This window comes from Martes martes, assembly GCF_963455335.1.
Source record: "Martes martes genome assembly, chromosome: 10".
In the NCBI taxonomy this organism is placed as follows: Eukaryota; Metazoa; Chordata; class Mammalia; order Carnivora; family Mustelidae; genus Martes; species Martes martes.
Genome location: NC_137898.1, coordinates 80,143,085 through 80,287,263, shown reverse-complemented (window position 1 = coordinate 80,287,263; position 144,179 = coordinate 80,143,085).

Here is a 144,179-nt window from a genome sequence, read left to right as displayed (position 1 = left end):
AAGAATCTTACTTTGGAAAGTTCATAAATGGGGGGAAAACTAAAAAGACAAGGTTTTTTGATAGAAGGATCCAAATATTGAGAAGCAGACACTGGTCTAGATGAACTAGATAGAGACCCAGCACACCCTAAGTAAAATATCCAGAGATAGTCTTAGTAGATGTCCAAATAAGTGTATATACTCCTAATATTAATAGGTAATACCTACATTGTGTTTGTTTCAAGGCCTATGCTCAATTTTAAATGTTTTGTATGTATTAATTCATTTAATCTCCATGAAAATACTGTGCAAGTAGTTAACATTTTTACCATTTTAGTGATGACTCATGTGTTTAGTTGGGGTGGGCCACCAATGTTTTAGACGTTATTTCTGACTATGTTTGTAAAGGGGTTTCTGGGAAGGATTCACATTTGAATTGGTGAACTAGGTAAAGTACATGCCCCACCCCCGCCCCGCCCAGGTGGGTGGGCATCATCCAAAGCATTGAGGTCCTGAATAGACCAAAAAAGTGGAAAAAGGATGAATTTACTCTCTGACTGACTGTTGAGCTGACACCCATTTTTTTCTCTTTCCCTTGGTGCTCTTAGTTCTTATGTCTTCAGAGTCAGACTAATATCTGCATCCTTGGTTCTCCAGTTCTCAAGACTTCAAAGTACAGCACTGACTTCCTTGGGTCTATAGCTTACAGACAGCAGATCATGGGACTTCTCAGCCTCCATAATCATGTGAGCCAATTCTTTACAATAAATCCTATTTAGATTTAGATAGATGACAGTTAATAGAAACAGAGACAGAGAGACACAGACAACAGACATATATGGATATCCAGTTTTTTGTTTCTTTGGAGAACCCTGATATACATCTTTATTATACATAAAGAAGCAGGTATGATAAATGCATGTAGTTTTCCAAGGGCCAATTTTCAAACCATGTCCATGGATGGAGTCCATGTTTTTAAGCCCTATGTATCCTGCCTTTTAATTCCCAAATGTTTAAGATGAGAAGAGAAGAAAGCGACTAGAGAGATGGAATATAGACAATGAAATACATATAGACAATGAAAAACATTGATCAGGGTAATAAAAGAACTGAAATCTATTCCCATAGCTCTTACAGTTTATTTTTTAAAAAGATTTTATTTATTTGACAGACAGAGATCACAAGTAGGCAGAGAGGCAGGCAGAGAGAGAGGGGAAGCAGGCTGCCTGCTGAGCAGAGAGCCCAATGCCGGGCTCGATCCCAGCACCAAGGGATCATGACCTGAGCCAAAGGCAGAGGCTTAACCCACTGAGCCACCCAGGTGCCCCTCTTATAGTTTATTTTTGAAAAATCAATTACTTCTCTGGGCCTTATTTCTTTATTAGTAAAATGAAACAAAGGAGTAAATAAAAATTAAATAACCATTCTCCAAATCTAAAGTGGTGACTGGAGAATTGGGTATCTTAGATGATGAGAAGGAAGGATGAATGTGATGCAAATTCATTTTAAATTGGTGTGTTTCATCACAGAGGATTATCTTTCTAGACTCAGACCTCCATAATAGCCTTTGTGGATTTTAAGTTTATACATCTCCATGAACTGTAAAGTCATATTCTCTGAGAAACTGTCTAATCACCCTGTCCTATTTAAAACCCAGGAGACTTCCTACCGGGTGTGACAAGACACAGAAAAGCTAATTCAAAAGCCCTTCCATGTTCACTGGAAACAGAATTGCAAGATTCTTGTTTTATTTTTTATGATCTGGAACATTTTAAGACAAACAAATGAGAAAATACAGGGCTGGGAAGTAAAGTGCATAAGGTCCAGTAGTGAGAGAAGAAAGCTTTTCTGATATGGTGTTGAGTCCAGATTTTTGTGATTTGTTTTGTTTTGCTTTTGGTCTATATTAATTAACCAAAATAATTCAAGTAAATAAGGAAATCGAAGTGTTGGTAATATGTTACTCTCTTCCATAGACACATTGTCTTCTTAGTCTCTACTTTCATAGACAAGTGTTAGCAATATTCGCACATCTTTCTCCTAAAAGTAACAAACAGCAAAGCTTTACATCTTTAACCTACAAATAAAGTCTGTGTTTGGAGGCAAGCAGGGAGATCAAACCAAGGCCCTACGGGCAGGGAAGAAAATCATAAATCCATCTTGTGACTGCAGCAGGTACAGTCCCTATAAACTGCTTGATTAGCCTTTTGGGACCAATGTGTCTGAAGTCCCATCATGATTAATTTATTTTTCATCACTGTTTCCACAAGTCAGACCAAATCTTGGACAATAAGAGGTTAAAAAATCCAATAAAATGTTATAAAATTACTTTAGGAAAAAATTCATTGGGACATCAAAATGTTGATGAAACAGTCTCCAATCTGCCTAATCTAAATTAGATTACAAACAAACCTTCTGATCTTAATTTGTTTTCCATAAAGGCAGTACAAACAGCAAGAGCATGTGTTTAATTGGCACCACAGGGCACCTGGGTAGTTCAGTTGGTTAAGGGACTGCTTTTGGCTCAGCTCATGATTCCAGAGTCCTGGGATCAAGTCCCACATCAAGCTCCCGGCTCCACAGGGAATCTGCTTCTTCTCCTTTTGACCTTCTCCCCTCTCATGCTTTCTCTCTCTCTCTCTCTCTCGCTCTCGCTCTCAAATAAATAAATAAATAAATAAAATCTTTTTAAAAAATGGGCACTGTAAATATTCAACACTTGTCATTTATATTTCTCAATATAAAATGTATTAATTTGCATTTTTATATAAATATATAAAAACAGGAACAGTCAAAAGACAAGTATCAATAATAATCAATAAAACAATACTTCAATTAAAATATGAAGACCCATATCTTTGAAACCAAATAATGCTTTCTAGGTCAGTTAAGTTTTGTCACATTTCTTACTGAACCAGGAGGTCAGGTTCCCTTGTGCCATTCCATGAAGTTTGGTATAAACTAAACTGATCTTGAAACTTAATGGATTGCCTCTCTTCAGGCTGCATACCATATAGGACATTCAATAAGGGTACAGTCTTCTTGTTGAGGATAACAAATAGAGACTTTGGAGCTACATTGCATTGCCCCTGCAAGATCACAGCCATTAAAGGAATAATGCGAGGGAGGCATTTGCCTGTTCCCCTTCTTATGCAACCTTCCTCTAATTTGTTTTCTAAACTAAATGCTGGAAATGGATACAAGGGAGGAAAGGGAGACAGAAGTAGACTTGATGTCCCTCATTGATGTTTCTGTTATGTGCCTGGCATGAAAATATGCACGTGAGATAAAATCAGGAATAAAACACAGAGACTATATCCTTCATCCCACAAGTGAAATATACTAAACAACTTATTTATCCTGTTAATACAATAATATCTATAGGCATATGGTTGTACATATGAGGGATAAATTAATTTTTCTGGTGAAGTGTCAAGAAAGGCCTCACGAAGGAGTGAACATTTGAGCAAGACTGAAAGATAAGTGGGACTTTGGGTGCCAGAAAAATTGTGGCACTATAAAAGGTCCCAAGAAGAGGAAATGTCAGAGAAGAACTAAAGTCCATGGCATATTGTGGGATGACAAATAATCCAGTGTTTGAGAATACAGGGAAAGGGGGGGGCAGGGTGGAGAGTGTTAAAATATAATGTGAAGCTGGGAGGATCATACCAATAAGTTTAAAATGTGTCCTATAGATAATAAGGGATTCACTAAATTTTCATGTTCCAGTGTCTCTTAAGTTTATACAGCACTAGAAAATGTTTGCCCCCTTAATTTCCTATCATAGTTTAATCCTTCAGAAATCATTAATTGAAGAAATACTCTGGATATGTGCAATATTGGAAAAGCCATGCAGGGGCACCTGGGAGATGTGGTCAGTGAAGAGTTTGACTCTTGGTTTCTACGCAGGTCATGATCTCAAGGTCATGAGATCAAGCCTTTTCTTAGGCTCAGCACTCACTAAGGAGTCTGCTTAAGACCCTCTCTCCCTTTCCTTCAGCCAACCCCCTTCCCTCTAAAAATAAATAAAATCTTAAAACTTTGAAAAGAAAAAGCCACACAATATTCAGTTACTATTCTCAAGCAGCTCAAGGTCCACTGGGAAAAGCAAGACTTGCAGGAATGAAAAATTAGGTATAATGCAGGTAGTTTACAAATAAATTTGAAATCCTAAACAAAGGCAAATAAATCCAGTTTGACTCCTGTGATTTCCAGCTCTCAACTCCTTTAACATTAGTAAGTACATGGTAGGATCCAAGAGGCAACAGATGATATGAAATGCTCAGTAAATCTAAGAATATTCCCTCAAAATAGATTTTTACTTCAACCTCACCTCTGCTTCACAGATAAAGAGACTTCTAAATTAATGAACACTTGTCAATTATTATGATCTGCTTACATCACATCCTGACAAAAGTAAAGCTATATATATATACAATGTCCATTTTAGAACAAAGCTCTTCATGCCAAATGTTTATCAAACTGTCTTACTTCTCTTCCTTCCAGTGAGTCACTTAATCACTGCCACTGTTCATGGATACTCAACTCTTCAGCTCATGTCCTCTGAAGAATATCTATTGTCAAATTCTTCCTCCTTATCGCCTTTCTACCTCTTCTTCCTTAGGTTCTTAATTACCTTATTTTAATTTGAGTCTGTAGCATTTCTTCTTTCCTAAGGGAATCTCAAGATCCACTCTTACTTATTTTCCAGTCCATCCATCCCTCATTTCCTCTTTCCCTAGGCTCTCCTTTGTAAATTAGGATAGGAGTGAAGCTATTCTTTATATTTTCTAGAAGCATAATTTTCAGTTTTTATTCCCTTTAAACAGCAGCCTTGGAGAATAACTGAATTTTCACATGAAATTTTCAGATGAGAAAAAAAGGTTAAGGGAAAATTGATGTGCAGGTCTAATTCCAAGAGACCAGAACACCATAATGGAATCAACGAACATAGAGCCAGAAGATCAGTGAATATTTTGAAGCCATTAGAGGTCCATAACCGAGAGCTAGTCAGCTAACCTGGCAATGATGAGCTGGCCCAAGATTTGGATTCAAGGAAAGGCTAGAATGTAATTATCATTAAATTATTATTATCATTAAATTATTTTTGGAATAATGCTAAAAAAGTTATCAACTGTATATATTATTTTATTCCTTAATGCATGTTATATTTCTACTCTGAGATATGTTTTATATATATATATATATATATATATATACTGATGATTTTGTACATTTTACTATAGACTTGGTAAAATGTAGACAAAAATTTACCTTTTGAGAAATTAAAGTTGCCTTTCAACAAATTCAAGAAAATTTATATTAAAATTACTTCTGTACAATTAATGCTTTGAAATATGTCATCAAATGAAGAGTATACAATGATAATGGAGTCACAAGGGGTGGTTATCTAGTTCACGACATTTCAGAAGGTCTGAACCAAACTCTCATAGTACGCACATGTACATGTGTACATTTGTATCAAAGAAAAGCAAATGTGGCGAATTCAACCTTGTTGAAGGCTATGTGGTCCTTTATTATACTGTTCTTTTAACTTTCTTATAGTTTTGATTTTCTTAAAAAGGAAAAGAGAAAGGAAGAATGTTGGGAAAGAGGAAAACAATGGGCCCCACATGTCCATGGCTGCAGGCTCCAAGACTAGCCAGATCAATTGAAACCCTGCTCTGGCAAATTTCAGTCTATTCAGTGGTAGTAATCTGCAGCACCTGTCTCGGGAGCCAGCAGGCAGCTGTAGAGCAGGAAGGATGGTTAAGAAGTTTAACAACCATCAACCCCGTTTGGAGATTGGCAAACTGTGAAAAGTGAGGATATATACATTGCTCAAAGTAGCTGCAGGGGGGAAAAAAATGATAATGTGATGGAACATTTCTTTACATTCAAAGCTTGCAAAGCTGCATCATCTTCCGAGTAACTGCAGAGATCTGTGTTTTTCAAATACACGAGATGAAAAGGATAAGAGCCATGCTCCAATTTCTACAAAGCTTGTAGAAAAGTTGCTTTCAATAGCATGGCAGATCACCTCATCATTATGGACTTACATGCTTTTCAGACCTAAAGGTCCTTTGATATCCCTCTGCATAATTTACAGAATTTATAATCTGCAGAGTACTAGAATAAATATTGCAGCCTAGAGAAACTAACATGTTTTCCTCTAATGCAGGTATAACCAAATGGATATTTAACTGCAGACTGACTAAAACAATAAAGGAAAAATAATGAAATTAGAAGGAATGGCTTTGGTTAGTGATATTGTTAAATTTATTAGTTGTTCTTATTTTTAGGATATGTATGAAGTGAGATGTCAAGATGCCTAAAACTCGCTGCAAAGGGTTAGGAATGAAAATAATAAGCAAAATGTCAAAGTACTTGTTCTTAAATCTAGAATCCTAAAACTAAAATTCATAAGTTTAAATTTTTAATTTTTAAATCCAGTTGGTCAATATACACATGTTCATTTTCCTGTCCTTTCATATTTTTTCATGTTTGAAAAATGGTATGGTAATGTTTTAAAAGAACAAAAAAATTTTTTATGGAAATAGTTTGCCATTCATGTAATTTGCAAATACATAAAAACTGACTTACCTTGTGGTTCAATTTTTCAATTTTTTAAAAAAATTTCAACAGGGTTTTCAATGATTCATGTGTTGCTAAAATATTCATTAATCTTTGATTTGATCAAGAGCTGAAGTATTTTTGTTTATTTGTTTCTACGCCCTTTTGGGTTATTCTGTTCCCTGGTGGTTCTTAAAACTAGCTCTTCTTAAAAAGTTTCCCCCCTGATGCTATTTAAACTGATTTTTATGTTACTCCAAATTAAATCCATTATTTCTAGTCTATCAATTTTCCAACTTGAATCAGCACCCTTTAAGATTCCCATCTGCTATCTATTGTGAAGCCAGTTTTTAAATCTGTCTTTTTGTCCTCTCTAGCCTGGCCTCCTCAGGTGCCTTGGAAGCTCCATTCACAGACTTTCCAGGTACCCGTCTCTGCCTGCCAGAGATGTCTGGGCTATTCTCTACAGAATCCAGTACCAGGCGTCCATCCAGGGATTTACTACCATCCTTAAATGTCCAAATTTCAAAGAGCTTCCAAAGTTACCTCCCAAAAGAAACATGTAACGTCCCTAGGATATAGATATAATAGAGTACAGTATAAGAATATAAGAGTATAGTAATTGAAAAATCCCTGGGTTAAAAACCAAAAGAATTGGAATCAGACTGTGGTCTGAAGGTACTGTACAACATTGGCCAAGCCCCTAAATATGACTTCCCTCAACTATAAATTAAGGGAAATGTATTGCATAAAATCAATAATCCATTACAACTTGATTTTTAAATAATTTTGTTTAATGTTTATAAAAGTAATTTTTATATTACTTATAGTACATTTAGAAGTATCTAGGAAAGAAATACTCATAATATCCCCTAGAATTCCCTACTTTTAAGTTATTCATGTGCATCCTTCTAACTTTGTGTGTGCACACGTGTGTATGTTTGTTTCTGTATATGGGCACGTAGACATAAAACTAGATTTATTACAAAACTAGAATATATAATACATTGGGCTTTGTATTCTGCTTTATTGGCATGATAATAACTTTTCTGTGTCATTAAATATCATATGGTAACTTATCTTTTAGTTACCATATTACATAACATGGATAAGTCCTAATGTATACTCATCAGCTTTAATAATTCACTTTTTCAGACTAAACAACAGGCTATAGAAATGCCTTCATTAATATGAGATTGTTTCCTACTTCATTTTGTCAAAACAAATTTAATAACATTAATTTTGGAGTTCCATTATTTCTTAGATGAAACAAAGTTTCTTTTCAGGAAGTGTCTTTCTCTTGAAGAAATAATAGTTTGGTCATCCTCAGTAAAGCCTGGAAAGCAGTAAAATGGAAATTTACGAGGCTCTAAATAGCTTTTTATTTTTTCTAAACAAATAATCACATACTTTTTAGTACTATTACTTTTCTGTTGTTAAAGTGAGATAATTTTCCATTGTTTCTCACATTTTTTAACATCTCATGAGAAGAGCACTTGAACTAATGGCCTTTATTTTAGAGTATGTATTTAGGGGTGTTGGTATAATTAACAGCCTTGGAATATAAAGACAGTACCTTCCCCTCAGGGCAGAGACCAGAAGTTTTTAGTTTCTAGTTTGTTTTTAGTTTTTGTTTTTATCTGTACTATCTAGTATAATAAAGATAATGTCCCCCTCAAGGACAAGTTTAATAAATTTACTTGCAGTCCAATATAATAAAAGATGTAGGTTTCCTAAGTCTGACAGTCTTCCAGCTGAGCTGAGCATCTACCTGGGCCTTTCTATTTTGCCCCCAAGGGACTTGAGGACAACGAGATCCAAAGTGAATATGAATCCCATGTTGATCCTGTATCAGGAGTAATAACAGTTTTGTTTTTTTTTTCTCTGACCCAAGAGATTTCTCCTGTCTTCTGCCAGCGCCTATAAAATTGTGGCAAGCTAACTTATAAACTAGAAATAGGGTAAAATCCTAGACCCTTCCCAGTTCTTAACTGTTGCCATACAAAATAAACACAAGAAAGAATGGTCATGATGAAGGGTGAGTTTCTAAGGACAAAGGAAATTAAGGCTGTTTAAAAAATTGTAAAGAACACATCACTGGATTAGGAAAAGTATTCATTTTGTACTGACTTCTGGGCACATGGTCTTGCTGCTTGCTATTTCATTAAATTACCAGAAAATAGTGATTGCTCAGAACAGTTCATATCATAGTCTATGTACACTAAAAGTTTGCTCTTCATTTTCTGCATCTTGTAATACAAGTTATTATAGAGGCACTACAAATTTTTTAAGAAGATAAGCAGGTAAGAAAACTTTCAGCAAATGGTCAAAAAACAACTTAAAAAACAAAAACAAACATGTTCTAATACACATATAATTTCCTCAATATATTCAAGAGATATTATTTTTATATTAATATAAAGGAGCAAGACTTCCCTGGAAAGACCTATCTCCTACCACACTATCACCATCCTTCCTATAAAGAGGATTCTGAATATAAAAGAAACTATGTTCCCTGAATTTAGTCCATTTCTTTTATGTATATCTCTGATAGACTGCTCATTCCCTCCAACTTGTATACTATTCAAATATTTATAAGCAATTATCACAATCTTCTGAAGTTTTTATATATATCTAGCTTATTTGGAAGTAGGTTCTTTTTTCTCACTAGTCTAAAGATAAACTATCGGGGAGGAGTCAAGATGGCGGAGAAGTAGCAGGCTGAGACGACATCGGGTAGCAGGAGATCAGCTAGATAGCTTATCTAACCATTGTGAACACCTATAAATCCAACGGGAAATCGAAGAGAAGAAGAGCAACAATCCCAGAAACAGAAAATCGATCACTTTCTGAAAGGTAGGACCTGCGGAGGAGTGAATCCAAAGCGACGGGAAGATAGACCCCGGGGGGAGGGGCCGGCACCAGGCAAGCGGCGGAGCGACGGAGCAAAAAACCGGGACTTTTAAAAGTCGGCTCCACTGGGAGACATCGCTCCAGAGGCTAAACTGGGGGGAAACCCAGGCGGGGTCAGCATAACCCCAGGACCCGCGGGGTCACAGAAGGACTGGGGGTGTCTGAGTGCCGCAGAGCTCGCAGGTATTAGAGCGGGGAAGCCGGCTATAGCGACAAAGCCGAGGAGTGAGCTCTAAGCCCAGGGTTACCTTGTGCCGGTCGCAGGCTGGGTGGGCTCGGAGCGCGGCCGGAGGCCACGGAGACAAAAGCGACCCGGCGCTTTTCTCCAGCTCCAACAATTGACTGCTTTCCTCGAGGCGCGACCGCAAGCCAGGGAGGCGGGGCTGTTGGGCGCTTTGCTCTGAGAGCGCACTGAGGAGCGGAACCCCAAGCTCTCGGCTCCTCCGGGCCGAGAGATTGGGAGGCCGCCATCTTCATTCCCGTACTCCGGAACTCTACGGAAAGCGCTCAGGGAACAAAAGCTCCCGAAAGCAAACCCGAGCGGATTCCTTAGCCCAGCCCCTGGCAAGGGCAGTGCAATTCCGCCTGCGGCAAGGACACTTGAGAATCACTACAACAGGCCCCTCCCCCAGAAGATCAACAAGAAACCGATCCAAAACCAACTTCAGTCACCAAGAACAGCGGAATTCCACAGCAGGAGAAAGCAAATCCTACCTGGACAAAATGACAAGGCGGAAAAACTCACCTCAAAAAAAAGAACAAGAGGCCGTACCGAAGGCTGGAGACCTAATCAATACAGACATAGGTAGCATGACAGATCTAGAGTTCAGAATGACAATTCTCAAGGTTCTAGCCGGGCTCGAAAAAGGCATAGAAGATATTAGAGAAACCCTCTCCGGAGAGATAAAAGCCCTTTCTGGAGAAATAAAAGAACTAAAATCTAACCAAGTTGAAATCAAAAAAGCTATTCATGAGGTGCAATCAAAAATGGAAGCTCTCACTGCCAGGATAAATGAGGCAGAAGAAAGAATTAGTGACATAGAAGACCAAATGACAGAGAATAAAGAAGCTGAGCAAAAGAGAGACAAACAACTACTGGAACACGAGGAGAGGATTCGAGAGATAAGTGACACCATAAGACGACACAACATTAGAATAATTGGGATTCCAGAAGAAGAAGAAAGAGAGAGGGGAGCAGAAGGTATATTGGAGACAATTATTGGAGAGAATTTCCCTAATATGGCAAAGGGAACAAACATCAAAATCCAGGAGATGCTAAGAACGCCCCTCAAAATCAATAAAAATAGGTCCACACCTCGTCACCTGATAGTAAAATTAACAAGTCTTAGCGACAAAGAGAAAATCCTGAAAGCAGCCCGGGAAAAGAAGTCTGTAACATACAAGGGTAAAAACATTAGATTGGCAGCGGACCTATCCACAGAGACCTGGCAGGCCAGAAAGAACTGGCATGATATATTCAGAGCACTAAACGAGAAAAACATGCAGCCAAGAATACTATATCCGGCTAGGCTATCATTGAAAATAGAAGGAGAGATAAAGAGCTTCCAGGACAAACAAAAGCTGAAAGAATTTGCAAACACCAAACCAGCTCTACAGGAAATATTGAAAGGGGTCCTCTAAGCAAAGAGAGACCCTAAAAGTAGTAGATCAGAAAGAAACAGAAACAATATACAGTAACAATCACCTTACAGGCAATACAATGGCACTAAATTCATATCTCTCAATAGTTACCCTGAATGTTAATGGGCTAAATGCCCCAATCAAAAGACACAGGGTATCAGAATGGATAAAAAAACAAAACCCATCAATATGCTGCCTACAAGAAACTCATTTTAGACCCAAAGACACCTCCAGATTTAAAGTGAGGGGGTGGAAAACAATGTACCATGCTAATGGACATCAGAAGAAAGCTGGGGTGGCAATCCTTATATCAGATCAATTAGATTTTAAGCCAAAGACTATAATAAGAGATGAAGAAGGACACTATATCATACTCAAAGGGTCTGTCCAACAAGAAGATCTAACAATCTTAAATATCTATGCCCCTAACATGGGAGCAGCCAACTATATAAACCAATTAATAACAAAATCAAAGAAATACATTGACAGTAATACAATAATAGCAGGGGACTTTAACACTCCCCTCACTGAAATGGACAGATCATCTAAGCAAAAGATCAACAAGGAAATAAAGGCCTTAAATGACACACTGGACCAGATGGACATCACAGATATATTCAGAACATTCCATCCCAAAGCAACAGAATATACATTCTTCTCTAGTGCACATGGAACATTCTCCAGAATAGACCACATCCTGGGTCATAAATCAGGTCTCAATCGGTACCAAAAGATCGAGATCATTCCCTGCATATTTTCAGACCACAATGCTCTGAAGCTCGAACTCAATCACAAGAGGAAATTTGGAAAGAACGCAAATACATGGAGACTAAACAGCATCCTTCTAAAAAATGAATGGGTCAACCAGGAAATTAAAGAAGAATTGAAAAAATTCATGGAAACAAATGATAATGAAAACACAACAGTTCAAAATCTGTGGGACACAACAAAGGCAGTCCTGAGAGGAAAATATATAGCAGTGCAAGCCTTTCTCAAGAAACAAGAAAGGTCTCAAATACACAACCTAACCCTACACCTAAAGGAGCTGGAGAGAGAACAACAAAGAAAGCCTAAACCCAGCAGGAGAAGAGAAATCATAAAGATCAGAGCAGAAATCAATGAAATAGAAACTAAAAAAACAATAGAACAAATCAACAAAACTAGGAGCTGGTTCTTTGAAAGAATTAATAAAATTGATAAGCCCCTGGCCAGACTTATCAAAAAGAAAAGAGAAAGGACGCAAATAAATAAAATCATGAATGAAAGAGGAGAGATCACAACCAACACCAAAGAAATACAAACAATTATAAGAACATACTACGAGCAACTCTACGGCAACAAATTTGACAACCTGGAAGAAATGGATACATTTCTAGAGATGTATAAACTACCACAACTGAACCAGGAAGAAATAGATAACCTGAACAGACCCATAACCAGTAAGGAGATTGAAACAGTCATCAAAAATCTCCAAACAAACAAAAGTCCAGGACCAGACGGCTTCCCAGGGGAATTCTACCAAACATTTAAAGAAGAATTAATTCCTATTCTCCTGAAACTGTTCCAAAAAATAGAAATGGAAGGAAAACTTCCAAACTCATTCTATGAGGCCAGCATCACCTTGATCCCAAAACCAGACAAGGATCCCACCAAAAAAGAGAATTACAGACCAATATCCTTGATGAACACAGATGCGAAAATTCTCACCAAAATACTGGCCAATAGGATCCAACAGTACATTAAAAGGATTATTCACCACGACCAAGTGGGATTTATTCCAGGGCTGCAAGGTTGGTTCAACATCCGCAAATCCATCAATGTGATACAATACATTAATAAAAGAAAGAGTAAGAACCATATGATACTCTCAATAGATGCTGAAAAAGCGTTTGACAAAGTGCAGCATCCCTTCCTGATTAAAACTCTTCAAAGTGTAGGGATAGAAGGCACATACCTCAATATTATCAAAGCCATCTATGAAAAACCCACCGCAAATATCATTCTCAATGGAGAAAAACTGAAAGCTTTTCCGCTAAGGTCAGGAACACGGCAGGGATGTCCGTTATCACCACTGCTGTTCAATATAGTACTAGAAGTCCTAGCCTCAGCAATCAGACAACAAAAAGAAATTAAAGGCATCCAAATCGGCAAAGAAGAAGTCAAACTATCACTCTTTGCAGATGATATGATACTATATGTGGAAAACCCAAAAGTCTCCACTCCAAAACTGCTAGAACTTATACAGGAATTCAGTAAAGTGTCAGGATATAAAGTCAATGCACAGAAATCAGTCGCATTTCTTTACACTAACAACAAGACAGAAGAAAGAGAAATTGAGGAGTCAGTCCCATTTACAATCGTACCCAAAACCATAAGATACCTAGGAATAAATCTAACCAAAGAGGCAAAGAATCTGTACTCAGAAAACTATAAAGTACTCATGAAAGAAATTGAGGAAGACACAAAGAAATGGAAAAATATTCCATGCTCATGGATTGGAAGAACAAATATTGTGAAAATGTCTATTCTACCTAAAGCAATCTACACATTTAATGCAATCCCTATCAAAATCCCATCCATTTTTTTTAAAGAAATAGAACAAATAATCCTAAAATTTATATGGAACCAGAAAAGACCTCGAATAGCCAAAGGAATATTGAAAAAGAAAGCCAAAGTCGGTGGCATCACAATTCCAGACTTCAAGCTCTATTACAAAGCTGTCATCATCAAGACAGTATGGTACTGGCACAAAAACAGACATATAGACCAATGGAACAGAATAGAGAGCCCAGAAATAGACCCTCAACTCTATGGTCAACTAATCTTTGACAAAGCAGGAAAGAATATCCAATGGAAAAAAGACAGCCTCTTCAACAAATGGTGCTGGGAAAATTGGACAGCCACATGCAGAAAAATGAAATTGGACTATTTCCTTACACCACACACGAAAATAGACTCAAAGTGGATGAAGGACCTCAATGTGCGAAAGGAATCTATCAAAATCCTTGAGGACAATGCAGGCAGCAACCTCTTTGACCTCAACCGCAGCAACTTCTTCCTAGGAACATCGCCAAAGGCAACAGAAGCAAGGGCAAAAATGAACTATTGGGAATTCATCAAGATCAAAAGCTTTTGCACAGCAAAGGAAACAGTTAACAAAACCAAAAGACAACTGACAGAATGGGAGAAGATATTTGCAAACGACATATCAGATAAAGGGCTCATATCCAAAATCTATAAAGAGCTTATCAAACTCAATACCCAAAGAACAAATAATCCAGTCAAGAAATGGGCAGAGGACATGAACAGACATTTCTGCAAGGAAGACATCCAGATGGCTAACAGACACATGAAAAAATGCTCCACATCACTCGGCATCAGGGAAATACAAATCAAAACCACAATGAGATACCACCTCACACCAGTCAGAATGGCTAAAATTAACAAGTCAAGAAATGACAGATGCTGGCGAGGATGCGGAGAGAGGGGAACCCTCCTACACTGTTGGTGGGAATGCAAGCTGGTGCAACCACTCTGGAAAACAGTGTGGAGGTTCCTCAAAAAACTGAAAATAGAGCTACCCTACGACCCAGCAATTGCACTCCTGGGTATATATCCTAAAGATACAAACGTGGTGCTCCGAAGGGGCACGTGCACCCGAATGTTTATAGCAGCAATGTCCACAATAGCCAAACTGTGGAAAGCGCCTAGATGTCCATCAACAGATGAATGGATAAAGAAGATGTGGTATATATACACAATGGAATACTATGCAGCCATCAAAAGACATGAAATCTTGCCATTTGCGACGACGTGGATGGAACTAGAGGGTATCATGCTTAGCGAAATAAGTCAATCGGAGAAATATAACTATCATATGATCTCTTTGATATGAGGAAGTGGAGATGCAAGGTGGGGGGGTTTGGGGGGAGGTAGGAAAAGAAAAAATGAAAAGATAGGATTGGGAGGGAGACAAACCATAAAAGACTCAATCTCAAGAAACAGACTGAGGGTTGCGGGGGGGAAGGGGGACGGGAGAGGGTGGTGGGGAAATGGACATTGGGGAGGGTATGGGCTATGATGAGTGCTGTGAAATATATAAACCTGGCGATTCACAGACCTGTACCCCTGGGGATAAAAATACATTATATGTTTATTAAAACAAAAAAATTAAAAAAAAAAAAAAAAAATAAAGATAAACTATCTCCCATATAATTTTATATTCTCACCATAATCTTATCTTTGACCTTTTTCTTGAGATTAAGCATATGTGGGATCTTTATTCTGGTGACCTCACAGTCCTGGGCCAGCACACTGATATCAGTCAAGCAAGTAGTCTTATGGGTTCACTGTTTGTAGCAACCTATTTAGAGCTTGATTGAACTTTAAAGCCCTTCTGTCCTGGCATCTTCAATGAAAGGTAATGAAGCTGAATCTCTTGAGTTTAAATGACTTGTCCAACTCACAAACTATTTCAGCAATATCTCCACTACAGAATGTCAATGATTGAGGGGAGAGTAACACTCCAGTATTAACAGGAAAATTCTTGAGAGAATTCAGGAAATGTCAGCTTCATGAAAACCCATAAAGAAGTGGGAAGTGAGGTAAAAATTGCCGTGATCATTACACTGGGAATTCAAGTGTATGTTAATGACTTACAGGTCCCTTCTAGAGCAAAAAGAAATTCCAGGGACTAGCGAAATGGGTCATAAGACACGCTGGGGGTTTACGAAGCCCCCAATCCAGAAATTACATTTTCAGTCTGTGAAAATATCTTTCAATTACAAATCGTCATAGCAAAAGAAAAGTTTGTTCCTAAATAGATGAAAATATGTATTTACATTATTTTTGCAAAGAAAACAGACTGTCTTAAAGATATAACTGTAGATTTCAGGTGTTAGGCCACAGATCCTAATTTGAGAGACATTAGATCAAGGGGATATAGACATAAAAACAAAGGGCAATAATATGTCACAACTATTGAAATAAAAGACTGTACAGAATACAAAGAAAAGAACTGTTTATTCTACCTGGAGCTGGGGAGATAGAAAAGATTTAATAGAGAAATTGATTTTTAAGCTAAGTTTTGAAAGATGAAACAGTATTGATAGACCAACAACATGATTGATTGGAAGCATTCTAGATAAAAGAAGCATCAAAATAAATACACAAAATAAATATACAGTGGCATAAAGTCATGGAACAATAGCATATTTAAGGAATTTGTGATGCTTCTATAGGTTTAATGATAGGTGCTAAGCAAGAAAACATGAAGGAATAAAGAGGAAGAGCTGGGGGCCAAAACAGATATGAAGAGTTTATTAAGGAATGCCAACCCACAGATTTCAAAGTGAGTAATTGTCCTGGTTTACTCAGTGCTTAGAGGTTTCCAGGACACAGGACATCAATGTGAAAATTGGGGCAGTCCCAGGAAAATCAAAATGGTTGGTCATCCTAATGTGAATATAAACAAATGTTTGTTTGGTTGTTATGGATGCTGTTCTTTCTAGCCATATATTAATCTGCACTATATTAAATTCTCCTTAACGGTATTTCATATTTCATGGCTCTGCTCTCACACTTGGTTAATGGAATGAACTGAATTCAATATCTAAATTCTCTATCATCATAAGAAGATAAACAATCTTTCATCTCCAACTTAACTCAAAGTTCTTCTCCCTTCCCCCAAACATGGTAAAGCTCTGTGTAGCTCCAGAAACTCAGGGGTACTGGAAGTCTCCTTTCTATAAATTTTCCGATTTCCTCCCCTTTAATGGCTACCTCTTCTGATGCACTGTACAACGAGAGGGGCTAAGAAAAAGTTTTACTTATCAGGTTTGGATTGAAGTTCTTCCCTTGGTGAGCTGTTTTATTGCCCATAGACTCCTACTTCTTATCCATCAGCTGCCTCCCCACGGCAACAAGGGTAGCTTCAAAAGGCAGCTGAAAACAGTCACCTCCACTAGTTTCTACACAATGTGCTAACTGTGCTGCTTCCAGCTACTCCCTCTAGATCACCAAGAGCTGTACTAGCCTCTGCAAAATATTTTGGCAGACACCACTCAATTGTGAGAGCAAGCATAGCAAAGTAGTTACACACACACACACACACACACACACACACACACACACAAAACAGTCTGGTGGCAGATTGTGTGGATTCAGAAGCTCATTTGGTTATTTAGCAATTGAGGGATTTCAAACTCCTGTGCCTGTGCCTCAATTTCCTCCACTATAAAATGGTGATAATAATAGTATCCTCTAGTATTAGTCTAAAGTGCCATACCAAATCAACCTACACACATAACACAGTAAAAGTTCATTTTTCACTCACATAGTCCAAGGCAGGGATAGAGATTGTAAACCACAGTTCTCATTGTGATAACTGAGAAAGGTTGTTCTTTCCAACATGTAGCTCTGCCATCCAGGAGGGCCTTTTCCTTTATATACCAGTGGGCAAAAGGAAAAACTGCAAGAGCAGAGCATACACCAGATTCTTCAAGGCTTTGACTAGAAGTAGAACATAGAGCTTTCTCTTACATCCCACTGGCAAGAATTTGTCATAGGCCACACCTACTGTTACAGATGGCTGGAAAATGACATATTTTAGATTGTTTAAAGAAATAATATATCTAAAGGGCTTTAAAAAATCCTGACACAGGCTAAGTGCTCGATAAATAATAGCTATTATTACTACCAAAAACTTAGCTCTTCTAAGGTCTTAAAGACCTTTCTCCCTAATGCAAACTAGAGGGCATTGCTTTGAAATCTCGGCAGCTGGAATGATATTAAATACAGTAGAAAAAATGATGAATTCTAAAAATAATCTTTAAAAACTTGAGAAATTTAATATTCATGTATTCACATTCTAAAAGTAACTTCAGCATCTTTTAAAATAAAATCTTGCTGGTAATCAAAAGAATCCATGCAAGCTATCCTTATCCATAAGGCAGTGACACATCCCCCACTTGGAACCTATGCAACCAGATGCAGTCTTGAATTTAAGATCATTTCTTTTGATAGCCGTGTGTGACGGTTGTCTCCTGGCCGTGCAAGATTAACTGACACTGATCACTCCCTCTCAATAGTGAACTAATGTAGTCTGGGGATGACACTGCTGGGTTTTCCACTCTTTCTCTATGACCTTCAAATGGAGTTGAAGCCAACTCCTCTCAAACTCTTTCATTAATGAGCTGATGCTTCCATTTTGAGTATATTCCCGCAAACTCATCATGAAACTTCCGCCTGACGGTTTTAAAAGTTAATGGACTTCAAATTACTATTCAGCAAGGTGTATACATTTACAAATCACTAGGTAGCCACCATTATGGCTTATATTTGATTAATAAAATTATATTCCCAAATAAACAAATCATGTAAGCATACTAATTATGTTACTTGTTAGCTGAAGCTAGTAATTGTCTCCCCACTGGGCAGCTCCCCATTTTTATTTCAATAATTTTCCTTCCTGACAGAAAACAATCTCTTACAAAGTTGCCAGGTACCATATAACACCTACAAAGCTAAACTCATACAATTCTTTTCACTGCAATTCTGACTCCAGAATTTTCAGACAACTAAGAAGCTGAGTGAATCTTTGCTCTGAGCTCTTGATTTTTATATCATGATTTTTTTTAATCACTCAGGGTAGACATGTTATTATTTTCCAAGATCCATATAGCAAATATCAAGTTAGAATTTTATTGTGCCTCACGGAGAAAACTTTTCATTTTTTTCTTTCATTCTAAAAATACATGTATTAGCTAATAGTTTAACATTTCTTTGGGGTTTTTTGTCAAGTTTGACTTTTCAAAAATTTTCTGCCTATTCAAATTGCAGCTAAAGAATATTCTAGAAATTTGGAAATTTCTTTATTCAGAAAAGGTAGCTGGACATTTACTATGCATCTTTCATAATGTTAGATCCAGAAATAAAGAGTAGGTAGGAAGGTCCCTACTCAGAGTTGACTTACAAGAGAGGCTGGAACTACATTTAAGCAGCAACCTGAACAATGGAGGAAGCTTAGCTAGCACAGGAGAGTAGCAAGAATCTTTGGGATAGAAGAAACCTTTTGGGAAAGGACTACAGTGTCCCCAAAATGGTGTGGCTCGGTCTTTGAAAGGAAGGTCTCTAAGTATATTCAGAGAGAATATCTTTCCAGAACAGATGGACACTGTCACTGGAAACAGAGAGCTTTAACATTTCGTAAGCTCTTCAGGTAGACTGTTCATAAATATTACATATTATTCTATAAACATGGCAATGATTGCCAGTTTTTCAGTCTTTTCTGAATTGTTCTCAGAGACTATAAGACCCAATATTTAGAGAACAATTAGAGTGTGATCCCAAGATTCAATCTCAGAAAGAAAGCAAGGGAGAGTCAAGAAAGCTTCCCTTACAGCGCAAGCCTTCCGAAAAGGAACAGCAGTTGCTAGAGGAAGGGTGTGCAATTCTGCCTTAACTCTTCCCTGTATCCCCTATAGGAAAAGAACCTCAATCTGCAAGGGGAAAGACAATTTCAAACCAGTAAAACTGATAATTGCCCCTTTTTTCCTACAGATTGGTTGCAAAGTTTAAATATATAAATGATATCTAAGAATATGCTTCAAAATGTGTGAAATGCTATAGACATTGAACACAATACTATTAAAATTTTTCATGAAGAGGAAAATTTATGAATCCAAGAGGGAATGCAACAATAAATTAAAGAATTTACTGATCGTGGAAAAACTGCATTTTCAGAGGAGACAAAAACTGAAAATTACCTATTCTAATCCTGTTTTATGTACTCTTAAAGTGATATGGAAATGGGAGATATTACTCTTTTAAGGCTTCATTTCCTTTCTTTAGAGTGATTTACAACAGTTTCAATAGCTATCATTAATTGGATGATTTTAAAATAAGTATACTTAGAAGAATACAACTTTCAAGGGTTTAGTTGGATAATTTATCAAAAAGTAAAAACAAAGCAAACAAGGAAACAAACCAAAAGAAGACAGGAAATTCCCAGATCAGAAACATAAATTTCTAGTAAACTGAAAGTTCAAATTGAATCCAGGAGGGGGGGGTGTACAACCTCCTTTTTTCAAGATGACCATTATCCTGATTTCTAATACCATGAGTTAGTTTTGCCCTTTCTTGAATTGATATACACGGAATCATATAATCTTCTATCTGGCTTCATCTACTATTCTAGGTAGTTGTAGTTAGTTTAGTCCCATTGCAGTAGAGTAAGCCACTATGTGAGTAAACCACAATTTATGTTGCCTTCTACTATTGAAGGACATTTGTGTTGCTCTAGTTTAGGGCTAATTCAATAGTGTTATTATTAATATCCTTGTATATATATCCTTTGGTAAGCCTTTGTCCCCCATTTTTTTACTTCTTGAATATATACTTGAAACTAGAATTACTGGGTTGTTGGATATGTATATATTTAGCTTTAATGGATAATGACAAAATAGCTCTAAAATGATTATTTTCTCCTACCAAAGGCGTATGAAAGTTCCTTTTGCTCCACATCCTTGTCAATACATACCCCTGTCAGTTATTTATATTTTTAAACATTCTGGTATATTTGGAATAGCATCACTTGGTGGTTTTAATGTGCATTTCATTGAGAACTAGCCATGTAAAGCCGAACTAATCAAAGTGTGGCCCATTAACTAATAGCATCTACATCATTTGGGAACTTGTCAAAACTGTACATTCCCAGGTCTCACCCAGATCTACAAAGTCTGAATATGCATTTTAACAGCATCCCGAGTTGATTCATGTGCAGTTTAAACTTGAAAGGCATGGAGGTAGAGTATATTTTTATATACTTACTGGAAAACTGAATAGCATATTCTAATAAATGCTTTTTAAGTCCAATTCTGGTGTGGGGATCTGGAGAGCTAGAGAGAACATCACTCATAAACTTACAGCAAGAGAAGGCCAAACAAAATGCAATTCACAACTTTTTTTGAACCGATCAAAAAAGTGAGGTCTTGGGATAACTAACTAACAAAATCTGGAGAAAGACAGGTGACTGCAGGACATGTTTACCAGAGACAAGCCAAACCAAAGTGGTAAAAAGAGTTCCGCAAGAACAGTTGATGAATTCCTGAGGCCCCGTGTGGGCAGGTGAGAGTGAAGCCCTCCTAACTGCTTATTGCACCTGTTAGGACCTCCAGCATGTTGTTGAAGAGAAGTAATTATAACAGGCATCTTTTTTCTCATTAAGGCAAAAACTTTCAATAATTCGCTATTAATTATGATGCCTTGTTCTTGTATGTTTGTGTGTCTGTGTGTGTGTGTGTGTGTGTATATATATATATATATATATATATATATATATATATATTCTACAACAGATGGAGAAAATTCTGTTCCTAGTTTGGTAATTTGTTTTTGCTTTGCTTCAGTGACTATTGAAACTTATCAAATGTGGGTTCAGTGCATTTTGAGAAAATCATATATAATTATTATGTTAATGTGGTGAATTATAGTATAGATTTCCCTATCTTAAATGATTATTGCATTCCTGGATTAAGTCATGAAATTCTGTATTATTCTTATATATTGATTTATTTCATTTAACAATTTAACATGAGTATTAGTGAGAAATACCAGCATAAAATTGTTTTCTAATAATAACCTTGTCAAGATTTGATATGAAGGTTATGATAGCCTCATAAGGCAAGGTGAAAGTGTCTTTTAGTCTTCTTTACTTTTGAGAACTTTTATATTCCTTAAATCTTTGGAAAGTTTATTATTTAAACTGCCTGGGATCTGAGTTTTCTTTTTAGAAAGGCTTTTAAAATAAATTCAAGGTATTTAATAAATATTCAAATTTTCTTTTCATCTTGTGTCAGTGCCAGTAAGTTGTTTCAATGAGTTTTTCTGTTTAAACAAAAGTGTCAAAACCATTAACTTAAAGTTATTCATAATACTCTTATTATCTGTTTACTGTTTGTAGTTTGTAGAAAGTTCCCCTTTTGATTCCTAATGGTGGTAATTCTTGTGTTGTCCTATCCCCTCCCACGCACCATCAGTTTTGCCAAATGCTATTCATTTCTATTGATCTTTGTAAAGAACCAATTTAAAGTTTTAGGCTTTGTCTATATTTGGTTTTAGTTTCTTTGCTTTCTGTTCCTATTTTTTTTATTAAATTTGATATGAAATTTAAAAATTTGATATGAAGTTTCCATTTTCTATGTTAGGAGTTGAATTTTACATAATTTTCAGTCTTTTTATATTTTGCACATTTGAAACACCACATTTTCTCTGGGTACTGCTGAGTACTGTTGTTTCCCTGGTTTTGATATATGAAATCTTCATTAGCCATCAGTTAAAACTGTTTTGTCATTTTCATTTTTTATTTCGTTTGCCACCTGGAGTTAATTAAAAGGATATTGTTCAATTTCAGAGATGCTAGAGATTGTCTAGTTATCTCTATGTTCATAATTTCTATCTTAATTCCATTGTGGTTGGAGAAGAAACCATTTCATTAGGGATTGTTTTATGACTTAGCATATGGTCAACTTTGGGAAAGGTTTCATTGTTTACCTTAAAAAATTAAAATTTGTTGTTATGCTTAATGTCACTTCAGTCGGGTATATGAATTATTTTCAGCTCTGATGATGAGAACATTTTATATCTGAGCATTCAGACACAGCCACTCTTCACATGTGGCTATTGAGAATATGAAACAGGCCTAGTTCAGCTGAGAAAACTTTTGTTTTATATAAATTTAATTTAAATGTAAATTTAATAACCACTGTATGTACATACTCTGTAATTGCATACTCATATTACATACTCTGTAAATTGATAAAAATATAAATAACCAATTACTTTTAGTGTTTTGAGATCTTTATCCTTTCTTTCAAATTTCCCGTGTCCCTATATTTAAGAAATGTATATTATATGGCATTTGTAGTAGGTTTTCTTTTTGAAATCAGTCTGAAAACTTCAGTCTCTTACAGGTATTTTATTTTGTCAATGTATATTTAGTGCTACTATTTATGTATGTGGAGCTTATATTGTTCATCTTACCATATATTTCCATTTGAGCAGCTTATTTTAAGTTTCTCTTGATTTGCTTCCATTCACCAAATATCTTTCCCCCCTACCTGCTCTTGTTTGTTACACATTCTTGAATTCTTACTCTTGGGCATATCCTAGAAATGTCCACATATTATCTTATCACAGTCTGATACAAATTAATACTTCTATCTTAGATCCTTACCACTACAATCTTTAGAACACTTTAACTGTTTATACCTTCCATTCTTTGCATTAGTGTTGTCGTGTATTTTCAACCTTATAAGACATTATCTTTGTTTTACACAGTCTACATTGTTATATTTATACAAATATTTATCTGTTTCAGTGTTCTTTGTTTTTCCTGATTTTCCTTTTTTTTTTTTTTTTTGACATTTTTATCTGGGATCATTTCTTCCACTTGAGGAATTCCTCTTTGTTTCTTATAAAAGTCTGCTGTCAACAGAGAACTCTTAGGTTTTATTTGAAAATTTCACTTTCCTCTTTTCAATTTGAGTATTGTGTATAGAGTTCTAAGCTGACATGTTTTCTGTATGTGGGGTTTTTTTGTTTGTTTTTGTTTGTAGCTTTCTAAAGATGATATTCCACTTCTTTATTTCTATTGTTTCTTTAGGTAGGTTATTTGCCATTTTTGCTGCTTTTTTCATTGGCTCTTTTTGAGATTTTGATCTTTGGTTTTCAGCAATTTTAATATGGTATGCTGAGATATATATATATATATATATATTTCTTCTTGAGCTTTATCAGTGTGTCTTAAATATGTACGTTAAGGTCTTTTGGTTTAGAAATATCTCACCCATTATCTTCTAAAATATTCTCCTCCTTCTCTTTCAGGAACTCCAGTTACAGGTATGTTCAAATGTATATACTTTTAGTTAAAGGTACATGTAGAGGATTTGCCATTCCTATTCCTATGACTATAGACTGGGGAGTTACTCACCTTAACTGAATAAGAAACTGATTGAATTAAGGATGACATTGAAACATTTTAAAAAAGATTGATAACTCATGTTCTTACAGTTAGGCCTATTGGATTTTTAACAGAGCTTTGTTTCTTTATCACAGCCTCTTCCCACAACATATTTATTTTCTCAGCATCGGGAGATGGAAGAACATTTTCTGACTCTTCACATGTTCTTCATTTGGCTTTCTAGCCTCCCTCATGCATCCAGCTTCTGATTTCAGCACATAACTTGAGGGAAATACAAGCCATGTATATGAAGAAATTCCAGTCTCCAGTTTTGTCACTCAAGTGTGTAGAATGTCAAGAGCTTGGTAAATTATTCTCCCGGTATGGGCCTCCTCCAGGATAAACCTCTATTTTGAGTTTCTTAGTCATAACCCACATACTAAAAGGCTCCCTTTGAAAAGCTGTTGTGTATTACCAGCTCACTAATCTGAAGCTCTGCTTTCTGGGCAATCTTAGTCCCTCTGGTTTTGAAAGAAACTCTAGATTTGATGCCTTCCATTACATATTTTCTTTTTTTTTAATTCATGGTCTTCCAATAGTTCTGAGCAGGAATATTCAGATGTCAAAAACTACTTCATCCTCTTCAGAAAACATTTCACCCTACCACTCGCTTTTTCTTTTTCTAGACTATTATTTTAACTTACAAGTTGAAGGGATAGAAATTAGTCTCGTTTCTTCAACTTTATCCCAGAATATTTTTGCCCAACCTAATTTTAATTTAATTGAATTTAACTTATTACAACTGCCTACACAAATATTTCAGAGATAGTAAAAAATTCAGCTAGAACATAGAAACTACTTACTCTGTAAAAGTTGTTAAATTTTCTTCTAATTATAGATTTCAAATAGCTGATCAAACTTCAATAGCACCTATAATATGGATGAAATATATGGTGATTTCCAGGTATAAATACCAGGTCTCAATTTATTATTCTCCCATAAGGCCATATTATCAACAAGAAAAATAGCCATTGACAGGTCCACCCATAATCTTATAAAGACCTCCTCAAAGAAATCTTTGTTCTTGCTTTTATTTAGGTTATAATTGATTATTCTTAATGTTCATAATTTTCAGAATATTATATTATTTCACTTTAATTAATTCCTTATTCCCAAGAATGTTGAAAATCATTTTTACCTCTTAGTACCAGTACTTAGTACCCTGTCTGGTACAATATCTAGCACATTTTTCCATAAATGTTTATTTCCTGTTTCTTGCCATCTTCCAAAATCTTTCTTCAGTTTTAGACATTTTTTTCTCTTAGATGTCTGAATTTATATTTATAATTAAAAGCCAAGTAATGATGATTTTTTCTGTGAAGTATAACTTTCAATACATTCTATTCAGACTAAGGTTTAAATCCACATCTAAGGGAACCCCAGGAGATTAATAACTTCTAATGCTTCCACAGCCTGTTAAAATCTGATGAAGGTGCATCAGGGAAACACTTAGAAATTTAAGGTCTGGAATCAGGCACTTTATTAAGAATACATTTTTATGAATTTCTTTATGATGATTATTTGATATACATAAAATTCATATTAAATAATTCAAATGTCTTTACAGTTAAAACTCTGTGAAAGCTAACTCCAGTGTATGTATGTCAATTATGTTCTCTTACTACATATAATCCAAATTACAGTCAAAGTAAAATAACTATGATTACCTAAATATAGACCCATGCTATCCTGCCCCTGACTATGCTTAAGCCTTGCAATCACCAATAGTAATTCTTTTCAACATCTTGAACTTCAACATTCAGCACATAATTCTTCTATAAAGCTTTTCCTGATCTTCCACTGGGAATGCATTTCTTTCCCCCTAAAGCTGTAGTCTTTTTATATTTTGTCTTATATTTTTGTCATTTATGTTTATGTCTGACTATTGCTACCAGTTTTTATGTTCTTCTGAGACGAAGATTCAGGGATTTATTTATTGCTATGAAACAAGTTACCCTAAAATATAATGGCTTTAAAAAATAAATAAACATTGAAAGAAGATGGGATCGGGAGGGAGACAAACCATAAAAGACTCAATGTCAAAAAACAGACTGAGGGTTGCTGGGGGGAGGGGGGACGGGAGAGGGTGGTAGAGATATGGACACTGGGGCGGGTATGTGCTATGATGAGTGCTGTGAAATGTGTAAACCTGGCGATTCACAGACCTGTACCCTTGGGGATAAAAATACATTGTATGTTTATTAAAATAAATTAATTAATTTTTAAAAAGAAATTAAAATAAATAAATAAATAAATAAATAAACAAACATTTACTGCTCAGGAATTAGGGAGTAGCTTAGCTGCATGGTTTGACTCAGTCTCTTAAAAGAGCTGCAGTCATTTGAAGGCTTGACTGGGGTGGAAAGACTATTCAAGTTGGTTTACTCATTTGACTATTGGCAGAAGGCTGCACTTCCTGCTCAGTTATTTGTCAAATCCAAGTGTCTACACTTTGCAACCAGCTTCTTTCAGAATGAATGATCCAAGAAAGATAAAGAAGCCATGGTGCTGTTTACAACCAAGTCTTAAAAGTCACACATCATTACTTCTGCTAAAATTTTCTTTGTTAGAATTTAGTTATTAAGTAAGCCCAGACACAAGTGGAGGACCAGGTTCTGTCTATTAGAAAGAGGAGTAACAAATAATTTGTGGATATATTTTAAAATCACCACAAGGATAATATCTAATTAATAACCATAACCATTGTTTTATAGTGACCATCCATTTTGAGTAAGCAAGAGCAGATTATAGTTTATCTACATTACAGTTATCTAAATAAACTTTACTTATAGATTTTTTAATGCATTCTTTATAGTCTCTGGAAAATTTTGAGGAATGTGGATGTTCATATTTCGGGTGACCCTATATCCCAACTTTCCAAAGATAGTCCCAACCAATTCCTGTTGCCTCAGTATCCCATGCTATTTAGGAATTATCTTAGAGTTTTTCTATAAATGAACTATTGGTTTCGACAATAACACTAAAGCTAAATGGGATTTGTTTAGAAGACCTTTACCTTTATTTTCAATCTCTACTATGGTATTGTCTAGGAATTTGCAAGAAAAATGTATGAAAAAACTTCTGTCTTTGGGGTGCCTAGGGGCTCAGTCAGTTAAGTATCTGACTCCTGATCTCACCTCAGGTCTTGATCTCAGTGTTGTGAGTGCAAGCCCTGCATGGGGCACATGCTGAGTGTGAAACCTACTTTAAAAAAGAAGTAGCAGCAACAGCAGCAACAGCAGCAGCAGTAGTAGTAGTAGTAGTGGAAGAAGAAGAAAAGAAGAAGAAACTTCTGTGCTGAACACATGCTTGAAACATTAAAGGTAGTGAGGAATCTGGGTGGCTTAGTCAGTTAAGCATCTGCTTTCAGCTTACATCATGATCACAGGGTCCTAAGATCGAGCCTTATGTCCCTGTTCAGCAGGGAGTCTGCTTCTCCCTCTCTCTCTACCTCTGTCCCTCCCCAACACCCATGCTCTCTTGTGTACTCTCTCTCTGTCTCTTTCTCTATCAAATAAAGTCTTAAATATATATATATATGTGTGTGTGTGTGTGTGTATACATATATGTATATATGTATATATGTATACACACACACACACACACACACACACACACACACACATATATATATATATATATGATACCATTAACAATTCCAGCCAGATACGCCATAATTAACACTCTGAACAATCGATGGAGAGTACTAATGAGTAAAGCAAAGTATCCTCTAACAGAAGCAGGTAGAACACCTGAGTATATCTAGTCTTTAACATTAAGGGAAAAAGTAATCAATGGTGCTGCATCTGCCAATCACTTCATGTACTAAGCAGTCATGCCTTACTCTGCACAATATTGTAAAGTCCCCAGAGGACTGTTTCTGAAAGTTATAGTAAATTATTACCTAGTTTTAAGTGACATATGAACAAAAAAAAATAGCATTTGAAGAGTCCTGCCTTAGAGTGGAAAGAGTGCTGTGAATATTCTTGCTACAAATGTCCTTGCCATATATAGTATTTTAACTTAAACATTTAAGTATGTTTTAGTATTTTAACAATTTGTTATTTTGCAGATGTCAAAACCAAGACCCAGATGCTCAACTGACTGCACCACCCAGACATCCCAAGATTTATTCTAGAGAGATAAAGTGCGGCGGAGGGGGGATTGGCCAGGTGTCGGGGGGAAGAGGTGGAGGAACAGAGGGAGAAGGAAAGAATCTTCAGCAGACTCCTCACTGGGCATGGACCCCCAACATGGGGCTTGATCTCACAACCCTAAAATCATGACTGGAGCTGAAATCAAGAGTTTGGTGCTCAACGAACTGAGCCACCCAGGTTCCCCAAAAGTTAATAATTTAAGAGGAATGATATCAACATCATGACAGAGCAAGTCCTTCCTCTCCCCCTCTTTTCTAAAAGAAGTAATTAGACATTTATAACCTAACAGAAGTGCCTCTGCACATTACACCAAGGGATAGGGGAGGGAATACTAGTCTGCCTGTGCTTCTGAGAGTAAACAAACAGGACCTGGTAAGGACTGTGGATGAAAAGGAGTCTACAAAATGACCCCACCCCTACTCTCCACCATCACAGGAAAAAAAAAACCCAGAAAGTGCAAAATGTGCAGATACAGGGAGAATTTGTGGAATGCCTGAGGGAAGATTCCAGTACAACATCAGAGTGGGATAGAGAAGAATTTGGGTGCAAATGAGAGAGAAAAAGTTTCCAGGGTGTTCTTCCTCCCACTGGTGACAGTGCAAAGGACTGGGCTTTTAGCAGCAGCAGCTCTTGCTGTGGCAGTATCCCTGGCAGAGAAGGTGGAAGCTGGTGATCTCTCCCATAGAGGAGTTGGAAAGCCTAACTGTTGAGTGACTATGCAGCTAACCCAGTTGTGGAGATTATAGTTGAAAATACTCATTGTCTCCCAACAATACCCAGCATTCTGAGGATGAGCCTCCATGACAGAGAGGAAAGAAAGAGGAAAGGAAGTGGATAAGACTATTAAAGGACTTTAAAGCACAGTGTTTCCTATTGTATCTTTCAGGACTTCAGTGGGAAGTAGATCCACAAACCTCTGGAAGTAAATCACTTGGGTGCACCCAAAGCTCCAAGTGCTGAGCACTTCCTTCTCCTTATCTATTGCCAGTTCCTTGTGTGTGGTCCCAAGTATACCCATGTGATCCTGTTGTGGAAGACCCAGAAGGAGGCTCAGATAATGGGCCATGGCCAATGGGCAAGAGAGAGCTATAATATCACTTCCTGGAAAATCAAAGAAAGGTTTCTAATAACCAACCTGCATTGAAAGAGCCAAAGATGACAAAACCTTTAAATGTGATAACAGAAATACATATCTATGAAAAGCAATGAAACAAAAATAAAAATAAACAGGAAATATGGTATCATGAAAAAATGATAATGTTCTAGCCATCAATCTCAAAGGCACAGAATATTGCAATCTAACTGATAAAGAATTCAAAAATGAACTACAAGAAAATTCAGAAAGACAATTCAATGAACTCAGGAGTAAAATTAATCAACAAAAAGAATTCTTTACCAAAGAGATTGAAATTATAAAAAAGGACAAAAACAAAGTCTAGAGCCGAAGAATTAAATGAATGAGAGGAATACAACAGAGAGCACCAATAACAGGCAAATGGGTATTAGAAAGAACAAGTCACTTGGGGGTAAGAATATAGAAATAATTCAGTTAAGAGAAAGAATAAACTTTTTTTGTTTTTTGTTTTTTGTTTTTTAAAGAAAGCCTGTGAAATCTATTGGACTCAATCAAAAAGGGAGATATTAAAACAGCTGGTGTTCCACAAGTAGAAGAGGAAAAAAAGGGAACTGAGAATACCTTTAAAGATATAATTAATAGCTAAGAACTTACTAAACCTGGAGAAGGGCTTGTGACATACAAGTTCAAGAACCTAGTAGAATATCCTGTTACCTCAATGCAAAAAGACCTTCTCCAAGACATATCATAATGGATTTAAAAAAAAAAAAAAAAAAAAAGGATAAAGAATTTTAAAGGCAACCAAGGAAAAAAGAAAGTAACCTTCAAAGGAACCCCCACTAGGCTATCAGTGGATTTCTCAACAAAAACTCTACAGTCAGAACAGAGTGAGATGACATATCCAATATGTTGAAACATAAAATTGTTGGCCAAGAATACTTTATCTGACAAAGTTGTCCTTTAGATATGAAGGAGAAATAAAGCTTTCCTACACTATAACAACCTTGCAAGAAAATGCTGAAAGGAGGTCAAGTTGAAATGAAAAGGCCCTAAACAGTGACATTAAAACATACAAAAGTAAACGTGAATTGGTAAAAGTGAATTAGAAAACTAACTGCCTATTAGGATGGTCTGTTAACTAAACTATAATATAAATTTTAAAGGGAAGAAATAGTAACTATAATTACTATAATTTGTTGACACAGCAAAAAAAGATAAACTGGACATCAAAGATATAAAAGGGGAGGAGTAAAATGGTGGAACCTTCATAGATGAACAAAGATAAAACTACTATCAGTATGAAAATGGAATGTTTTAGCTAAGAGATGTTTTACATAAGTTTCTTGGTAAACACAAAGCAAAAACTGAGTAAATTCACAGAACAAAAAAGTAAAGACAGAGTACACAATCTTGGAAAACCACCAATTTGCAAAGGTAGGCAGAAACAGAGGGGGAAAGAAAAAATGGAGATACAAAACAACCAGAAAAGAAAACAATAAGATGGCACTAATAAGTCCCTCCATATCAATAATCATTTTAAATGTAAATGTACTAAAATCACCAATTAAAAGGCATGGAGTGGCTAGATTAAAAAACAACAACAACCACCTAGCAATATGCTGTATACAGGAGACAAATTTCATTTGTAAAGACAAAATGCTCAAAGTGAAGAGATGGAAGAAGTTTTTCCACACAAGTGGAAACCAAAATAAAGCAGGGATAGCCAGACCAGAAAAACAGAAAGGGTGAAACCAAAACCTGTTTTTTCAAGATGATAAAGTTGACAAACCTTTAGTCATCAACAGACTAAGAAAAAAAATACTCAAAACTAGAAGTGAGAGATGTCTGGGTGGCTCAGTCTGTTAAGTATCTGCCTTCGGCTCAGGTCGTGATCCCAGGGCTCTGGAATCTAGTCCCACATCAGACTCCTTGCTCAGCAAGGAGCCTGCTCTTCTCTCTGCCTGACCTGTCTTTGCTTGTGTGTTCTCTTGCTCCCTCTAACGAATAAATAAAATCTTAAAAAACAAACAAACAAACACAAAACTAGAGGTGAAAGAGGAAACATCACAACTGATACCACAATAATACAAGGGACCATGATTCTCATGAATAATTACATGGTAACAAATTAGGAAGTCAATTTCTTCCAGATTATCTAGAAACACACAACTTGACAAGACCAAATCAGAAAGAAATAGAAAAGCTAAACAGATCAAGAACTACAGAGATCGATTCAGTAGTTTATTAAATTAAAAACAAAAAACAAAACAAAAAAAACCTCTCAACACAGAAAACCCCAGGACCAAAAATCTTCACCATTGAATTGTACCAAACAATTGAAGAGATAATGCCAATATTTTTTAAACTTCCCCCCAAAAATTGAACAGGAGGAAACACTGCCAAACTCATTCTATAAGACCAATATAATTCTGAGACTGAAGACAGATAAGGATACTACAAGAGAACTATACAACAATATCTCTGATTAATATAGCTGCAAAAATTCTCAACAGAATATCAGCAACCAATTCAAGAATGCATTAAAAAGATCACACACTGTGACAAGGTGGGATTTATCCTGGGATGCAGGGATGCTTCAACATCCACAATTAATACATGTAATTTTTCACAGTAAAGAATAAAAAATAGAAATCACATGAACACTACAGTAGATGCAGAAAAAGCATATGACAATACACAACATCCTTTCATGATAAAAGAAGGAACATAATAAAAGCTATGTACAACAATCCACGACTAACATTATAATACACAGTGAAAAATTGAAACTTATCCTCTAAGAGAAGAAGACAAGGGTGTCCACTCTCACCACTCTTATTCAATATAGTACTGAGAGTTTTAGATGAGCTACTACGCAAGACAAAAAAATTAAAAGTCATTCAAGTGAGAAGGAAAAAAGTACAGCTGTCATTATTTGCAAATATAATTTTGAATGTAGACAATCCCAAAGAATCAACAACGACAAAATCAATGAATTTAGTAAAGTTGTCAGATAAAAAAATCAACGTATAGTTGAAAAGGTTGCATTTCTATACACTAATAATGAGACATCCGAAAAGAAAATTATCACATTCACAACAGCATCAAAATAGAGAAATAAATTTAACTAAAAAGTGAAATATATGTACAACCACAGCTATAAGATTTGTCTTCTTTAATTTCTTTTAACAAAAAGTGGAAATACACTTTATGTTCATGAATTGGAAGAACATTGTTAAAATGTCCATATTACTCAAAGCCACTTTATAGATTCAATGCAGTTCTATCAAAATTCCAATTACAGAAATAGAATTCCATTCACAAAAATAGAAAAAAAATCATAAAATATACATGGAACCATAAAATATCCCAAATAGCCAAAACAGTGGTGAGAAAGAACAAAGTCAAAGGTATCACATTTCCTGATTTCAAACCATACCACAAAACTATAGTAATAAAAACAGTACGGTACTGGTACACAAAAAAGGACTTGTAGACCAATAGACCTGAATAGAAAGCCCAGAATTAAACCAGCCCAAATACAGTCAACTAACATGTGCCAAGGAGCCAAAACCAGCCAATGAGGAAAGGACAGTTTCTTCAACAAATTGTGCTGGGAAACTGGAAAACACACGCAGAATAATGAAACCGGACCCCTACTTCATACCACTAATAAAAATGTATGTGAAATGGATCGAAGTTTTAAATATAAGACCAGAGACTATGTAATTCTTAGAAGAAACGGTGGGAATTAAACTTCTTAACATTAGTCCTGGCAATAATTTTTTTTTATAGGATTCCAAAAGCACAAACAACAAAAGCAAAAATCAACAAATGGAACTATATTAAACATAAAATCTCTGAACAACAAAAGAAAAAAAAAGCAACTTATACAATGGGATGAAATTTTCGAAAGCCATATATTAGTTATTGGGCTAATATCCAAAATATGTTAAAAATATTTTAATAAAAATATTTTTTAAAAAACCTCATACAACTCTAACAACAACAAAAAAATCCAATTAAAAAAAATCAGCCAAGGAAGTAAATACACATTTTTTTCCAAAGATATAAAAATGACCAAGAGGCTAATGAGAAGATGCCTGATATCATTAATCAAGGAAATGCTTAAAACCTCAATGAGGTATTACCTCACGCTTGTTGAATGGCTATCATCAAGAAGAGATAACAAATGCTGGAGAGGATGTGGAGAAAAGGGAACCCTTGTATACTATTGGTTGAAATGTAAGTTAATTAGCCACTATGTAAGACAATTTGGAGGTTTCTCTAAAAGTTAAAAATAGATCCAAACCTCATGGTCCAGCAATTCCACTTTTGGGTATAAACCAAAAGAAATGAAAATAGGTTATCAAAGAGATATATGCATTTCCAAGCTTATTACAGTATTATTCACAATAGCCAAGATATGGAAACAACCTAAGTGCCCATCAAATAATGAATGGATAAACAAGTGGTATGTAGGGATGCCTGGGTGGCTCAGTTAAGCTTCTGCCTTCGGCTCAGGTCATGATCCCACAGTCCTGAGATCAGAGTCCCACATCCAGCTCCTTGCTCAGCAGGGAGCCTGCTTCTCCCTCTGCCTGCTGCTCCCCTTGCTTGTGCATTCTCTCACTCTCTCACTCTCTTTCTGACAAATAAATAAATAAAATCCTAAAAGAAAAAAAAAAGTGGTATGTATATACACGATGGAATATTTTCAGCCATAAGGACATCCTGCCATATGTGACAACATAGATACATCTTGACTATATATTATGCTAAGTGATAGAAGTGAGAGAAAATATAAATACTGTTTGATATCACTTATTTGAGAGTCTTAAAAAGCCAAATTCCTAAAACAGACAGCAAAATGGTGGTTACCATGTGATGGGGGAGGACAGATTATAGGACAGATGTTTAGGGATATAAATTTGCAATTAGTAAATAAGTCCTAGAGTTCTAAGGTATAATATAGTATTCAGTATAGATAAATACTAAAACCAAAGATTATAACCAAAGACACTATAGACAAATACTATAACCAAACTTGCTAAGATACTAGAACTAAGATTTTTTTGCTAATCAGCAAAAAATTGTAATTATGTAACATGATAGGTACTGATTATCACCACAATGGCAATCATTATGGTCTATAAATGTACCAAATTAACATGCATATAACTTAAATTTACAGTATTATAGATCAAATATATTTCAATTACAAAAGAATACAAACTTCAGTATGGTATGAAAATTATAGCTAGTAAGGTCCTTAAACAAGATTTGAGCTTTGTCAGTTTGTCTACAGAATTAGGATCCTTATAAAAACAAAAAAGGGGGGCGGTGAGGCTGGGAGGCAAGGCCTGGGATATGTAGCTAAGCAAAGCATTAACATGTAAATAAGGGAGCCAGTATGAAACTGAAGTTGAATTAGTAAATTCTAATCTAGATGCTGATATCTAGGCTGATGGCCAGGATCAATCCAAGAGAATCTCGCTAAATTCATGATTGCTTGTATTGAACATGATGGAGATTTGTTTGGGGTTAAGTATATTTTGGAAATGTGGACTTTTCTAAATTTGCTGACCATATAAATTCTCAGTAGCCAAGATGAACCTCTACAGGCTTACCAAAATTAATTTCTAAGTCTATACTTGAAAAGGAATGTACATATTTGGAAATTTTGCAGTTGTCCTCATGTATCCTCCTCAAAAAAAGATGAACAAACAAAAACCAAAAAAGACCTAAGGTTAGTAATTGCAACTGTGTGAATATTTCAAAACTTAGGATTGAAATTGAATATAAAACATATCTTCTAAATATACCAAATACCTACTCATTCCTGAATCATTGCAGAAGTATTTCTCAATTTCTAGATAATGTATTTTCTCTCTTACTGGAAGTTAATGTGGTAGAGGTGCTAATTATCACTACACTGGCAATCATATTACAATATATAAATCTATCAAAAATGTTGTACATCTTAAATTTATACAGTGTTATTTCAAATACATTCAAACTGGGGTATCTGGGAGGTTCTGTAACTTCAGTGTCTAACTCTTGGTATCAACTCTGGATCTCAGAGTTGTGAGTTTAAGTCCCACATTGGACTCCTACTTAAAAAATTATATTATATATATTTATATGTGTGTATATATATGCACAAATATATTCATACATATATTCAAATAAAATTTTAAAGATTTTATTTATTTATTTGACAGTCACAGATCACAAGTAGGCAGAGAGAGAGCGTGAGAGAAGAGGAAGCACGTGTCCCAGTGAGCAGAGAGCCCGATGTGGGGCTTGATCCCAGGACCCTGAGATCATGACCTGAGCCAAAGGCAGAGGCCTTAACACACTGAGCCACCCAGGCGCCCCTCAAATAAAATTTTAAAAAGTATTTTAAGAAGAATGTGAGCAGGGGCACCTGGGTGGCTCAGTGGGTTAAAACCTTTGCCTTCAGCTCAGGTCGTGATCCCAGGGTCCTGGGATCGAGCCCCACATCAGGCTCTGCTCAACGGGGAGCCTGCTTTCCCCCACCCCTCTCTGCCTGCCTCTCTGCCTACTTGTGATCTCTGTCTGTCAAATAAATAAATAAATCTTAAAAAAAAAAAAAGGAAGAATGTGAGCAAAAAGGATCTGCAGGAATGTTATATAATAACATTTATATATTATTTTGTCACATAGGTGGTTTTGAGAGAAATTAATTTTAGTGGGTATTCATTCCAAGTATTCCTGTGTATGTTTGAAATATGAAGTGATAGTTCACAGTAGTAGCTCCTTTAGCAAAAGAACTTTTTAGATTTTGAATGTTATTATTTTCATGTCATCTGATGATTGAAATAGAGTCCCAGTTGTAATACTTGCAATAATTGTTAAAATCTTCATCCAATTCATGGAATAAAAGTAAAGAGTTTGAGTGCTTATTATTTTAATCATCAAAAATTTGATAGTGCTGATAACTGAATTAGTTAAAAAGATCAAGAATGAAGATTATTTTAAAACAAATATAGATATTGTAGAATACAACAAAGTCAAGTCAACATACTCACTAAATTAAGAAACCTGGACTGTATAAATGTACTTAAAATTCTTTGTAAGATACTTGTAATTACTGTATTCAAACTGTATATATTCTATCCAACTAAATAGGTGCCTAACCAGTAAACTTACAGAATTTTACATATGCAAAGAGATACTGAACCCCAAAATTATGGTGATCCTCATGGTGAAGTTGAATACAAATTTTTAAAGTACTTCTTTTTACTGTCCACCTACTGGATTTTATATATGAACTTCTAAATAACCACTTTTTAAATCAGACTAGGTATCATACAGTGGTATTGGACTTGGGGAAGCAACAAATTTCTCAGTACATTAGATGCATTTTGTTAGAAGTCAATGAGAAATCTTTAAAATATTCAACAATAGAGTGTCATAAACTTCAGCATTTGAAGGTTTTAGCCATTTTTAATTACTAAATGCGGTGTTTGCAAACAAAGGAAATAAAATTTGTCCATTTAAAAGATATGGAGAAACACCACCAATTAAACAATGAGAGCTTAATTTCTCAGGTAGGCTGTGAAATATTTCAAGCTGTGGGAAGATTCCTTTATATTCTGTTCAAGAATAGAATGAAACTGAGATCTATCACTCAGGAGCATCTACACTTAGTTAAATATTTGAGAGAAGCATAAATAGAGACAACACATTTGGTGAGTTTTGTCCTATAAAAATTTTGATTAGGAAAGCTACTCTGAATGACAGAAAAGAAACTGAAAAAATTTATACATTTCAATGCAATGAATCATAAGAATTTTTCTATGTCACAGAATTTGTTCAGACTTAACTGTTTAAACTGTTTTCTATATTAGAAATTATAATAGACTATTGTCAATTAAAAATGTCAGCAACTGCGAATGTACTAACCATTTTATACAATAATGCAGGTGATTTCATGAAGTATAGAATTAAAATATCATGTTTAAAATGCATTCTTCAGAAAAATAACTTTGATGTATATTGGAGACATTTTATAAGTTAAGATACATACATATGTGAAATAATTAGCCAAAAAAATTTTTATGTTTTTTTTTTAAACGTTTTATTTATTCATTTGAGAGAGAGAGAGAGCATGAGAGGGGAGAAGGTCAGAGGGAGAAGCAGACTCCCCATGGAGCTGGGAGCCTGATGTGGAACTCAATCCAGAGACTCTGGGATCATGACCTGAGCGGAAGGCAGTCGCTTAACCAACTGAGCCACCCAGGTGCCCTTTTATGTTACTTTTAATGATTTTTCTTTTAGAGAGAACGTGAGCTTGAGCACAAATGTGGGGAGGGGCAGAGGAAGAGAAACTTTAAGCAGACTCCCCACTGAGTGGGGAACCCCACATGGGGCTCCATCTCTGAACCCATGAGATTATGGCCTGAGCTGAAACCAAGAGTTCAATACTTAACCCACTGAGCCACCCAGACGCTCCAGTTTCTGTTACTTTCAATGTTCAATTAATCCATAGAAAGTTTTTTTCATTTATTTTGAAGTATATGGATTTATATTATTTTATATTTCAGAAATATTTTTATTCTTGAGACAGTTATCAAATGGAATTTTAATAGGTATGTTCATCCATACCAAAAAATAAAAATTGTCAACAATTGTTTAAAAATCTTAGAAATATGTGAATATCATTCTAGATATTCTTAGTCTTTTTACTCTCAAAAAGTATCCTAGATAATTATATGGCAGATCATTTATTATTTTAAGATTGTGTTATTCTTTGTAGGCTTCTGCTTCTTCTCCCTTAAATGAAAAATTTTTGTGACCTTTTCCATATGGAGACTGACTTCCTAATATTTCCCTAGAAACATGTGTCTTTTTCATATACGATGACATGAACTACTACCAGGCGATTTCATGTCATCTACTTTCCTTAAGAAATTTTGAAAAAGATGAATCTTCAGTTTCTTTCTGATAAAATATGGGTTTAAAAGAATTATGTGTTTCTACCGATTACCACTGCATCTTAGGAATTTACATAATCTCTTTGCAGCTCTCATTCTTTATCACATTTTAAATGTAATAATGCTAACTTCACAATTTTTTTGTAAACATAGCATCTTTTTTTTTAAAGATTTTATTTATTTATTTGACAGAGAGAGAGATCACAAGTAGGGATAGAGGCAGGCAGAGAGGGGAAGCAGACCCCCTGTTGAGCAGAGAGCCAGATGTGGGGCTTGATCCCAGGACCCTGAGATCAGGATCTGAGCCGAAGGCAGAGGCTTAACCCACTGCGTCACCCAGATGCCCCATAAACACAGCATCTTAACTCACCAAATTGGCAATGATCAAAAAGCTTAACAGTAAACAGTTTGTGAAAACAAGAGGAAACAAAGTCTCACACATGGACAGTGAGATTGCAAATTGATAGGACATTCGTTTCAGGAATTTGGCAATATTTATCAAACTACGTATGCTTCCTACCATCGACTCAGATGTCCCACTTCTCAGAATATACCCCAAAGATAAACCTCCAAAACTAGAAACATAGGTATGCACAAAGTTATTCCTTGCAGCATAATTTATCATTGCAAAATATTGGAAACTATTCAAACATACAAGATTCATTGAATAAACTATGTTACATACATGACATTTAACACTATAAAATTTAAAAATAGAATGAGGCCTATGAACAGTTACAGAGGGTTTTCTAGGAGGTACTATAACATGTTAAAAAAAAGTAAAACTTTGGTCATATTTTGTCTTTAATAAAAATGGGGGGAGGATTTAAAAGCACACACAGTCTGCTTATCTTTCCAAAAAGAAATATGGGCAAGATACATCAAAAAACAATGAGGTTGATTACCTTAAGGAGTAGGGGGAACAGAGTGGAATGGGTATAGGGAATAGAGACATTTCTCTGAATTTTTGCTAATTGTAGTTTTTTTGACGTGAAAATACTGTACATTAAAAAAAAGGTCTACAATAATGGTAAAGGAGTGGGATCTAAAAGAGAGAGACAATGATAACGAATCTATTTTTAAAGGAATATCATAGATTGAAAGGAAATAACTCTCTAAATAACTTACTAACATTATTTGTCTATGTATCCTCAGTCTTGGGTGGCGTGAGTTGACAGGAGGAGGGGACCATCTGAACACCAAAATAAGTAGAATAATGAATGGGAGATAATTGAAAAAACAGAAACTGATCAGTCTATATCAGTTATTGATAAAAAATGCATTCATACATAAACAAATGAATACATTTATAAATGGGAGGGGAACTGTTGCTGACAATACAATGTCAAATGCCAGCTGGTGAATGTGGAGCATGTACTAGAATTGGAAAATTATCATTTTGCAACCATGTAGTAAAATTTTGTTAAATAATCGTCGATGGATGGTAAGCTTTTGAAGGAAGTTTCAATAAGCACATATATTTTCATGCTTTTAACATGTTTTCCATGAACTGCTTGTTAGTTGCAAAGGAAAGGATAGGGTTATAGTGTTATGCAGTGAAGAAATCAGACACCTCCTCGTCTGCAAATTTGAAATTTTCTGAGAGGACACAGTATCACCTAAACATTATTCTAGCCAGAAATACATAATGGGTGTCTAATGTTAAGGAAACATCAGGAGGACACAGATTGAGGAAGCTTGTATTAAATATAAGTAGGAGACAGCTATATTCTTTTAAAGTGTCAAGGTCATAAAACACAAAGGCTGTGGTAATGCCTCACAATTTAAAAAAGACTAAATAGATAAGACAACTTAATACGTATATCTACAGTGGTACGAAAAGATTCTAAAAAGGAAGTTATTTGTTCAAGTGAAAAAAATGACATTACAAACCATAGGTGAGATAAAATTATTGGATCATTGTTATTACAGTTAGTGACTGTTTTATGGTTACAGTACTACTACTATTTTTAGGAAATACACAGAAAAATCTGATAGTAAAAGGCCATATGTTGCTCAAGTTATTTAAATAGAGTAAAATGTTAACAGTAGGTTAAAGTGTATAAAAGGGAAAAAGGAGTTATCTGTACTGTACTTATTCTCAAACCTTTCCTGTAAGGTTGAAATACTTGGCAGGTAAAATGTTAAAAATCTTAATGTTAATTAATGCTTTGTTTTTGTTATAAGTATGACAAGTTTCCCAAGTCCTTAAAGAACATTAAACCTATAAATTAGGACCTCCTATTATCCTTTCTACAGGTGAAGATACCCAGTTAGACACTAAGCGGAAAATGATAAATATTAAAAACTTGGAATAATTCCTTAACTTTACAACAACTTTTTAAAAAATAGATGCTTTAAATTGATTTAAATCATTTGCTTCAGTCTCACACACATACACACTCACACACATCTTTTTTGTACACATACTAAATTCTGTTGTGTGAAAAGTCTACAGTTCAAAATAAAAACACCCTGAAAGGACAAAAGGCTACAGTCATCTCTCAATTGTCTTTTCTTTGATAGCCTCACTGTGTTTATTTTATTGATACTTGTGAGTAAGCCAAGGATATTTCTTGTTAAAATTCCACTCATAGGTATTTTTACAAATACCAGGCAGTCATGATGAGACCCATTGTTCCTCCAGAGACAATAATGAAAAGCAAACCCTTTGCACAGACTTCAGATCATCCTTGTTGAGTTCAACAGAACAGCGTTCTCACAAGGCTATTTTAAAATCAATGTAATTGAAAAGCATCGAGGTCTCTGTTTTGTGTTTGAATACCTTTAATAGAAGCCCATCTTTGTATAATAGTAAAACATTTTTTAGATAAAAGGAAAGTTGTAAGGTGATATCTTTTTTTTAAGATGAAAAAAATAGTTATTCAAAACAGTTTAAACTTCAAGAACAAAATACTCTTTTTCAAAATGCCATCCTCTAAGCAAGCAATAAAGCCAAAAACCAGGCTCTGAGTAATTGTTAATTCTTCTCCTAAATGCAAACAATGGGAAATCACCTTGAAGAAATCATTTAGGTAAGTTGAATACCATATCTCAATGTTCTGGTATTAATGATCTTCCCCACAGATAAATCTCCAGACTTTAGCATTGAGAATGTTTAAAAAAAAAAAAAATCAGTTGTGGAGCATGCACTTGTTTTTCAGTTATTATCATAAAAATATGCTTATTATCACCTTAATATCTTTATCTCCCTGATAGGTTAAAGAAAACAGATATTAGTTTATCCATGTCAGACCTCATTGGGGTGGGGGGTGGGGGAAGAATGTAGTTACTACAACCTTACTAGTAAGTACTCAAAGGCTAAACTTGAGGCTGTGGAGAACGTCTAGCTATTGCCTGGACAGTCTATTAAAAGACATTGTTAGCACTTGGGTGTACTGGAGGCTACTTAAAAAATAAAATACTTTACATATTTTATATTCCAGGGATTATCTATATCTAATCCAAGCATTTTTCACCACATGCCAGGGCTATCACTATAATCTCTTAATTTAACTCCCAGTCTCTGGATTCTCCCTGTAGGGACAAGAATATATTGTTGGTCACTTTGAGATATTATTTTAAATAAAAGTTTCTCAAGTAACAGCCAGTGCAAGGATACCCAGACCTTCCACTGTCCCCTTGATAGCAGGAAAAAGTTCTCCCATATAAAAAATATGTAACTTGTATGAAGTAAAAAGCCATCCTTATCACCAGAATAGGAACTTCAAAGCCAAGAAGACTATAAAAACAAGCTTTGTTACTTTTGTGTAATCTACTACCTCAGCCTAAATTCTGTTTAGAATTCCCTACTAATTAAAGTTCCCAAGCACCTGTTTACTTTATCCTGTCAATTTCTTACAAATTTATATCTGTTTAAAATATATCATAAGGGGGTTCTTTGCAGCTGGTTTCTTTAAAGGGGCTTTACTGTGGTTTCACAATCAATCCCCTGGACAGCTTCATAAATTCACCCTTTGGACATCTCTCCTTCAGTCGCAAGTACGCCTATACATAGAAACGGCTAAAAATTCTCTTATTCTTTCTCTCTTTGCCTCCACAGGCTCCACCATACTCCCCATGTACAAATACATCAATATCACACAGCAAGGACCTTTGAATCACGATGTGCTTCTGCCCACTTTTTTATTTTCTATCAGGTTACACAAACACACTGTATTTCTAGCATGTCTTCACAGACACTCACATTTTAGGCAGTTTTCCAGGGAAACTAGTTCATTGTGAAAGACTGAGTCAATGTTTCCAAATATCTGCTGCCTTATCTGAATAGAAGGTTGCATTTCCTTAATCCTATTACACACAAGCTTGGTAGTGGGACTTTCTTTAGCTAATGAAACATTTACAAACTTGGTGTGTTATTTTAGGGCAGCGGATTTAAGAACCATCATGATAAGTGGTTCGCCAATGCTCACTATTCCCTCTGTCACAACTATGGATAATGTTTCCATGAGAGAAATTTACCGTGAGTGAGAAATGAGTGAGAAATGAGTAAATTACCAAGATTTTGTGGGTATTTTACAGCGTAAACAATCACCTGTTGATCAATACATTTATGTATCTTTCTCTCTGTCTGCATAGTAGTGTTGCATGCATTAGTATCTCTGGAATATTTGGGAAGTAAATTGCTTAACAAAATAGACTGACTGTGGAAGGTATTATGCTAAAAATGTTGCAGAACCTGGACTGAATAGCCTGATGGAAAGGCAAGCCGCACTGGGAGATCTTGGAGGATACGTTTATTTAATACAGTGGTCAGAGGAGAATGATCTGCAAAGGTCTGAGCCCCAAGCACAAAGGGGGAAATTTATACACTTTTACTTCCATATATGTGGGACTTTCAAACACAAGGCGGGGGCGGGGGGGCAGGAGGGAAAACCGGAAATGGCCCTTGGGGGACTGGAATTCCCCTGCTGGCTTGGTCGGCCACCTTAGAACACAGATTTCCCTTATCAGAAATACCAACGAATTAATTAGTAAGAATAGGTAATTCTGATGGAGAAAAACAAGAAACATTTATAGAGACAGGGTTTTAATCACTTAAGTAAACTAGTTCATTAGAGGATTCTGAGGAGTACCTATACAGGGTAAACTAGGAAGAACTATCTGGATTTTGGCAAAGATGCCAATCAGCTACTACTAATAATAAAGGTTTAAGCCTGACACACACCAAAGAAAAAATAAATATTAGCCTGATACCACACCCGTGGTTCTTCTTATCAGAAGTTTGACTGATTAGTTTTCAAAGAAAAGAACAAAATTTCTGAAAGGACTTTCCAGCCAAAGTATAAATTAACAATTCCCATTACAAGTCGATTCATGTCAGATTTCAGTTTAAATGAGTGATTAAAACAAAGAGAGGAAGTTGGGGGGGTATATCAGTTTTTTATCACTGCTGTAATAATTTCTTAAAAAATTAGTGCCTTAAAACTATATGAATTTATCATCTTACAGTTTTGTAGATCAGCCATCAACATGGATCTTACTGGGTCAACCTCAATGTACCAGAAGGGCTAAACTCTTTCTGGGGCTCTAGAAGAAAATTCATTTTCTCACCTCTTCCACTTCTGGAGTGTTCCTGTTTTCCTTGACTTTATGGCCCCTTTCCTTGGTCAGCTAAGTCAGCAACATCAGACCGAATCTTCATTTTGCCTTCTTACCAACTCTCCCTTCACATTCTGACTTTTAAGGATGCTTATGATTACCTTGGACCCACCTGAAAAATCCAAGTACTCGCCCTCTTTTAAAGTCAGCTGATGGGCATCTATCCTTCCATCTGCAACCTTAATGTCTCTTTGCCATCTCACATAGTCACAGGTTCTGAGGACTGAGATGGAGTCATCTTTGCGGATTCATTATTCTGCCTGCAGCAGGAGGTAGTTCTGTTTTCCAGTCAATATTGAGATTGATGTATAATCATCTTCCAGGTAATGTGACTATGCTCAGATGTTAAGAGAAATTGCAGCGATGCCCTCTCCCTTGAAAAACAATGCGGGCCCTTTAATCCCAGCTGAAGCCCATCAGAGAAGGACACTGTATTGTCCTAAATTATTATGACTGAAGTGCTTTTCTACCAAGGGCTTTAACACAAACTTTGCCTGTGTCATCTTGACTGACTCTGAAAGTTTCATTATTTATGGAAACTTGCTCCCTGAAAGCATCTCTGTGACTAAGTGGCTTCCCTCCATGGGGCCAAGAACTTCATGAAGAAAGATTACCCATGGTCACTGCCACCCTCAAACTGCTGTAGCCAATTTGTTACCAAAAATTACCTTTTCAGCCTCTACCTCAGCTTTGGAAGGGAACTGTAGGTCTACAAAGGAAGTCTAATGTCAGAGGAGGAAGGGAACAGGAAAAACCCCCAATACCTTCAAATGATATTAAAGTCATCCATTTTTGGAAAATATTTGCAACACCGAAATAGTATTGATCAGAGTTAATTGCAGTAATCACAAATAATCCAGGAATAGGGAAGGAAATTGACATGTAAATTACTTTGTTGTATTTGCATCAGGTGAGGTAGTTTAACAAATTAAGACAAATGACTATGCCTTAACTCAATCCCAGATTTACTGCAGTGTGTTCTATTTCATTATCAACTTATTTTATTACCTACTGAAATTGTTCAGTATTAACATCCTTGCAACAGACCCCAAACAGTTTCTTATGCTCATGAGGCCTTTTTGGATTAGGTTTTGATTAAAGTGGGCAGATTATGGAAGGATGCAAAATAATAAAATGATTCATAGAGTAGAAGGTACACACAGCAAAAATCATAGAAAAAGATTGAAAGGAGTGATGCAATCAAAGATGGGCTTTCTAAAAGTCTTGGTGGAAGGTTCTAAATGAATTTTTTTTTTTATGTCAATGACAAAAACTAGCTTCCATATCAAGATCAATGCAACATAGCTAGTTAGACTCAATTCATTTAATTGCTGACTAAAATTGAAATATGTCCTGTGTATCAGCACAAATTCCTCCCTTAATTATTCTAAAAACTCCCATGTTCCTCACACAGACATCTTTAGGACCCAGTCAGTCTACTGTGTTACACCTTTATAGACAATTACATCTTTCTTCAAGCATCATGTGCACTATACTTTATGGTACTCCAGGTGAAGTCTAACAATTTTAGATACAATAAGACCGTCTTTTTGATTTATACTGTATTTCTCAAGAATTCTGCTTGCCTTTTTCAATATAGAATTATAGTGAATCCCAAGCCATGGGGAATAGTTTTGTAATAACTGCCAAATTTATTTGCAACTGATTGTTTGCTGCAGAATTTTACATTTTTTTAAGGGCTTCTCAGGATTTGTTACTCTGTTTTGTCTGAACTAAATTTTAGTTGCATCTTAGCAAGTGCATTGCAAAAAGCTTCTTTTTCTCAAATTTTTCTTTCTTTTTTACACATTAATATCTCCTACCCACAATCATTTTCCAACCAAAGTATAGTGGTTTTCACACAGTTGCCCATATTAAGCAGGAATTAGTGAAAGTATCTAATATATTTCACTCCTTGATAAAATTCAAGTTGGTGGAAAAGCAACTGAAAAAAATACCTTTCGATTAAAAAAAAAAAAAAAAAGCAAGTAGATGAAAAATACCTGAAAGGACAATAGAACAAAATGCATTTTTTCCTTCCTCTATTCTTTTCTTTACCATCTTGAGCAGGTGAAAGAGGACTTTAGTTATCTTCATTTCTAGTTGGGTTTTTCTTCTACTTTGTCTCCTGGCTCAGGGGGAAGACCCTGAAGATACACCATCCCTGATGGGACAGGAAACGACCCCTTCAAGCATAAGGATTGCCCATAGCCAGAAAGACTCTGCCCGTGATCGACTCCAAGACAGTGGTGATTTGACCTGCACGACCCACCTACCTGTGACCACCTATTGTGTCCCACATTTTCCTTATATAAACCAAACATTTTTGGCCTTGTGGAGTCAGTTTTTGAGACCTTATTGTGTCTTCCCAGTGCTGGCCCCACTTAAGTAAATCCTTTTCTTGTTCCACCACCACTCATTTCTCTGTCTTTGGGTTTTTTCAGGAGCAAGTGGCCAAACCTGGTCTGCTTGGAACCCATGGAGCCAAGTGCTCTTGTACCCCTGAGCCCCAGCTACACTTGCAGAAGATATTGTTCTATTAGTTTTCCTTGATCAATGTTAATTTCTCTCCCAATCCTCACCTTTAGTAGTTAGTAGGCCTCATCGTTCTTATAGGCTGGAAAGGAGAAAATCGATATGTTGGAATAACAGAAAAAATATATTTCAACCATGTCTGTATTTATATGGATAATAAAAGTCAAGAGAGCTATTTTGTCATTTGAAGACCATAAAAACAATCAGAAGGAAGACAATTATAGACATGTGCATCTTCTATTAAAAAAAAAAAGTAATAAGCTACAGTGCCCTCCTTTACCTTATATCAATAGTACTATGTTGGATAGGTTAATAAAATTGCTGTTTTTGATTTTGGAGTTTTGGTCTGAGAAAAGAAGGTAAGAAGAGGCCTTATAAAGGAAGAAGACAGTGTAATCTAGACTTAAAAACCCACATAAATAGAAATGGAAGTAGCTTTGCTGGACTCCTCAAATTCCATGTTAGTGAACACTGTGTGACTCAATGACCAAAGAGCTGTGAAAATCCACGTGGTACCTAGACACCTTTCAGACACTTAAGTGAAGACTGCACATTGCCTGAAAAGACTTTGTTTTTTAACTGTCTTTCTGGTTTTTGTCCTGTAATTACCTCCCCATGGGAAAGCAATCAGTACCTCACAGTTTCATTTGTCCAAGGAGAGCAAAGTCTTTCAATGACCTGAAACTTTGCTTGGACCCAACCAGATTGTCCCTTACAAACAACTTCCACCTTTAATCACTGGCTAAATTTTCTCCCACAAAGATTATTAGATCAATAAACATCTAACCTAATACCAAGCACAACTGAACTGAATCAGTTTAAGGTATCTCCTCAAATTTGAAGAGTTCTAAAAATACAACCTGAAAAATGAATTAATACCACTGAGTTATAAATGAAATATTAAAGAAAATATTAAAGATATTATATGGAAAGTATCATACTTTAAAAGTATCATACTTTATCATGCCTTTTACTTTAAAAGTAATTAAAAGTAATTATTAACATAGACCACAAACAGGAAATTATTCTTTCTAACCAAAGGGATTGAAATGTTCTTTCTATCATTCATGACATCACATTGCCAAATAAGAAAACAAGCATCACATCAAGGAAATATATTTATTTTTTATAGTATTCCCAAATTGGTGTATCAATCATAATAGCAATTGTTCTCAGAAAATCTTTGTCATTTTAAAGTCTTTGATTATAATCTTTTTTTAAACATTGCTATTCAGAGACATCAGGGCTAGTTTCAACAAGGATATTGACAAAAACATCAAGATTTCAGTAGTAAGGTTGTTAATACTATTATATATTAACATATCAGAATAAGGAGGTAATACAGCATGATGGCTAAAACCATAGGATCTGAAATTATTATACAGCCTGAACTCACACTCTGGGTTAGAATCCCAGCTCTAGTATACAAACAGCTAGTACATCAATGGAAATAATTGTATTACTAAAATTACCAGTGTTACTATGTACCAGACATTGCATTGGCTATTTTATAATTATCTATAATTTATAAATTATATGTTTTGCTTATGTTGTTTTCTTTATCTGCTATGCCTTTGCTTATGTTGTTTTCTTTATCTGCTATGCCTTTCCACTCTCACTTTCTTTTTTTTTTTCTTTTCTTTTCTAAGATTTTAATTATTTATTTGAGAGAGAGTGAGCAGAGCCCACACCCATGAACAGGGGCCGAAGGAGAAGCAGACTCCCCACTAAGCAGGAAGCCCCACGTGGGGCTCAGTCCCAGGACCCTGAGATCATGACCTAAGAGCCAAAGAATTAACCGACTGAATCACCCAGGGGGCCCTCCACCCTCAATCTTTCATATGTATATGTCACTATCTAAATTTGACAGGCAAATCAAATGTTATTGCCTCTAGAATTTTATAAATCTGCATCCTGTAATACCTCCTTTCACCCCTGTTATATCCAGGTATAACTGATTAATCTCTCCTGCTAATGTGTTCCCAGCAAACACTTTATCTAATTTGATTGTTTCAGTTTTTCATGTGTTTGTATGTAAAAATGGAATATGACTTCTTAATATACTTTATAAAAGTTTCTGTCATATTGTTCCTATTGAGTATACCCTGAAAAGTAGTGGCTTGTTGTATGTAGATGGGAGTGATGTAACTATAAAAAAAAGTAGTAAATACGTGAGAAAAACTGATTCTGGAACTGCGTAACATGGGTCATGATAGTTCAAAGTTGCAAAAGAAGAAAGAAAACTCATCATTCAGCAACTACACTGAAGAGAACAATACTGACAAGAGAGACATCAGCAGCAGGAAGGATCCAGCAATGTTCTTCAGATAGGGCAGAGATACTTCTTCGTTAAAATGGTTATTTAGGGGCGCCTGGGTGGCTTAGTTGGTTAAGCGACTGCCATCAGAGCAGTTCATGACCCTGGAGTCCTGGGATGAGTCCCACCTCAGACTCCCTGCTCAGCAGGGAGTCTGCGTCTCCCTTTGACCTTTCCCCTTCTCATGCTCTCTCTCTCTCTCTCTCAAATAAAAAAATAAAATCTTCAAATAAAATAAAATAGTTATTTAGGAAATGGATATATACAAATTTTCTGTGAGTAAAATATGAAACTGGGAGAACCAAGAAGAAAAATAAAAGACTCACCCAATCAACTGGAAACAAAAGAAGACCGGCAGATTTCTACATCAAAAGGATCAGAGATTAAAATCAGAATGGCATCTCTTCATGTAATGGCATTTGATCTGAACACTTAGGAAAATAACCTTTTGATTTTATACAAAGTGTTTTTATTCTTACTAAATCATGTATGCCTATAGCTCTAAATTGAGACCACACTATAAGTACTTATAGTAGAATAATAGAAAGAGACAATAAATTTTTTTAGTGCTAGAGAAAATGTAGTAACTTATTTTTTCAACAACTTTTTGTGTAGGCTGTAAGTGAGGCATTATTATCATTAAATGGAAAGATGGAATTATTAAAGATGGAATTATTTTAAAAAGCCATTGACCTTGTGGAATTTATATTCTATTAAAAGGAGTCAGACAATGGTCAAACAAACACATAAAAATGAAGTATACTAAAGGATAGCAAGGGCTCTGGATAAAAGGAGGTAAGGGGAGAAGGTAATGGGGTGTGATTGGCACAGGGCAATCAAGGAAAACCATACCAATAGAGTAAGGTTTGAGTAGAAATCTCAAAGTGGGACACAGGAAGCTGTGTAGGATCTTGGGGAAGAAAAACCAGTAAAAGAGAAGAGCAAATGCAAAGCAAGCCACCAAAATTCAAGCCAAACACTTTGACTCCAGGGACTATGCTCCTGATTAGTACTCTAAACCTTTCCAGGGCTTTTGGGAGGATTATGGAAGTTACTATATAAAGACATTTATCATGGCGCTTTTAAAGAATATGTTATTAGAAAACTGTAAATGCTTACATAGACCAAAGTAGACTGTAGTTACACAGACCTTTTACTCGTCAGATATAATAGTGACATCCTTTAACATTAAAAATTTGGCAGAATTGCAGAATTGTAACTTACTAATAACTACCCCAAAATAATTGTTAAAAATCATTACTACTCAGCTGTGAAAATATTGGCACTATAAAAGGAATTTTCCTACTAGACTACGTGATTTAGAATTAAAAATAAGAGTTAAGGAAAAGAACAAGAACCAAAGGAGTTTCCTGAGCAGTCATCGGTGAATATTTTTGTAGGTTTACTGCTAGCAGATTTTGTCCAACTGTGTTTTATCATGAAACTTTCAATAAAATGTAAATAAAAACCCTATCCCATAAAACGTTCCCTTATTTGTAGAATCTACCCGTTCTGGAACTGCATATGCCCATCAATGTCTCAATATATTCCCAGAGCCAAGTGGCAGATGTACCAGGCTGCTGGAAAATGACTTGCCTGCCCGTGTGACTACACATCATGACTGAATTTGCAACACCCCATCAGTTACAAAATGCTCTGTTGGCACATCCTTTTCTGGCAGTGACCAGATGGTTGCTCCTGAGTTCACACTTCCAGGAAGGCCAGGCAGCCTCTTCGACTGTGATGGCATAATTCATAGGTAAGCTCAGAGGTACAGTATTTTCATGAACATCACAAATTAGCCAGTTTTGTTATTATACAGAGGAGGTTAAGAATTATAGTCATCAATAGCTTCCATAAATTGACTGTCTCTGGGTCAACACTTTCATTTAAATGCCCTTCATCTGCTTCTCATCCATCAAATTCCAATAGCACCAATCACTTCAATGCTCCCTCACTGTATACATATCTGAGCAATGTCTTCTCTATCACCAGAGTGATTCCTTTCCTGAGCACCTCAAAGAGGTCCACAGAGTGAGCAGATCATGCTGATGCACTATTTTGTTCTTTTAAAGAGCTATACAAATCTGTTTTCCTTCTCAAAGTTTCCTTTCTCTGAGACTTAGAGAAAGTTACAGAGATTTCAAAAATCTTGCCACATTATTACAGGCTCTAGCCCTTCTTTGTAGAACCATTTTCCTGAAAGCCCGAGGGCTTACTTTACCTGTATTACTCCTCAGTGAATTTTCTAGGCAACAACGTATATGGTTACATTTAATTCTCACATTAAAATAACAACTGTACAACAGCTCTTATTATCTCCTTTTGAATATAGGACTGAGGTACAGGGGCGCCTGGGTGGCAAAGTCAGTTAAGCTTCCAATTCTTGGTTTTGGCTCAGGTTGTGATCTCAGTGTCCTGAGATCGGACCCTGTGACAGGCTCTGTACCTTCTGTGCAGAGTCTGCTGAAGATTCACTGTCTCCCTCTGCCTTTGCCCCTGCCCCCCATGCCAGCACTCTCAATCTCTCTCTCTCTCTCTCTCAAATAAATGAATCTTAAAAAAAAAAAAAAAAAAAAAAAAACAAAACAAAAACCCTGAGATACAAACAGGTTTAAGTGATTGGTTTCAAAACCCTGTTCACAGCACACTTTTTCCTTATATGTTAGAACATAAGAAAACAGTTATGACTAGAAACACTCAAGAGGTCAGAAGTAGGTACTGACTATTACTAGGGCTGTCCCAGTGCAAATCAGAGCTGATTCCACTTTTTCCCAAATGGCTTGACTTTTGTCTTTTCCAAAACCTGCTTCAAATCCTCTGCCCCTTCCTTTTTTCTCTTCTGTTCACAGGCATTTTTGTGATGAGTATAATTACCAGGAATAAAAACGTCCCTCTTTCAGTTATTGTAAATTGCTTATAAAATACCACATCAACTATTGTTACAATTCGATTTTGGGCTTGTTAGTCAGGATAAGACCTAAACAATGCTGAATCCTTAAGTTTGATTATTGGAATTAATTTGTGGTCTGATTGCCAAAAAATAGTCAGCAGTGCCACCGTGTATTTAATGCCTCTGACAGTAGCAAATATTATTGCTAGCAATTTTATGTTTTAATAATAGTAATGTTTATATTTTAGTAAATACCTAAAAATTTCCTGATCAATATACTCTACAGATAAAATATACTGAAATAAAAACAAGCGTATGAACTCACATTTATATTTGTAACAAAGTGGTTTCAGAGTGTTGGACTTAATGCCTTCTTCAAAACACAAAAATGTTTTGAAAATTTCCCCTTTACTTCTTGAAATGAAGTGTATAGCTAATATAAAATGCATATTTATATGTGTGTATATATATAAAATGTAATGTGTTAATGGTAATATGAGTTGAATAAAAAATTCATGTCTTGGGTCAGGTTCCTGAGAAGCAGAGTCGGGCCCATGTAATTTATTAAGGGAGCACTTGCAGGGAAGTGAAGGAAGCATGATAGGGCAAAAGTGGGAGTTAAATTAAGATGCTGTTTAGCTGGAATCAGGCTTCAGCCCCCTACTAAGAGGAGCTCTGGAACTGTGTCGTAAGATTCAACAGGCACTAGACATTTGTGTTTGTTACACTCCTGGTTATGGTGGATGTGACTGAGGAATTGAATTTTTTCTTTGATTTTATTTTAGTTAAGTTAAATTTTAAAATTGTCTCTTCAATTATTGCAAAACTTTTAAGCATGCTTGGAAAAACTGGAGTGTGTCAGTCTACTTTTCGACTGTAAATTTTATGAAGTATAAATAAAGATCAAGTATTTCTGATGAAGATTTAGCCATCAAATGAACATACGTTAAAAGTTTAAAATACATACCAGGGTTTTAAGGCTTAGTTTGAAAAAACAATATGAAATGAATCAACAATATTTTAATGTAAATTACATATTAAAATAATATTTTGGATACATTGGGCACATAAAACTACTATTCAAATTAGCTTTACCTCTTCCCTTTTTTAAATCTTTTTTCATATGGCTACCAGAAAATTTTAAAGTTCAGGCATAGCTTGCATTATATTTTTATTGGGCAACAATGTTCTAAAGTAATACTGAGCAATAGAGTTTTATGTTATGATGGAAATGCCCCATATCTACAGTGTCCAATACAGTAACCACTGACTAAATGTGGGTCTTGAGTCCATAAAGTGTAGTCAGTGAAAACAAGGAACTGAAGTTTTCATTTCAGTTAGTTTAAATGTAATTAGTTTAAAAATTGTGAGGGCTGAAGGCAAGATGGTGGAGGAGTGGGGGGACTCCATCACAACCCATCCCCTGAATTTAGCTAGATATCTACCAAGCCACTGTGAACAACCACAAAATCAGCCTGAGATGTAAGACTACCCATCTGGATCTCTATGGGGGCAGAAGATCATCAGTTGAGAGGTACAAAGGACTGAGTTATGATTGTATGGACAGATGTTGGAGGATAAACAGAAGCGGGGAGGGGACAGAGTTACCAGAAGCTAGCCATTGGTACCTAATAACTCAGTGCAAAAGCATCCTGCACTTGGGGACCATCCATAGCTTGGAGACCAGTGACAGTGGGATGAGAAGGAACTGATAACAATGCTCAAACAGAACATCAGGCTTAAGGGGCAAATGGTGGGACTGGCCCACCGCAGGTGCAGAACAGAGTCAGCACAGCCGGGGCTGGCAGTGGCTGCCGCCCATGCCCAAGACAACCTGGATTGGACCTGTGCCCACAGACCCATGCCTGGGCCTGCCCAGAAAGGGGGATGGCAAAGGGGGAGGGAAGGGTGAGTGCACTGCCAGAGGTTGGGAGGTTGCAGTTTTCAGTGGTGGGAAGTTGCAGTTTTCAGCGGTGCTTACGGAGGGGGAGACTGTGTGTTGTGGATGATTCAGAAAGGAGCAGACTGTGTCTTCTTTTCCTTGGGGTGGAGGTCTGGGTGTGGGACGTATTCTTTGTTATGACCCTCCCAAAAAGCACAAAAAGCTGCCAGAGAACAAAGGTTGTCAGAGAACAACCCCCCCGCCCCCCAAAAAATGGTTTCCACAGAGCCCAGCCCCCTGATAGTGCACAGGGCAGCTCTGCCCAAGCAGGATTGACTGAAAAACAACACGGCAGGCCCCTTCCCCAGAAGACAAGCTGAAAGAACAAGAGGACAACAACAACAGGGTCCCCATAAAACTTTAAAACCCCAACACCAGGGAAAACAATATATTAAGCTCCTGATGTTGCCTCACACCCTGTGTATTTCTTAGATACAACTTTTCTCTCTCTCTCTCTCTTTTTCTTTACTTCTTTCTCATGTTTTTTGTGTTTTTTTTAATCTACTTATCATTTCAACTAGATGTTTAATACAACATAATCGATACTAAATTTTTAACTTGAACTTTCTCACACATATACTTTTTTCTTTTTCCTTTTTTATATATAGAGATATAAGCTTCAATGTAGTCCTTTTTTTTTTCCCCCTATTCAATACTACCTTTATACATATACTAGTTTTAATTTCCCTGTAATCTCTGGGAAGTAGTGTTCTCCAACAAAGAGAACAAAATACAACCAGGAAGAACTGAAAATACCCTACCTCACCCACATAGAGGGATTATAACCACCTTCCCTTACCCCCCTTTATTTTTTAATTTATTTTTATTTATTTTATGTGTGTGGGAGGGGATCTTTTTGTTTGCTTGTTTGTTTTTGTTTTGTACTTTATAAATCTTATTTTTGAGTTTCATTTTGGTTGGGGTTTTTTGGTGGTGGCAATTACTCTCAACTTTCCCAGGGTGCACCTTGCCTGGATTGTGGTTGATATTTTCTGCTGTATATCCCCTCAACCACAACTCAACAGAATGATTAGGAGGAGGAATTCCCAACAAAGAAAAGACACAGAGATAATATCCTCTCCTGCAGACCTAATGGATATGGATATGAGCAAGATGCCAGAATTAGACTTCAGTGCAACAGTTATGAAGAGAATAGCTAGGCTGGAGAAAACTATTAATGGAAACATAGATTCTCTAAGGGCAGAAATGGGAGCCAATCTTGCAGAAGTTAAAAATGTTATCAATGAGATCCAACTTGGGTAAACAAGGACAAATTAGAACAACAAATTAGTGAACAAGAACAAATTAGTGATCTAGAAGATAAACTGATAGAAAAGAAGAATCAGGAGTAGGCCTGGAACAAACAGCTTAACATCCATGAAAACAGAATTAGAGAAATCAATGATGTCATGCAATGTTTCAGTCAAGTATTGGGATCCCTGAAGTAGTATATATAGAGAGAGGGCTAGAAGATATAGTTGAGCAAATCCTAGCTGAGAACTTCCCTAATCTGGGGAATGAAACAAGCATTCATGCCCTACAGGCAGAGAGGACCCCTCCCAAGAGCACTGATAACAGACCAACATCCCAGCATGTAAAACTCACAAATCTTAGAACCAAGAAAACCATCTTAAGGGCAGTTAGAGGGAAGAAATTGCTTAGATAGAAAGGAGAAGATATGGTCAATATTCACAATGGAATATTGTTCAGACATCAAAACAAAGAATACCCAACTTTTGAATCAACATGGAATGGGACTGGAGGAGATAATGCTGAATGAAATAAGTCAAGCAGAGGAAGTCAATAATCATATGGATTCACTTATTTGTGGAACATAAAGAATAGCATGAAGGACATTAGGAGAAAGAAGGAAAAAATGATGTGGGGGGGAGTTGAAGTGGGAGACAAACCATAAGAGACTATGGACTCCAAGAAATAAACTGAGGGGTGGGATAGGGGGGATGTGCTAGTCTGGTGATGGGTATTAAGGAGGGTATGTATTGCATGGAGCACTAGGTGTTATATGCAGACAATAAGTCATGGAACACTGCATCAAAAATAGTGAGGTACTGTATGGTGACTAACAACATAAAAATAAGTAAATAAGTAAATAAATAATTTAATTAGTTTAAATAGCCACATATGGCTAGTGGCTACCCTATTAGGGTAGTCAAAGCATGACACAACAGAATGGGTCATGCATAAAGAAAAGAGGCTGGATTTTTTAAACTTCAGTGGCAGCCAGTCATTGGTTGAGAAATTTCTCTGGGGGTTTGTTTTAGATTGTTCAGGTATCTATAATAAAATATCATTGATTAGGTAGCTTATCAGCAGAAGTTTATTTCTCACAGTTCTGGAGGCTGGAAGTCTAAGATCAGAGTGCAAGTATGGCCAGATGAGGGATCTCTTCAGGGTTGCAGACTTCTCATCTGCCTCCTGACTCAGTAGAAAGGAAGTTCTCTGGGGTCTCTTTTATGCAAGCACTAAACCCACTCATGAGGGCTTTACACTCAGAACCTAAGCACCACCTAAAAGGCTCACTTTCTAATACCACCACATCGTGCTGAGATTTCAACACATGAATTTCAGGGGAACACATTCAGACTAGCAGGAGTTGAAGGATCTCCATTTCAGCCAAAGGCAATTCTCTAAAGGGATATCTTTGAGCAGTTAGCCACCAAATTTCAGAGTAGCAAGAGTATGGAAGTACAGGCCGGGTAAAGGGAATATTGGAAGGGAAGCAGCCAGCAGAAAGAAATTTATAATAATATGACACACATTTAAATATGTAAATTCTCAGGTACAACTACAGTAAAAAACAAAATAGAATATTCAGACATTTGAACCTATTCATAGACTTAAAATGAATGTTGTAGTGTCTGAGACAGGCTGATACAGATGAATTGTGTGGAGGCTCAAACTAATGTATCCTTGAACACTATATCAAAACTAATGATGTATTAGATGTTGGCTAATGGAACTTCATAAAAAAAGAATAAAGGTAAGTTATAATTGGAAATAAAACAAAGCAAATATCACAAACAATGTTGCTTTCAGAAACACAATTTTCTAAAATGTAGTTAAAACTTCTGAAAAAAAAGCAATCTTTCTTCAAATGACACTGTAGTTACATTTTAAAAAAATTCAGTGTGTATTAAAACTACAATAAATGTTCTGGATGAATAAAACAGACTTAGGTTGTAGGATTAGTAATGATAAATAAGAATTTCATTTTCAAAATTTCCAGAGAAACATTTAAAAATTGTGAAGAACATTGGAATATTACACATTATGGGATTGTCTACACATCAATTCCTGGTTTTTCTGACTGTCCACCTAAGAGTCCCTCTTGATTATTGGGATGGACAAATGTTCCTGTCAGAAATTTCCAACCCCTCCCTGCCATTTTTCTCTATACGTCTTCAGGGTACAGAGCAATGCCAGTGAGCATTATTTTTTAGTAAGTGGATTGGGGAATGCATATGTTCCATGATGAAATATTCCACACTCTACAAGTTCCAAGGACACTGTAGAAAGTCTTGCACAGACACACACAGATACATTGAAGAAATAATTTCCAGAAAAAGGATGGAGTTAGCATAATTAGATAAAAGCCAACAAAATACTACATATACCTAATAAGAAATTGTGTATTATTTTATCAGTCTAAGCTGGAGAATAATGCTCTATTTACAGACCTAATTCTTATACTTACATGCATATTTATAAGAAAATTTGGAATTCATGGTTCTAAAAATTCCGATAGCATTCAAGAAGAGAACTAATTAGAAAATAGTAACATTTTAATGTTATGGACAGAAATACAGAAATTATAATAGTCAACGGAAGGAAGGAAGGTCAAAGTAAATTTAAAGAGAGAAAAAAAATAGAGGAATTATTTTATTGTACCATATTTGCAACCTGAGCTACAATAATTGGTGTCCTTAGCTTTTGGACTACAGTCATTTCGATTAGTGTTTTATTTAAGAATTATGATAAGAATGCAGAAACTACTTACATAGGGTGCTTATACTGTATACTTAAATTCTTAGGGTCTCGGAGTTATAAATAACCTACTTTTCTTCTACTGGTGCATCCAGGTTTTCCTGTATTCTAAGGGCTATAAGCAATTCCAAAATCTTCGACCCTTGAGTTTGTCTTGAAAGAAAATGGAGAGCAAAACGGACAGGCAGAGAAAAAAAACAAGATTGCCATCTCATTAGGCAGATGATTGAAGAAAAATGTACTGGAATATGTCCATCATGCCTAACTGCCTTCACACACTGCTTATAGTTGCCCTGTAAACTAAACATGCTGAAAAAGCCTTTTAGCTGCTGCATAAATTATTTTTCCTAGAGAAGCAGCATTAAGGAACCAGTGGAGTCTCAGCAGGCAGAAATATCCAGAGAAAACTAGATTTATGGGGAAATAATTGTTACTAATAATTATAGTAATTACTACTCAGAGAAAAAGATATCATTCTTTATTAAAATCACTTCCTTTTCCTACACTCTGAACTTCATCATTACCATATCTTCCTAGAATACATTTCCACAATTTTATCCAACCTTCTGCAACCATTTAACCTGTTACTGTCCTTTGTCTTCCCTCTTAATCCATCCTTCATATTCTTTCCAGGCTGATCCTAAAATTGCTCTAAATAGTTACTCCAGGGAAAAACTATTATACATGCATCATACCAAGTTTAAATCATCTGGTTGGCTTTCAAAGTTTCTAACATTCTACTCCACCCAACATTCTTGTCTGTGTTTTCTATTATTTCCTGAAATGCTTTCTTCCCATTGTTTTACTCAAGACTGTGTGCTTAATGTAGTTCCCAGTTTCTAATGAGATGACTTCAAATGCAGTGGAGAAACATTCTGGATCCTCTCCTTAATTAGTTAGGAATCTACTGTCAAATACTCCTGGCTGATTTTTTTTTTTCCTATTTTTCTCCCAAATAACAGAGTTATCATTTCATTTTGCGGTTCCTTATCTTTTACACACAGAGACCTCGAATAGCCTGCTACGTTATTTGTCTTGAGGAGTCTTTACTTCACTTTTCGTCATTGCTGTGGGGGATCAATATAATTTACATATTTTGCTGAAATATTGATGCTCAATTGGGGCATTAGCAGGAAATTATTAAACTGTCAAGATTTTGAGCTGAATTTCATAAGGAAATGGGTGTTCAAAGGGAGAGGGTGTTCCAGGACAAACACTTGAAAGTTAAAGGCAAAAATTATAGAGACAAGTCTAATTCTCCCATTTTTTCTGATAATGGTTTCTGGAATTCTGATCAAATGATGTTATCTGCCAATATGCTATAATACTGCTAAGTTTAGGATAATACTGTGAAAAGATGCATTAGAATAAAGCTTTTTTTTTTAAATCCCTTTCAATATAAACCTTAATTATGTTATCTTACTTTGAAGTTAGTCCAGAGATGTCAAGAGCCCCAGAAACCATAATACCCAGAAAAGTCTCATAAAATTTCCTAAAATTTTTGAACCATACTAGTTGTCATTTTGTTTTGTTTTGTTTCTTGTTTTTTGTTTTTGTTTTTTGGGTTTGTTTGTTTATTTGTTTTTAGTTTCTCCAGGACTTTATTTATTTATTCTTTTAAAGATTTTATTTATTTATTTGACAGACAGAGATCACGAGTAGGCAGAGAGGCAGGCAGGCGGCGGTGGGGGGAGCAGGCTCCCTGCCTAGCAGAGAGCCCGATGCGGGGCTCGATCCCAGGACCCTGAGCTCATGACGTGAGCTGAAGGCAGAGGCTTTAACCCACTGAGCCACCCAGGCGCCCCTCTCCAGGACTTTAAAGAGACATTACTACTATAAAAGATGTCTTGGAACTGGTCATATATTCCATGTTTACTAATCTTAATTTATTTACTTATTCTGTTTTCCCCTATCTGGAACATTCCTGGAACTTTTAAATGATACTTAAATGCCCTATAAATTACTTGAGTGTCAGCTCAGTCTTGTTTGTTTTTCTGTAAATTTCTATGAAATGAGAAGAATAACTTGATTGCAAGGAATGGAAACTAATTAGAGAAGAACTCTTTGACCTTGTAGATAACCTAATATCAAAAATAAAGAACAGAGGCTCATGAGGCTGCAAGTTTTTCCTCTAATGGAATCTTCTCTGAGTCTCTGAAAATCTATCCAGTCTCTTTGTTGTATAATAAAGGATTTATCTGGTCTCTGCCTCTGATTTCTGGAAGACAACCTCTAAATCCTTGGAATTCCCTGAGTTATATGAGTGTCTATTATTCATGGTTAGCCCTTGAACCCCACCTGAGTTTATGTTAAGGAGATGAATAAGGATGAGATTTGGTTATGCCAGAAAAGCCAATCATATGGTTAGAAGTTTGGGGTTTTGAGCCACTTGATGTCAGTCCAACCTCCCAACATCTGGGGAAGATAGGGTGCTAGAGGTTGACTTCAATCACATGGCCAAAGATTTGATTAATCATAACCCAGTTGAACACATTTGATGTGCTAGAAGGGTGATGCACCCAATTCCATGGGGAGAGGGCATAGAAACTCTGCATTCTGGACCTTTGCAGACCTTGTCTTATGTGTTCCTTTATTCAGCTGGACTTGATATGTATCCTTTATAGTAAGACTGTCATGAGCATAGCAGTTTCCCAAGTCCTATAAGTTTTTCCAGTGAATTATTGAATCTGAGGGGATCTTGGGAACCCTCAGATTTGTAGCTAGTTGACAACAAGAATGGGTATTCTGGGAACTCCTAGAGTGGCTGGTGTCTGAGGGGAGGACAGTCTTGCTCTTGATTCATGGGGTTTGGGGCATCTGGGTGGCTCAGTGGGTTAATCCTCTCCCTTCGGCTCAGGTCATGATCTCAGGGTCCTGGGATCGAGCCCTGCATCGGGCTCTCTGCTCAGCGGGGAGCCTGCTTCCCCCACCCCCTCTGCTTCCGTCTCTGCCTACTTGTGATCTCTGTCTGTCAAATAAATAAATAAAATCTTTTAAAAGAAAAAAAAATCATGGGGTTTGTGCTAACCCCAGTTGGTTAGTTCTAGCATTGAATTCCAGTATACCAGCTGGTGTCAGAATACTCATCTTCATGTTTGCAGATCCGCTTTTTCTGCCTGTATATTGTGTCTTGATTTTCCCATAACTCTGTTTTGTATGAGGTTTCGCCTTGTCAGGCATCCTTGTAATATTTCAGCCTCTTCCACTAGGAAATAAAGATTATCAGAGACTACATTATATCCACTAGAATTGGAGGAAAACCCTAGAGACCTTGGGAACTTATTGTTAAATTTTGATTAAGCAGTGGACTTAAACTAATAAAGAATTCTTTTCCTGGTTAAGACAGCTTCTCAGTGATGAAAGGAGTTCTCTCCCTTCCCATTCAAACCATACAAAGTTTCAACATCCCATGCAAAGAATTCTGCACATAAAGTAGGTCAACTTTCATCCTTAATGTTCTGAAAATAAAAGCAATATACAACCTTGTTTTCCAGATGAAAATTAGTTTATTCAGCCCATTAAAAGCCCACAACATAATCTAAAATTAATACTTCCATGTGACAATTATTAAGCATTTTATACATCCAAAAATTTATTAATATGATTGGCTCTAAATGTGAACCCTCTTCCCATGGGAAATAAAGTTCTGCCTTTACACAAAAATGCCTTGTGTATGAGCCACCTAATTCTATGTGCTCAACTGAGCAAAAGTGGAATAATTTCTTGGTCATTAATCACAAAGGAAAGTAATCCTTGGTCTAGTTTATATGTCACAAATTTTAACTCAAAGAGTATTATGGTTGTTTGAATGCCCAAATGGATCCAAAGACAAATTCTCATCAAAAAGTGAATACACCAGTACTTTGAGCAAGTAGCTAGAAGAAAGACAAACTATCCTAAAATAATATGTACCTCAACAACATGTGATTTAGAGAACCAGTTCCAGATCATTAAGTGACTCAATCTCTAGGTTTCCTTGAGTTCAATTTCCTGAGAAAGACAGAATATGGTTGGCCTTAGCCTGAGTCAGATGAACACCTTTTGTTTAAGCTACGAGCAAGAAGCCGGGATTACTCATTACTAACATGGGCACTTCACCTTCACCAGAGGTTTTAATATGGGAAGTCAGAAAGATATATGTTCAGAGGCAAAAAATATGATGGATACTATGCTGCTACACAAAAACCTAATTCAAAATATATTTCTGTTTGCTATTATTAGTTGCTGATTTTCCTATAAGTGCTGACTCTTACTTAATTAGGAATGTTTTGTGCTCATCCTCAGAGTCTAACACAGTTCAGATCCACAATAGGTGATCAATAAATTTTTTATTATAGAATGATATTATACTTTAATCTTTATGGTGAGGGGTTGAGAGACGATTATATTTTTAAAAGTCTGCAAAACAAAGGAAAAAATAGTATCAATATGTGAGGTACAAAACATATAATAACAGAACTAGGGGAAGCAGCTTTCATTCAACAAAACAGAAGACCAAGATTCAGTTCCTGGGTCAGTTGCACCTATTTTTATAATTATTATCAAGTTGTTCTCTGGTCTTCAGTTTCTTCTTCTTTTTTTTTTTTTTTCTGATCTTCAGTTTCTTTAGTGTAAATAAGAGAGTTGGGGAAATGTATTTCAACTTGTACCCAGTGATTTAATGCCCAATAAAAACAAAATTATATATTGTCTCTGTGATTATTTCAGTGGTCTAAATTAATATTGAGAAAATACCAGTGTCCTAGGAACAGGGTGAAAGACAGTATTAAAGAGGGAATTTTTAAAAAGGAAACAAATATTCATTGCATGCATTCAGTACGTTGTGTATTACTTAAGGCGATTTTAGTCATATTATTTAATTTTATCCTCATAAATATTTCATTAAAACTGATGTAAGCATTCAAGTAAATACATTGTCTCATAAAGTTGGAAAGTCCTTCAGGCATGGCTGATTCAGGATCTAAAAACACATGAAGATCCAGCTGTACTGATCAGTGAACTCTGTTCTTTCATGCATTACCTTCATTTTCGGAGGCGTGTTTCCCTTCAGAGTGACGTGATCACTGTGGCAGATCTGCTCAACATTCTGCCAGCTTATGGCATGGAAAAAAATAACAGCTTAAGCCAAGATCTCAGGGATATAAAGGGACCAAACTGGCTCTAATGTTCATCCCTAAACTAGTAACAATTGCCCACCAAGTGGAATAAATTGACTTAAACCCAATTTACCTGCTGCACCTCTAGTAACATGAAACACGTAAGAGAGAGTTAAGGGGAAAATGCAGAAAATTCAGGCTACATTTTCTCAAATTAGATTTGAAGAGGGTTAGGCAGCAGAAAGATGGATTTATTTATTCAAGAGATGTTTTATTGACCACTGTCCATGGACCAAACTCTGTACTAGCACTGGGATGTAGCACTAAATAATTGGACAATGTATTTAGCTTCCATGCAGATTAGATAGTGAGGTAGGGAGATAGACAATCTATTCCAAGAATGGATTTCTATTTCTATTCATCCAGAATTCCAGAGAGAAGGCAAATGAATTGAAGGGAACCCCACATTCTATGCCACATTTCCCACCATGCATTTTTAAATTCATAGGTGGCATGGGGCCACATGGTAAGACACTGTGCTGAAAGTGGTGCTTAAAATATGTAGAATTGAAAAGTAGATAGAATTCAAAATGTAGAATAAAACTAAATGGAGTTAAAATGTTTGTTTCTACCCTTATTGAGAAAGTGTTAAAAATAATAACTGATTGAAAGCATTCTAAAATACCATATAGTAGCTATTAAGCTATTTAGATAAATAGTCCAAATTGCTATTTCTTAGTTTTTATCTTTAATATTATTTATTCTGCTCTCTAAATCACTTATAGTTCTGTTTTGGTTTGGTTTGGTTTTTTGGTCATCTATACCCATGTAGCAATGATGTGAATTTACAATTGAACACCCCTCACTAGTTTCCAGGGAACTCTTTCCCGGGAAGACAAAGGTTGTAAATGATTTTACTGTCCATTTCAGGACTTCCCAGGAAACCATTTAACAGACATCAAATTGTTCAACTTTTCAACAGCATCAAAGAAGAACTTACTTCCCAGGATTCCAAGTCCATTTGCACTCTTAGCCCAAACTCTCATCTTGATGTGCGCATCAGTCCTCAACTATCATATCATGATCCTTCCCCAATCCTAATCAACCCCTTGCCTTGAAAGATCTACCTCAAACTAGTTTCCAAAACAATAAGGAGTTTCCTCAGAAAGTTAAAAATAGAACTACTCTGTCATCCAACAATGGCACTACTAACTATTTATCCAAATACAAAAATACTAATTCAAAGGGATGCATGCACCCCAACATTTATAGCAGCATTATCTACAATAGCCAAATGATGGAAATAGTCCAAATGTCTGTCAACTGCTGAATGAGTAAAGGAGTGGTATATGTATGTATATGATGGAATATTATTTGGTCATAAAAATAATGAAATCTTGTCATTTGCAATAACATGGAGAGACCTAGATAGTATAACGCTAAGTGAAATAAGTCAGAGAAAGAAAAATACCATACGATTTCACTCATATGTGGTATTTAAGAAACAAAACAAACAAACATACGGAAAAGGAGAGACAGATGCAAACCAAGAAACAGATTCTTAACTATAGAGAACAAACTAATGGTTCCAGGGAGAAGGAAGGTCAGGGAATGGGTTAACTAGGTGATGGGGATTAAGTAATGTATTTGATGTGATAAGTGGGTATTGTATGGAAGTGTTGAATCACTAATTTGTACACTGGAAACTAATATTACACCATATGTTAACTAAATGGAATTTAAAATAAGTAAAACTAAGAAAAAATAAGTAAAATAAGAAAAAATATGAAAAAAAATAAAAAAAATAAGAAAAAATAAGTAAAACTAGTGTCTAAAACCTTGTGAGTGTCCCGAATGTGATAATTTCGGGATGCCACTAAGACAGTCAAGGTAACAATTTCTCTTAACAGCTTTGCCTCAGAAGGTGTTTCAGTGACATTTTCATGGAGCCAGAATTCCATAGCCATGAGAGTGTTTAAGCACTTCAATTTAAATATAGAATGCCTGCATATACATGTTGAATGAATTGAGAATGAATTACAGGTTCATTCAAATTCAGAATAGATCCCCCTTTATAGTGTTGCACTTAAACTATAAAAATTCTGGAGCAAATTATCAAAAATTATGTTAATAAAGCTCTAGAGGCTATACGATTTCCACACTATTTCTGTTTTCTTAAAGAACATTTAAACGAATTCTGAAGGGAAAGGTATGCACAATCTGGAAAAAAATGTGCAAATCATTTGCAGACAAAGAATGGAATTAAGATTTACCAATTTGAGTGTTCATTGATACCTGATGAGAAACATCATATCTAGCATTACAAATTTAGATTCTTTACGAGTATTTTCTACTGAAGTACAGTCAATCTTCGAAACCCCCTCAAAAGCTTTTGTGTAATCATTTTTCTCTCATCAGCTATTAAGTGCAAAACCCTTGTTGAAATTCACACAAAATAAAAAGATATCAGAAACATAACCTAATGCAAAGAATATTTATTTTAAGCATTTTAACCTATTTAAGTAACTTCAAGTAACTGCTTGTCTTACTGCTTCCTTAAGGGAATTGCTTCCCTAAAATATAAGCTAATTTTTTTAATGCATAGTTAAAATGTCAATTTTCCATGATTGCATTAATCTTAGTGCCAGGATTAGAACTCAAGATTTAGACTCTCAGCCTAGGGTTGATTAGACAAGAGAAGAATAATAGCATTGACAGTTCTGTCTTGTGGAGAGATATAATACAAATAGGTACAGCTTTTGGTAGCAAACAATCTATTTGGCCTGTCAGAGTCCTCATGTCCCAGGCATCTTTTGTATGGAGAGAAGGTGAATTTAATGAATGGACATTAAAGTACCAAGAAATCCCTAGTTTCCAAGCTTCAGACTTTGCTTTTGAGAGAAAAGGTCTTTTTCCTCTCATACAGAAAGGGGATACCCACAACTACATCCTCAGGCAAGGTACTCCCTTAGACAGGAATAGTTCAGATGAAAATTAAGAACAAAAGGTAGCCTGGTGATTTGGGGTTTACTCCTACTGGGCAGTTCAAAAATAGACTGTGAAATGCTTTTGTAGACAACAAAGCCCTAAGAAAGTGCTAGCCCATTAATCATGGGTGATTTTAATTACTGTGATATTGATTAGTATAGCAACTATGCAAAATGTAAGGCAGACACTATGCTTTCCTGAGTTTGCTTTTTTTTTTTTTTTCCTCCTCAGTTGCATGAACAGCTGGCTTAACCAGAGCCTATTTTAAGAACCAAAAAAGAGCAAACATGAATAAAGTAAAGTTGAAGGTTGTAGAGGACTACAATGAGAAGTTATTGAAGACAATGGAATTCTGGTTTCTTTTAGAAAACTTGCATTCTTCCAAGAAACCTTTGCAAAGTATAATGTCCATAGGGAATGAGTCAGTCAATTTCTTACAGTAAATGCATGAATGGTTCTATTTGGTTTTATTCCCTAGACTGAATATATGTAGTTATTTTAAAAGATATATATTTGATGTACTTTCCAAAGTATATGTATATTCATCCTGTGCTTTGGGACATATCCTTTCTGCTCTTGTGGGAACACTGTCTTCCTACACATGATTTCAGTTCACACAAGAACCACCCCCCCAAAAAAAATCCCGTATCGGATCCATATTATTTAGGCACACTGTAACTCAGACGTGTACAAAAATCAAAACTTCCATAATTTATCTAATATTTTGCACAAGCTCTTAAATTGCTGTAAAGTGAAAAATTTTAAATTTAAATGTAAAATATCTTCAAACTTTCCATCTAATATCTTCCAACTCCTTTGGTTTCAAATACTCTCTTAATTAATTTAGGAGTGTGGGTACATGCTCAGGCTTTCAGAGTCAATTTCCCTGCCCACATGTCCCTCCATAAGACCTCTGAGTGTTTATGGTGGGAAGCTTACACCTGGGGGAGAATGAAATGGGCAAATGGCAGGGAGACCAAAGAAAACTGAAGGTTCTTACTGTAGGTCCTTATTCTGTTTTCCCAAGCAGAGTGGGTAGGCAGCCAGGTCTGTCAATTTTTGAACCCTTAACTAAGGGATGAGATGCTTCATGTCTTAATTAGTGCTATGTATTCCCAATTCTTCTCCTTTTGGTCAAAAAGTCTGTATGCACTGTAACCTACCATATCCTCACTCCAGGCTTATCAGTTTACCAGCCTACTTGGTGTATCTGTGGTTCTCCACAGGAACAGAAAAAAACCCAAGGATCTTCTGTGTGTTTCAATGGGCCATGGGGAGCCAGGAACGCTACCGTATTATGTTCACCAACCTCACCTTTTCTCTATAATCACTCACATGCTGCACAGGACTGACCCAGGGACGAGTGAGGAGATTCTCCTATAGGAGACTATGCCATACGAGACTATGCCATGGGAAAGCAGCTTTTACGTAGTAGCTGGGAGTGAGGCAGGATTGGGAAATAAGAGCACAAATGAAAGGTTTGCCGCCCTCCTTTCTTTCCTGCCTTTTCTCTGAAGGACAGTGCATTCAAAGCAACAAGTTTATATATACATATACACATATATATGTATATATATTTTTTTAAATATAAAAATTAGTTTTCACTTGCATCTGAAAAATATTTTAAAAAGTGTTCCCTCATTTTAATAACTAGCATTTATGTGCTAAGCATTGTGCTTAATGTCTTATGTAGTTCTCATATCAAACTTGTAAACAAGCATCAATACTTTATGAAATGAATGATTCAGGGCTCAGGGAGGTTAAAACATCACACAGCCTGTATGTGTTAAAATTAGTATTCACATTCAAGTATCAATCTCTCTGACTCCAAATTGATATCTGAGCTTTATGGTCAAATCTAAGAGAGGAAGGAACATGATATGGCTAGACCAGGACTGAGGACCGAGAGGAGGTCCCACAGGACCAGTGAAGAGGGTCCTTCACTATGCACAGGGTAGAAATAAAATGTGAGTAAGCAGGAGGTGAGAGCAGTTTACTGAATGTATAGAGAGAGTGCAGGTACAGCCAGAACGTCTAGGAGACTCAGAAAGGAAAAGAGAGCCTTGTTTTTGCTCAGGATCTGAGGTTTTTATCGAGGATTGTGGTCAGAGTACCTGTCCTCTCAGTCATGCAGGAACTGATTAGAACAAGGACAAGGACCCAGATGTCTTGCATCTTGGAGCCCAGGGGAATCTCTGCATGGAGATGTCTAGTGCAGGTGGTCTGGAATGTGTGCATTATGTCTTGTCCTGTCATTCTCACCTGGTCCTTCCTCAGTTGTCTATCATGCTGGAAGACTGTAAAGAAACCATTACTCCTGCCCCTTAGGAGGATGGACACTATTTTTACCAAGAGGCATGTGTAAAGTGGGGGTACATATCCTAGAAGAATATAAGCAGGAAAAGAAACAAAAATCAGATTTTTATGGAGTCCCCCTGTTTTCCTATCTCAAACCAACTTATCTATACCTATACCTTCATAAAAATTTTCCAGGAAAATAAAATAAAATCAAGCAAACACAAAAACTGAAAACAGAGTCCTTAAGTTGTAGTATGACATATCAGTTGTCTGGTGTTGGAATCTGTGATGTATATGTTGGGGCTAATTGTAGAAGGGAAAACCTATCAGCAAATATAGGAAATTAATGTTCTTCTCAGAGTTCCTAAGTAAACAGTGCTCATATATAGATGTAAAGAAATTCCTAGATCTTAAATTCAATTTTCAGTATTAAGTCACTTTGTACTGAAATTATCTGGAGTGGTATTTGTTTCTTATAATAAATTAAATATATAAAACTAGGAGTGGTTCCAAGAAAAGGCTCCGAGGATGGACATTTTGTATTGCTTATGTGACCTGGATAAAAAGGGAGTGATTGCCTCATCAACAGGAAAAATAGATTGTGGGTGGCCCATGACATGTGGTCATTTATAGAATGCGTCTCTTAGCACTAAGTGGGATTTGGAATTCAAGTGGCTGCTGCAAATGATCACTGATTGCAGATGAAGAGTACAGAGACTGTGAGGGCAGCTGGTTTCTTCTAATTAATCTGGAGAGCATAAAGAAAGTTATTACAGCACACGGTCTTAAATATTTGGCTTTACCTCTTCCTTTCATCCTCTACCATACTACCCAAACTCACTTGCACCCATAGGTTTAGACTTCTTTGAGTCCCTAAAAGTATCCCTTATAACTGACAGTCATTGATTGAGATGACAATAAATCAGACACAGAAATCAATTCAAGGAGTTATAGAAATACAAACTAATCTGAATCCCCAACTATACCAGGTATCCTTCGTGACTGTCAGGCACTTAAGGGGAGAGACTTAGGCTTCCAGAATCATAATGGGAACATTTGAACATTTGAGTGAGTTACAATAAATATAAGCCTGGTAAACCTCCAAATCCCATTAAAGTTCCCATGCCTATAGAAGTAGCTACTTTTCACCTTGTTGGGAAGAAAGCCATAACATGCTTGAGGTGATCTTACCTGTATTAGTCAGTGTCTAGTCGGGAAAGAGAGATGATAGCAATTATTTGAATAGGGAAAATCTTATAGGAAAAAATACTAACTAGAAATAAAGTTGTTAGTGAGGTAAGTGAAAAGAAAAAACGAGAGTCTAGCACATTATAAAGGTAGCAACTATAGGACACAGTAACTCTCCTTAAATGTCATGGGACAAGGGTGTGGTTAGAATTATTAAAACTTATAGACCTTAGGAGGGTTCTGAGAATCTGGAACCCAGACCTCTAAAGAGGGGCACCGACCAGCTGGGGCTGGTGTGCTGAGGTGGGTGCTTGGTAAAACTGTCTGTGGCCCATGCTGGGAAAATTGCAAATTGGATTCAGTTATTGCTACTGGAAGGAGAACCATTAATGAGTTCACCCTGATAAAAACTAGAAGCAAAAAGAAAACTTACAAGGAAGAACCTGGAAGAATCAAGAAGCTTCTTCTCTAGCCTTGCAGTGTCCTTCTAGTACTCTGTATTGCAGATTCTAAAACAGAGCCAGTTGGCTGAGCAGATATGTATCCGCAGCAACAGAATTCCAGCATCCAAACAGTTTAGAAGGGCACTGGCACATCACATTAGGCTGTGACCTCAAAAGCACTTCCCTCTTACTCTCTTGCCCTGCTTCTGTCACCCCCTCATGGCTTTCAAATCCATAACCAGAGTCATATCCTACCATGCACCAGGAGGACAAATGTAAGATCTTACTTGAGAGGAGATGATTTACACGTCACAAAATATGGCTGTAAGAGTTCCTGATTTATATCATAAAAGACCTACAGAGTATGTGTGGAAATGGATTCTATAGCTTCTGATAGGGAATAATAAACATAACATTAGAGAAGTCGAATTTATTGCTTAGATGAATGTACCAGAAATTTTGAATTCAATTCCAACTCTACCACTTAGAAGTTTTGTGAATTAGACAAGATGCTTAACTGCTGCTCTTCACCTAATTTTTCTCATCTATAAAATGAGAATAATAATTATATTTACCCCATGTGAGTATTGTGAAAAGTAATGTATGTATCTACTTAGATAAGTATTCAAAGCGTAGAAAGCACGCTGAGAAATAAAAAGGACTCGGGCAGCCAGAAATATTTCTAAGAGTTTCTTTCAGTATTTCAGTGAAACTTGGATTCAGCAGTCACCAGGAGTAAATAAAGTTGAGATATTAGAAATTCCTTATATATGGGGCACCTGGGTGGCTCAGTGGGTTAAGCCTCTGCCTTTGGCTCAGGTCATGAGCCCAGGGTCCTGGGATTGAGCCCCGCATTGGGCTCCCTGCTCAGTGAGGAACCTGCTTACCCCTCTCTCTCTGCCTGCCTCTCTGCCTACTTGTGATATCTCTCTCCCTGTCATAAATAAAGCAAATCTTAAAAAAAAAAAAAAAGAAAGAAAGAAATTCCTTATATGATATAATGAAAGAAATCCAATGATTTAAGAAGATAGGAATGCTAGAGTATGTTTTGCATGTATGACCTGCTCATCCACCCCCTGTCAATCCCATCCTGGGGGTCCATCAAATGTTAGTCTAGGCTTCCTAAAGGGATCTGTGGCCTTTTACCAAGATGAAAATACATTTTACGCTGAAAAAAGAGAAGAATCTTGACTTTTCAAGGATTATCATAGAGTTGCTTCCAGCAAACATAGTATCTGGGGTCTCCTTTGTGACTGAGGTTTACCAGTCAGAATAAGAGTACATCGAAACTGAGTGATAAATGGAGTTTGGCTTAAGCTCATCTCCTATAGCAGGTCTGTAAAAACAAACCTCTATTTATTCCTGCCATTTTTTGTTCCATAACTGGAACAAACTCAGCAACTAACAGAATTTCCACATTGGTTTCCTCGCTTGCAGAATGAGGATTAGTTTGCTCAAGACCAAAGTGAAAGCCTTCCAACTTGCCCTCTATCCCAAAATAATAAACCAAATTCAATCTTAACCCTGGTGTACTGCAGATCTTAGTGCTACCAGGAGTTCTGAAGGAATAAAGGTAGAGATTTCTGTCATGCCTCCATTTAAGTAGCAGAAAATGGATTCACAAGGTAAAGAGATAATTTGTTGGTTTGGAGAGTGACAGTGAATTATTTGAAATTTGATCAGGGAATTAAATTCAATTGGGACTGCCGCTCCCCTTGTGTCTATTCCAGCTAATCAACATTCTTCTGACAACTGGTAAGCAATTTCCTGAGTGAAAATTCTTTTTCTTCCTCTGCCTTATTAAGCAGATGCAGTTTGCTTTAAGGTTAGCAGTCTACCTTTGGTTTTCTGCATACGTTGGCTTCAAGAATCTTGATCATCTCACTAGCCTACACTGCCTGGCTCACTACATTGATAATATCGAGGAGACTGAATTTGGTGAGCAGAAATGTTCTAAATGCCTGTGTATGCATACATCTGTATGCTAGGGAATGAGAAGTAAGCCCCATTAAAAAAGGTGTTGGAGTGTAACCTCAATGTTAGACAGTTGCCTGAGGATGTTGCCATCACCCACCCAAGTTAAAAACACAAAGACCTTCATTTTGCACAACCATTACTTTCTCAGTGCAGGGTGATGGAGATACTGGCAATGGTGAAAGTTCACATCATGTAATTTTGAAACCAGTAGTCTAATGATAACACTCTGTTCAGTTTTCCTCATCCTTCCAACATTTTAGCAGTCGCCAAAATCTTATGTTACATTTTGTTCTGCTTGAGAAAGAATGGTTTCTATGACTGCACTGCTGGATATTGTGGCTCCTGAGTTCGTTTTGTTACAGAATTTTTTTCTCGGTGGTCCTTGGGGTTCTTGGTCACACTACTTTGAGGAATGAAGAGGTAGACAAGACAGAGCGGTGGGCAGGAAAGCAAAGTTTATTGAACAATAGCAAAGTGAGAGTATGAAGTTCCCAAGAAGGGAGGGGCCCTGAGGGGCCCCAAGGGCGTTGCCACCTGAGTTTCTACATCTAGGGATTTTTATGTGTTTGTGGTCAGGCTGTCTTAGTCTGATTAACCCCCCTGTGCCTGTCATCCAATCAGATTTTTGTCACCTAGCTATCAGGTAGGAAAGGTGGAGCAAGCTCCTCCCAGGATAGTGTAAAATCCTTTTAAGGGTGGTTTCCTCTTAGGGTGGGGCCCCTCATCCTTGCCTGCTTGCCTTCCAACTATCTTTTATTAGTTTGTATTGCTACTACAATAAAATACCCCAAGTTTGCAGCTTAAAACAATACTCATTTATTATCTTGAAGTTTTGAAGGACAGAATTTTGAAAGGGGTCTCACTGGGCTAAAATCAACGTGTCAACAGGCTGTATTCCTTTTGGAGGCCCTAGAGGAAAGTTTACTTTCTTGCCTTTTCCAGCATCCAAAGGCTGCCCATATTCGTTGGCTTCCCACTCTCCTGGGCCGGTGTCTCTGCTCCATTTTTGAGGCCAGCAATGGTCAGTCCAGTCTTTCTCACATTGTTACATTCTGATTCTAACTTCTGCTGCCTCTTTTTTTTTTCTTTTTTTTTAACTTATAAAGACTCGTGATTATATTGGGCCCACCCAGATAATTTAGGATAATTGTCTCATCTCAAGGTCATCTGATAAGCAATTTAATTCCACCTGGGACCTTAATTCGATTTTTTTTTCTTTTTTTATGTAACATAATACATTCACATATTCCGGGGATTAGGGTTTAAATGTCTTTGGAGGACTAAGGTCTGTCTACCACACCTAGCTTTCCTTTCCCAGTACCCTTATATTTCTGTGAGAAAGAATTTATGTATAGTAAACTTCTTGACCTCTCTCTGACCTCTCAGGGTAGTAACAGTGACTTTTCCTGAATTTCCTGAATTCCTCAGATAAATGAATACACATGCCTTGCTTTCTTCTGTGTTCTCCTAGGGTACTGCTAGGATGCAGAGGGCACACATTGCCTATTTGAGGCCTAAAGTCTTACAGGTAGGTGTATAATATTGCAGTGCCTAATCTGGGGTCAGGTATTAACCAGATCTATATCAGCATTTTTAAAGTATGTTGTCTAAAAGTCATTATCAGTAGTCAAGCATTTTATCTTCAGTTATCTGTCTTCAATATCTATACCCTGATTGGTTCCTAATTCTGACAAAGAAAATAGAGGTGTGATATATTAACTCTGCAGTGTGCCAAAAAAAATAATAAATAATAATAATAATAATAGCTGCTACGTTAATGACTCAAGCATATGAGGTTCCATATTTTAAAATACTATCTAATGTGGTATATATACATAATGGAATATTATGCAGCCATCAAAAGAAATGAAATCTTACCATTTGCAATAACACAGATGTAACTAGAGGGTATTATGCTGAGCAAAATAAGTCAATCAGAGAAAGATAATTATCATATGATCTCTCTGATATGAGGAATTTGAGAGGCAGGGCTGATGGGTCATGGGGGGTAGGAAGGGGAAAAAATGAAACAAGATAGGATCGAGAGGGAGACAAACCATAAGGGACTCTTAGTCTCACAAAACAAACTGAGGGTTGCTGGGGGGTGGGGAGGTAGGGATAGTATGGCTGGGTTATGGACATTGGGGAGGGTATGTGCTATGGTGAGTGCTGTGAAATGTGTAAGACTGATGATTCACAGACCTGTACCCCTGGGGCAAATAATACATTATATGTTAATAATTTAAAAAAATAAATAAAGTACTATCTAGAAGTCAACAAAGCAAAATTATATTATTTATAAACACCCTTATAATGGACTTGACAATTAGTTTTCTGAATAACGTTTATACAAAAATACTATCTAGAAGTCAACAAAGCAAAATTATATTTTTGCTTTGTTGACTTCTAGATAGTATTTTTGTATAAACGTTATTCAGAAAACTAATTGTCAAGTCCATTATAAGGGTGTTCATAGTGCTCTAGTGAGGTAAATACAATGAACTGACATAACCATTACATGAAGTTACATAAGTCTTCTGAGTTCTGTACCCAATTTCAATATGAAGGAATGTAGGGTCCCCACACACCAACAAGGAGCGTTCAGGGCACCAACTGGATGTCCTACAATTCAACTCAATTCTGACAGTATTTATCCAGAGATAGTATCAGATTCCACATGTTAAAGACTCAGTCCCACAAGACTTCCCTCCTCTCAACCCCCAACTTAGATGCCAGTTGCAAACTCGGGTAACATCCAATGCTTCTAGTAATAACCTATGCTTCTGACCAGCTGGGTATAAGTCAGTGGCTTCTATGATTCCCCCCCATGAGTCTGACTAATTTGTTAAAAAGGCTCACAAAACTCAGAGAAATATTTTACCTACTGGATTACTGATTTATTATAAAAAGGATGTAACTCAAGGACAGCCAGATGAAAAAAATACAGAGGGCAAAAGAGTGTAGAACTTCCAAGCTCTCTCTGAGTGACTCACTCTCAGCACCTCCTCCAGTCCACAACTGGAAGCTCTTCCACTTCCCCCCATCCTTTTGGATTTTTATGGAGGCTTCATTACATAGATTTTATTGATTAAATTATTGGTCATTGGTAATCCATTCAATCTCCAGGTCTTCACCATTCCATTCTTAGGTGACCTATGAGCAATCCAAAAGTCACTTCATTAACATAACAAAAATACCTTTATCTCTCTCACCGCCTAAGGAATTTCAAGAGTTTTAGAAGCTCTGTATTAAACACAGTAAGAAGACCAAATATATATTTTTATTGTAAATCACAGATCACAATTAGTATCTCTAGTTATCTAGTACATCTATCATCTATACCTTAAAACTTTGTTCCATTTCTTCTAAAATAAATCCTACCAGAAATTCATTGCCTAATTCTGTGTCTAAGGAAATAATATAATATGAAATTTACTATACCCTTTTCTTGATCCATTTTTATCATAATTATGATCAAATAATGCATTAAATCAACAGAAAGTCATTGAGTGACTTCTTTGCTGACCTATTTACTTAATCTTCTGAATAAATTTCTTATATTTTTGCTTGGTAAATTTCTACGTTTTCACAGAGACAGAAGAGACTACCTTTATTCAGAACAAAATTTTTAAATAAAGAAGGAGTGTTGCCATGTCTGAAGTTATGTTCTTATGCTAAATAATGTTTAAAATTATACTTATTAAAAATATATTATACTTATTGTTCTCTGACTTCAGCTGCATTCAAATCATTTCATAATTTTTTGCATCAGTAACCATTTTAATATTTTTTTTTCTTAAATTCAGTCTATTTTATCTGAAGCACATAAAATTGTTGGTTAACAATGCCAGAATCTCTACCCATCCATCCACCCCCAAAACCCGGTTAAATTCTACCACTTCCTTAGCAGTGACTTAGATATTCCTTCATCTAGGAAGAGTTTTCTGATATTCCTTAAACTTTCTCAGGTACCCTTTCTATGTAACTGTACAGTATTTCCCCCATCAATTGCCCTTGTTTTTGATAGACCTTGTTAATTTACCTGTCTCCCCGACTAGAAGGTAATTTCCCCCAGAGTAAAAATAGCTTGAAAACCTGCTCACCATTTTATTCACAGTGCCTAAGAAAATGATTTACACATTATAGATTTATTATTTATTTTCTCATCTTTTCAAATATTCATCACTTACTTAGTTATTCATAATAGTAGCATGTACTATTAAGATAGTATTGCAGCAATACTATTGGTACATTTTCGTTTCTGAATTGAACTTGAGGGGGACCAGAATTCACCATTTCAAAACACCATTTCACATTTGGCATGTGAATTATTTTGAGCTGAAGACAATCAAGATCCAACCGACTCAGAAACAGACATTTCCCTTCCCCTTAGGTACCTAAAATAATGACGAAGGTAACTTTTTTTATGCAAAGACTTACCTGTATAAGACTAGCAAACATTTGTTTATCAAATATCTGCTCTTCTCAGATTCCTATGATTTGTCATTGTTCCCTTGAAGCCCTAGATTCCTATTCCCTTTACCTTACCTCCAGATGGCATATCAGCCTCAATTGCTTATTTTTTTTGTTTCATGTTTTTGAGGCTCTGTATGAAATTTGTTTTATTTCCTGTTAATCTGTTTTGTGTCAATTTAATTATTAGTCCAGCCAAAGAGCCTAGAAGGAAAAGTGTTCCACTCCTACAAACTGACAATCAGAAATATTTGTTTTTTAAAGGACACATTTACATTTTTAATGTCAAAAAACAAGACAGTAATGTTACATTAATTTCTTTGCACTTTTAATAGTGATTTAGATATGGCTTGGTGGCAGCCTTTTTTCCCCTTTCCACACAGAATCAAAAGGTAAACCTGTGATTACAATGAGCTAGCCAAAACAGCAAATGGAGAGGTAAGGTACTCTTTCCCCAAGTTATTATGTTTTTATTTTCGCCATTATAACAAAACCATGACCCACTGACTAGTTCTTGGTCATTTCTAAATAGAGAACATATGCAATTCCTAATATTTAACTCACAGCTTGAAATGCTGGTTAATTCCAGGTGAAGTTAATTAGGGTAATATTTTCAGCAACTTTGTAAAATGTAATATTCTTCATTCCTCTTCAATTATGTTTATTACATAATTTCTGTAGTAGCATTTTTTCTGTGGCCTCATACTTAGGTCATCCTTGTGATAAAGTAAATAAGGCCAGCCATTGGCTGAATATAAAATAAGAAGCTTACTTTTAGCGATTTTCATTCTTCTTCTTTTAAGTGCCTCCTTTAGGTTGTACTAACCAAAATCACGTAATATTCTCCTATTGTCCAATAATTTTGAATCCCATGAAGCTAGGAAATGTTCAAAATCTTTTCTAAATACATATACATGCATTTAGATCCACATACCATTTCTGTCCAATGTCCCATTATCTTAAGTTTTATGGGAAATATTAAATTAATTAAAGAAATATGCCAATCTTTCTAGCTTCAAATTCAAATAAACATCAAGGTTATTTAATGTGTAACACTCATTCTTTCCATATATGTATGTTAAGCTATTATCATAGTTGCCAAAGACTCTTCTGGGCACTGGGTGTATAGTAAAGAAACAGACAAAAATTTCCTTCAAAGTTAATGCTACATCTAAACAACACAGCAAAAACATTATTTTATCTTGTTTCACTTTTTAAAAATCTATCTCATTGTCTTAATAACTTGTCCTGATATTCAGTCCATCCTACTTTCATAGCCTATCAGGTCTTCAGTCCCCATTAAACCTTCTTGTCCTACACCTTTCCTTTCTATGCTCTCTCTTATCAGACAATCTTGCAATATTCTACATTGTATTCACTCAGGGTCCAGACAGCCAGAGGACTGAAGGTGTCAAGGATTTCGATGCTGACAATAAACTAAAATGTAAAGTGTTCAACAGTCGATAGGCCCCAGCATGTTAGCTTTACAAGATTTTAAGAAAAAAGAGAGAGGGAAAAAGAGGAAGAAAGAGAGAAAAAACAAACTATACCAATAATGCAAGCAAGAAAAGAGCAAGAGAAATTGAAAGAAGGACGGAAGGAAGAAACGAAGGAAAGAAGGAAGGAAGGAAGGAAAGAAGGAAGGAAGGAAATAATAATAGTAACGCAGCGAATTATTGTCAGTAATCTCCAGAACCTGTGTCATTTGTAGGCATAAAACTTTCTGCAGTTTTCATCATTCATGAATAGAACCTAGCACTCATTGGCTTCTGAAACATTTTATGGTTTTACTGCCCAAAACCCACAGATATACCTTCTACACGGGGTTGATGTTTAAGCCCTAGAATTTACGGGCCAAATTTATAGAAATTACCTATATTCATTTTCTATAGCTGTCTAAAATATTCCCACAAATTTAGCAGTTTAAGACAACATATATTTGTTATCTGGCTATTCCATGGGTCAGAAGTCAAGTACTAGTTAGTTGTGTCCTCTATTAGAGTTTTCACACGTCTGAAATCAAATGGCAGCCAGGGATGCAATCTCACATCAGATTCAGAGCTCTCCTCAAAGCTCATTCACCCTATTGGCAGAATTTAGTTCCTTACTTTTGGAGGACTGGGGTCCCCAATTTTTTAAGTTTTCAGCCAGAGACCACTCTCTGCTTAAATAAGCTGCCTTTAAGTTTTAGCTTTGAGGCCTTCTCACAATATGGCAGCTTACTTCTTCAAAACCAGCAAAGAAATATGACTCAAATCTGCTAAGATAGAATCTTCTATACATAATTACAGTCCACATGTAAGGGGAGGGTATCATATAGGACATCTATACCAGGGGGAGTTAGAAATATTGTCAACCATCTTAGAATGCTGCCTGCCTTAGTATCTTTAAAGTTTCCTATTTTATGTATTAGAACTAATCTTATTCTTCAGGGGTCCTTGCTCATGGATAAATAATGTGGAACAGGTATGGATTCTATAATGCAGAGCCAATTTAGCACCATTCAGAGAAAATCTTCCCATTTTGTGAGAGAATTTTTCCTTCTAGAAAAGCACGTCTACTTACTTTCTCTCCTAACAATGACAGCAAGCTCTTTTACAAAAAGCAATCAATTAATTGCCATTTAGGATTATGTTTAAACTATAAAAAATCAAGCCATATCAATGATGATAACTTATCATCCAAAAACATAAATTTCAAGTCAATATTCTCTGTAAAAGTGAGTGTGTATTTCTGGCTCCCTTCCTAATACTATGATTCAGGGAGTCTTTTAGACTAAAACATGCTACTGAATTTCCTGTTTATCTTTCTCACTTCAGGATTTAAAAATATGTCAAGTAAGAAGTTTCTTTAAATTCCTCACTCTTTTATATTAAATATTCAGTATAGAAAATAGAAGATTTAAAATTTAGCTTAAATGCAAGACCAGAGTTTTACACAGACCTAAATCATACAAAAACCTGTTCAAATTCAAAATGTGTTGAATTCTGTGTACCTAATAGAGATTTTTTTTATTTCAAACAAGTATATTGATTGTTAAAGCACATTCAAAGAATATTATATTCTGATAATAGAAAAACTAACTGTAAGTCACATAGCCACACTGAATGATGAGAAAATAATCTATTTGCTAAGACAAGTGGTCTCTTTGCAAGGAGTGATATCATTAACAAAGGAGTTTGTATATTATTTTGAAATGTATGTTGCAATGTAAAATAAATAACAAGTAAGATCATGGTTTATTTTGTATTTTGTGAGGTAGATAATTCTAATTTATGTCTTCTATTTTTCTCTCCAACTGACTATAGAAATAGAGGAAGATCACAGAGATAGGGGAACTCTGGGTACATATGTACTTGGGGAAAATCAAACATAGACACAACCATAAAGTTAAGGTAATGCAAAGTAACATAAAAGAAGTCATACTAGATATTTAATGGATTTAAAACACATGTAGAATTTTCTTTTCTTCTTATTTGGTTAGGTAACCATATAAAACACATTTTCATAAAAAAAAAATCTTAGGTCATATAAAAAAAAATACTTAGGCATCCTTGTGACAAAGTAAATAAGGCCAGCCATTGGTTGAATATAAAATAAGAAGCTTGTTTTTAGCGATTTTCATTCTTCTTCTTTTAAGTGCCTCCTTTAGGTTATACTAACCTAATGTGAGTTAATATTGCACATTCTGATATATTTTAGCATAGGTAGTATTGAAGTGCGATGGTGAAGAAAGGTCTTTGGTATTGGATAGATTTGTGATGAGTTTGGCTGATAGAAAACAAACCAAAATAGGAGGCCCATAAAGCAGATAATTTAATTTAATGACAAAGTATTTCTTTGCATGATGGAATCAGGACTGTACAATAAATTTTCTCACCAGCTAAATAAAGGCAGTCTCTTGTTCCTGAATTAGAAATTATGAAAAATTTTAACTGTGAATTTATAAACAAGGAAGCTAATTCAATAAGCTGAAGACATCCTTTGTAAGAATTTTAATTCTTCTCCAAGCTCTTCTCAACCATTCTTTAGTTGTGTCCTATTGAATATACATATTACTGACATTGTTATGTTTCTTTGCTCCTCTTTCCACTAACCAATTTTAAAGACTTTTAGATTTTTCCTGTATCTAGGTCATAACCACTGGTCAAAACCACTGTCAAGAATAATATAGGGAATTTTTATTTATTTAGTCATATATATATATATATGTAGATATATGTATATATATAAACATTCATTAGTACAATATTAAGAGAGTATCTATAACAGTCACAGTTCCATTAGATAAGCAGAACTAGCAGTAGATTTTAGGAGATTTCTATCTATCCATCTATAGAGATCTAAATATATATAATTAAATGTATATTAAATTAAATATCATGTATGCACAGACACACATATACATAAATTCAGTGCAAGGAATTGCATATGTGATTGTGCGGACTAGTTAGACAAGTCTAAAATATGAAGTCAGGCCATTGGAAAGGACAGGTTGGAAATTCTTGGGGAGGAACCAAAAACCAAAAACCACAAACAGAATTTCTTCATTTACAAGGAAACTTCAACCTCACTTCTGCTCTTAAGGCCTACCAGCTGGTTGGATTAGGCCCACTCAGATTACTAAAGATTGCTTCCTTTACTTAAAATCAACTAATTGAGAATGTCGGTCACATCTACAAAATATCTTCAGAGCACCACTTAGATTAGTGTTTGATTGGGTAGCTGGGTCTATCACCTAACCAAGTTAACACACAAAACCGACCACCACAGTATCAAAAACAGAAAAAGTACCACTATAAGCACAATAATAATTGCTACAATGATGAAGTTGTGTTAAACTAAGAGTGTGCTTCCAAAGGGGCATCCCTATTATAGAAAAGATTTCTGACTATTCTGTAAAGTAGCTAAATAATGAAAAACAATTTGATTTAATTGGGAAAATGACCCCATACAACTTACGGATCAAGATCTTCATGTGATCTTCCCTGACCACCTCTTCTTTAACTACTACTTCTGATATCTATTATCTGTCCTACAGAATTCATATAAGGAGTATTTTTTGTGTTCAACCAAAAATCTTAAGTTGTCATATTTAACTGTTTTATGAGTAGTCTTGTTTCTCATCTATTAGATAAGTTCCTCGCATGAAGAAAATGTATCATGCTTGGGTATTCCTCCTACTTCCTCCATGCTTCTAGGGACTTGACAGTTTGTTGGTACAAAGTAAAAGGCTCAGTCACTACTGTTAAAACTATACTGTTTAACATTTAAAAGTCTTGGAAACTCATAAGTAGGAGATATGAGTTATGTTGGTCAGAAAATAAGAATTAAAACAAACCCCACCCTGTGCTCCTATTCAATAACCTTATTGGCCATCTTATATAAATCCTTCTGTATGAGGAAGGGTTGACATACACCATTGCCTCCAAAGGGCTACACTGAGATGCCTCAACTTGACTTCTTCGTGCCTCTTCCTAAGAATGTCATTACTAATCCGAAGAGCTCGACTAATGGAGTCTAAAGTGACAGAGTCTTTTATAGAGTAATAAAATCTTTAAAGATGTACTTCAGGGGCTTCTAATCCTCCCAGTAACATAGTAAATATAATGAACATAAAAATTATCTTTGCAGCTGTTGTATGTGTCAGTAGCAATAATAAACTCTCAGTACTGCAGGAGAGCAAAATAGCATCTGGTATTTTGATTCACCCAATTTAATCACATGGAGTTTGAACATTTACCATTTTACAAGTTTTGTTTATTGATTTACAAGATTTTTATAAGATTATGTGAAATCCTGTGGAACACAGAGTTAGCAAGGACCCATTCTCCTCATTCCACAGGCTCACACCACTACCAAAAGTCCTCTCATGTGTAGCCTTAGGAGAGATTTAACATTACAGTAAAGAGCTTTGAGGGAAAGAAAGAAATCAGGTGGTGGATTCTTGAAATCTGTAAGTATATGGTGATTTCTATCACAATATTAAAAAGCAAAATTAATAAATTTTTTCTACCTTCCAATTTCAGATCTATAGTTATTATCTTGATAATGCCTACAGAAATTCACTGATAAGATCGCCAATGATGCCTTTTTCTACACAACAGATCTTGAATCAGAACTTAAGACATAGGGCCACTTGAGTGGCTCAGTCAGTTAAGTGTTCAACTCTTGATTTTGGCTCTGGTCGTGATTTCAGGGAAGTGAGATCAAGTCCCGCATCAGGATCTGCACTCATTGCAGAGTCTGGTTGGGATTCTTTCATTCCCTTCCCTCTGCCCCGCCCCTCCATGCATTCATCCTCTCTCTCTGTCTTTAAAGAAAGAAAAAAAGAAAATCTTCTTAAAATGTGAAAAATATAAAAAAGAACTTAAAACACAATACTTTGTAATAAATCTTAATCTTTTTGTGTTTTTGTTTTGTTATTTTTTTTCCAACAAAGATAGTAATAGATTAATTTCTAAAGCTTATAGTCTGATGGATACTTTATGGAAATAATGAATATCCATTTCTGCGTCTAGATTTCTTGTTTGCAGATTTTTGTGACTTCCTTCACATTGCTACTTTACCACCCCAGGAACTATGTGCCTGAAGTGTCTTCCATATCATGATCTTTAATATGGTCTGTTAATTGTTATGTAATATCAAGCAGATCTAACTAAATTAATATATTTGTCCAGAAAATATTCTTACTTTAAAATTAAATGTTTATTTTTTCTTTAATTTTTTTGCCTGATATATCTTTTATATTAAAAAACAAAATTTGACCAGATTTCTGTGTTTTATGTGCTAGCACAATGCTAAGCATAAGACATTCAAAATCAAAGAGACAAGGCTCCTATCTAAGAAACAATGACTCTTTTGAAGGGAAGAAGTAAACGAATGGAACCCTTTGTTTTCCAACACTCTTTGAACATGAGTCCCATTAGTATTGGCTTAAGATTGTAAACCAGATATAAAATTTCTATAGTAAACTTATGGAAGATCACAGAGTTTTGTTTTAAACACAAAAGAGACATTTTAGAAAAGGGATTAGTAAAGTGTATCAAAATATCGTCATAGGGGCGCCTGGGTGTCTCAGTGGGTTAAAGCCTCTGTCTTCGGCTCAGGTCATGATCCCGGGTCCTGGGATCGAGCCCCACGTCAGGTTCTCTGCTCAGCAGGGAGCCTGCTTCCCTTCCTCTCTCTCTGCCTTCTTCTCTCTCTGCCTTCCTCTCTGCCTACTTGTGATCTGTCTGTCAAAATAAATTAATTAATTAATTAAAAGTTTAAAAAAAATATCGTCATAATAGTGAAAAAATGAATCAGAATGAAGTGATTAAAGAATTAAAGAAAAACTTTCTCTTAGCTATTAAAGAAGACATGTACTGTGCTCAATACCAAAAAAAAAAAAAAAAAAAAAAAAAATCTAAAGCCAAACATGTTTGCCTCTTTGATTTTATTTGTATTTTTATGGATGTCCTGATTTTTAAGGTGATGTTTTGCAGAGATGCGTTGGTGCTTGGTGCCAACTGCTGTTCTGATAGCATTCATGTTATATGTCCAAAGATAAAGGATTGTTCCCTCTGCGTGATATAGCTATGATTGTTATTGTTGCTGCTTGTCAAGATTTGGTGCTCTGGAATAGTGTTGTTAAGAAGAAATAGAAGAATTTGGTGTCTAAAGAAAAATCAATCTTTGGGTGTCCAGGAGATATCTTACATGTATATTTTCTTCCCATACAGGAATTGGTTATTTTCTCTGGAAAAGACCAGGAACAACAATGACCAAAAAATGGCTTTAAAGTGTTTATAGGGCATGGAGGAATAAAAACTGTCTAAAAAGAGAATGCCTCTTTCCTCGAGGTCATAACAGGAGGATACAGGCTTTGAAATACAGCAGGAGAGATTTAGGTTTCCACATGAGGGGAAGTTCACTGATAGAGATAAAAGACTATCTTTCCTGACTATCCATCTGTCTTGAATAATTAATATGTAGTCCTGCTTAGTGAATGACAAATGAATAAATTCATGACAGAAGATGTTTTACAAATTGGTATAGATTAGTATGAACCCCTTACCACCATGCAAACCAAGTAATTGATAATTTTTATTATGAGATTGGAAAAAATCTGGTTAATAAGTCACCTCAAAACATGTACATAGCTCAACAATAACATTAAGAGACTTGGTAGAAATTTATGAGCTAAATTTATTTGGCCACTTACAGATTTCAGTAACTTCTACTACAAAGAGACAAGCTGCCTGCCTGACCTAATGTAGAAAGAAAATAACTTTAAGAAAATACTTTTTGCCTGCAGCCAAAAGTCCCAGACTACTGATTATCTGATAATCATAAATTTTGGAGAACTGAAAAGTCAAAATGCTTTGTCTCATTTTAAAGTTAGTGCATACAAAAACCAGAACCAGGAGGCAAGAAATAGGGCAAAAACTGGATTCAAGGAGGCTTGAAAAGATGGGTCTGATCTGCCAAGCATCTCTCAAATACTTTATTGCCCAGTAGAAGTAATTGTTCCATCATCTCAGATGTAGCCTGTGAGTAGGAGCTGATTTGTTATGCTTCATCATCTTAGACTGAGAGACTGGGTAGAGCCCTAAGGCCTGCAATTAAAAGATAAATGCTGTAAGAGCAGATGCGGTTTCAATAGCCCTTCCTCTATTTTATATCTGTCTTGGTTTCGAGCCTAGGTTATGACCAGAAATTGAATTACCCAGTTATTAACTACAGAAAATCTGAGAAGAAATATATATCCATTAATTGCTCAGTGAAGATATCTATCCCTAGACCTCCAGAATTGCATCAATTCAAAGTGGGCTAATGTGGTGGAATTTCTTTTTTTTTTTTTTTTAAGATTTTATTTATTTATTTGACAGAACAGAGATCCCAAGTAGGCAGAGAGGCACGCAGAGAGAGAGGAAGGGAAGCACGCTCCCCACTGAGCAGAGAGCCCGATGCAGGGCTCGATCCCAGGACCCTGGGATCATGACCTGAGCTGAAGGCAGCGGCTTAACCCACTGAGCCACCCAGGTGCCCCTGTGGTGGAATTTCTATACAGAGAAATATGTCTCCAGCATCACTGAGGCAAGGTCATGGGGAACATGAGAATATGGCTCTTCTTTCAGGAAGCAGCACCCGGAGCAAAAAGTAGAAGACTGGAGACTAACTCTATTCATGAGGAAATGAGTCCTTTTTACTTCTGTGCAACAAAATTTAGAATATGACATAGAGCATAATTTTCTTGTATAGTCAGTCTTCAAAATTCATGTCCTTATGTGTGGTCCTTCCCATATATAATCAGGATTCCCCAGTGACAAGCTTTAACTAAAAGAATGCAGAGACATTCTGAGCCTCAGCTTTACAATGGCGAAGGCCTGGGATTGCCTTCTACAGAGCCCTGACCCACCATGTAAGTATCCCATCTATCCTGCTGGAGACTATGGAAAGAACAAGTAGAGAGACCGTGTGCCTTAAGAGATCCCCTGACACAAACACACATGGAAAAGAAGAGAGTATAGCTGTCCTAGCATACAAGTAACCTCCAAATGATGCCATCCCAGCTACTGCTGAACTGCAACCACAAGAGAGAAAACGTGAGACCCAAAGAAACATGAAACAATAAAATGATTGTTTTAAGCCATTAAGTGTTTAGGGTGGTTTTGTAAGCAGCAATACATAACTGGAATAGAAGTTGTCATATTCTTGCATTTAAAAAAATCTAAATAAGTGTTATTACTGTGGTTAGCCTATCTACTATCCTATAGTATATGGAAGATATTTGAATTAATCATTTAGGCATAGACTATGGACTGTGTGAAGCCACATTTAGGCAAGACTGATTGAAATGCTCACCATTTATTCATCCTGGAACTAGAGCTGAGTGCAGCATCTGCATATGATTTGGGTTATGGGGAAGATTATTAGTCATTTTTGTTTTAAATACAATAGTTGTAGTATGTTATAGGGAAGCACACTTGAAATAAAGTGTGTGAGGGAAAAGAGTGCATACTGGGGGAGAGGGGAAAGAGGACTTCTTTGCTTGCTTTTCATAGTAAGATTTCCTTACTTTTTCTGCTAGCAGAACCTTCTGGTGTGGGGAGCTTGTTGTATATGTCTTGGGAAGTACAGGTGTCATCCTAACACTATCATAGGATGCCAAGCTTCTGAGGGAGACTATTTATGTAGGAGTTGGTTATCTAAGAGAATGTAAGCCTGAGACTGCCCTCAGCCTGCTTGTCTACCATGTAAGGTGAGTCTGAGAGAAAAGTTAGACCAGAAAGAGAAAAGTGCGTCTTGAAGACAGATGGAGGGAGGAAGGGAAAGATTGAGGGGAGAGAGAGAGAAAAAGAGAGAAAAAAAACGAAATGATAACATTATTTAAGCACCAAAACAGATAATACTTAGCCTTTCCAGGAAAGTGAGGCAACAAATTCTCCTATTTCTTCTTTCTTTATTATTGCTATTATGATTATTGTTATGATTTGCTTTTGAGTTGTGTTTCTGTCATTTGTCACTGAAGGAGTATGACTAATGTCATTCCCACAAAATTTTGCCATAATTTTACCATTCCTGTAGAATCAACTATAACTTTTATGCTAAACAAGTAAAGTACAAACAATGTGAACCTTCTTTTCCTGGAAAAGTACTAAAGAAGCTTATATTCTGTGATGTTGCCCAATGTTATAATGACATATATAAATGCTCCCCAACAGAATTTTGCACAATATTTTTCCTCCTGAAATATGTCTCAGAGAGGGTCTGACTCTCTGGTGTGTGTTTCACAGTGGCCCAGTTTTAGGTAGGGTGTCTAGAGGCACGTGCATCACGAGAGCCTTACCAGCCCAAGCATAGGGACATGTTTGGTTTGAAACGGGAAGTCATGTGAGGTAGTCTAGGCTGAAAATCTTTGGAAGCAAGGAAAGTGCTTCCAAGTGCTTCTTTCGCTTCCTTCCTCAGGAAGGAAGCAAAGCAAGTGAAATCTTTGGGAGCAAGGGGGAAAAAAAAAAAAAAAAAAGAGTAGTCAAGCTTTTCCCAAAGGCTAGGGCATTTAAGCTAAGGTGAGGACTTCTGGCCTGAAGTTGCAATCGGGTGGTGAGCAAGACTCTCAAAGCTGGAGACCAAAGACTAGTCAGAAAATAAAAGGGGGCAAATCACCACAATAGAGTCAGTAGATGTAAGAGTCCTACGGAAAGGAATCTTGCTGGACACGTGCTTTTATTTCTGTGTGTGTGTGTGTATTTGTGTGTGTACGTGCACATCTGTGTGACACCGCTTGAAGGGAGACATCATAAAGATGCTCACAATGAAAAGTAGAATCTCAACGGCCTTATTAATATCTGAACCCTTTGACTTTACTTTTAAAACAAGTATTCTCTAACATATGTTCCTTGGAACACTATTCTCATATCATGTACTGGAAAAGAACACACATTACAGGGTTCCCTTAGCAATCCCCAGTGAACATAACGACAGCAAGATGATGAGAAGTTCTGCACTAAGGAGACCATTTAACATATGTTAATCTGAGATTATTCAACTCATTCAGCAGATACTAAAATCTCAGAAAATTGTAGGGCACTTGGCTGGCCCAGTCAGTAGAATGTGTGACTTTTGATCTGGGGTTGTGAGTTCAAGCCCCACATGCTTAAAAATAAAACCTTAAAATTAAATAAATAAATAAATAATCTCAGAGAATCAGTCCTTTATCATCTACTCTGGGAAAAGATTAGCCTACTGAATGCTTTTCATGAAATTGCCATGTTCTTAAACATGGAATTATGTTTCTATGGCTTACTCCAAATTATCTTTACAGACTTTTCATCTACTCTATACTGCAGGAAAATACTGGCCCAGCCCCAGGGAGCCTCTCTCAAATCCTGTGTGGGATATGACACCTTTTATGCTACCATGCCTTTCTCTTGGCCAACAATAGCCTCAACAATCCTTTAACTGGGCCCCCAAACCTACTTTTAAAATGTGATGTTCTTTCTCTATATTTTCAAAGTAGTATTTGGTTGTCTTTGAAGCACTCATTTGACCTAACATTAGCATTATTTGTTAAGTTACAAAATCTTTGTAGGCAGGTTTATAATTAATTTATCTCCTTAGAGCCTGATGTTCAGCAGAATAATGAATATATAGGGAAACCCATGAGTTGTTGAAATAAATTGATTCATACTGTCGTATTTAGCTGTTTACAGCATTGGACAGTGATGATGTAAGAAAGAAATTAGGTGTGGTAAAGATGTAACAATGTGCTGCTGTATCCAGGCATAGAAGCCTTTTACTATTTCATATGAGATAAAAATACAATGCCATGGATTCCTCAAGGTTAGTCAAGTTGGCTCACTGCTACTCCCTTGAGGTAATCTGGCATCATCTCTTCATACTGCACTTTTTTCAAACCAAAAAGCTGAAAATGACACTTTCTATGTGTTTAAATATCAGAAATTCTCCAGTGCACTCTCTGGCTCTCAAATTCTTCATTCCATATTGCTCTTCTAAAAATAATGAGGCACCTGGGCCTCCTATATAAATCATTCCTTCCATCCTTTAATAAAAAAATCTTCCTTCAAAATTACTGGAGAACCTCATATTGATTTGTATGCAAAAATCCAATGGGAATTATTATGCTCTACCTGAAGAGAGACATTGTCATAGCAAGGTGGCACAGGAGGAAAACAACAACAACAACAACAACAACAAAAAAAAAAACCCTCGGGCTTTTAGAGGCAGATAGTCCTGACCAGAACTGATGCTCCTCTGCTTGCCAGCTGTGTAATGCTGGTGTACTCACTTAACTCTCTAAGCTGCTTTCCTTATTCATGGAATGAGCACAATAACACCTATTTTATGGTACTGTTATACAAATTAACTGAAGGATTATATATAAGGTGTCTTACATCTAGTTTACCTTATACCAGAAATTTTCCATATGTGGAAACTTGATTTCTTGGTCCTGTAGGACATAAACCTACAACATATAAAGCCTAGATGTATGTGGAGGAATCAGAAATTTCTTTGCTCTGTGTGTAATATTTTATGGAGAATCTGCCCTGTAGTATGCCAGTCACCATGAATACAAACATGAATATTTTTCCTATCATTAAGGATAGGAAAACAAATACACATAATCTGATAATTATCAAATTATCAAAAATAGTAAAGAGGTAATGATAATAGAACTAATGATAGAGCTATTTTGAGTAATGTGAGAAAACAAAGAACTGGTAGCTGTTGGGGTCAGAGGGGTAATTAGCAGCGCTCTTCTCCACTTGCCTTTTCAATGAATGAAGAAGTACAATAAGGAAGAAAATAAATTGAAATTTTAAAAATCCCTTCTGAGGGCACCTGGGTGGCTCAGTCAGCGGGGCATCTGACTTCAGCTCAGGTCATGATTCCAGGGTCCTGGGATCAAGTCCCAAGTCAGGTCCCCGGTTTGGTGGGAGGCCTGCTTCTTCCTCTCCCTCTGCCTGATACTCTCCCCTGTTCGTGTTCTCTCTCTCTGTCTGTCAAGTAAATAAATCAAATCTTTTTTAAAAAAATAAATAAATAAAAATCCCTTTTGGTATTAATAAAAATGTGGGGTTGTGGTTGTGGTGGATCTACCAAACTTAATCCTACATTTGGCAGAATTACTTAATCGTAAAAGCTGTTGTCATCTCTATGATAGGGACCTTAATACTCTGCTTATAAAATAGCCCAGAACAGTGATTACAAGCTTATAGCTGACAGGCTGTATCCCAGAAAAGGAAGGAAAATGTGGGCTTTTCTCATCCTTTCCAAATTCTACCAAGCAAGTATGTCTCTTATTTTCCTGGAGTGGAAAAAGTAGAGAGAAAAAAGACGCTAAAATAACTCACAGGAGTTCTCTCCACATTAGAGTGGAAAAGAAGAATTTTCTCCATAAAAGTACTAAATCTATTTTTGGAAAGATGACCATGCATCTGTGTTTGGCAGCACTCTCCTGGCTTACACCTGTTTTCCCAGTATAATTCATTGTGTTTCTTTTCATTCTCAAAAGAGGTCAAGTTTGTTTTAGTAAATAACTTGTTTGACAAATTATAGGATCATAATACCAGGGCATAAGGCATTCTCATGCTTGAAAAAGAATAGAGCTATTGAAGCTAAGAAGGAATCAGGTTGTAGGGAATATGAAGTGAAGAGGGATTGGGGAGAGAAAGGTATAAACCTCAGTAAAGCATAGAGAAAAGTATCTGGACCAAGAAACAGTTTGGTGTGTGCAAAAATAATGCAAACATATATGCAGCTGGAGCCTCAAATGTAAGGCGGAAATGGTAAGAGGCTGAATTCAGGTTCCTATTGTTGGGGAGAATTAGGGTAGGATCATTTGCTACATTATGTATGTATGTATGTAGGTATTAATACATTATGTATAGCATAGCTTAAAATATCATTAATTTTCATTCAGTATGACTCCACTGTCTAGCTCTTAAGGGCCTCTACCAAAAGCTGGGTAGAGATGGATATAGCATAACCATTTCCCCCTATCATATCCCATATATGTTATGTATATAATATATATATTACACACACACACACATACACACACACACACACACACACACACACACATATACAGCTTGCTTCCTGGATAAACTGAAGAAATATTTAAGAGTCTTAAAACATACTGCCAAATACTAAGCACTGCTTGAAGGACTTTTTTTCCTGGAACCATTTTAAAATGCATAATGTATTTCAACATGATATACTCAACTGAGTTTATTCAAAATAATGGAATATTATTTTCTCATAGGAAGAAACACCAAGACACTCAAGCACATGCATTTACATTTAAAAGCAAATTGTCAAGTGTTTAGATAATTTCAGATATTTATTTTTGGCATGTTTGTGAGTTGAATCATAAAATTCAATGATGCTTTTCTATGCTTGATTGTGAAAGAAATGTTCATGAAATTCAGAAAACTAAAAAAAAAAAATTATAATCCTTATCTCTAGACAAAATGATATCTTTAAACCAAATTTCACCTTTCACATTTACCAAGTAGTAATAGTAGTAGTAAATTCCACCATAACAATATTTAATAGTTTACCAGCTAGAAATGGGAGGGTATTGCTTACTTTCAGATCATTCCACCTTGTGTCAATTTATATTCATTGAGTTCCTACCAACCTAGTAAACATTTTATGATTCATAATGGCCCTATGCCCTAAGTTTATACTTGAGGAATTTGAGATTCAAAAATGGATACTACCTAACCAAAATTATGTCACCAATAATTAACAGAGCTTAATTTTAAATCCATGTCTACTTACTGCAAAACCCGATGGCCTTTGACTATATCACATTGTCTCTTTTGCATCACTGTGTTTTTTTACTGGATTCAAGAAGTGGAACGATTACAGTGACTAACTTAACCATTATCTAAGCTTTTGCTGTTTTTAATGTATTCAACTCACAGGACAGTCGTATCAGTCAGAAGAGATCAAGTGACGATTAAATGACAATCGCATCAAAATTAGTCATCCACCTGTGAAAAGGAAGTAAACTACAACTCTCTGTTCTCAACAAACTTTCTACCCCCCATTATTTTTAAGCTCCTGTACAGAAAGAAAAAAAAAAGAAGTGTTTCCACTGTTTATTTCCTAACTCTCTTAAATCATTGTCTTTTTTTGTCTTCCAGTGTCTGTACTATACATTACTTTCATCACTAAATCATTACTTAGAGGAGTACAGAATTATTTCTCTTTGCTCCTCATTCCTTTTTGCTTTTGCCTTATTTTAGCCAATAGATCTTTTGATTGAGAAGAAAAAAAAATCATTTCAAATTTAAATTGTCCTGTGGCACCTCTGAGACTGCTCCAAACTTCAGTGTAATCCATTCATAGTTTGTCATTGTATTCTTTAAAAGATCTTTTCCATATGAAAAGTTTTTGTATGATTTCTTATGAGCTAGTCAAGAAATATTTGTACACTTGGACAGAGACAATATCTATACATTACATGCAGCAACAATTTAGAAAGCATCCAATCTTCATTTTAAGACCTGCCTCTTAGACCAGAACAAATAAATTTAAGGGGCTATAACCCTTGAACTATAGGAAAGGAATTCAAAGATTTTTATGTTTTTGCAGTCTGTGAGTTATTATATCTGAATATACTATATTGAAAGGTTAGAGGAAGAAAAAACATGATTTAAGACTAATATAAGTTGGTCATTGTGATTTTGTTTAGTTCTTTTGTCCATGGTAGAGGAATAAACTCTACAGGGAATTTTTCAATGTTTCCCACCTTTACACCAAAATGTCTGTTATATTTTTAACCTTGTTCCCTGCTGCGATCTTTTAATCCAGACTTTTGCTTCTTCCCAGTGTCTCTCACTCAAAAATCTCTAGAAAAGCAAATCTGTAACTAACTCTGTCAATGACTTCTTTCTTTATATTTCAATAGTAAAATTATTTCTGTCTCTGTAGAAGGACAATTTGGCAAAATTCTAACCATTTTTCAAGGCTCCACTTTGAACCACCTCTTCTTATTCCTAATAGTTTTGGGATGAAAACCTGAACACAGGACTCAGAGTTCCCCTGATGATTAAAAGATTAACTCCTAGTCTTAACCTGGGAAAGTCCAACATGACCTTTAAAAACTGTAGCAAAATCTATGCTCTGGCCATGTAGAGTCAAGTCCATATTATGGCTAATAACATTTGGCTAGGAATTTCATTGCACTTTATAGGTAACAGAAATCTGTCAAAGTTATCAAACCCTTGAAAGCTTATTTTCTAAAACCAGTGAATCCGTTTGACTCCTGCATCCCTTGGACTTCAGTCACCCGTGAAATTACATGTCCGTAAATGCAAGAAAACATAACAAATAAAATAAGCATCAATTTCTGTATTTCAAGTGGAGTCATATAGAAAAATGGGTGGAAAAAGACAAGGGCTACTGCCAAATACCAGAAAATATTTTCTTGTTGAGGGAATGGGGAAGAGCTGGAAGGAATGAAGAAATCATTGAAGTGCCTATGGCTGGAAAAGGAGTCTAAAGCCTCCCTAACACTGTGATGCCCTCCTACAAAATCCCAGGGTGAGAAGGGATGATTCAGTCTCCTAACTTTATGAGGCACTAAGAGAAAAGTGAAGCCCCAGGCCTCATGTTAGTATCCCAGTGAGGCAGAAAGACACCAGAGATGACTCTGTGATATATCTGGGCAATTTCCCCATGTCTTCGTATGGAATGAAAATAGCATTACTCATGAGCATGTGCAAATGGAGCAGAATTTTGAAGATATCTACACAGAAATGCTGTGTTTATTGTGAGCCCAGGAAAAGAAAAGGTGGGGGGTGGCATTCTTAGCAGTCAATGAAGATACTGAATGAGGACCAAGATACCATCCCCCCATGCAGATAGATCAACATAATATAAACATCCCCGAATGTATATCCATGTCTGAGAACATAGAAAAAGGCTTAATATTACAGAGTTTGTTCGCTTTTTTTAACCACCCACAGAATGGAGATCTTTAGCAAGATAAGTTATAGAAAAATAAGGAAATTAATATTTGTTTTGTTTTATATAGAGTCTCTGCTTCAAATTTATATCAACAATAAAGTACTCACCAACTATTATATTAATCATGATAATCCTCTTTTTTGCCCATTCGAGTAATAACAAAAGTAGAAGGTATTTATTGTGCATTTACTATTACCTAGTCATTATATTAACCATTTTAATTTTATTTATCTAACATAACCCTCACCAAAGTGTATTGAGGGAGGTATTATTATAATTTCCAGTTTGCTGATGAAGATGATGAGGCTTAGAGAAGGTTAATATATCAGAACAGGTTAGCATGCTAGAGAAGTTTAGCACATCAGAGAGGGTTAGTACATCAGACAAGATGAGTACAACAAAGAGAGTTAGCATATCAGAGGGAGTTAGTATACCAGAGAGGGTTAGTAAATTGTTTAAGGTTATAGAGAGAAGAGCTAGAGCTCAAATTCACTTTATTTTTGCATTCAAAATCAAAGCCTTTAACCAATGTATGGTTCCAATTTAATGCAGAGAGGAGACACTCCGTATAAATTTTCTAGACACACAAAACTCTTGCCTTATTCTTCAGAAAACACAACTGTGTGGAGTAAATCTTTCTCAAGAACACATTTTGAAGCTTTACCATCTTCCCTTCCACATTTACATGTAAACCACACAGACATCACATTCTTGTCATTGACATGATAACTAAAGAAAGTCTACCTCATTCTTTTAGGCATTTTTATTTACCCTCTAGAATAATTACATTTGGGGCAAGATTTTATATCTATGTGTTTCTTCTCCCTGAATGTTCTTCAGTACCTGGTATGATATTAGAAATTTTACATTTTCTCAGGTAATTTTAATAATCATTCTGTTTGTTCGATCAGAGAGGCATTTGATTTTTAAAAAATGTTAATATATGTACATTTCTGTCACAGTCACTTTCTAGCCTTATTGTTTGAGTAGGAATTTAAGGAATACTTCTGATATTAATTGAATTGGGTAAGGATGGATATTTAGCAAAAAAAAATGTGATTGATAAGATTAATTATAAGAGAAGGAGTGCAAGATTTGGAGAAAAGTGGAGATTTCCGTGTAAAGCATATGAAGCAGAGAGATAATTTGGAAATGTTCAATACTCTGGTAGAAACTCAGCTGTAGATCTCCAGGAAGAGATCAAACCTAGAGTCAAAAACAGAAAGAAAGAAATAGGCAGATGGTCAGAGCCCAAAGCAAAGAAAAAAAAAATTTTTTTGACACTCACAGAGTGTGGTGACAGGAAGATTAAGGAAACTGTAAGGTCTCCAAAATAACCGCCTAATTTATTATTTGTCTCTTGTTTCTGGTCATTTCTCCTACCAGTATTCTTGATCCACATTTCTCCCAACACCTTTAAAAACTGATTCTTCTATTTCATCCATGCAGAGAACTCTCTCTATCAAGCCAATAATAGTCATATCAACGGTATGATGGAGCAAAAGGCAAAAACTAGATGAGCACCAAGGTATTAGAAAGAAATTAGATAAATCCTAATTTTTAAAAAAATATACTAAACTAGACTTACAGCACATTTTTGTGTAGTTAGGGAAGAGAAAAGCTTAAACTTTCTTGTGTTTTAGAAAATACCTATCCATGTAAAGCATTTCCTTCCTTATGTTTTGGTTAGGATGGGGTTACTTGAGAAGCAGCTACATCAAATGGTAATCTAAATGAGAGATTAAGCATTTCCTTTCTGCTTCTCATCCTACTGAACTGACAGTTCTTAAACTCAGATGTCTGGATGGTTTAGGCTTTAATGCTCAGAGTAAAATATCATTTTTCATATCACTAAACTTGACAAACTACTGCAAACTGAGATTATTCCCATCACTGTACTTCCAGGTTTCTGTTTCTAATGAAGCAATACAAGTTGGCTTAACCAGGAATTAGCAAAGGTGCCATTAACAATAGTGTTCAATTAATGTTAAAATTTTCAATTTGTCTCATGCCTAAAACTATAATGATTCCTTCTTAAATATTAATAATGTTAGGTGCTATTGTAATAGCTGCTATAGAAACTCAAAGGGAGGTATTAGCTATTATTAGTTTAAATTACAACATTAAAGAAATTCAGGGGTCCAAATTAAAATCCTTCACTATACATCTGAAAAGAAAAATCTAAAACTCTAAAAAGGGAACTGCAGAGTTGAAACTGAGATGAGTAGAGGGAAGAAAAGTTTTTCTAAATATTATCTATTTTTAACCTCTCCATTTAAAGAGAAAGCCTAAGAGCATGACTTACTCCATGCCTCAGAAATGTTTAATTATTCATCTAGAACAAAGAAACAGCACCCTAGGTACAATTAGACACCTGGTGGAGCCCTCCCCTAGAAGGAAACTTTTGTCTTTTATATCTTTATAGAAGTCCTATGAAAAATATAACCATATATTCTCCCAGTCCTGTAAGGAGTAGATACACTGTAGGTATTTTTGGACAAAGTTAGATCTTCTTAATTAACACTGACATATAAACAGCATAGTGGCCTACAGCTTTTATGTATTTTATTCTTTCAAGCTCACTATCTTTAAATACTGATTATTCGACTTTCTTCCAAATAAGACTGAGACAAGATCTGGTTGAAAACTTCTGGTAATATAGCCATCAAAATGTTATAAAATCCACAAGGAAAGATAAGAATTTGATTGTCTTTCTGCCAAATTTAAAAAAAAAAATAGCCTAAAAGCCACCAAAATGTCAAGGAAAGTATCCTGGAACATAATCCCTATATGATTCTCTAATCTGATGAAGATCATTCTTTTACTTCTCTCTCCACTTCTGCTAAAGCTGTGCCTTCCATTTAGAGTTCTCTACATACCTTTCTTGTCTTCCTAAACCACAGATACCACCCCAAACCAAGTTCATGCTACTTCACCTTGGAAAGTACTAATTCAACTATTCTAACTTCAAAAGGGCTATCTTTCCTCTTTCTGCACCATTGTCAGAAACTACAGGTTTGTGGTTTTCTTTGTTTACATTTTTCCCAGCAAAACACAAGTACACTGAGAGAAATTAACATATCAGTGTCATCATTATGTTCTCCACAGCTCTAATGGCACGATCTATAGACACCTAATCCAGCTATACACTGGACTCCCAATCTTGAACTCCCCTGTTACCAACTTCATGATATTGAGCATATCAATAGTATCAAAGTATTATTTGCTTCAGTGTTTTATTATAAGGACTAACTAGGATCTTACATGTAAAGTATTTAATACACACTGAGCATACAATAAGAGCCTAGTGAATGTTAGAGGGTATATGAGTCATTCATTATTAAGGAAAGCATAGATGTGCCCATTCTCACAATTCCAGGGTACACTATTCACATTGCAGTGTATGTGAATAGAAGGCTGAAACTCTACCTTCATTCTGTTTATCATACAAGCATAGCATATATACTATTTCCCTTTTAGTGTTATTGTTAGGCCTTGTGATAAGCTTTAAGAGTACAATAATGGAAAATACACAATTTCACTGCCCTCCTGTAAATTGCCATCTATTAAAAAAGGGAATCTCACTGTATTACCATGAACATGGTAGTTGTTAGGTTCACCCAGCATTTAGTGTAGGAATTGAGTTCTCTATCCTGCAATTACTTTGAGACATTTCTTTGCTGCCAACTACCAAGTTCAAAGTTTCGATAGTATGTGTCAGACAGACACGATCTGCCAGCATGTCTCATTCTTCCCAGCTGATTAATCTATAAAGATAAAATGAACATGTAAAGCTCTGGGATTCTCCAAGTCCAAAAGTGAACATAGCTCCAAAAAGGTAAAGCACACTTTTTTTTTTTTTCTTTTTTTTCTTCAAAACCCTTTCTTTCAGCTTTGCCTTATAAGTTGAGAGATGCCTGGGGCTAAACTTTGACTGAAAAGTCATTTCTGATTTAGTAGCTTTTTTTTTTAAACTTTCTCCTTCTTTGATCTATACCATCTCCTTTTTGTTGATCCTTTATCTCCAAATAATAAATTTCTTCAGTCTGAGATAGATACCTCAGGTGTTGTAACCAGTAACAGATTGCTGGTAGAGGATCCTTTTGTGTGAATACAAATGGCCAAATAGTACACAAAATAACCATACACATCACCATTCTGTGCAGACAGCAAACCATGAGCACATTTCTTTGAGATTATCACTTCGATCTTAGTTATATCAAAACATCAACAATTTTGCCCAATTGAATATTTAACAGACATATCATCATCGACCTATTGTACTCAACAGTCAGAATCTACTAAGGCAAATGAGTAGGTGGCAACTATTAATTACTTATACATGAGTCTGAATCTCTTATTCAAGAGGGATACTGGAAGCTCTGTAAAACCAGAGTAAGACAGTTCTCCATGTCCCAGACCATGTCTTTCAAGTCTGATCTTGCTTTAGCAGAAATAAAACAGGGGTTCAATAATTCCATGTCATCTGGGAGAGATCCTCTCTCCCGCTCCCCTCTAATACCCTAGCCTGTCCATCGCACCATTTGTTTAGAGACCATTAGCACTAACGGTATTGTGCTTATCTCCCCATTTTCATTAGCCACCTTTAAAAAACCATTTCCCAAATTATGTCCACACCCACATTCTGGTCCTGACGTAAGTTATTATATTACTTTTTTTTTTTTAACCAATCTCCCACTATTCTCCATTTCTTAATTTTTTTTTTTTACTATGTCTTATGGAACTTGTTGTCTTTCATCAGAAACATCCTCTATATCTTTAATCTCTTAATGTTTCCTTTTTCTTTGCCTTCTAATAGAAATCTGGTTCTCCCGGAAGACTTTTCTTTCTTGTCAGCCTTCTCAAGTAGAAGTTAGCTATATTCTTGTTTTCTAGATGGTAAACAAGTATGTTCCATGGTCTTCCTTTCCTGTCTTAGACTATTCTTACTCTGTTCTTCTATAAACCACACATTTTGAATCTTAATGTGTGGGGATTTACAGTGCCTGGATAGATAAAATCTGACTTGTATATGCCTCCTTGGGTGAGACTAATTGAAAAGCAAGGGAAGAGTGCCAGGAACTTTGGGCCTCCTTTGAAGTTTCTTGGCTGAAAGTATCTGGATTCTTACTGTGGCTCATGGTTCTCATCTACTGAGTAAATGTTTAAAAGACAGACACCTACAGTGGTCACGTACTTCGTGAACTCTCTGCCTTGCAGGCACGTCACAAGCTCTGCTGCTCTTATGTGCTGCTCCATATGTTATTGTCCTAATCATTAAAGCTGTACATTCCTTCTTGCTTTTCTCTTGGACATGGCTTATTGGTAAAACTCACCATAAAAGTGGAGACAGGGCTTGGCTTGAGACTTTTGCCACTAGAGGGTCTGGTCCCCTTGTCCTTTCCTTTCTCCTACTGTGGTGTCTTGAGTAATCTTTTTATTCGCTATCTCAGGGTTTGCTGGCCAAACCCAACACTTACACTGTAAGACCATGACACTCAATACTCCTCTTTACTACACTTATCTGTAACTTCTAATTCTCATCATCTTGTGTCTAGAAGTTTTTATATCCTACCACTTCCATTTTTAAACTTTAATTCATCTCTTCTCCCCTAGTTAAGGCCGCTGCCCCCACAATCTTCCCTCACTCTCATATACCTCACTCACAAGCATACTATAATTTATGATCCTTTCTCCCACACCTCCCCCCAAAAAAACTCTCTTTCAATTTGATTTTTCCTCCAGCATACTCTACATTTTTGTGACTCCGTACAGCAAAGGTCTTTGAAAGATCTGTCTATACTGATTTTCTTCCAATTTGCCCCTCTTGTTTTTTCTTCAATTCATTTAATTTAGACATTTCCCTTCTACTGTTCCACTAGAACTTCTATTATTCAAGGTCACCAGTGATCTCTGAGTTGTGTATTTCAATGATTAAATCTCAGTTTTCATTTTATTTGACCTTTCAGTAACATTTGACACCATTGATCACTCCTTCTCATGATGGAGGGGAAAAAAAATTGTCTATCGGTTTCCTAAATTTGACACTCTCCTGATTTTCTTTCCTATCTGACACTCTCTTTCTTATCACATCTTTTTGCTTATTTTTTCTCACCTCCCTTATTTTTTAGGTTCAGAATGCTCCATGTCTCAGTACTTTCACAATTTCTCTTCTCTATACTATTTCCTTGTTGACCTTGTTCAATCTTATGAATGCCATCTAGTGATGCTATTTCCCAAATGTATAAATTCAGGTCAGAGTTCTCCCTGAACCCCAAACTTATAAACAAAATGTACAAGCAAATCTTCATTTTTATGAGTAGATCTTCACATGGCAACTTAACACATTTAAAATAATATTGCCAATCTCCACCTCAAAATTGCTTCCCTATCTATATAAATAGAAACACCATCATTCTGGATATTCTGTCAAAAACCATTCTTCTTTCATATCCATCAACATCCCTATTCCAGATACATCCAGAATCTGACCATAGGTCACCATTATTATCTCACAGATTTATGCCATTGTTATCTCTCATCTGGATTTATTGAATAACCTCCTAACATCTCCCTGCTCCTGTTCTTGTCCCCCACAATTTCTTTTCTTTTTTTTTTTAAGATTTTATTTATTTATTTGACAGAGAAATAGAGAGCACAAGTAGGCAGAGCAGCAGGCAGAGAGGGAGAAGTAGGCTCCCTGCTGAGCAAGGAGACTGATGCAGGTTGCCGGGCTGGATCCCAGGACCCTGAGGATCATGACCTGAGCTGAAGGCAGGCGCTTAACTGACTAAGCCACCCAGGTGCCCCTATTTTCAACATAGGAGCATAGTTTCCATGTCACTCAAAATAAAAGCAAATCCTTTACAACAGCTTTCCAAGTTCTACAGGAGCTGTCAGTCCCCTCGTTCTCAAATCTCATTTCTTCCTATTTCCCCTACTAATATTCACTCTGCTCCAGCCATGTTGTTTTTGCTGTACCTCAGATACGCTAGACCCACTCCTGCCCCAAGGCACTGAATGCTTTTCTCTGTCCCCAAAACCTCTTGTCAAGGAAACTACCTAAAAACACCATATTTGAAATTTTAGGCTGCACTCTTTTCCTTCCTTTTCCTTCCACTGTTCTCCACATTGCTTTGAGCCATCCCACATACCTTATATTTCAATCATTTATTTTATATTAATAAATATGCACCCTCTTTCTTTCCTCTCCTCAAAGACTCTACCAGAATATAAGCCCTTGGGAAACAGAGATTTGAATCTCTAGTGCTAGGTATAGTGCTGGATATGCAGTAGGTGCTCAATTAATTTGTATTGAATAAATGAATATGAATCAATAGAATATGAAGGAATCTAGAATCAGCACCTCAGCTTTCTTCTCCTTCAGACATTCAGAGATTTTACCTTTATCTTTCCTCTCTGTCTCTTATAAGCAATTCCCTATTTCTTGAAATATTTTCTACCAATTATTAAAACCTCATTAAGAAATTAGTTCCTAAGTTTTCTTTTCCATGACAAATGCCTGATATTACCTATGAATTTCAAGAATTTGTGCCATCTTAAGGATGTCAGGTGATGGAAGAATGATGGTGCCTCTTTTCTGTGCCCCTGAATTTACAGTCTTACCCACACTCTATTTGAATCATCTCTTCCTCTGTGCACTTGCTAACATTGGTAACATATAGCATAACTGAGAAAAAAAATGAGTGAGTGGATCATATTTAAACCCAGTTATGTAGGCACAGCTTTTGCTATCTCTGGATAAGACTGGCTAGGCTTACAGCAAGCTATTACCCGCTTGGCTGATTTAGTCCTCCATTCAGCCACATAAAAATGCCACCTGCTACTCACTTGATTGGAGATGGAATGATGTGAGCATCTACTAAAGAAGACAGAAAAATAACATAGCATTTGTGATTCATGTGTTAAAATTAATTTTCTTTCTCCATCCCTCCCTCTTTCCATCTTTCTCTGTCATATCTATTTCACAACAGACCATGTTACCCCAATACTAAGCCCATTACATTATTGCATTTTCACTTTCATTGTGGCCTATTTGTTCTCCGAATATATCTATCTATTCAATTGGCTATTTTATGAAAAGATTATTGATAGCTAAGTCCACATTAGAGATTTCCAGTGAGATGCAGCATATTCCCTCAGCAATCTAAAGAAAAGATTTATAATGTCATTGTAGAATATCATTCAGATACCTTGGCCCATTAAGTTGCAATTGATGCTTAACTAATGTGCTTTCTCTTGAAGTCCCTATCTTTCCACGGCAATAGATAGCAATATGCCAGGAGACGGAGATGTGATGGGTGAGAGTTCAGTTTAAGATTGCTATCTAGGAGAGAGGCTAACTAGAGTTCAAAGGGAATTTTATATTCATATACAGTCATATCTGAGGAAGTAGCCTTTCTTTAATCAGATTAAAATTCTTACCTATCAAGACTAAATCTCATATGTTTACTGTTATTTTTAACTAAACTAGAGAAACAGGAAAATAAGATCTGGATTTATGAAACTGTGAATTAGTTACCTAGCAATAGAAAAAACTCATCACATATGCTTTATATTTACAAATTGAATTAAAACAACAACAACAACAAAAACCTTTGCAGTTTTGGTTTACCTATGTCTGCAGTTTTCAGAGATAACACTATTGATTGGTCTATGCTTAAACCATTTTCTTTTTTTTTTTTTTTTTAAGATTTTTTATTTATTTATTTGACAGACAGAGATCACAAATAGGCAGAGAGGCAGGCAGGGGGCGGCGGGGGCGGGGGGGAGGGAGCAGGCTCCCTGCTGAGCAGAGATTCCCAGGACCCTGAGATCATGACCTGAACCAAAGGCAGAGTCTTAAACCACTGAGCCACCCAGGCGCCCCTTAAACCATTTTCTTTCTTTCTTTTTTTTTTTTTTTAAGATTTTTTATTTATTTATTTGACAGAGAGAGAGAGAGAGACAGAGAGAGATCACAAGTAGGCAGAGACAGGCAGAGAAAGGCGGGGGAAGCAGGCTCGCCGCTGAGCAGAGAGCCCGATGCGGGGCTCGATCCCAGGACCCTGAGATCACGACCTGAGCCGAAGGCAGAGGCTTAACCCACTGAGCCACCCAGGCGCCCCCCTTAAACCATTTTCTTAAACAAGAGACTCAAATTTCCATAAAATACTTGCCAGATAATCCCATATTAATGCCTAGACAATACTGTAAATTTAACACCTTATAAAGTCAACTGGTTCTCGGCCCCAGACTACTTCTTCCTCTTTCTTTTGGGAAAAAGAATGGCATAATTATCAACAACCAGGACCAGGATATAAGAACACAGGAGTTTGGGTCCCAGCTGTGATACTAACCAACTCATTTACTCTGGTTGGGCAAACTCCTTAACCTCCCTGATCCTTAGCTTTTTATCTGAGAAATGGGGATAACAAGAGCATATTTGACTCAGAGGTTTGTTATGAGGCTTAAACATTGAATTTACTGAAATCTATAAGAGTATTAGCTGTTTTATCATTACTATTTCTTTGTTTCTTACTTGGTTAATAGTAATAATCATCTTTTAAGTTACCCAAGCTGGAAAATTGGAAGGTTGTATTTAATACCTCTCCTCCTAAAATAATTCAGTTACCAAACACTGTTTCTATCACATAAGAGGGCTTTTATCTGCTCCTCTCCTTATCATTTTCTCTCTCATTATAGTAGTTCCCATCTAAATTATATTTCTCTCATTATTGGAACTGCACGTCACTATTCTACCACTTTCCAGTCTATCTGCCATACTACCTTCTGAGTTATCTTGCTAAAAATGGGCTAAGATCATGCTTCTCTCAATCCCACAAAACCTTCAATCTCTCGTCACCCACAGAAAAAGCTTTTCAGAATAGTATTCTAGGTCTTCCTCAATCTGGTTTTAAGCTGCACTTCCAAGTTTTTGTTCTGGTACAAATTCTACCTTCTCCATATTTGGCTTTTAACCAAATATTTCCATTCATCAGTATTCCTTTTCATATAGTTCTGTCAACCTTTCCTACTTCTCTACCTACAAAAATCCTGTTCATTTTTTTAAACTAGACTTCCAAGTTTATTATCATGACGTTTTAACAAAACATAATTAATGTTGAAATATATATATGACTTTAAACATTGAATTTAATAAGTGTAGATGATCTGAAATGATATTTTATTTAAAGGAGGGCAGAACTTCATGGTCTGGAAAATAGTTACTTGCAAATTATAAGTATATAATTGAATACTGGTTTAATTGGATGCAGTTATAATTGAATACTGGCTTAAGTTTGTATTATAGAAAACATTTAATTTTATCATTTAAAATATTGATTTATCCTTTATTTTTAAACAGTTAAATATACAAGTCAACCTTATGGACTTAATGTTGACCTTTTCCCTCCTTTATCTTACAGTGGCATATAACACTAGTTTCCTTATTTGGAATGTATTAAAGTAATTAATTCAACTGTATCCCTCCTTCTTTTCTTTTTTGTAGATAGACTACTTTTTTTTTTTTCAAAATGGAGAGGAAAAGCAGTTAGAACTCTGAAGTTATATTCAGTCTCTGTCCCTTACTTATAGCACACCATGGTTTTATTTTTTTTCTTTTTTGTCTTAATTTTAGGGATTGTTACCTTAAAGTGGTCATCACAAATGTAAAATATCAAGTTAAATCATTTTTGTATCAACATGAACGGGACTGGAAGAGATTATGCTGAGTGAAATAAGTCGAGCAGAGAGAATCAATTACCAAAGAGTTTCACTTAATTGTGGAGCATAAGGAATAACACGGAGGACATTGGGAGATGGAGAGAAGTAAGTTGGGAGAAATCGGAGAAGGAGACAAACCATGAGACTGTGGATTCTGAGAAACAAACTGAGGGTTTTGGAGGGGAAGGGGGTGGGAGGTTGGGTGAGCCTAGTGGTGGGAATTATGGAGGGCACATATTGCATGGAGCATTGGGTGTGGTGCATAAACAATGAATTTTGGAACACTGAAAAAAATTAAATTGAATTAAATTTTTTAAAAATCTCACAAAAGATTTCTGCCCAAAATTTTCATGCAAGTATAAAATTATTAGTAGAGTATAGGATTGTAACAGTATTGTAAACTTAGATGTATCCTTTTTGGTTACTATCAAATATATTTTAAAAGATATTAAAGGATAAGCTGTATGTATATATATCATTATACATATAACTGTATGTGTGTGTATGTGTGTGTGTGTATATATATAGTATCATTTTTAAAGCTCTTGCACCTCTGTGCTAACATCTGTGTTCCTTGTACATTATCTGTAGTTGACATTGTAGGCCAATACAACCCCATTCATTTTTAAAGTCGTATCTCAGATTTCCTTTGGGAAAGCCTTTCTGATCCAGATTGATTAATGTAGTATTTTTTGTCTTTCTCCCTGGTTTGCCATTTTTAAAGCACTTACCCCATTTTGCTTTGTATACATTTTTCATTTATATGTCTGTCTCTATATTCAATTATAAACTCCTTAAGAGCAGAAATCATATTATTTTCCAGTTTTTACCTTTAGCACTTTCATAGTCCTATCATGAAGACACTCAATAAATGTTTGTTAAATCGAACAACTGATCTTAATTCCAAAGTGTTTTTTTAATTGCATGGATTTGTCAAACATCCTGCAAAACAATAAAACAAGCAATGGGATAAAATGGAGTTATTGTTCTTAAATAGATTGCAGTAAGTTGAACTCAATTTTTGACAACTATGAAAAGCAATTCAGATGTGTATAATATTCATTTTCTGAGATTATTCTATATAGATATGCCTTATAGCTGAAAAAGACCAAAACAACCATGAGGGAAAAAAAGAGCCTATATTTTACCTAGGATAAGTGAAAAAAAAAATGCAGTGATATTAAAGGTAGTATTATAGACCAAATACTTGTGTCCCCCTAAAATTCATATGTTGAAGATCTGATCCCAAATTTGATGATATAAAAGGTAGGCCTTTGGGAAGTAATTAGGTATAGATGAGACAAAGAAGGTAGAAGTCTCCTGATGAGATTAGTACCCTTATAAGAAAAATAAGCACCACCAGATCTTCCCCTCTTGGCTCTGTGAAGATATATCAAGAAGGTGGCCTTCTACAAGCCAGGAAGAGGGCTTCACCATGAGCCAAAGCAGCTAACACGTTCATCTTAGACTTTCCAGTCTTCAGAACTGGGAAATAAATGTTTGTTGTTTAAACCACCTCGTCTATGGTATTTTGTGATAGTAGCCCATGCTGAGTAGGACAGAGTAGCCTGAATGTTTTTCAGTATCTGTACCTGAGGACTCTGAGAATCCTCCCTCAGTCTTCAATTGACCTATATCCAGGTTCTAATAAGAATTGGAGTACTTGTGAAAAATCTCAGTCAGAAGACACTTTCCAGAGCTTTTCAACCCAGATTTCCAGAACAAGGCAAACTACCTATTTACTGTGCTCTCATAGCACCTAGTTTATAACATTGCAGTCTTCCTTTTGGTCATTTCAAATATACTGGAAAACACACACACACAGAGTTCACCATTATGTCATTGTTCCCTATTTTAGTTTAAAATAAATTTCTCTCCATCCACCACCACAACTCAGAAGTAAATTTATGAAAGTTCAGTTTTTTCAAAATTTATATTTTGAAAGAAATTAATATATGTATCTTCTTCCATAAGCCTCAGAAGTGTTAGTTTATCTCTTTATCCACAGTACCTACTATGACGTCTTGTAGGTATGTGATGCTTAATATTAATCTCTATCATCTATTCAGTGTTTATACTAAGCATTTGGAGTCGTGTTAAGTAATTTAAACATACAATTTTAATCTTAAAAAATACTGAAAGATGGATGCCACTGTAATTTCTATATTTCACAAGAGTTAACCAAAGATTAGAGAAGTTAAGGAACTTGTTTTCCTATGCTTGAGTGGTGAGTGCTACATTTAAACAGTAAATCTAGCCCAAGAAACGTGTGACAAGCCATTATATTGTATTTTTCTCAGTATTTTTAAGCAAATGAGTGCATAAAGCTCATATAAAAAGGATTTGAGGGCATAAAATGCTGTTTTATTTGGTTATTCTACCTTCTACTTCCACTTTAAATCGATTAAACTTATAGAGAAAATTTGTTTTGAAAATCCATTGAAAAATGAAAGAATGTTAATTCTTAAAAATCTCTGTAAATGAAAATAAGCTATGAAGAAAAAGCAGATCATCCAAAATTCATTTGTTTTTGCCTTTGAAGTTAATCATAATCTGTACCTTCCTAATTACATATAACTTAGTCTAATACTGAAATGAATAATGGAATAATTTTTTGAGGCCCTCACAACAGAAAAATAAAAGAACAAATTTGGCCCCTACTAAATATTCTAAAATTAAATATCAAATCTTTAACATGGCTTATGCACTTATGGATAACTGGGAAATTTAGAACTTAGCTTCCAAAAGTGATGAGTATATGCTTTAGTGCTATATGTGTATTGATCAAATGCATCTTCCCTTTGAAACGAGATAGCAAGTATTACTTTTAATGGACATTGACACTTAATTATTCCTGATCTCAGCTCTGCTAATTACTAGCAAATGCTTTTGGGATACTAATGTCAGCCTACCTGCTCTGTAAGGATATGAATATTTAGATGAGCTCTGTCTTTCCCTTGAGATGAGTATTAATTCTTAAAGTATTCCAATGGAACACTGCCTTGAAAATATAGAGGAAAAATTACTAGAATAGTAATTTCTAATGGTTCTAAGGACCATTTATAATGCCAGAAATTCTAAAGTCCAAGACACATCATATTAAAAGAATATTTTATTTTGGTGTGGACATGTCTTACTTCTTCAGTTACCCTACAGGTCCCCTAGAGGCAGAGATCACATTTTACATAGTTGGTTGAATCCATGTTAAAATATTCAATAAGCATTCACTGAAACAATGTACAAACAAACTCTACTGTACAACTACCTGATCCAACAGGATAGGAGCACAGGTTTATGTATCTCAGGAGCATATGATTCACTACGGGAAGGAGAGGGGGTCAATAAAGGACGCCTCCTAACAGATGTCCTATGAAGTATCTTAGTTCCTCCTGACAAAGTTACTGCTTCATTAAACACACTTTTTGTACATGATTTTTCCTTCTGGACCTGGCTAAAGATTTTTTTTTCCCCATGCCTTTGACTATATTCAGTATAACTTTTCTCCAGTAATGGTACCATCTAGCCCACATTCATTTTGTGATATGACATGTTTGATCTACTCACATCCAGCCATCCAGCCATGGCCCATAGGACATGGGTACCTGTTCCTGTATTACAGTTTGATGTCAGTTTGGCTATGAATGTAGTAGTTGCTAGCAGTCAGTGTTGACAAAGGATAGGGATTTGGAAAGAAAAGCTTCTTTAGAATAGAAAGTAGTATACAAGTTGATGAAGCAGGTGGGGAGATCAAGCTGAGAAAGAAGGAATCTACTAAATTAATTGATTAAAATAAACATAAGAATTCACTTGAGGGAACACTATGTGAAATATTTTGTCAGTGTATGGCTTTAATTTTTATTAAATGTATAATTCACAATGTTGTTTTGTGGTGTGTGTATTTGTGGTGTTTGTGGCAGCCAGTTACTTCTTTTTTTTTTTTTTTTAATTTATTTATTTGTTAGAGAGAGAGAGAGAGCGAGCACAGGCAGACAGAGTGGTAGGCAGAGGCAGAGGGAGAAGCAGGCTCCCCGCCGAGCAAGGAGCCCGATGTGGGACTCGATCCCAGGACGCTGGGATCATGACCCGAGCCGAAGGCAGCCGCTTAACCAACTGAGCCACCCAGGCGTCCCAACCAGTTACTTCTTACACTTTGAGTCTCAAAAGCTAATAACAAAGTGGTATGTGTAGAGTGTGTATGTGTGTGTGCTCACTAACTATGAATTGTATGATTTGTGTTTTACTTCTCTTTGATTCTCAAAGTTTTCTTTTACTCTTTCAATCACTAAGTGAATGTGTGTATTTTTATAAACGTAACTGTATTTCACTAAAAGCAAAAATCTGAACTACAAAAAAGATACAGGCATACCTTGGAAATATTGCAGGATACATTCCACACCACCACAATAAAGTGAGTATAATAATAAAATGAATCCAATAAAATGTTTGGTATATGAAACTTTGTTTTTACTATACTGTAAGCTATTTAGTGTGGGAAAATGTTATATCTAAAAATACACTCTATACACCTTAAGTAAAAAAAATTGTATTGATGAAAAATGCTAACCACCATCCGAGCTTTCAGAAAGTCATTATCTTTCTGTTGATGGAGAATCTCGACTCAATGGCACCCACAGACCAGGGTGGTGGTTGTTAAAAGTTGGGGAATCTGTGGCAATTTTTTAAAATGAGGTACAGTGAAGTTTACTGCATCAACTGACTTTCATGAATTATTTCTCTGTAGTAGGTGATGCTGTTTGATGGCATTTTATCCACAGTAGAACTTTTTTTTTCCAAAATTGGTGTCAATCTTCTCAAACCCTGCAGTTATTTCACCAACAAAGTTTATATAATATTCTAAGACCTTTGTTGTCATTTTAACTATCTTCACAGCATCTTCTCCAGGCATAGATTCCATCTCAAGAAACAGTTTTTCTCTGCCCATCCATAAAAAGCAATTCCTCATTTGTTAAAGTTTTATCATGAAATTGCTGTAATTTAGTCACCTCTTCAGGTTCTACTTCTAATTCTAGTTATCTTGCTATTTCTTCCATATCTGCAGTTACTTCCTCCACTGGAGTCTTGAACCCCTCAAAGTCATCCATGAGGTCTGGGATCAACTTCTTCCAAAATCTTGTTAATGTTGATATTTTACCATCTTCCCATGAATCACAAATATTATTTAAGGTATCTGGAATGGTGAATCCTTTCCAGAATTTTTCAATTGAATTTGCCCAGATCCAGCAGATGAACCACTCTCTGATAACTATACCCTTTCAAAAGGCCTTTTTTTTTTTTTATTAACATATAATGTATTATTTGCTCCAGGGGTACAGATCTGTGATTCATCAGTCTTACACAATTCACAGCACTCACCATAGCACATACCCTCCCCAGTGTCCATCACCAGCCATCCTAACGCTCCCACCCACCTCCACTCCAGCAAACCTTAGTTTACTTCCTGAGATTAAGAATCTCTTACGGTTTGTCTCCCTCTCTGGATTCTTCTTGTTTCATTTTTCTCCCCTTCCCCTATGATCCTCTGTCTTGTTTCTCAAATTCGTCATATAATTGTCTTTCTCTGACTGACTTATTTCATTTAGCATAATACTCTCTGGTTCCATTCATGTTGTTGCAAATCGTAAGATTTCATTTTTTGATGGCTGAATAATATTCCATTGTATATATACACCATATCTTCTTTATCCAGTCATTTGTTGATGGACATCTAGGCTCTTTCCATGGTTTGGCTATTATGGATATTGCTGCTATAAACATTGGAGTGCATGTGCCCCTTCAGATCACCACATTTGTATCTTTGAGGTAAATACCCAGTAGTGCGATTGTTGGATTGTAGGTAGCTCTATTTTCAACCTTTTAAGAAACCTCCATACTATTTTCCAGAGTGGCTGCACCAGCTTGCATTCCCACCAACAGTGTAGGAGGGTTCCCCTTTCTCTGCATCCTTGCCAACACCTGTTATTCCCTGACTCGTTAATTTTAGCCATTCTGACTGGTGTGAGGTGGTATCTCATTGTGATTTTTATTTGTATTTCCATGATGCCAAGTGATTCTGAACACTTTTTCATGTGTCTGTTGGCCACCAGATGTCTTCTTTGCAGAAATATCTGTTCATGTCTTCTGTCCGTTTTTTGATTGGATTATTTGTTCTTTAGAGTGTTGAGTTTTATAAATTCTTTATAAATTTTAGATTCTAGCCCTTTGTCTGATATATAACTTGCAAATATCTTCTCCCATTCTGTCAGTTGTCTTTTGGTTTTGTCAACTGTTTCCTTTGCTGTGCAAAGGCTTTTTATCTTGATGAAGTCCTAATAATTCATTTTTTCTCTTGCTTCCCTTACCTTTGGCAATGTATCTAAGAAGAAGTTGCTGTGCCTGAGGTCAAAGAGGCTGCTGCCTGTGTTCTTCTCAAACATTTTGATGGATTCCTGTTACACATTCTGGTTTTTCATCCATTTTGAGTCTATTTTTGTGTGTGGTATAAGGAAATGGTCCAGTTTCATTCTTCTGGATGTGGCTGTCCAATTTTCCCAACACCGTGTGTCAAAGAGATTGTCTTTTTTCCACTGGACATTTTTTCCTACTTTGTCACAGATTAGTTGACCATAGAGTTGAGGGGTCCATTTCTGGGCTCTCTATTCTGTTCCATTGATCTGTGTGTCTGTTTTTGTGACAGTACCATACTGTCTTGATGATTACAAGCTTTGCAATAAAGCTTGAAGTCTGGAATTGTGATGCCACCAACTTTTGTTTTCTTTTTCAACATTCCTCTGGCTATTTGGGGTCTTTTCTGGTTCCATACAATTTTAGAATTACTGTTTTCCATTTATTTGAAAAAAGTTGATGGTATTTTGATAGGGTTTGCATTAAATGTGTAGGTTGCTCTAGGTAGTATAGACATTTTAACAATATTTCTTCTTCCAATCCATGAGCATGAAACATTTTTCCATTTTTTGTGTGTCTTCCTCAATTTCTTTCATGACTATTCTATAGTTTTCTGAGTACAGATTTTTTGCCTTCAAAATGTGTTTCTTAGATAATAAGACTTGAAAGTTGAAATTACTCTTTAGCGCAAAGATTAGAGAATAGATGTCATGTTAGCAAGCATGAAAACAACAGTATGAAAGTAGCATCAAATATCACTGATCACATATCACCATAGCAAATATAATAATAATGAAAAAGTTTAAAATATTGTGAGAATTACCAAAATATGACACAGATACATGAGAGAACAAATGTTCTTGAAAAAATTGTGCTGATAGAGTTGATCAACAGTGGGTGGCCACAAACTATCAACTTTTAAATTAACAACACAATACACAGATCTTTAAGAAGAAATGAGAAAGAGAAAAAAATAGAACATGTAATATTTACTTTGGCTTTATATGATTTTTTGAGATTCTAGTAATGCCATCTAATGTTTACATTCCTGCTGAAAACTGTAGGCCACTCATTCATTCATTTATTTAGCCATTTCCTGAAAAAAATTAAGTCCCCCCCATAACCTAATTAATTTTTACATGTTTTGCAATCCAACCAAGAGACACTGGCAATAAATGGAATTTCTTCCATAATCAGTAACATCGAGCAAACAAATTACATACACACAGAGAAGAGAAATATTACTGGACATTATTAGTCAACAGTTGTGTGGCCTCTTGACCAGTCAAGAGTTTGAGATTTGCACTATTCATTTGTAACCTTTGGTTAAGTGTGTTTTTATCTCTAGAGCTTAGTTTCTTCATCCTTAAACTTGAAATTACATATTTACCTGTGACTGTTGAAAGATTAATGAAGCTATTGTCTGTAGAATCATTTAACATATTGCCTAGAACAGAGTAGGTTCTCAATCACGAAGTCTTTGCTGTGTGATTATTATTACAATTATATCATTACTATTACTAATATTATTTGCCTTATTTTGAATAATTTACATTTTCCCTTATTTTGTTGGTAAGTATGAACCAGCCTTCTTACTCTCAGTCATTCGTCTTCCCAACTTAGTGGTCAGCATTTTCAGTTAGGTAATTCTTCATGCTATAAATGGAGCCATTTATCAAAACTTACCAAATTTCTTCCTCATGTACGAGAAGAAACCATCCTGGAATATTCTCTGTCCATTGAAATGTGCACTCAGGCGGTGACACGGAAATCAGTACTGCAGAAGCTAATGATCTGGTTCCATTAACAATTGCTCATTTGGGTGGTAAGTGACCTGAGACGAAGAGAAAATGCAATTTTGCCTGCCAATACAGTAAAAAATGGTTGCCATTACAGTTCTATTGAGATTATAATCAATGATACTTTTTATTGGCTCAATTGAACTACACTGTAGCCAATTAAATCCCTGTTTTGATGACATGGAGTAAAATGAAGGAGTCTTGTATCATTCATGGCTTGTACAAAATTAGCTCATGTACAACAGCTTTAGCCTTAATGCCTTTTTAATAGAAGGAAGTCACCTTGTTCACCTGACAAATTAACCTTCTCTTTAACCAAACAATTTTTATCTCTACATTTAAGAAATGTTTAAAAGTTTTCACATCTTCAAAGAAGATGGTTATTCTTCTGCAATACCTGAGTTAAGGTTTTTGCTATTCCTTTCTTTAAATATAAATATAGGGTGAAATTTTGTTTTATATGGAAATTGTCAACTTTAACTGAGATTTTATTTTCAACTGACTATATTAGTGACAAATTATTAAGAGCTTTAAAGCTCTCATACCTTTTATTATCCAAAAAGTTGTATTATTAAACACTCATATAATATTTTGTCTATTATTGTTATTTGGATCAAATCATGACAAAATATGATTTTCTTATAACAATCATTATGGAATATAAGAGTGAGCATATAAAACTTGTGGTGTAAGTTGTTTCTCCTGATATTCATCATGTTTTTAAGTCAAAGAACAATTTGCTTCTAAGAAGGCATGTACCTAGAATTGCCTAAACCTAGTTAATTTTGTATGACCCATGATGGTGATATTTTCTAAACTTTATTATCATAAAGCTTTCATAAAATAAAAAAGGCATGTGTCACTAAATTATTCAACTGGATCCATTTCTTATTCCAAACTTGCTGAGTAGAGAAATTGAAATAAGAGAGAATTCTGTTTCTTCAATGCCCTTTTCCAGCTTCAAAATTTATTTTGTTTCAAGCATTACTGAGTACTTAGTTTGTGACAGACACTGCTAGAAGCTGGGTATACAGAGATGAAAAGAACACAATAATCTCTTTTCAAATTTTTACAGTCTTGTCTTTCCACATAAGCCAATTTGCCTTTAATTGACTAAATATTGCCAAAGGGAAGTTGGGGAATGCTATCTGGCAGGAGGTGAATGGAACCACTTGGATAGCTATAAAAATTCTGTCATTAACATGGATACTGTGGCTATTTTATTCAACAGAATTTATGGCTGCTTTGAAGGAACATAGCAAATCCTTTTATCAAAAGACCTACTAGGAAACTGATGGTTAGGATCCTATTTAATAAGTAACAGAAACTTCTGGTCTAGGGAAGAAACAGAAATGGTTAGGATGAGAATAAAAATTGAATAAATAAAAAAATTTGTCTTGTAAGGAAATTTGTGGTTTTAAATACCTTTCATTATTGTTTCAAGTTATAAGCATGAGGAAAAATGCACAATTCTTTTTGTTATACATGATCATGTTTGTTGGCTTCTTTATTATATTTAAATAAATATAAATGTTGATATCTCACTTAAAATAGACTCTGGAAAAAGGCTCATGGTGAAACAGGTGCTAATATTATGATATTATGCATTTTGAACTAAAGTGGAAAGGTCCTTCATTGTTCCTTCATAATAACCTGGATCAGAAAGTCAGGTCTTTCTTTCTTTTTTAAGATTTTATTTATTCATTTGAGAGCAAGAGGAGGGCAGATAGAGCACAAGCAGAGGAAGAGACAGAGGTAGAAGAAGAAGCAGACTCCTAGCCAAGCTGGGAGCCTGACATGGACTCGATACCAGAACCTGGAGATCATGACCCAAGCTGAAAGCAGATACCCAATGCAGATGCCCCAAAAAGTCAAGGTCGTTATCAAGTTGAACACTAATCAATCATTCCTCTATTGTCAGAATGCCATCTTGTCTCTTTGATTCCACATTTTCCCATGTTGATAGCTTTCTCTTAAAATCTAAATACTAAGACATGCAGAAAAAAGTGTGTATTGATTCTTTAACAATGGAGAACAAACTGTTGATTACTGGAGGGGACATGGGTGAGGGAATGGTTTAAATAGGTGTATATTAAGGGGAGCACTTGTAGTGAGCACTGGGTATTTTATATGAGTGATGAATCACTAAATTCTACACCTAGAACTAATATTACACTGTATGGTAAATGGAATTTAAATAAAAATTTGGAAATAAATAAAATTAGGGGAAAAAAGAAATTATAAAAAGTCTTGGGAAATACAAAGAAATATTTACATAGTGATTATTATAGCTTTTTATTTAATTTATCTTACAACAGAAAAACACTGGATGAAAGCCCCTAGATACCACCCATTGACTAAGAGCTTTGTATATTAAAGGCCTGGCCACTTACAGATATGAAATTAGTAGTCTTAATACACACCCAGGAAGATATCAAGAGAGACTGAGAGGAAGACCGTATGGACCTCTCTATATATTAAATTGAATAAATAGAAAGTTAAAACAAGGGGTACCTGGCTGTCTCAGTCAGTTAAGCATTCAAAGTTTGATTTCAGGTCACATCATGATCTCAGGGCCGTGAGATTGAGCCCCATGTCAGGCTCCATGCTAGGTGTGGAGTCTGCTTTAGATTGTCTTTCTCTCTCCCATTGCCTCTCCCACCTTTAAAACAAGTTAAAACAAAATAAAATATATGTTACTTTAAGAAGAGAAATTTCCACAGGCAGGGGAAAAAACAGGATATAATATCCTGAGATCTTCTCTGAATCTTCTAAAAGCTTTCCAGGTGGGGGAAAAAACAGGATATAATATCCTGAGATCTTCTCTGAATCTTCTAAAAGCTTTCCAATACCATGCCAAACTATATTGGACTCTAAAAAACAAATAAACCAACCAACAAAAACACCCTGAAAAATGTTTGCTATTATATAAATGTGTTAATGTATTTTTAGTTGATATGTTTGTTTTCAGATCATTAGTTTTAAAGTATTGAAAAGTTTAAAACTAGGCATATTAAAATTCATATCATCCGGGGTGCCTGGGTGGCTCAGTGGATTAAAATTCATATTATCCTAAGTTTAGATATTTTATTTATACTGAAAGAAAATTAGTTTAATTTTGCTTTCTTGATTTTAATAGAAAGAAACTCATCAATAAAATATTTTGAACATCTACACTTTTCCTTATTTAGTTTGCAGTTGAGAGAATTGCCATTTTGGCAATTTATCATGATCAAATGATGATAATAATTTTAATTAATTTTACAAATTAATATCACTTCATATCTAAACTTATAGGATGCAACTAAACTGATATTTAGAGGAAATTTTATAGCCTTAAATGTTTATGTTCCAAAAAGAAAAAAAGGATAAAAAATTATTGAGCTAGTTATCTTTATTAAAACATTAGAAAAAGAACAACAGAACAAATTCAGATATAGGGTTCACACAAAACTAAAGTAGTTTACCACACACACACACACACACACACACACACAAAGATAAAAGAGTCCAAATAATTTAAGCACAATTTTTAAGAATATTAAAGTAGTTTAAAAATATTTTAAAATTAAAAGGAAGGTTTACCAAACAATATAAATATCTTTATGCTAACATATTTCAAAATCCAAATATACACACCCTTATAAGAATTTAAGACATAAAATATATCAATATTTTTATATCAATCATACTCTACATTTTAAAGAAATCGAACCAAAAGCTGAAGCTGAAAGTCTTCCTCGCCATAAAAAAAAAGAAAAGAAAAAAAAAAGAAAAACACCAGAACCTAGAAATTCAATTCCAAAGAGAAGTGAGTTCTTATATCCACCCAAAGATATATACAAAAAGTTTAATCATATTTTATTATTGATTGGCAAACTCTAGAAGCAATTTGAGTGTTCATGAACAATAAAATGGGTAAACAAAAAGATAAGAGGGTTAAGTATAAGTATTTTAGGCAGAGAAAACATGAGAAACAGAAGAGAATATAGAGAGTTGGGAAAAACATGTGGAGGAGAATCATAAATATCATATTAAAGAGGTTGGCCTTTTTACCAAAAAAGGCATTGACAAACTTAAAGTAAGGAAGTACTATGATCAGGTTAATATGTTTTGTTTTGTTTTGTTTTGTTTTTTAATTTAAATTCAAGTTAGTTAACATTTAATGTAGTATTGGTTTTAGCGATAGAATTTAGTGATTCATCACTTACATATAATACCCACTGACTATCCCTTAATATCTATGACCCATTTATACCATCATCCCACTCACCTCCCCTCCAACAACCCTCCGTTTGTTCTCTATATTAAAGAGTGTTTTATGGTTTGCCTCCCTCTCTGTTTTTATCTTTCTTTTCCTTCCCCCATGTTCATTTGTTTTGTTTCTTAAGTTCCACTTTTGAGTGAAATCATATGATATTTGTCCTTCTCTGACTGACTTATTTCACTTAGCATAATGCATTCTAGTTGCATACACATTGTTGCAAATGACAAGCCTTGATTCTTTTTGATCACTGATCATGTCTTCTTCACCCATTCATCAGTCAAAATGTGTCATTTACAAGGAGTCTATGGCTGCAGAGAATAAAATGGATTGATATAAAAAGTACCATTCTGGATTTAAGAGTATTACATGATTGGCCTCTCCATATCTTTTAGGGATCTACTTAAATTTAACTTCTTAGGCTTTCCTTAATTTTTCTTAAATAGGTACCACTCTTTTATCTAATTTGTCTCTATCTTTCTTGTACTCCTGATTTTTAAAATTTCTCATCATTTATTGAAATTATATTATGAATTTGTTTTTCTACTTTCTCTTCTAAGATGTAAGATTCATGAAAGCTGATCTTTATTGGTTTTTTCTTTTTTGAATCACCAACACCAAGTACAGTGTTAGTGCACAGTTGTTATTCAATAAATATTTGTTATATCAGTTAAAAAGTGAATTCTAAAAGTATTGCATTAAATTCTAGATATAGATAAGCTTTCGTAGATGAGACTTTCATGCCATTTTTCTACCTGCAGACTGCACAGTTAATTCATACTGACTTTTAATAAATTATATAAGTAATATAGATAATATAATAAATTCATATACATTATAAAATAATATATGTTATATAAATATATATAACACTGAATATCTGGAAAAACCTGTCAAAGTTGAACTGCCAAGAACATTAAACAAAATGTCCATTTCATTTCAGAAATCATGATAGGGAGCAAAAGGTTTGATAGTCATATACGTTCCCTCGTGTTTTGGAAGGCTGATCTTATGAATTCATATAGATATATGGTTTTTATTACAAGGCTCTGAAGAGATGATGGATTGCATTAGAAAGCTCTTATAACAACAACCCTGACTATATGGTTAATAATACGCTACAAATTATATCAAACAGGAGTTGGGGAATGTGAATAAAGAACTATGTTTCCTTCATTCATTCAATAAATGAGTGACTACTATATGACAAACACTGTGTTTAGGACTATTGACATAGTGCCTCTCCTCATAGAATTTATGATCTAGGGGGGAATATGGAGAAGAACACATACATTAAAATAATCATGTCACAAGTGCTATGGATGGGGGAAGTTAATGATAACATGGTGCATGCATGAACTGTCTTACTTGGACTTGAAGAGAAGATATCCTGGGTAAATGAGTTTATATGAGGGTTTGAGGAATGAGTAAGAGTTAGACAAAGGCTGGGGAAAGAGTGTTCTAAGAGGAAGAAACAACAAAAGTTCATGCCCATAAAATATGTTTTCAAGGGATATTCCAAAGATCTCAGATTGTTAACCATAAGAGACTCAATCTCTGACTTTTAATAAATTATATAAGTAATATAATAAACTGAGGGTTGCTGGGGCTTGGGGGGTGGGGATAGGGTGGCTGGGTTATGCACATTGGGGAGGATATGTGCTATGGTGAGTGTTGTAAAATGTGTAAGCATGATGATTCACAGACCTGTACCCCTGGGGCAAATAATATATTATATGTTAATAAATTAAAAAACAATTAAAAATTTAAAAAATGTACAAGTAATGGAATCAAGGACATAACAAAGTTCAGTGTAAATACAAGTTTTATACTAAGATAAAAAGTAAAATGAATGGATTGATTAAAACAAAATTCTAATAGTGGCCAATAGGAGATTGTTTGTTTGTAGTTAGAGTCAGGGAAAGATCAAAGGATGGAGAAACCTGATGATGGGGGCAGGTTATTGAATATTGACACAGAGAAGGCTAAAGTTTTGCTTCTGTCTCAAAGAGAAAAGTCTCCGGAGTGGAAAGACAAGAATAAGCAGCTTTTGGCTAGGGGGAAAAGAAACATAAGATGGGTGAAAATACACTAGGGAGACTTCTAGATTTAGTAAATGTATTCAAATCTCTTGGTCCTTTCTATATTCTTGTCATTGCCACTGAGATTCAACAGAGCAAGAGTTATAGCATGTGTGACTGCTCATTAAAAAATAACCTTCGGCTAGAAAGACATTCTATTCAGCAAAATTAATCAGACTGCACTTGAAATGATCACATATTTCTGTCTTTTGGTACATTAATTAGGATTCCTAGCAGGGATTTAGGGGTCAGGGAAATCTTGGTGGGTAGAGAAAGGGAGAAGGATTTACAAAACTTGGGCATGGTATTGGTAGACCTTTTTTTGAGAGGATGGAAACATTTATCATTTTATTTTTTATATTGATTAAAAGTTGGCAGTTCTATAGTTAAGCACAACAAATAATTATACAACATTATTCCCAATTTATGCAGCCAGTTTCATGTATGTTTGAAATTTTTTAGGTACGAGTGCAACATAATGGTTGTGTGTGCAGTCCCCGGACCCAGAATGTTTGAGTTCAACTATAACTCCTCCTCTTTCTGTGTGACCTTGGACAAGTTCACAGTCAGTGAACTGGTTTCCTCAACTAGAAAAGTGGATGCAGTGATTATAAGGGTCAAGAATTAAGATAGCAAGTTAAAGTACCACATTTTCGCAGGTGCTGGCAGAAGACATGAAACTCTTGAGTCAGACACAAAGGACTCTATTTCCCAGAGCACAGAAAGCAGTATGAACTGCATATTCCCTTAGATTTACCTTGGGACAACACACCAATGGGTCCAGGTAAGTAGTTATGTACACAGAAACCTGTGTCACAACTGAGAAAATCTAAGCTTAGGAAATCCCTCCATCCTAAAGGGGTTTGCTAACAAACCTGATCATTCAAGTTTTACTGAAATGAAGAAATTATTTTTATTATTCTGGACAGCAAACAAATCTTCTCTCTACTTGTGAAAGAAACCTTATCTCTATCTCCCAAGAGTGTTTTCTATACTAACATGCATGAAAATTTAGTCTGGAACAAAAGCTGTCACCAGACACACAGAAATGTGAGAGAACCATGGCAAAATATTTCTCAATATATCCCATAGGTTTATTGAAAAGAGTACATAAGTTAATGAGCATAAAGCATCTAGAACAGTGCTCTCAATGTGCAGACAATTTTATGTAAATAACACTATCATTATAATAACCATTATAATAATCCAGTTTTGCCTGGATATTACTTTGAGACACTGGGAAAAGCAGAGCACTTTCAACATTTCCCAAACTGCATACGTTATTAGATTTCTGATAGACAGTATATTCCCTGGAATATATCTTTTATTTCTTCTGCTCTGGTCTCAACTTGCTTAAAAAAAAAAAAAAATCTCTGAAAGCGGCCAAGATCACACAACTATTACCTTAATGGTAATAATAATGGAAAAAATATATACTGTTTTAGGGTAGATCTTGTTTTAAACATTTTACTTATATTATCATATTTCATTCTCAAAACAGCCCTTTGAGAAAAAAAATTTTTTTTTCATTTTTTAGGTGACGAAGTTGAATCACACAGAAGAAAAATAACTTCCCCCTGGTCTGTTGATGTTAAATGTGGTGTTTGTCAGGTTTATACACTATACAGTTATTGTTTTTTTCCCCCCTTTCCATACTCTACTCTTCGGAAGAAAGTCACAATGCACAGCCCACACTTAATAAGTAATGAAGTTATGTTTCATCTCCTTAAAGGTGTGTTATCTACATGAATTATTTAAATTTCTTTGTGTGAAAGACTTGTCTATTCTCTCCATTTATTTGTTTATTTAATCATGTATTTCAATGTAGTCTCAGGGTTATTTATTTTATACATTGTTTTGTAATGTAATACTACTTTATTGTGTTGCTCACATTGTTCCAGCTTTAGCCATTGGGAGTTCTTTCAACTGGCTCTCATATCAGTATCACTTTGACATACCCCCATCATTGTGATTTCTTTTTTTTTTTTAAGTGCTTACTTACTTTTTCATACAAGATGCTCTAGGTTTATCATGTGCATCTGTTCCCCAGTCATATAATTAGCCATTTCTCCCAGAAGCCCTTGTTTCTTTTATTGGAAACAGTATTAGAAAATAAGAGTTGGGTGTTAGGTGTGCTCATTACTACTGCGTATCATTGCTTCTGCACTCTTCTAGCTAACAGAGCAAGGAGGCCCTGAGACTTTATACTACCCCATGTACATACACATATTTTTAAATATTTTTATGTGTAACCTCCTGTATCTATATTAAGCCAAACATGAGTTAAAACTGATGTCTCCAATGCCAATCAATTATCACAGTGACCAGTTTAGTCTCTTCTTGCTTGTCTATACCCTTCCACTCCATCAGTGAGAGGCCTGGCTTCCATCATATGGCATCAATTCAATTAATAACTTAACTTCAGTACATGTATAGTGGTTTCAGAATCATTAACCTATACTCCATGGGAAATAATTTTATCAACTTGAGGATAGTGTTTATATTTCTCTCTGCCAAAAATTGGTTTTACATATTTTACATATTTCCAGTCACTTAGGTCAGTACCTTATTGCTCCATTCCTTTTGGTCAGTTCGTTTCATATATTTATAATACACCTAGGTTATTTTTTAACAGTTTGTTTATTTATATTTATTTATTTAGTATTTATTTATTTGGGGGAGTGGGTGGGGCAAAGGAAGAGGGAATCTCAAGCAGACCCTAGGCTGAGCATGGAGCCCATGGCTCGATCTCATGTCCCTGAAATCATGACCTGAGCTGAAATCAAGAGTTGGAGGTTTAACTGACTGAACCATTCAGGTGCCCCACACACTTAGCACATTTTGCATTTCATCCTGAGATTGCCTTGTCTCTTAAATGATTTTTCTAAATTAGCAGGCATTAAAATTACTCAATGTGCTATAAAGCTTTCCGATTTCTGACAAATGCTTACTGTTTATATTCACAAATTACATGATCATATACAATAATTTGACTACCCTAAAGAAATCCCATGTGATCTATGTATTAAACCACCTTGTTATCCCAAATCACTGGCAATAACTGGAACATTTATTTCTTATCCATATAGTTATGTCTTTTCTAAAAATATCATGTAGTTGGAATCATACTCTAGGTAGATTTTTAAGACAGGATTTTTTCACTGAGCAATATGCATTTAAGAACTTTTCATGTTCTTGTGTATTTGGATAGTTCATGTCTTTTCTATATGAATAATATTTCATTATACAAATATACTGCCAGTTGGTTTATTCATTCAACTATGGAAAGACATCTTGGTTGCTCCCAGGTTATTATTGTTCCCAGCGATTATGACTAAAGGTGCTATAAATATTCAAGTTCAGGTTTTTGCATAGACATTTTTCAAATCAGTTGACTAAGGAACTAAGATCATAATTTCTGGATCAAAGGGTTAGGCTATATACTCCACATCCTTGCCAGCAATTGTTATTATTAATGTTTTGGATATTAGCCATTATAATAGATGTGCAGAAGTATTCATTGTTGCTGCAGTCTTCTATTCTCTAATGACAAGTTATATTAAATATCTAATGTGCTTATTTGACATCTAGATATCTTCTTTGGTGAGGTGTCTGTTCAGCTCTTTTGAATTGAGTTTTAAGAATTCTTTGCATATTGGGAGCAGAATTATCCACCAAATATGTGTTTCAAAATTAAGTATTTTCTCTTAGTTGTAGTTGTCTTTTCATTCTCTTAATCATGTGTTTAGCAGAAAGCATTTTAATTTATTAAAATCCAAATTATCATTTATTTTTCATGGATGCCATGGATGTTGTATTTTATTTTATTTTTTTTAAGATTTTATTTATTTATTTGACAGACAGAGATCACAGGTAGGCAGAGAGGCAGGTTGGGCGGGGAGAAGCAGGCTCCCCACTGAGCAGAGAGCCTGATGCGGGGCTCTACCCCAGAACCCTGAGATCATGACCTGAGCCAAAAGCAGAGGCTTAACCCAATGAGTCACTCAGGCCCCCCTTGATGTTGTATTTTAAAACTAATCACCAAACACTTATTTCCCATATTTTATCCTAGAAATTTTATATTTTCCACTTAGATCTATGATCTATCTATTTTAACTTAAATTTTGTGTACAATGCAAGGTCTCTTTCTAGGTTCTTTTTTTCCCCCCGTTTGGATGTCCAGTGGTTCTAATACCATTTCTTGAAAATACCATCCCCACCTCTTTGAATTTTTTTTGTAACAGATTAGTTGCTTATTTCTAGGCTCTCTGCTTTGTTCCACTATTTTATTTGTCTATCCTTTTGCAAATATTGTATAACTTTGATTATTTTAACCTTACCGTAATTCTTGGAATTCGTCTCTAAATTTGTTCTTCTTTAGAATTGTGTTCAGTATTATAGGTCTTTTGTCTTTTTATATAAACTTTAGAGTCAGTTTGTTAATAACTTCAAAACTGCTTGCTTGAATTTTGATTGAGGTTGTGCTGAATGTATAGACTAGGTTGAGAAGAATTGTCATCTTGATAATATTTTGTCTTCCAATCCATGAACACGGAATATTGCATCATTTACTTAGATCCTTGATTTTTCATTAAATGTATCATAGTTTTTGGTGTATAGGCCCTGTGCTTATCTTCTGATATTTATGCCCAAGTATTTTATTATTGTGTTATTACAAATACTATTTTTATTTTAAATTCTTGTTATTCATTGTCAATACATAAAAAGGAATTAATTTTTCTATACTAAACTTAGGTCTTGTAGCCTTGGTACACTTGCTTATTAGTTCCACAGTGTTTGTTAGCGGTAGCATTAATGGTGATGGTTCTTTGGTATATTCAATATAGACAATTCTGTCATCCAGGAATGGAGACAGTTTTGTCTTCCTTTCTAACTGCATTCCTTTTATTTCCTTTCTTATTTTTTTTTCGCTAGTCATATTTCCAATATGATATTGAAAATAACTGATGAAAAAAGAAAATGCCTTATTTTAAATTTTAAGGGGAAATGTTCAGTTGTTTATCAATATGTATATTATTTGCTGCAGATTTTATTTCTAGGTTCTTTATCAAATTTAGAAAGGTTCCCTCTGTTCCTAGTTTGCTGAGAAGTTTTTGTCATGGATAAGTATCGGATTTTGTCAGATGTTTTTCTCTAAATCAATTGATATGATCATTTGATTTTTCTTCTTTAGTCTGTTGACATGATTGATTACATTGATTAATATTTGCTTATTGAATCAGCCTTCTGTACCTGAAATAAATCCCACTGGGTCATATTATATATTTTTTAAATAAAATTTTGGATTTAACTTCCTAAGATTTGTTTAGTTGAGGGGTTTGTGCATGTTTTCATGAAAGATATTGGTCTTTAGTTTTCCTTTATTATAATGTCCTTATTCAGTTTTGGTATTAGGATAATGCTGTCCTCCTAGAATGAATTACAAAGTGCTTGTTCTCCTATATTCTGGAAGAGATTATAATGAATTGTTATCATTTTTTCACTAAATGTTGGGTAGAATTACCAATGTAATTGTCTTAGCCTGGTGATTTCTTTTTTATGAAGTTATTACAGTTCAATTTTTTAATGGACATAGAGCTATTTACATTATCTATTTCTCCTTTGAGAGCTTGATACTTTGTGTATCTCGCTGAAATGATCCAGTTCATCTAAATTATCAGATTTGTGGACATACAGTTGCTCATAGTATTCATTTATTATTACTTTAATTTTCATAGAATTAGTAGTAATAAATCTTTCATTTCTGATATTAGTAATTTGTGTCTTATCTATATTTTCTTCACTAGCCCTTTATCATTTTTATTGATATTTTTAAAGAACCAGGCTTTGGTTTTAATTGATTCCTCTCCCTTTTCCCGTCAGAATAGAGCTTTGTTCTGGAGAAGTTTCTTTGAATATTCATAGAGATTACTGCTTTCCTCCCTCTGTCATAGCCACAAAAGATTTTCCTTTTCTTTTCATCATGAGAAATGGTAGGATTCTTAGAAGTAAAACCAAGAAAATTGTGAGGGCCCTTCAGTCCATGTCCACCAAGCTAGTCAACACTCTGTCTCCATAAATTTGTCCAAATTATTATATAAAAACAGCTACCAGTTAATGACTCCAGCACCTTTTGCTCCAGATAAGCAGACCTCAACTGTGCCCCTGAATTTGTCTTTTGTTTTAGACTTTGAGGCGACAATGTGACCTGCAAACTCAATTCTCTCTTGGGTCCAAGAAAATTCATTAGTTGTCTATTTGTTTTTGTTTGTTTGTTTGTTTGTTTTTTCCCTGCAATAAGTAGAAATGACAACTTCTAGCCGTTTTGCCTGTTGGGGCTGCAGTGGAACCAAAACATGACTTTTTTTTCTTTTTTCTTTTTTTTTTTTTTAAAGATTTTATTTATTTATTTGACAGAGAGAGATCACAAGTAGGCAGAGAGGCAGGCAGAGAAAGGAGGAAGCAGGCTCCCTGCTGAGCAGAGAGCCTGATGTGGGGATCGATCCTAGGACCCTGAGATCATGACCTGAGCCGAAGGCAGAGGCTTAACCCACTGAGCCACCCAGGCGCCCCGACTTTTTTTTTTTTTTTTCAAAGCATCTTGTAAACTAGGAAAGCTTGGTAGATAGAAATTGTCTCTGTTGCAAAAAGAGATTGACGAGGCCTTACATAAAATCCTTAAAAGCAAGATGATGAAATACAGATAGGAATAAATAAAACTTATGTGAATTCCCAATTAATTCAACAATTATACTCAAAGCATATTAACAGATTACACTAATCTGAAGAGAAGGTACTAGTGGAATTGCACAAAGTTCATTTAGAGAATAAATTTGAAATAACAAATTGAATATCTCATACCTTGATATGTTTGAAACATACTTAAGCTTGCAAGTTGAAATACAATATTTTAAAATATTATTTATTTAAATAATTTTTAAAATTAAAAAATTAAATAAAAAAATTTAAAAAATTATTTTTTTTTAAGATCCCAACTTTGAATTATACACAACTGGCAAGTCAATGACAGTGATAGAATTTGTCAAAAAGACTTAGATGTTTAAGGTGTCATTTAGCACATTATCTATTGAAAGTTTGTTGTGATCAAAAAAAGCTAAGGTATAATGTGCTCCTTGATGGTCTTACCGTATTATGAATCGGTCTTATGATGTGCAGACTAGTGTTTTCAGGCCTAAGAAACCTTCAGTGAGGAAACTAAAACATTCAGCAGAGAATGCCAGGATGGTGAAGAAAGGAAACAATATTTGTGGAAAATGGTTGAAAGAAGTCTAGAATATAAAGTTTAGGGAAGAGATGAAAGGACACATAATTCTTCACTTGTCTAAGAACATGAATACTTGAGAAGACCCAGATATCATACCATTAAGAAAAGTTAGAAGTTAATGGCAAAGATAGAGGGAAGTTTTTCATTTTCTGTGTGAGAAAAAAATAAAAACAGGGAATGTGCTGCAAAAGAAATGCTGAGTTTTTCACACCAGAGATAACTGAAAGGGATATTTTCAGAGGAAATTTAGGTCTTGCATGAGTTAGACTAGAATTTCCTAAAGATCATTTTTCACTCAAAAGTATTTTAATCAGTGAAAGGATCAAAGATGGACTTCTTCAGTTAACTTTAGACTATGGTTCAACAAAAATACTCTGAAGATTTAAGGAAAACTAAAACTTATTTCATGGTATGTAGGTAATAAGGCAAAGACATAACTAGTGTCATCCTTTCCCATTCTTTCATCTTCCCCCACTGATACAAAATCAGAATATCTTAGAAAAACTATGCATTCTTCCCTTTCATACAAATGCACACTCAGAGGTTTCTTACAGTAAGAGGACAGCAACAATATTTCTTATTCCATAGTTTCCTCAGGCAATGTGACATTGACACCCGACTATCAGAAAGTAGAAGATATTTCCCCTTTCCCTTGGATTGGCACTGGACACTCTATTCAGTGAACTTTGGCAAGAAGAAATAAAATGCAACAAAACTAGAAAGGAAGAAGTTGTCACGAACACTTTGCAGTGGAAAGAGGGATCCACACCCAAACTTTTCAACATTGAAACTGGTGATTCTATACACAATAAGAGGATATGAGAAAGATCTGAGAAGACTAGATAAAAAGGAAAAGAGTTTAGCTCAGGGTTTTGATTGTGATTAGGGGACAGAGCCAAGGTAAATGTGAATGCATGAGGGCAGGGGGCTGTTTGGTTTAAGTCTCCCTCTTGCATCTAAGGAACTTTCCCTAAGACTATGGGACAAAGCTTTCCTTCTTTCTTGTTTTTGTTTTTCATATTTTCTTTGAATATAGCTGACACACAATGTTATAAAAGTTTCAGAAGTAAAACATAGTGATTCAACTTCTTTATATGTTATTCTATGTTCACCCCAAGAGTAGCTCCCATCTGACATCACACAACACTATTCAAATATTATTCACTATATTCCCTGTGCTGTGTCTTTTACTTCTGTGACTTATTATTCCGTAAATGGAAGCCTGTGCCTCCCACTTCATCCATGTTGTTCTTCCCCACCCCTTTCCCCTCTGGCAGCCATCAATTTGTTCTCTGTTTTTATAGGTCTGATTCTGCCTTTTTGTTTGTTTATTTATTTGTTTGTTTTGGGTTTTGGATTCCACATATGGGGGAAATCACATGGGACCAAGGTTTCTTGTCAGTTTGCCCAAATGCACATCACAAAGAGAAGTGGGAAGAAGAGAGGTTTAAAAGCTGTTAGCAAACATCACAAGATGGGCTCCAACTCCTTATTACTGAAGTAAAACTGTCTTCACAATGACATAATCTCCTGCGTAGAAAATATTAAGAATATGTCTAAAAATACATCAGAACATAGGATAATTGAATTTAGCAAGATTGCAGGATGAAAAACAATATATCATTTGTCATTTGTTTGTATACTCTCAGTAAACAACCAGATATTGAAAGAAGTGATAATAACATCCTTTCCCTATTCTTGATCTGAAGGCAAAAGCATACATTTTTTTTTACAACTAAATATAATGTTTGTTGAAAGTTTTTCATAAATCTTTATTTTTTCAAGGATGTTTTATTCTATTGCCAGCTTGTGGAAAGTTTTCATCACAAGTGGACATTGGATTTTGTCAGATGTTTTTTCTTCATCTATTCAGATGACAAGAGGATTTTTTGCTTTTTTATTTGTTAAAAAGGTGGATTACCTTGATTTATTTTTAATTATTAATTCAACCTTGCTACTTTGGGATCAACCCCCCTTGAGCATGAGGTATTGTTATTTTTTACATATTACTAGATTAAATTTTTGGTAAATATTTTTAATATCTTTATTTTTTAATTTCTTTTCAGCGTAACAGAATTCATTGTTTATGCACCACACCAACTGCTCCATGCAATACGTGCCCTCCCTAATACCCACCACCTGGCTCCCCCAACCTCCCACCCCCTGCCCCTTCAAAACCCTCAGATTGTTTTTCAGAGTCCATAGTCTCTCATGGTTGATCTCCCCTTCCAATTTTCCTCAACTCCCTTCTCCTCTCCATCTCCCTATGTCCTCCATGTTATTTGTTATGCTCCACAAATAAATGAAACCATATGATAATCGACTCTCTATCCTTGACTTATTTCACTCAGCATAATTTCTTCCAGTCCCATCCATGTTGCTACAAAAGTTGGGAATTCATCCTTCCTGATGGAGGCATAATACTCCATAGTGTATATGGACCACATCTTCCTTATCCATTCGTCCGTTGAAGGGCATCTTGGTTCTTTCCACAGTTTGGTGACCGTGACCATTGCTGCTATAAACATTGGGGTACAGATGGCCCTTCTTTCCACTACATCTGTATCTTTGGGGTAAATACCCAGTAGTGCAATTGCAGGGTCATAGGGAAGCTCTATTTTTAATTTCTTAAGGAATCTCCACACTGTTCTCCAAAGTGGCTGCACCAACTTGCATTCCCACCAACAGTGTAAGAGGGTTCCCCTTTCTCCACATCCTCTCCAACACACGTTGTTTAATGTCTTGCTAATTTTGGCCATTCTAACTGGTGTAAGGTGGTATCGCAATGTGGTTTTAATTTGAATCTCCCTGATGGCTAGTGATGATGAACATTTTTTCATGTCTGATAGCTATTTATATGTCTTCATGGGAGAAGTGTCTGTTCATGTCTTCTGCCCATTTTTTGACATGATTATCTGTTTTGTGTGTGTTGAGTTTGAGAAGTTCTTTATAGATCCTGGATATCAGCCTTTTGTCTGTACTGTCATTTGTAAATATCTTCTCCCATTCCGTGGGTTGCCTCTTTGTTTTGTTGACTGTTTCCTTTGCTGTGCAGAAGCTTTTGATTTTGATGAAGTCCCAAATGTTCATTTTCGCTTTTGTTTCCTTTGCCTTTGGAGACATATCTTGAAAGAAGTTGCTGTGGCTGATATCGAAGAGGTTACTGCCTATGTTCTCCTCTAGGATTCTGATGGATTCCTGTCTCACATTGAAGTCTTTTATCCATTTCGAGTTTATCTTTGTGTACGGTATAAGAGAATGGTTGAGTTTCATTCTTCTACATACAGCTGTCCAATTTTCCCAGCACCATTTATTGAAGAGACTGTCTGTTTTCCACTGTATATTTTTTCCTGCTTTGTCGAAGATTATTTGACCATAGAGTTGAGGGTCCATATCTGGGCTCTCTACTCTGTTCCACTGGTCTATCTGTCTGTTTTTATGCCAGTACCATGCTGTCTTAGTGATCACAGCTTTGTAGAAAAGCTTGAAATCAGGTAACGTGATGCCCCCAATTTTGTTTTTCTTTTTCAACATTTCCTTAGCAATTCAGGGTCTCTTCTGATTCCATACAAATTTTAGGATTATTTGCTCCAGCTCTTTGAAAAATACTGGTGGAATTTTGATTGGAATGGCATTAAAAGTGTAGATTGCTCTAGGCAGTATAGACATTTTAACAATGTTTATTCTTCCAATCCAAGAACATGGAATGGTCTTCCATCTTTTTGTGTCTTCCTCAATTTCTTTCATGAATGTTCTGTAGTTCCTCGAGTACAGATCCTTTACCTCTTTGGTTAGGTTTATGCCCAGGTATCTTATGGTTCTTTGTGCTATAGTAAATGGAATCAATTCTCTAATTTCCCTTTCTGTATTTTCATTGTTAGTGTGTAAGAAAGCAACTGATTTCTGTACATTGACTTTGTATCCTGCCATATTACTGAATTGCTGTATGAGTTCTAGTAGTTTGGGGGTGGAGTCTTTTGGGTTTTCCATACAAAATATCATGTCATCTGCAAAGAGAGAGAGCTTGACTTCTTCATTGCCAATTTGGATACCTTTTATTTCTCTTTGTTGTATGATTTTTGTTGCTAGGACTTTGAATACTATGTTGAACAAGAGTGGTGAGAGTGGGCATCCTTGTCGTGTTCCTGGTCTCAACGGGAAGGCTGTGAGCTTTTTCCCATTGAGGATGATATTTGCTGTGGGTTTTTCATAGATAGATTTTATGAAGTTCAGGAATGTTCCCTCTATCCCTATACTTTGAAGCGTTTTAGTCAGGAATGGATGCTGGATTTTGTCAAATGCTTTTTCTGCATCAGTTGTGAGGACCATGTGGTTCTTCTCTCTTATTGATTTGTTCTATCACATTGATTGATTTGCGAATGTTGAGCCATCCTTGTAACCCAGGGATGAATCCCACCTGGTCATGGTGGATAATCTTTTTAATGTACTGTAGGATCCAATTTGGTAGGATCTTGTTGAATATCTTAGCATCCATATTCATCAGGGATATTGGTCTGAAATTCTCCATTTTGGTGGGGTCTTTGCCTGGTTCGGGGATCAGGGTAATGCTGGCTTCATAAAAAGAGTCTGGACGTTTTCCTTCTGCTTCAATTTTTTAAAACAGCTTCAGGAGAATCGGTGTTATTTCTTCTTTGAAAGTTTGGTAGAATTCCCCAGGGAATTCATCAGGTCCTGGGCTCTTGTTTTTTGGGAGGTTTTTGATCACTGCTTCAATCTCATTATTAGATATCAGCCTATTCAGGTTGTCAATTTCTTCCTGGTTCAATTTTGGGAGTTTATAAGTTTTCCAGGTATGCATCCATTTCATCTAGGTTGCTTAACTTATTGGCATATAACTGTTGATAATAACTTCTGATGATTGTTTCTGTTTCCTTGGTGTTAGTTGTGATCTCTTCCTTTTCATTCATAATTTTATTAATTTGAGCTTTCTCTCTTTTCTTTTGGATTAGTGTGGCCAATGGATTATTGATTTTATTGATTTTTTCAAAAAAAAACAGCTTCTATTTTCGTTGATATGTTCTACTGTTGATATGTTCTATCTCATTGATCTCTTCTCTAATCTTGATTATTTCCCTTCTTGTGTGTGGAGTTGGCTTAATTTGTTTTTGATTCTCCAGTTCTTTAAGGTGTAGAGACAGCTGGTGAATTCTGGATTTTTCAATTTTTTTTTTTGAGGGAGGCTTGGATGGCTATGTATTTCCCCCTTAGGACCGCCTTTGCTGTATCCCATAGGTTTTGGACCGAAGTATCTTCATTTTCATTGGTTTCCATGAATTGTTTAAGTTCTTCTTTGATTTCCTGGTTGATCCAAGCATTCTTAAACAAGGTGGTCTTTAGCTTCCAGGTGTTTGAGTTCCTTCCAAACTTTTTCTTGTGATTGAGCTCCCATTTCAAAGCATTGTGATCTAAGAATATGCAGGGAATAATCTCAGTCTTTTGGTATTGGTTGAGCCCTGATTTGTGACCCAGTATGTGGGCTATTCTGGAGAAGGTTCCATGTGCACTTGAGAAGAATAAGTATTCTGTTGTTTTAGGGTGGAATGTTCTGTATATATCTATGAGGTCCATCTGGTCCAATGTGTCATTCAATGCTCTTGTTTCTTTATTGACTTTCTGCTTGGATGATCTGTCTATTACTGAGAGAGGCATGTTAAGATCTCCTACTATTAATGTATTCATATCAATATGACTCTTTATCTTGATTAATAGTTTTCTTATGTAATTGGCTGCTTCCATATTAGGGGCATACATATTTACAATTGTTAGATCATCTTGGTGGATAGTCCCTTTAAGAATGATCTAGTGTCCCTCTGTATCTCTGACTACAGTCTTTAGTTTAAAATCTAATTTATCGCATAGGAGAATCGCTACCCTGGCCTTCTTTTGAGGCCCATTGGCATGAAAGATGCTTCTCCATCCCTTCACTTTCAGTCTGGCTGTATCCTTTGGTTCGAAATGGGTCTCTTGTAGACAACATATGGATGGGTTCTGTCATTTTATCCAATCTGCAACCCTGTGTCATTTTATGGGTGCATTTAGGCCATTCACATTGAGAGTGATTATTGATAGATACGTTTTTATTGACATCATGTTACCTTTGAAGTCTTTCTTTCTGTAGATTGTCTCCATATTTCTGTTCAATGGTATTCTTAGGATTTTTCCTCTTTTATAGAACCCCCCTTAATATTTCCTGCAGTGTCGGCTTGGTGGTCGCATATTCTTTTAAGCCCTGCCGGTCTTGGAAACTCTTTATCTCTCCATCCATTTTGAATGTCAGTCTTGCTGGATAAAATATTCTTGGCTACATGTTCTTATTTAGTGCCCTAAATACATCTTGCCAGCCCTTTCTGGCTTGCCAGGTTTCTGTGGACAGGTTTGACGTTATTCTGATGGGCTTCCCTCTGTACGTAAGGAGCTTTTTTGTCCTAGCTGCTTTCAAGAGATCCTGTCTACAATTATGATTCCTCATTCTTACTATCAGGTGTCTTGAGGACTTTTGAGATTCTATAATCTTGGGGGTAGACCGTTCTGCCTCTAGTACATGAATGCTGGTTCCATTCACAGGATTGGGAAAATATTCATGGAGAATTTGTTCCACTATATCTTCTAGTCTTCTTTCTTTCTCCTCCCCCTCAGGGATTCCAATAATTCTGATGTTGGAAAGTTTCATGGCATCATTTATTTCCATGATTCTGTTTTCGTGGCTTCTAACCTGTTTGTTCCAGGCTTCCTCCTGATCTTTTCTATCTGTTTGTCTTCCAGATCACTAGTTCTTCTGTCTCAATTACCCTAGCTTTTAGAGAATTTAGATTAGATCAGAACTCATTAAGAACATTGTGAACATCATCCCTGGTGGCTTTCAGTTCTGCCTTAATCAATTCCATTATGTCATCTGTGGCTTTCTCCAACTTAGCTATTGCCTGGATAATTGTTAGCCTGAATAACCTTTCTCTCATATTGTCTATTTCCATAGCCATTAGATCTGTTGCAGACGGCCCAGCCTCTGAATTTTTCTTCTGTTGGGCATTCCTCCTCCTAGTCGTTTTGGTGAGAGATGGCTGAACGGATGTACATGAATATATTGACTGTGGTGCAGGCAAGGTGCACCCTGGAACACTTCTGAGCAATCAAGAGTCCCCACCCAAACGAAAGAAAAAAGAAAGAGAGAAAAAAGAAAAATAAAAGAGAGAGAGAGAGAGACAGAAAAAAAAAAAAAAAGATAAAATAAAAGAGAAGACCCAGCCCAAATGGGCCCCAAGGTAAGATTTATGAAGTATACAAACAAAAACAAACAAAAAGACTGATAAAAATAGATAACAAGAAAAAAAAAATATATATATATATAAAAGCAAAACAAAAAAAGAACCTCGTCAAAAAGAACCCCAAGTATAAGATTTATATACTACCAGGACAAACACAAATACACAGAAACACTGGAGGAAGAAAAAGATGGGAGAGTGGTTATAAATTCTCAGTGTGGGCGAGGAAGGTTATTTTGATTCTTCCTGGATGTATCTTGATATCTTTGTTAAAGGACTCACCTTTCTAAGATAAAGGGAGATTAAAAATTAGTTTACCTATAGGGGTAGCATTGATTGGGGAAAGGGGATTACCTTGAAGTTTAACTCTATATGAATATTAAAAAATAAAAATAAAAAAAGAACAAACTAAACTAAACTAAAATTTAAGAAAATTGAAAAATAGAAAAGCAAAAGAAAAACACAGGTATATGTATCAAAACGTTCAGGTTAAAAGGTTATTATGGAATTTGATGTATTGGACATCTCACTGTGATGGTAGATAGGTTAAAAAACTATCTATTAAAAAAAAAAAATAAACCAGAATAGTGGGAACGAAATAGAAATAAAAGTTGTATCTATGAAGTAATGGTGGTTGTTCTCTTGTTTTGTTTTGTTTTGTTTTGTTTTGTTTGTTTTGTTTTGTTTTTTGTTGGCTTTCTGGGGGAGGGGCCTGCCACGAGGGTTTCCAGGCAGTGTGCCCTGAGTTAAGTCCTCCAGCCCCCCTCAAGGGGGTGGGCTCTGAGGAAACCGGTTTTTCAGGTTTTTATTCTCTGGAGGTTTTTTGTTTGTTCGTTAGTTTGTTTTCTCTTGCCTTGACAGCTTTTGATGGTTTTTGGAGGTTTAGAGGAAAGCAAACTATACCCAGACCTCCCTCTGAGAGAGAAGCCTCAGTCTGTTCCCCTCTGGGTGCTCCAGAGCACATAAATTCCCCCTTGGCTGCTGGCAGAGCACGTTCCCAGTCACGGCCCCTGGGGATGCAGGAACTTCTGCTTGTACCCAAAACCATGATAGCAGTGGCTGTCTGGGCAGCTCCAGACCACCAGAGAGGTCCCAAGCAGCTATAGCACACTGAGATTTTCCCGCTGGCCTGGGCTGGGAGTGCTCAGACTTTCCTGGTCTGAGAGCGCCAGGCTGGCTCCTGCACACACCTCTCTCAGGGGAGGGTGTGGGGCGTGACTCAGACTCTGGTCATGTGGCCTGCTCGCATGGAGAGTGCTAGAGGCTGTGGTTCTACCGGCTACAGCCTACAGGCACCTCTCTCAGTGGGAGGTGTGGGGCGCAACTCAGATTCTGATAGCATGGCGCAGCGCGTGTGTGGAGAGTGCAAAAAGTCTGTGGTTCTGCCAGCTGGCAAGGCTCCCAGCCCCTCACGGGAGCTGCCACCCAGACGCTCTCAGGCACACTCGTGGCTCAGAGACCAAGACCTGGTTTCTTCACCGCACTCTCTCTGGCTCAGCGCCAGGGGTGGCTGTCCTGGGTCCGGGGCCTTAAGCCCCTGTCCCTAACCACCCAAATTCTCAGAATTTACCCCTATGATCCTTTCCTCTTTTTGAGTGCTTTAAACCAGACTCCAAGTTAATGCTGGTTCCCAGTAACAGGGCACTCTCATATTGGGGTATTACTTTCCAATGGTTTGCTTCTGGTGGCTCCCTCCCCCTTTTGTTTATCTTCCAATATCAGTCTTATGTTCCCACTCTGGTTTACCTGCCTACTGGTGTCTTCTGCTCCCATAGAGATCCAGAAGTGTATAATTCTAATCTTAGGCTGATTTCATGGGTGATCAGAGTTCTTTGGTAGGTAATCAGCTCACTTTAGGGTACAGGTTGAAACGGTGCCTAGTTCCTCCTAGTTCCCTGCCATCTTGTCTCTTCCTTAATATCTTTTTTATCCATAGTCAGTAACAAACTTGCTCTGCAATAATCTTTTATTTATTTTTTTTTTTTTTTGGTATTTTGTTCCGGTTCAGTTATCAGAATAACACTTCCCTCAAAGATTGAGTTGTGAACTCTTTCCACCATCTTTGTTTTATAGAAGAATTTGTATAAATTTGATAGTATATTTTTCATGGAAATTACCAGAAAAGTCGTCTACATCAGGCTTTTTTTTTTTTTTTTTTGGGTGGGAGTGTGGAAGGAAGATGTTAAACTACAAATAAAATATCTATAATAGATATAGAACTCTATAGACTATTTTATCTTGAGTGAGTTTTGATATTTTATGTCTTTCAAGGAACTTGTTAATTTCATCTAAGTTGTCAAATTTTTGGTATAAAGCTTTTTATCATATTTCCTTATCAATTTAATATATATGTATATTATATGTCACCAGTCTCCTATTTGTAATTCATGTATTCTTTTTTTCTCTAATCAATCTGAGTAATGTTCATCAATTTTGTTTTCCACATGAATCAGATTTTAGTTTCTACTTACTTTGCATTTATTTTGTTGGTTTTGCTTCTCTGTTTTCTTGGATTGGAAGTGTGGGCACTGTTTTGAGGTCTTTCTTCTTTTCTAATATTAGCAATACCTGCTATAACTCTTCTTCTCAGCACTGATTTAGCAGCATCCCATAATTTTTATACACTATCTTCATTTTCATTCAGTTCAAAGTACATCTACTTTCCTTTCTGATTTAAAGAATTTTTTAATTCACATGGCAACTTATGCCTTTAAATAGGAATATTTAGATCATCTATACTTAATGTGGTTATAGTTATGTTTGCTTTAACAACTACCTTGTTATTTATTTTCTATTCTTATCATCTGTTATTTGTTCTCTCTCATTCAGCTGTCTCTGTCTCTTTTGTGCTAAATATGGTTTATGATTCTATTTTATCTCCTTTGTTGCCTTATATGATATAACTCCTTGTTGTGTGATTTTAATAATTATTTTAGGATTTACACTTTACATCTTTAACTTGTAAAGTAATACCATAAAGGGAAATAACATTACTTTCTTTTTTTTAAGGTTTTATTTAAACTATAGTTAGTTAACATATAGTGTTATATTAGTTTCAGGTGTACAATATAGAGATTCAACACTTCCATACATCACTCTGTCCTCATCACAACACATGTACTCCTTATTCTTCATCAATTATTTTACCCATCCCCTCACCCACATCGCCTCTGGTAACCATCAGTTTAAATCTCTATGGTTAAGAATCTTATTCTTGGTCAATCTCCCTCTATCTCCCCCTTTTTTCCCCTTTACTCGTTTGTTTTGTTTCTTAAATTCCACATATGAGAGAAATCTTATGGTATTTGCCTTTCCCTAACTAACTTATTTTGCTTAGCATTATACTTTCTAGACCCATCCATGTCATTGCAAATAGCAAGATGTCATTCTTTTATGGCTGAGTAATATTCCATTATATATAAATACACACATATATCACATACTGTATCTTCTTTATTCATCAGTTGAATGGCACTTGGGCTGTTTCCATGATTTGTTGTTGCAGATAATGCTACTATAAACGTTAGGGTACATGTGTCCCATTGAATTAGTGTTTTTGTATTCTTTGGGTAAATACCTAATAGTGCCATTGCTGGGTCAAAGTGTAGTTCTATTTTTAACTTTCTGAGGAACTTCCATACCGTTTTCCAGAAAGGTTGTACCAGTTTGCATTCCCACCAACAGCACAAAAGTTTTCCTCTTACTCCACATCCTTGCCAACACCTGTTATTTCTTTTGCTGTTGAATTTTCCCATTCTGACAGGTGTGAGGTGATATCTCATTATAGTTTTGATTTCTATTTCTCTGATGATAAATGATGTTGAGCATCTTTTCATGTGTCTGTTGGCCATTTATATGTCATCTTACAAAAAAGGTCTACTCATGTCTTCTGCCCATTTTTAATTGGATTATTTGTTTTTGTGTGTTGAGTTTTATAAATTCTTATATATTTTGGATGATAATCCTTTATTGAATATGTCATTTGCAAATATCTTCTCCTGTTCCTTGTGTTGCCCTTTAATTTTGCTGGTTGTTTCCTTCACTGTGCAGAAGGTTGTTATTTTGATGAAGTACCAGTAATTTGTTTTTGCTTTTGTCTCCCTTGCCTCAAGAAACACATCTAGAAACAAGTTACTATGGCCAATGTCAAAGAATTTATTGCTAGTGTTGTCTTCTAGGATTTTTATGGTTTCAAGTTATGTATTTAGTTCTTAATCCATTATAATTTTTTTTGTGTGTGTGTGTGTGTGTACAGTGTAAGAAAATGCTCCAGTTTCATTCTTTTGCATGTTGTTGTCCAATTTTTCCAACACCATTCCTTAAAGAAACTGTCCTTTTTTCAAATTGGATATTTATTTCCTGCTTTGTTGAAGATTAATTAACCATATAGTTGTGGGTGCATTCTGGGTTTTGTGCTCTGTTCTATTGAATTATTTGTCTTTTTTGTACCAGTGTCATACTGTTTTGATTACTGCAGCTTTGTAATATTACTTGAAGTCTAGAATTGTGATGCCTTCAGATAACTTTTCTTTTTCAAGATTTCTTTGCCTACTCAGGGTCTTTTGCTGTTCCATACAAATTTTAAGATTATTATAGCTCTGTGAAAAATTTTGATAGGGATTACATTAAGTCTGTAGATTGTTTTGGATAAGAGAGACATTTTAACAATTTTTGGTCTTCTAATCCATAAGCACAGAATGTCTTTCCATTTCTTTGTGTAATCTTCATTTTTTTCATCAGTGTTTTATAGTTTTCAGAGTACAGGACTTTCACCTCTTTGTTTAGGTTTATTCCTACATGTCTTACTCTTTTTGGTGCAGCTCCAAATTGAATTGATTCCTGAATTTCTCTTTCTGCTGCTTCATTATTGGTGTACAGAAATGCAACAGATTTCTGTAGCTTGATTTTTGTATCCTGTGACTTTACCGAAATTGTTCAACAGTTCCAGCAATTTTCTGGTGGATTCTTTTGGGTTTTCTATATAAGATATCATGTGATCAGCAAATAGTGAAAGTTGAATTCTTCCTTGCTGATTTGGATGTCATTTATGTATGTATGTACATATGTACGTATGTACGTATGTATGTGTGTCTTGTTGTGACCAAGACTTCTAGTACTAATTTACATAAGTGTTGAGAATGGACATCCTTGTCTTCTTCCTGATGATACAGGAAAAGTTCTCAGTTCTCCCCATTGAGGATGATATTGGCTGTGAGTTTTTCATATACGGCTTTTATTATGGGGAGGTATGTTCTCTCTAACCCTGCTTTGTTGAAGGTTTGTTTTTTTTTTTTTTAATCGTAAATGGATGTTGTACTTTGTCAGATGCTTTTTGTGTGTCTTTTGAAATGATCATATGCTTCTTATCCTTTCTCATTGATATGATGTATCATGTTGATTGATTTGAGAATACTGAATCACACAGTCAGCCCAGGAATAAACCCCACTTGATTATGGTGAATGATTCTTTTAGTTTATTGTTTACTAATATTTTATTAAGAATTTTTGTGTCCATGTTCATCAGGGATATTGGCCTATAGTTCCTTTTATCATGGAGTTTTTGTCTGGTTTAGGTATTATGGTAATGTTTGGCCTTATAGAATGAATTTGGAAAATTTCCTTCCTTTCTATTTTTTTGAATAGTTTGAGAAGCCTAAGTATTAACTCTTCTTTAAATGGTAGAATTCGCCTGTCAAGCCATATGGCCCTGGACTTCTGTTTATTGGAAGTTTTTTGATACTGATTCAATTTCTTTGCTGGTTATCAGTCCACCAATTTTCTGTTTCTTCTTTTTTCAGTTTTGACAGTTTGTATGTTCATAGGAATTGATTCATTTCTTACAGGTTGTCCAATTTGTTGGCATAGAGTTTTTCATAATAATCTCTTATACTTATTTGTATTTCTGTGGTGTTGGAAGTTATTTCTCTTTTTTTGTTTATGATTTTATTTATTTGGGTCCTTTTTATTTTCCTTTTGATAAGTCTGGATACAGGTTTACCAATTTCACAGATTCTTTTTCAAAGAAGGAGTTCCTGGTTTCATTTATCTGTTCTATTGGATATTTTTATTTATTTTATTTTTTTTTTTAGTTTCTCTATCATTTATTTCTGCTCTGATCTTTATTACTCCCTTCCTCCTGCTGACTTTAGATACTGTTTTTCTTTCTCTAGGTCTCTTAGGTATAAGTTGAGGTTGTTTATTTGAGATTTGTCTTGCTTGTTAAAATAGGCCTGTATTGCTTAGGACCACTTTTATTGCATCCCAAAAGTTTTGGACCATTGTGTGTTCAATTTTACTTGTTTTTTGTTGTTGTTGTTGTTGTTTTGGTTTGTTTTGGTTTTTTACTTCTTCTTTAATGTCTTGTTTGACCCATTCATTGTTTAGTAGCATGTTGTTTAACCTCCATGTATTTGTGGTCATTCCAAATTTTTTCTTGTGGTCATCTTGTAGTTTAATGGTATTGTGGTCAGAAAAGAGGCATGGTATTATTTCAATCTTTTTGTGTTTGTTGAGACCTGTTTCATAACCAAAAATGTAATCTATTCTGGAGAATGTTCCATGTGCACTTTAAAAGAATGTATATTCTGCTGTTTTAGGATGAAATTTTATGAATATATACTAAGTACATTTCGTCCACTGGGTCATTCAAAGTCACTGTTTCCTTGCTTATTTTCTAGTTAGACAATCTGTCCACTAACATAAGGGGTGTTAAACCCTCCTACCATTATTGTGTTATCAATTAGTTCCTTTATGTTTGTTATTAATTGTTTTATCTATTTGGGTGCTCCCATGTTGGGTGCATAAATATTAACAATTGTTGGAACTTCTTGTTAGTTTGTTCCCTTTATGGTTATATAATGCCCTTTTTGTCTCTTTTTACAGTTTTTGTTTTAAAGTCTAGTTTGTCTGATATAAGTATTGCTATTCCAGCTCTTTTCACATGCATTTGCATGATAAATGTTCCTCTACCCACTCACTTTCAATCCTCAGGTGTCTTTAGGTCTAAAATGAGTATCTTGTAGGCAGCAGACAGATAGTTCTTGTTTTTTTATCCACCTGACACCCTATGTCTTTTGATTAAAATATTTAGTCCATTCACATTCAAAGTAGTTATTGATAGGTCTGTATTTAGTGCCATTGTATTACTTGTTTTGTCATTGTTTCAGGAGATTTTCTCTGATCCTTTCTTGTCTTTATCATTTTTGGTCTCTCTTTTGTTCTCAGAGTCCCAGTTAATATTTCTTGCACGGCTACTTTAGCATCACAAACCCCATTAGTTTTTCTTTGAAAAACTCTTTATCTTTCCTTATATTCTGAATGATAGGCTTGCTCCATAGAGTAATCTTGGTTGCGGATTTTTCCCCTTCAGCACATTGAATATATCATGCCACTCCCTTCTGATTTGCCAAGTATCTGTTGAGAAATCTCCAATTAGCCTTATGGGTATTTCCTTGTAAGTTAAGGACTTCTTTTGTCTTGTTGCTTTTAAGATTTTTTCTTTATTACTCTATTTTGCAAATGTAATTATAATATGTCTTGGTTTTGGCCTGCTTTTGTTGATTTTGATGAGAGTTTTCTTTGTCTCCTGAAACTGGATGTCTGTTTCCTTCCCTAGATTAGGGAAAATTTCTGCTATTAATCCTTAAAATAAATTGTCTGCCCTCTTTTCTCTTTCTTCTTCCAAGACTCCTATAATATGAACATTAATATGTTTGATGGAGTCCCTGAGTTCTCAAAGTCTATTCTTGTATTGCATAAATCTTATTTCTCTCTTTTTTGTTGAACTTTTTTTTTTTTTTTTTTTGTCTTCTAGGTCACTAATTCATTCCTTTCTTCTTCCACTCTCCTTTCATTGCATCAAGACTGTTGACCCAATCTCATGTATTGCATTCTTCATCTCCAATAGATTCTTTTTAACTCTTTTTTTTTTTTTTTAACCTGTGGTAAGGTCTCCCTGGTGTCTTCTTTTTTTCAAGCCCAGTGAGTGTCCTTATGATTGTTGCTTTAAATTCTCCATCAAGCATGTTACTTATATATTTGTTTCACTTAGATTTCTGGCTGTGGCCTTATCTTGCTCTTTCATTTGGGATAAATTCCTCCATCTTGGCATTTTGTCTGTTTCTGCCTTCCTCTCTGTGTTAGAAAGGCTGGTTATGTCTTCTGCTTCTGAAAGTAATGGCCTTATGAGGAAGAGGTCCTGCAGTGTCCAGGGCCTGGTGCTTCAGGGAGTGTCTCAGGTGCCTGTTCTGCTGCTGTGTTGTAGCCACTCTCTCCTTCAGACCAGTTGCCTGCAGAGGCTCTCCTTGCCTGCTCTGGGCAGTGTTTGGTCCCTGGTCTGAATCCAGTGAGTTTTATCTGTGTGAGTTCTTGTCTGCTTATGAAATGAGACCTAAAACTGACTCTACCAGACTGAGGCTCTGCAGAACTTGGTTGGGAGATGTGGTAAGAGCAGGGATTTGTACTGGTCTTCTAGGGAAGAGGACTGCAGCTCTGGTAATGTGGCAAACTTGAATAGGAAAGGTAGTTCGCCTGGAATGCAGGATGGGGGGCTTGGTATAAGCAAGTTAGGCAGCCAGTTTTGGTGCTGAGCATTTTCCCTTAGGTGGCTCTGTTTATGCTGAGGGTAGGGGAGGGAAATGGCATTGGCAGGCTCCTTTGTTCCCAGAGAGGTGTCTGTAAACACTCCTTTCAGATAAGTACTCTGAGATAGGTGAATGATCTCCCTTCAGTGTGCCCCAAGCATTTTTCAGATCCTATTTCCATGCTGCCTGCCTTTTCTCCAGGAACAGCACAGTGCCCTCCAGCCAAGCCTAAGTTCCACTGGTTGCAAGAACTCATGAAATTCACCCCTTTTATTTTCCAAGCCAATGCCTTCAGGGAAGTGTTCTCCTGTGCATTCCCCTTGTGCTCCTCTCTCTTTTGCCCTTCTCTGTGAGCACAGCTCCCTTCCCCCTACAGCACCCTGGATCCACTTTTCCCCTAAACCATGTCTGCACACTTCTTACATATTTTGATGTGCTCTCTTCTCTCCCTTAAGTTGTGGAATTTGTTCTGTCAGTCTTCAGGTCAATTTCTGGGGTTAGGAAGATTTGATAGTTATCTAGTTGTGGGATAAGACAAGCCCAAAGTCCTTCTATTCTGCCACCATTTCCTCTCCTCTAAACACCAGTTTAGATATAATACAAAACCTTACAAGAGTATATTTCTCCTCTCTCTTGACACTGTATCCTAATTTTATCATATATAGTAATTCAACATACATTGTACTTCTCGTAACACTCTATTATTTTCCATTTAACCAGTCAATTATAATTTAAATAAATTTAAATAAGAAAAGTATATTTTGTATCCAGTTTGTTACCATTTCTAGAGCTCTTTATATCTTTACTGATCCAGATTTTCATCTGGTATTATTTTCCCTCTGCTAGGAGGACTTCTGATAATATTTCTTATAGTGAAGGACTGAAGTTAATGAATTATCTCATCTTTCCTATCTCTGACAAAGTTTTATCTCTTTTTGGAAAAAATTTTTTGTCAGGATTTAGAATTTTAGGTTGACATTTCTTTTCCCCTTTAAGTACTTTAAATGTGCTGCACTCTTGCCTTCTAGCTTTTATTGTTTCAAGGAAAAACTAAGCTGTTATGTCTATATCTCAGTATGTAATGTCTTTCATATCTGTCTGCTTTACATATTTTTTCTTTACCCTAACTTCAGGCAATTTATTTATGATGTGTTTTTATGTGATTTTCTTCCTTTGTTTGTGTGCATGCCTAAATATGTGTGTGTGTGTTTGTGTGTGTATGTTTGAGGTTCATTTAGTTTCTTGTATATGAAGGTTTGTAATTTTATCAATTTTGAGAATTGTTGGGCATTATTTTCTTTTTTTATTTAATTTGATGTGTGTGTGTGTGTGTTCCAAAATTCATTGTTTATGCACCACACCCAGTGCTCCATGCAATACATGCCCTCCTTAATACCCACCACCAGGCTCACCCAACTCCCTACCCCCTTCTCCTCCAAAACTCTCAGTTTATTTCTCTGGGCATTATTTTCTTAAATATATTTTTTAAGATTTTATTTATTTATTAGAGAGAGAGTGAGCAAGAGAGAGACAGAGAGCACTAGCAGGAAGGGAGGAACAGAGGAAGAGAGAGAAGCAGACTCCTCACTGAGCTGGGAGCCTGATGTGAGGCTAGATCCAGGGACTCAGGGATCATACATAACCTGAGCCAAAGGCAGATTCTTTAACTGACTGAGCCACCTAGGTGACCTCTTAAATAATTTTCTGAAGACTTCTCTATCTTCTAGGCTCAGGACCCCAAACATATATATACCAACAGCTCACTGAAGCTCTGTTCATTTTTTTTCAGTCTTTTCCTCTGTTTCATATTATTTACTTTTAATTCTACTGTTCAAGTTGGCTAATCATGTCCTCTGTAGTATATAATCTACAGCCAATTCCAACCACTATAAGTTTCACTGGAACTTATAGTTTTCATCATTAATATTTTAACATGAGACTTCTTTAAAAAAATAATCTATATTTCTAGCTGATATGCTTACTTAGCTTAATAAGAGAGCAGAAGGTTAGCTGAGGACAAAGCACAAGTTTACACCCTGAAAACAGCCCTCTCCACCCCCATCCCCACCGTGGGATTTCTGTAACATTCTTCCAGGAAGCTCCCAACTATCTTAATGTTAATGCCTTGCTAGAGGGAAAAACAATCTTAACTTGACAATGACAAGGCCTCCAGTA